The sequence below is a fragment of the Salvia splendens genome, chromosome 12 (genome assembly GCF_004379255.2).
Source record: "Salvia splendens isolate huo1 chromosome 12, SspV2, whole genome shotgun sequence".
Lineage (NCBI taxonomy): Eukaryota > Viridiplantae > Streptophyta > Magnoliopsida > Lamiales > Lamiaceae > Salvia > Salvia splendens.
The window spans coordinates 5,622,586-5,756,378 of NC_056043.1; the positions used below are offsets into that span (position 1 = coordinate 5,622,586).

The 133,793-nt window shown below is 38.8% G+C and overlaps 6 protein-coding genes, 2 long non-coding RNA genes, 1 other non-coding gene and 1 pseudogene across 9 annotated transcripts; 7 read left to right on the forward strand and 3 right to left on the reverse strand.

Moving 5' to 3' along the window:
* Positions 1-14,306: 14,306 nt before the first annotated feature.
* Positions 14,307-15,669, forward strand: LOC121759324 (serine acetyltransferase 1, chloroplastic-like). Its single transcript, XM_042154866.1, has one exon. The coding sequence runs from the start codon at positions 14,392-14,394 to the stop codon at positions 15,472-15,474; it is 1,083 nt and encodes a 360-aa protein (XP_042010800.1). The 5' UTR covers positions 14,307-14,391; the 3' UTR covers positions 15,475-15,669.
* Positions 15,670-18,573: 2,904 nt separating this feature from the next.
* On the reverse strand, positions 18,574-20,734 carry LOC121756910 (salviol synthase-like). The gene is made up of 2 exons (XM_042152340.1): positions 19,820-20,734; positions 18,574-19,402 (listed from the first exon to the last, which is right to left on the reverse strand). Exons 1-2 carry the CDS (start codon positions 20,693-20,695, stop codon positions 18,779-18,781), a joined length of 1,500 nt encoding a protein of 499 aa, XP_042008274.1. The 5' UTR covers positions 20,696-20,734; the 3' UTR covers positions 18,574-18,778.
* A 20,439-nt stretch (positions 20,735-41,173) lies between these two features.
* Positions 41,174-49,058, reverse strand: LOC121757440 (salviol synthase-like). The gene is made up of 4 exons (XM_042152988.1): positions 48,760-49,058; positions 43,252-43,666; positions 42,446-43,051; positions 41,174-41,926 (listed from the first exon to the last, which is right to left on the reverse strand). Exons 1-4 carry the CDS (start codon positions 49,056-49,058, stop codon positions 41,303-41,305), a joined length of 1,944 nt encoding a protein of 647 aa, XP_042008922.1. The 3' UTR covers positions 41,174-41,302.
* Positions 49,059-61,498: 12,440 nt separating this feature from the next.
* On the forward strand, positions 61,499-67,186 carry LOC121758607 (ABC transporter C family member 3-like). The gene is made up of 10 exons (XM_042153981.1): positions 61,499-63,985; positions 64,138-64,224; positions 64,302-64,931; positions 65,067-65,228; positions 65,367-65,661; positions 65,746-65,960; positions 66,043-66,348; positions 66,426-66,489; positions 66,561-66,800; positions 66,875-67,186. Exons 1-10 carry the CDS (start codon positions 61,619-61,621, stop codon positions 67,000-67,002), a joined length of 4,494 nt encoding a protein of 1,497 aa, XP_042009915.1. The 5' UTR covers positions 61,499-61,618; the 3' UTR covers positions 67,003-67,186.
* Positions 67,187-81,709: 14,523 nt separating this feature from the next.
* LOC121758761 (ABC transporter C family member 3-like) lies at positions 81,710-87,135 on the forward strand. The gene is made up of 10 exons (XM_042154156.1): positions 81,710-84,112; positions 84,189-84,275; positions 84,355-84,981; positions 85,125-85,286; positions 85,391-85,685; positions 85,778-85,992; positions 86,080-86,385; positions 86,457-86,520; positions 86,601-86,840; positions 86,916-87,135. The coding sequence occupies exons 1-10, from the start codon at positions 82,319-82,321 to the stop codon at positions 87,044-87,046; spliced, it is 3,921 nt and encodes a 1,306-aa protein (XP_042010090.1). The 5' UTR covers positions 81,710-82,318; the 3' UTR covers positions 87,047-87,135.
* A 1,692-nt stretch (positions 87,136-88,827) lies between these two features.
* On the forward strand, positions 88,828-89,583 carry LOC121758763. Its single transcript, XR_006041554.1, has 3 exons — positions 88,828-88,994; positions 89,150-89,407; positions 89,524-89,583. It is a non-coding gene; the product is annotated as an uncharacterized LOC121758763 (long non-coding RNA).
* A 5,371-nt stretch (positions 89,584-94,954) lies between these two features.
* Positions 94,955-96,162, forward strand: LOC121758765. Its single transcript, XR_006041555.1, has 3 exons — positions 94,955-95,417; positions 95,675-95,782; positions 95,857-96,162. It is a non-coding gene; the product is annotated as an uncharacterized LOC121758765 (long non-coding RNA).
* Positions 96,163-99,366: 3,204 nt separating this feature from the next.
* On the forward strand, positions 99,367-105,344 carry LOC121758762 (DUF21 domain-containing protein At1g55930, chloroplastic-like). Its single transcript, XM_042154157.1, has 14 exons — positions 99,367-100,161; positions 100,625-100,722; positions 100,812-100,905; positions 101,565-101,642; positions 101,750-101,853; positions 102,294-102,375; positions 102,659-102,798; positions 102,867-102,945; positions 103,043-103,106; positions 103,528-103,619; positions 103,741-103,806; positions 104,078-104,194; positions 104,566-104,745; positions 104,822-105,344. The coding sequence occupies exons 1-14, from the start codon at positions 99,583-99,585 to the stop codon at positions 105,059-105,061; spliced, it is 2,013 nt and encodes a 670-aa protein (XP_042010091.1). The 5' UTR covers positions 99,367-99,582; the 3' UTR covers positions 105,062-105,344.
* Positions 105,345-105,794: 450 nt separating this feature from the next.
* Positions 105,795-105,884, forward strand: LOC121759790. Its single transcript, XR_006041735.1, has one exon. It is a non-coding gene; the product is annotated as a small nucleolar RNA Z122 (small nucleolar RNA).
* A 15,741-nt stretch (positions 105,885-121,625) lies between these two features.
* On the reverse strand, positions 121,626-123,753 carry LOC121759267 (annotated as a pseudogene).
* Positions 123,754-133,793: the final 10,040 nt, after the last annotated feature.

The following is a 133,793-nucleotide window of genomic DNA, read 5'->3' on the forward strand; positions in this document are numbered from 1 at the left end:
TATTACGTACAAGATATATACATTTCCTAATTGAATTTTATGTATCAACAAATAATCAATTTTCATTTGTATCGTTTTATATTTATTTAATTGTTATGGACGGTGGTCATTTGTAGGTTACTGATTAATTGTTGATTATGATGGGATTATTTAGTGAGGCACTATGACATTAAATTAGAATGTATATATTCAACTTTTAAAATTGCATCAAACTAAAAAGTAGGAATAGAATAAAAATAATATGGTTACTACTTACTACGCTCACTCTCTACTAAATTGACACAGATTATGAGTTATGTGCTTCGTTTGAGTTATTTTTTAAATCCAGAGTCCAAGTATAAGAGCATCTGCAACGGTGGACGGAGGACGTCCGTCCGTCCGTGCCGCTGGCAAGGACGAGCTTCGTCGCCGTGCCAGACGGTGGACGGAGGACGTCCGTCCGTCTGTACCGCTGGCAAGGACGAGCTTCGTCGCCGCTGGCACGGCGCTGCTCGATGCATCGAGCACGTCCGTGCCAGCGAGCAGCTGACATGGCGCGCAGCGATTCCGTTGCCTTTGAAAAAAAATTTAATTAAAAATAGGTTTTTAATTAAAAAAATCGATTAAAAATAAGAAAAAAATATTTTTCCACTTTCCAAAAAAAATATATCCATTTTTTACCACTTTTTAATTTTTTTTTTATTTTTTTCCCCCAACAAATATACATTTTCATCTATAAACACCCTCACTTTCACACCAAAAAATTCACACTACACTACACAATTCTCATATTCATTCTCACATATTCATTCTCATCTTCATTCTCCCATATCGATTCTCAATCTTTCTTCCACTCCTACAACATAACAATGTCCGGCCAAGGCAATTACCCCCGGGCTCCCACGGTTGGAACCCCGAATGGTTCTCTTCACAACCGTTTCCTAGTCCGGAAACGGAATATTCGGACCCTCCTCAAACCCAAAGTTCGGGCGTTCCGGGTGGCTACCGGCCATTACCCAATCGGCGACCAAGATGCCCCCGAAGGGCAATACGGGTGGACACCTGAGCCTAGGCCGACCGCCCCTCCCAAACTCCGACTCCTCCTACTCGCGGTGTCCGCACACCGTACACTCCGGCGGAAATGGATAAATTGTTCGCGGCGTACTTGGAAATCTCCGAAGATCCGGTGGTTGGCACAAACCAATCCGACGATCACTTTTGGTGGCGCATCGCTCGCCGGTACAATGAAAACCGGCCGCTGGGAATAATCGAGCGCAACGAGAGTATGGTGCGCAACGCCATCTACCAAGCCAACGAAGAAATTGACAAGTTCAATGGCTATTTCCTCCAAGAAGAGCGGTCGGCGGGGAGCGGCCGGAGCAAGGTCAACATCATCACTGCCGCGATGAGCACCTACCAATCCATGAACTACAAGCCATTCAAGTACCTCAACGTTTGGCAGGAGACGTGGACGCACCCGAAGTATAGGGGAGGCATAACATCCTCCTCTAGCGGCTCCTCCAAGCGGTCAAGGTCGGTATCCCTATCCGATGTCTGCTCCGAAGAAGTGGCTAGCCAACTCGCCGGAGCTAACTTGGGTAGCCCCGACGCCAGCCCGAGCGGTTCGCAACGCCGACCGCAATGGAAGGAAGAAGGCGGCGGCCAACCGCCGTCGCGCCGCGGCTGCAACCGCCAATGCTCCCGAACCCGCTCCCATTCCCGTTCCATATGCGCCACCTCCACCCCCCACCAACTCGTTGTGGACCCTCTTGGCCCAACTCAATATGACTGGTAGGTCAACTATGACCCATTCGCAACTTCGATCGCATGAGGCCATGATATTGGGCCTCCAAAGACAATTGGGGGTAGTGCCGCCGGATGAGTAGTCTTCCACGGGGTATTTTTAGCTTTTTATTATGTAATTTTTAATTATTAGGAGTTTAAGTATGTAATTTTAAATGTTTAGGATTTTAATTATGTACTTTTTAATTTTTAGGATTTTAATTATGTCGTTTTTATTTTATTTGTCATTTGTAATATTATTTAGATTTTTTTTAATGAATTTTAATATTATGGAAATGTTTTTATTTAATTGAATTTTAAATTGAATTGTGCTTGTCCTTGCGGAAGAGCACAGATGTGGGTGTTGTGCTCTTACCAGAGAGCAGACAGAAAAAGTGGGACCAGGCCCACAACCGTGCTCGCTGGCAAGAGCACGGTTGTGGGTGCTCTAAGAACGACTCAAATAAGACCCACTATTATTAATCATGTATTTTCATAATTTTATTCTCTATCCTAATTTTATTCTAGTTTTTATAATGTTTATCCTACTTATTTATATTCATTTATATTTTTTTAAATTCCACGATACAATTCAATTTCATTAAAAATAATTACAATTATAAAAATAAGATAAATTTCAATACGCATTTGTTTAATGGAGTAGTATCTAAATCTAACATGATATGAAATTTTAAATATAAAAGAAATCCACCCCTATCGACTATCGTATCGAACACGGTATAACTCACGTCTTGCGACTGGAGACTAGAAAACAGAATAATACTTTAAGGTATGAAATTGGTAAATACTTATTAAACTTGGAAAACTTGTAATTTAACAAATGTTGAAAACTATACTATAACAAGTATTAGTACTGAAATCATCCACAAGATATCGTATTAAAAAAATGAAAAAACTGCAAAAATTTGAAATTGCTAACTTTCAATCATTGAAGCCTTGAAGGTACTATAAAATTTCCAAAAATTAAAATAGGAAAACAAACACCTTCAGAGCCTTCAACAACATTCAAATAAGAAATATAGATAAAAAACCCAAATATAACATTACAAAGAGTGTCCACAGTGGGATGGCCGTGGCGCCTATTGCAAGGCGCAGATGAGCCGCAGCGGGGAAGAAGAGCCCCATTCGTGGCGGTGGATGGGGCGGCGCTGCGGCTGTCGATGTTCCCATTTTTCATTTTATTATTTTTATTTTATTAATTAATAATGTGATAAATAATGTGATTTTATTTTGTGGTTGTGATGACGTGGCAGATAAGTTTTTGTGGCTGTGGCGTGGCTGTTACGCCTTATTGTGGACACTCTTACGAACTACGTACGACTCCGATGATCGATTTGGATGATGAAATATAATCCACTCAATTAGCCTCAAATAAGAATGTAAACCTACCTTAAGCCTCAACGAAGAATATAATCCTAAATTTTTTTTTGATTGATTATCAACAATATCCTAACAATAGAAAAGTATAGTAAAAAAATTGCTACTTTAAATGTGAAGGAAAAAAAATACTAAAGTCTAGTTTTTCTAAACATAGTCATTTTATGATTTGGGTCTTATTCATTTTCTTTTGGATCTTCGAATGCTTGACAAAACGAAAGCGGTTCATTTTTTGTCCTTTTTTGTACGCGTTGTCTAAAATTGACGGTCAATCCTATTTAAGGTCTGTTTTGATTGGATCCAAAAATAGATGGTCAACACTATTTAAGATCAACCTTTTTTTATGTATAAACTTCGTCCTTCTTTCATATGAGAGCCAAAGGTCGTGATGCTCACTAGTAGAATGGTATAATAAGTACCAACGAGTCCCAAGACATGAAGAAGACGAATCTTTGCACTGCTTTCGTGGAGGAATGGGAGAACTAGGGTTCGTTGTTCGATGTCGTCAAGTTTTGTTTTTTTAGTGTTTGATTACTTAGAAGTGTGAGAGATGAGAAAGACGATCAAGTTTTCGTATTCTTTTAATTTAATTTTATTTATTAATTTAATTTCTATTTTGAAATATTCAGCTAAATTTTTAGATAGTGTTTAAGTTGCTAATTAATCTCAGTTTAATATTCTAATCCAGTCAATAGTTACTTAAATAGGGTTGACCACCTATTATAGACGGTGCTGTAAAAAGGACAAAAACAGACCATTTCCATTTCCCAGGATTCAAAAATCCAAAAGATATCAAAATCATAAAATAACCATATATTTGGAGAAAAAAAATACTCTTACATACTCCGTAGTACATAGTATACTTCTCCATGCGTCACAACTAAGTTGAGCCGTATTCCTTTTTGGGATATCACAACTAAGTTGAGTCATTTCCTTTTTTGACAAAAAACAAAACATCTAATCACTCTTACTTTATTCCATCACCTACTTTACTCCCTCTTTATCTTTCATATGTTATTCCTCTCCTCTACTTTTCAACATAATTTCTTAATCTTCGTGCCCAAAAGTTTTGACTCAAATTAGTTGGAACGGAGGGAGTATTCTATGCAATTATAAAATCATTCAATAAATATATATGTGAAGTAGTACAATTAACAATAAAAATCTTACTCCCCCGTCCCACGTTACATGATGAAATTCTTTTTGGCACGAGATTTAAGAAAGTTATATTTAATGAATTAAATAAAGTAGAAGAAAGAATAAAGTAAGAGAGAGGAGAGAGGACGAAGTAAAAGAAAGAAAAAATTAAATGTGATTAGATGTTTTATTTTTAGTCAAAAAAGAGAAATGACTCAAGTAACTTGGGACACAAAAAAATGGAATACAACTCAAGTAACTTGGGACGGAGACAGTATAAATAAACTTAACCGTCCAATTATAAATATTTTGAACTTATAAAATTTATTTCAAAAAAATAAAAAATGTTTGTAAAATTAAAAATGAATGAAAATTTTTCTGTGCAGCCCAGTCCGACACATTCATAAAGTGGGCTTGATTAGATCCAGATTTTTAAAAAGAAATCCAGCATAACACACTACAAAGTCAGTTTCAGTCATAGGCTTAGGCTGAGTTGGACTTGGGTCAAATTGACCCACTTGATTGCATTGGTGGTTAACAAAGACTAGGGTGTAAACTTTTTTTAGATAAAATTAATATTTTCTTATTTATCCCATAGTCATTTTAGAAAGTATTTTGATTTCTTGGTGATTTATGTGTTTGGATTAATTTATTTTGGAGGCGTTTGGTTTGATATATCAATAAAATAATTCATTTTGATTAAATATTTGATTTGTATCATTGCATGAAACATGTTTAAATATATAGTTTTGTCCACATTTTAATCATCCAACTAAATAATTATTAATAAAGTAAGATTTATTATTTTCATACAACCTAGTTATTATATGCTTATAAAATTTGTCATTTTAATATGAAATTTCTAAGACGTCATTTTGTATTATGCATAATTGACGCGAGACGATAAACGTAGAAGACAAAGGCTCATCGACGGATGAGAAATTTTATTAAAATTTCAAGTAATATGCTTGAATTAAATATAACCAACTAAACAACTAAACAATCATTCATAGATTTTGTTGAAAAGTAAAATGCGGAAAATAAAATTGAAGAACTCTTGAAGACTACATTTTGATTGATTTGAATTGTTTTATTGATACATAGTACATTCTTATTTATAGGACTAGAGAAGTAATGTACCTAGGAACTAAACAATTGGAACTATAAAACTATTAATGTTATATTCCTTGAAACTCTAAAGTGACTCTTTTCAATATTCTTGAGACTCCACACTTTCTTTTCCCAATATACTTGGGACACTTAAAGTGATCTTTCCAACACTCCCCCTCAAGTTAAGTATCGAGGTTTTTCGAAACTTAACTTGCACGATCTTCACTTTGATAAATAGTTTATACTCGTATTCAGGAGTTCTTCAATTTTCATTGACAGTTTATACTCGTATCATAGAGTTCCTTCAATTCATCATTGATAGTTTATGCTCGTATCATAGAGCTTCTTCAATTCTTCATTGATAGTTTATACTCATATCAAGGAGCTCTTCATCATTGAAAGTTTAAACTCATTTCAAGGAGCTTCTTCAATTTTTTGTTGACAGTTTTAACTCGTGTCATAGAGCTCTTCAATTTTTGATTGACATTTTTAACTCGTGTCAAGGAGCTATCTTAGATAGTTTTTGCTCGTATCTAGGAGTCATCTTAGATAGTTTTAGCTCATATTCAGGAGCCATTTAGATAGTTTTTGCTCGTATCTAGGAGCCAAATCATTTTTTTTCTGACTGACAGTTTTTACTCGTGTCGAGGAGCTCATTCAGACAGTTTTAACTCTTGTCGAGGAGTTCATTCAGACAGTTTTGACTCGTGTCGAGGAGCTTTTTTCTGACTGACAGTTTTTACTCGTGTCGAGGAGCTAATTCTGATAGTTTTTGCTCATATCGAGGAGCTACTTTAATTTTGGAGGACCAAAGTCCCATTCCAGCTCAAATTCATATGAGCCCAAATACTTTTCATTGTTTCCCTTCTTGAGCCCAAATAGTAGGCCCAATTATTTTCTTTTCCTGGAAATGCTCAATTGAGAAGACCAACAGCAACCTACCGCTACACCCTTCTCTCTGAACTTCTCCGATTGATGATGGCCATGCCATCTGATTTCCGAACGCGGAATCATCCGCGCCATCTCCCTTGTCTTGACATTGTCAGCAGTTTGACTTATCTTCCTTCTTTCTTTCTGGGTGGAGGTATTTCGGCCTCCTCTCTGTTATTCGTTCAGTTCGGGCTCGGGCTTCCTTCGACAGGCATGTGCGTCGGTGATTGCCAATCCTTTTCATCTTGAAATAGGCTGGAGTGCTCTCTGCTTTCCCTCACGGGCCTACCTGACTTTGCCGCTAGCAGCTCCATTTCCGGCAACTATTCTGGCCCTACTTTCCGATGTAATCAATAATTTCCTTTCTCCAAAGACTCTTCTCGGTTATAGCAACTTGCTGCTACGAGAGTATTCACCGCCATTCATGCGGTCATCGTATCGATCTTCTCCGGCTTTCATTCCCACTAACCATCGTCTTATTCTGCCACCAAAATTCTTGATGGGATTTGACGATGGCTACTTCGAAGGTTTTATTCCCACCATGGCATTCACAGTAGCTGTGTGGCGACGCCATCTCTCTCCCCCTCACCGCGCAGATGCTGGCTGGCTGCTCCGCCTCTTTCTCTGCGATTCTCTCCTTGATTCGAGGATAGATGACTAGCATGCTGCCATTTTTCTGCTCAGCCTTCTCCAACAGGGCTGCTCCCTTGGAGCCTTTTCCTCCATCCATGGAAGCATTGGTTGGCAATTTAGTGCATCTCCTCCCCAGCCGCCAACCTATGCTTCTAGCGCTGCCATCTCCACCGCGGTTGGATGCTATTAATTAGCTTATCTTCTCTCATCAGGCCAGGCCATCTTCGACGAGTCGCAACCAAACTTCGCAGTTCCTCACAGTCAGCGGCATCTTCTCGGTAACAACTTGCTTTGCCGCATCTGCCCTATCGCCGGCTCTTAGCTCCGTAGCTTTCTCGACTGCATATGCTCGATCACCGCCTCACCCTTCTCAGCGGCCCATATTCTACGGGCTGCTTTCGCTGCTCTCTTCTCAGCATTCAACCTGGTGCCCTTACACCTATCCTTCGTTATACACTCGCCTTCTCCGATCCTGCTCAGAATGCATCACTGCTCTATCGGCTCTCTTTGCATCTTCGAGATTCATTCCAGCCTCCAGGCATTGGCGTGTGGGTTCGTCATCTGTAGGTTCGCTCCCTCTCATCAGATCTTTGGCCTTCTTGGCCAACATAGATTTGAGAGTGTTGGCAATTGAAACTAAAAATATAACATATAACTGTCCCACATCGGTGTCAAGAGAAAACTGAAACTAGTATATAAGTCTCATGGGCCCCTCCTCCTATTACCAATTGGTTTTAGGATGGAACCCATGGATTTCTATCATGGTATCAGAGCGGGTCGCCAACTGTGGGTCATATTTAACTGACCTAGCAGTATATCTGGGCTGAAACCGAAAAAAATGACTGACCCAGCAGTATAACTGGGCTGAAAAATTTGGGCCAAGTGGTCCCAACCAATCCAAAAAAATTGGACCGATTGTCCAATCGATTAGAAAAAAAGTCCAACCCCTCCAAGGTCCACCTTGAAGGGTTTGAGGGAGGGCGTTGGCAATTGAAACTAAAAATATAACATATAACTGTCCCACATCGGTGTCAAGAGAAAACTGAAACTAGTATATAAGTCTCATGGGCCCCTCCTCCTATTACCAATTGGTTTTAGGATGGAACCCATGGATTTCTATCAGAGAGGAATCGTTCGGTCGGATACTTCCTCCCCCCCTCGGCCGGACGTTCCTTGAATACAGATTTTTCTCCAGATCTCGGGCTCGTTGCCATCTCCTTATCGGCGCTAGTGCTCCGTTGGCTCCTCAGCAGCTTTGACAAGAGAGGCCATCATCACGTTGCTGTTGTCGGGGTCTCCATTGCTTGCAGTCTGCGCCGTCGTCTATCCCTGATACCGTTCGCCATCGGCTGGAGCTGAGCAGCGGCTGTTGGAGTCACCTTCAATCGGAGTTTCCAGCGCTGGAGTCGCGAGGGCGTCTAGCCGCTGCTGGAGCTCGCCGAGGTCGCCCCGTTGCTGCTGTCTGCTGGAGCTGCTGTCCGGATCAGTTCGGGCAGCCACTGCCCGACGTTCTTGGCAGTCCCGTTTCTCTCAAAACATCATAGGAACTTGGAATTGATTTGGAGTAGGGTAGAACGTTGCTGATGGTGTTGGTTGGGATAAATATTTTTTTTTGTTGTGGCTGAAAATTGATTTCTTCGGCAGAGAAGGCTTGAATTTTGGTTAAAAATTATTATTTTTTTTAGATTTTGGGGTATAGGATGAACACATTCAACCAATTTTTTTTGGGTTTTGAACAAACTAACGAAGGATCGTTAGCTGCTCTGATACCATGTTGAAAAGTAAAATGCGGAAAATAAAATTGAAGAACTCTTGAAGACTACATTTTGATTGATTTGAATTGTTTTGTTGATACATAGTACATCCCTATTTATAGTACTAGAGAAGCAATGTACCTAGGAACTAAACAATTGGAACTATAACACTATTAATGTTATATTCCTTGAAACTCTAAAGTGACTATTTCCAATATACTTGAGACTCCACACTTTCTTTTCCCAATATACTTTGGACACTTAAAGTGATCTTTCCAACAGATTTAAAATCAAATTCTAACAAGGGAATGAATCAAAAACCTAAAAAATTACCAACGGGTCGCAGTGTGGAGTTGTGGAGTTGTGGTGACCTTAAGGTCATGGGTTCAAGCTCCGCCACCCGCTGGAGACTTTCAGTCTTAATCAGCAAATCCGATCGAGTAGGAATAGTCAGATTCCCTTTTAAATTTAATCCGCCCACCCGATCTAGCAGGATTAGTCGGATTCCAGATCGAGCAGGATTAGTCGGATTCCTTTCAGCCTTAATCCGCAAACCCGATCGAGTAGAATTAATCGTATTCCACCAGAAACGTGTTCGGGACACATGTGGTCATCCAAAAAAAAACTAAAAAAGTAGTAATTATAAATAACATCTTAATATAATTATAATAATTACTCCCCGTCAATATAGAGGGTGAGAAAAAAACAATGTAATAATTGAATGATGGATAAGGCGAAAAGAGTAAAAGTCATAGGCTGCCTGTAGAATTGAGACAATTAGTTTTTGTTTTTGTTTTTGTTTCTGTTTGAAGTAGTCAATTGTGGCATAAACGAATAACACGTAATCGCACTCGTCATTTCTTTGGCCTCCATTGATTTTCAAAGTCTTGTAGTCTTTCTCTTCTTTGTCTTTAAACATACCAATCCTAATTCCGAAATTATTTGTGACTTGTGAGTGTATTTATCCAATCATCCTATTAATTAATTTCCGAAATTATCTTTGTATATTCGTTCAATAAAATTATGCCCCGTGATGTGATTTGTCACACAGGGTTATTTAGTAAATATTCATAAAAATAATAAAATAATAATTTAATGTTAAATAGTTTTACATGATTTTCCACTAATTCCGAATAAAGGTTATGATTATTAATTTATATTTCTTCATTCTTCAAGCAAATTATTTAGAATCTAAAGTTAATTATTTAAAACTAACATGTCTTCTTAGAGCGTCCACTATAGTAGGACGCGGCTATAGCCGCGTCTTGGGGGCGGTGGGCGGGCGGCTATAGTGGGGAAGGTGGGCGGACAACTTTTGGGGCTATTGGGGGGCGGACGCGGGATAGCCGCGTTCGCGGCGAGGACGCGGCTATTGGAGGGATGTGAAAAAACTGGGGCGGGGCTATTAGGCGTGTCCGCCTTATAGTGGACACTCTTATAGAGGATGCCTAGCCTAGTGGATAAATAAAAGAAAGGAATGCACAAATTTTTTCAAGTTGAGTTCAATTGATTCAATGTATGTTTGGTAGTACATAGAAGGAACTTTGATATTGATAGGTGTAATCATTATATCTATTATATTTTCCTAATCAAAACCAAATTCTGTTTTTCATATCAATTTTGAAATTTACATATAATTATTGAACTATTGATTAAATCTGATATTTTAATTAATCATAATTTTAACATTCACACAACTTTAATATTGACATAATTATATGGCATTTGTATTTTCTTTTAAATTTCTAAACTTTTTACTTCTATTTTTGCACATCAACTTTGTTAATATCACTATTTAATAAGTATGATTTCACAATCAATCAAGATTACATAATGGATATACGTGCTAACTAAATTACGTGCCACAATCCTCGCTCTAAATGCCCTTTTATAGTATCTATATATATAAAATGCGAGGTTTTGAATAACTATTTTGTGCAAGGGATGTAAATACAATAATTAAAAATAAATTTTGATTAAATAAATTTAGTTGTGGAAAATTTTAATGTAGCAGTTACAATGATTATTCCCATTGATTACTTTTAATTCATTTCCTTTGGTAATAAAATAATACTCCATCTGTCTCATAAAAGTTGAATCACTTCATTCCGTGCATTCGTTTTGAAAAAATCGTAATAAATAGTTAAAGTGGATAAATAATAAAGTAAATTTGAAATAATGTAGAGAAGACACTTATCTACGTTATTCTCGATTTTACTTTACTATTTATCCATTCTACCGATTTATTATGATTTTTTCAAAACGAGTGCAAAAAATGAAGTGACTCAATTTTTATGGGACATAGAGGGTATTATTTTGGAATTTGACCAAATGATGTAACCGCCTATTAGAGTGTGGCATTAAATTACTTTACTTTAATTTTGCATCTAATAATTTAATTATGCGTCATTTTCAAATAGATAGTCAAAATAATTTCAATTATTTACTCACAATTTAGTGAATGACTCTATACTTTAGTCCATATCTTGGACGTTTTTAACCAAATTAAGCTAATAATTATCAATTAAGAGTATGAATTGAATATTATTAACGTTTTTTTATATCATAAATTAATATTTGTTTTAATTATTATTTATTAGCTAGATATATGTTGGTGATCTTTGTCTATAAATACATGTTCTATCATTATGGAAACCGTAAATAAGGCGGAGCAGGTGACATGTGAGAGAGTGAAAGACGAAGAGCCGAAGATGTGAGTCGGAGGTAGTGGAGAGAGTTGTGCAAAAGATGGTAAAAGGCACATAGCACTTTTAAATCCTATTTTGAAGATCATTGTATTTTAGTGATATTAGTTCATATCTAAGTATTTTCTTCATGTTAATTTGTTTTATTTTACCATCTGGGCTACAATATTTTGTTTTTTATAAATAAAGAAATCACATAAGTTGTTGACTATCTATAATATTTTGAACCTACAGCTTTACACATTCGTCGTCAACTTCGTCACTTTCATAATTTTCATGCAAAGAAAAACACCTAAAGTCAACGAAATAGCGAAAGGAAGTAAAGAAGACAAAAACCATACGATATCACATTAGTATTTACGCATATGCATACAACATAAATCATCAATTTAGAGATTAAGGAGAAAAATAAGGCTGAAGAAGAGTTAGCGGTAGATGTGCTTTGTGTTTTATTATTATCTCTTTTCTCTATTTTTCATGACTTACTAACTTTTATTTTATTGTTCTAATGTTTATATATGTGTATTTTTTATTTGTTTTGTTGTTCATTGTCTCAATTATATTTTTTAGCTGTGTATTAAATATTTATATCAATTGAATATTGATAGTATTTTAATATTAAAGTGTGTATATGTTAAGGATGGTAATTTTCTTTGTTGTAAAGACCAATATAACAACAAATATTTCCATGTTGATTTAATTTTATATTTATAATTATCTAACATATTGTGACTATAACGTATTATATTTTATTTTTTAATGATGTTATTTTTTATTTTATTTGAATTATTCACAATGTCTAATTAATAAAACAAAAATATTTTATATCGCGCATAGCGCGTGGGCTAACACTAGCTGTTCTCTAATACTCTACTTTTGTATAGAAAAAACTCCCCTTCGTCCTTGAAAAATTGTCACTTATTTCCTTTTTCGTCCGTCCCTAAAAATTTATCACCTTTCATTTTTACCATTTTTGGTAGTGGACCTCATATTCCACTAACTCACTCTCACTCACATTTTATTATAAAACTAATATATAAAAATAAGACCAACATGCCTCTAACTTTTTCAACTCACTTTCTATTACATTTCTTAAAACCCGTGTCAGATCTAAATGGTGCCAAATTTTAAGGGACAGAGAGAGTAATACGTTAAATGCTCTAAATTAATCTACTCCCAGTCCACAATCATCCTAGTGAGAGTAAAGTTCGATCAAATCAGTTAAGCACACGGTTCAACCAAATAGAACAACAACGAGATAAGTAATAAACACGCGTAATAGGAGTATTTTACAACCATAACAATAATTTATTTTTTTCTTTAATATGATGTCATCTTGATTATCGTCCAAGTATGCAAGGTAATTTAGTCAAACAAGTCATGTCAACATTGAATTGTACTGTAATTGATTGCAAAATCAAAATTTAGCAAAAGTTTTGCAATTTACAGGGAAGTAAAAAAGGTTTGGTAATTTCATTAAAACTCCACATGATTTGATTGTACCATAAAACTCCACATGATTTGATTGTACCACATAATTGAGGCAGCAAGCATGTTAGGTCATCCACAACGATGTACCTATACCGTTCCTAAACCGTTCCTTAAACTACTATTTGCGGGCCCCACTGTACTTTTTTACTCCATTTCTTAACTAAGGAACGAAACCTGCAACCCTCCGTTCCTTAGCCGTTCCTTAAATTACTATTCATTCAATTTCATTTCTTATTTTTATTTTCAACCCAATTCAATTAAAACAAACACACTTTATTAAAAAACACACAACATTAAAAAAATTACAACTTAAACTTAAAAAAATAAAAAACACCCAATTAAAATCCTAAAAAAAATAAAAAACACACAAGTGTGTTGTACATGGTCTGCCAATCGCCGAACGAGTTGAGATCCCACCCACCGGAGCCGTCACCGCCGTAGTTGCCGTCGCCGGACATTTTGTGTAGAGATTGAATATGAAAATTGGAGAGGAAATGATGTTGGTTGTGTGTGAAATGAGAATGAAGTAGGAGTATTTATAGAATAAGAAAATAAAAATAAAAAAAATAAAAAAAGTTAAAAAAACGGTAATATTACCGTTATAAAAAATTTTAAAAAAATCAATTTTTTTAAAAATAATTATTGCGTCAGCAGGTGATGTGTCCCACTCGCGGGCCGGCGAGTGGGACTCACGCACGCCGCGGGGAGCGCCACGTCGCCGAAGCGCGTGGCGGCACAGACCGTGCCGCGTTTCGTTCCGTCGGCACCCGGCACGGAATGGGAAGGGAATCGGGACGAAACCATGCGCCGCAACGCGTTCCGCGGCGAAACCGTTCCGGCGGAACGGCACGCGGAACGCCGGCGGCCCGCGTTGCGGGTGCTCTTAGTACCAAAATCTTAATCGATTGCTAAATCAGATTATATTAATATAGTTTACAATTCACATACAGTGTTATAGCTGCTTGCATTCAAAAATAAGATTTTGGCAAAATTTAAAAAATTTACAGACAAATAACTTTTAAAATAATTAGGATTGAAGATGTATATGCATATTTTGTGAATTCTGTATACAACCTCATATAGTACTATGTAAGATATGCAATTCAATCCTTAATTATGTCATTAGTATAATTTGATTATTCTAACATTTAATTTGGTGCATGCAACTAAGCATAACATTATTATTACTATATCCGAATCTTTCACATCATATTCCGCCGCGACCTACTAAATGAGCCTTCCCTTTTATTATCAACCCACAATAAAAAGCAACGGCTATAACTAATCCAAAAAATCAATTTGTTTTTACCACTATTTGACGACTTTAACTTACTGTCGCGGCTGCTCGTGGTGGACCCTATAAATCGTGGTTCCACTTTACCACTTATTCCCAAATTCGTTTACGCTTCATCTCCCTCACAATTATTTATTCGCTCCCAAAAAAAAAAAACAAATACAAAAATCATTTTCCAATGAAAGCTCTGTCGCTCTCCATCTCCGTCTTCTTCTCCACAGCCACACCCTCTGCCCTAAATAAATCTCCCTCCCCTTCCACCATTCTCCTATCTCTCTCATCCAGATTCTTCTCCTCGCCGTTTCTGCTCCACAAGCCAATTTTCCCGCCACACAACCACTCCATGGCTACTTGCGTCCACTCCTCCACCGCCACAACTCCCCCCCGCACCGCTCAATCTGTCGACAGCTACGCCATCTGTTGCAGACCTAATTTCACCGATCGCGTACAAGCAAAGACGGTTTTGGTTGCCGATTTGTGGCTGCGGATGAAGGAGGAGGCCAGGTTAGATATCGAGCAGGAACCCATTTTGTCTAGCTACTATTATACTTCTATTCTGTGCCACGATTCGATAGAATCAGCTCTCGCGAATCACCTCTCGATCAAATTGAGCAACCACAGCCTCCCCAGCGGCATCCTTTACGATTTAATTTTAGGGATTTTAGTTGAAAATGGAGAAATAATTAGGGCGGTGGTTGATGATTTGAGGGCGGTGAAGGAGAGGGACCCTGCCTGCATCAGTTTCGCACACTGCTTCCTGAACTTCAAAGGCTTCTCCGCGATTCAATCTCATAGAATAGCTCACAATCTATGGCGCAAAGGCAGGAAAGTGCTGGCTCTGTTGATACAGAACAGGGTTTCGGAGGCCTTCGCGGTGGATATCCATCCCGGGGCGAGGATCGGGAGCGGTATCCTTCTCGATCACGCGACGGGGGTGGTGATTGGGGAGACAGCGGTGATTGGGAACAATGTGTCGATTCTGCATAACGTGACGCTGGGCGGGACGGGCAAGGCGAGCGGCGATAGGCACCCGAAAATCGGGGATGGGGTCCTGATTGGGGCGGGGACTTGTGTGCTAGGCAATGTGAGGATCGAGGAGGGGGCGAAGATTGGGGCTGGATCGGTTGTGTTGAAGCAGGTGCCAGCGAGGAGCACTGCGGTTGGGAATCCGGCGAGATTGATCGGAGGGCGGCTGGAGAAGACGCCGAGCTTAACCATGGATCAGACCTCGCATTCTGAATGGTCTAATTATGTTATATAGAAGAAGAGTGAGTGTTGTTAGCAGAGATGTGTGTGTGTGTGTGTGTGCAACTTATTTGCTATTAGTACTATGATTAGATATTATTACTCATTTGTGTGACTGATTTTGGTGGAAGACTACTTATGGTGGTGTTAGTGTATGTATGTGGTTTTATGTGTACAATAAAAGGGTAGAATTAGAATCCTCTTTGGTTAATTTGCGTGTTTGCTTTGTTAAAAAAGCAGAGCCAAATCAGTGAAACTGAGAGTAATACTTGGTTCATGCTCTTGTTCTTATATACTACTACTCCATAAATTTAAGAATCTCGATTAAAAAACATAAGAAAATAAAGAAAGATTTTGAATTTTTGATTGAGTGAATGAAGGCAGATAAATTTTCCATAATATATGAATCTAAAACCCTTCATAAAAAATATAAGAAAATAAAGAAATAAATTTTGATTGATAGAGCAAAATTAAAGAGTAGAATATTGATCTGGCCCTAATTTGAAGTTCCAGATAATTTTAATCTCTATGTATTCTCAACAAGATCCCTAGATATGTCACTCGCAGAATAAGTAATAATTTCGCATAATTAACCTTTAGAAAATTAGTTTCAATATACAGACTGCGATAGAGCCAGTATAGGCCAAACCGCAGCTCCAACAGAGGCTTAATCAGTGCCAGACCAAGACAAAGAAGAAACGAGTAAACATGGAGCCTGGTACGCGTGATAAGGAGCATGTGTGGAATAAGCGTGAAGATGGATTAAAATAAGCGTGTTGCTTGGATGCATGCAACACGTGGAGTAAAGAATCACTGATGTATTCGCCATAAGCGCGTCATAGTAGTTAGTTAAGAATTTGTTATTTCTCTCTCGCATAATTCCTTTTGTGTAGGACGAATTTCGGTCACCGTTCAATCTTCCGGAGACCCCAATTCGGTACCAGAGCCATTTTGGATTGATGAAAAAGAAAGACAAACGATGAACTAATTTTTAACCTAATGCAAATTGACGTGTTTTTAGGGGAATTTGGGGAGATACTTAACGTTAAATTCATATTAATTCTAATTATTTATTTTCATAAATATTTTTTCTTTTTTAAGCTTCTTACTTTTATAAATGTTGAATAATGGTAGTACTAAATCAACACATAACTTCTTCTTATATAATATGAATGGTTATAATTAATAATTAGAATTACAAATATTATATATAAATATGAATTGAATAAATTAACTAGATATTAATTTAATAGACAAATGGATATATCTGGATTTTGTAACAAAAAATATCTAGATGTCTATGAAAAAAGTCTAAATATATATAAGATTATAATAGAAAATTCTGTAATAAAAAACAAGACCTATGAATATGTGGATGTATGTAATCCATATATATAACAAGCTAAAAGGCTTATATATAATAAAAAAAATTAACATTTGCGAATATATATTGGATATAATTTTGTCCGCATATGTATAGACGCATGCACAAACAATATAGTGCTATAGGAACACTTGCAAAAGCACAAGTTATTACACATTGCATAGACAAAAGTATTATCAATTTAAATTATATGATGCAAATGAAGCAAAAACACAAGTTATTTCACATTGCATAGGCAGGAGTATTAAATACCGGAGTCTTAATTTAAATTACATGAAGCAAATGAACAAATGATTAGGTTTTGAACAAATAGTTGTTTCATTGAGTTATCTTAGTCTTTAATATCGCATAGTTATTTTAGCCATTAATATTGCATGTGAGTGGGTTAGCTCTTTATTTAGAGAGTGGTTGTCATTATTTCATCGGGAGTGGTTTGCTCTCACTAGATTAATTCGTTCTTTATGAATCTTCCCAGTATCAGTCCCAATTCCAAGAAAACTGCGATGGTTTTACAACCAATGTGGTGGAATGGAATAATGAAAAAGATGTGCTATTTGTTTTCTTCTCATGTTTTGTTACCTCTCCCATTATTTGAATCAAAATTTATAGCAAAATGATATTTAGGTGAGTGAGCTAACTCGCAAAATGCTTTGATATCGTTACAACAATCGACAACGAGAAATGACAGCTAGCTTAAGCTAAGACGGTTAAAAGAGTTGGTTTGTGAGGTGAGCGAGCTAACTATAAATAGTTTGTAAAACTTGAAAACTTGAATAAAACATAAATATCTTAAAATTATTATTATATTTTAAAATTTTATCACTGAATTATTTAAATTTTTGTTTCCATCACTAAGGACAAACATTATACCAAGTGGTATCACGAGTTTCTTTGAAGGAGTCCTTTCGTGCGACTGCCAACGATTCATGTCGAAAATGCACATAGTAGACCAGACGCAAATTCGAAAGGACGCATCCTCATACTTTCCTTCACCACCTTGTGATTTTTGAGCATTTCACACATCATCTAACATGTTTTAACATATGATTATTTGAGTGTAACTTACACAAACTTTCAAACGTAATGTTTTGAACTAAAATTGTAAAATGATCACATGTTTAACACCAAAAAATAGAGTTAGTCTAAAATATATTTGAACCACGAATTATGTTTAGTATTAAAATGAAATACAAATTAATATATGGAGTACATAATGTATTAAGCTTATTTTGATGTGACCCTAATTTTGCTTGGACACAAATGGAACTCAATTCTAGTGGCTAGTGGGGTATCCGGCCCAATCCTGCCTACGTAGTCTATCCGACCAGCCTCGAGCTGATGGGTCAGCCTGGCTAAGTTGACACCTTGAATCTCAACTAAAGATTCATGGTTAAATTGAAACTAGAAATACTACTCGGAACAAGATCATTGATTGCTAGTTCTGGAGTGTCGGCTACAAGTCGAACTGTAACTGGAACCGTGAACTAGGCGGTCCTATTTAGGTTACAACATTTTTGAACCATCGAAAATCTTCCACGAAACAGAACCAGAATCGACGGTTTCTACTGAGTCAATGCTGTCGTCTGATTATTGAGTCAAGGTAGGTTAACTTTGACATCAATAGTCCATATTAATGTCCATAGTATCGTGCTTGGCGTGGGATGAGTAAAACTTGACCATATTTTTTTGTCTCTTTCCATTCTATGACTATCTATTTCGCAAAATTGCCACTTAATTAAAATATCTTGACATTGAATTTTTGTAAAAGTACTAGTAAGTTTGATGCATACCAAATAAAAGTAGCCTATAACACACCAAGGAAAAATATGATCAACCGAAGGAACTTTGATCATTTATTCATTATTTATGATAGACCAAGTGAGCTTATTTATTTTGCCTAATGTGTGACTGAATTTTTATCCGTGAGCTTTGTTGATTATTTGGAAGGCAAAGGTCTTCTGATAGAAGGAACAACGCAGAGATCTTTGATCCTTCTAGACGTCACGCCGACCCCATCAGCCATATCCATTTCTTGAGGCTTCATCCCACCACCTAATTTCCAGTCGAAATGATACAGTAGCATTGCAAGTGGGAGCTCAACGTTGGCCAGCCCGAACGTCATGCCAGGGCACATTCTCCTTCCCGCGCCAAACGGAATATATTCGAAGTTGTTTCCCTTGTAATCCACCAAACTATCCATGAATCTCTCTGGCTCGAAGCACTCTGCATTTTTCCAATATTTGGGGTCTCTGTTGACAGCCCACGCGTTGATGATGATTTTGGTGTCTGCTGGAATCTCGTATCCATCGATCTCACATGCTTGGCCGCATTTTCGTGGAAGTAGCAAAGGCAGCGGCGGATGGATCCTTAGAGCCTCCTTCACTACTGACTTGAGATACTTGAGTTGAGTTATGCGAGCTTCGTCTACGTATCCATCTTCGTCGAAAGCCTTCCTCACCTCTTCTTGCGCCTTTTGAAGGACTCTCGGGTTTTTGAGCATTTCAGACATTGCCCAATCCATTGTTGTGGCTGATGTCTCACCTCCAGCTCCCAACATATCCTTCGGGTTTTGTTAGATGAACTTGTTAGAAACATCGAAAAACTTAACATGCGTACTGTATGCCAGCGGTATTCTAACTATTACAATCAGATGTAAGAAACAAAAAGAAAAACAACAACTGAAGTCGAGTTAAGGAAAAATCTATTTTCGCAAGATAAAATTACGTCACACACGTGATCTTAGATGGAATTTCGAGAATCGAGCAAATAGTGCTACTAAAGATACTAAGTGATGCATAAAAAAGCTATGTACAAATATTACTCAAATTATTACTAAAGAATGAAAGAAACAAAATGTGATGAAGAACAAATAAAACAAGCCAAATATAAGTCAAGTCTTCGCAAGATAAATTACACCCCACTATTAAAGATGCTAAGTGATGCATGAAAGACGAGAGAAGAAAATTAGAAAACCAACCACGAGCACGGACTTGATGTTGTCGGTCATAAGAGGAAGCTCGAGTCCGTCTTCCTGAACCCTGAGAAGAACATCGAGAAAATCTTCGTGCTCTCTTCGCTCGTCCGCCTTCACATCTCTGTGCAGACGGATCACATCTTCAAGTATGCCATCAATCTCTCTGTGCAAACCCCGAACTCTCCTCCTAAGCCCACTCACCCCCTGAAGAAGCTTAATCGAAGGAAAAAACTCAGCAACATCAAATCCAGCAGCACACTCCATCACCTCCTCAAGAATCGGAATCAACGCCTCATGCACCTTCGTTTGCTCCCCAAGCGTCGCTCTTGAAATAAGAGCGTACGTCGACGCTTGTAGCTCCGCCGTCAGATTGATCAGCGATCCTTCTTTGGATGCGATCCGCAGAGCGAGGTCGTGGAAAACTCTCTCTCTGAGTGAGCGGAAAGAGTGCACGCGCTTGGCGCTGAGAAGCTCGAGAGTGCAGATTTTGCGGAGCTGGCGCCAGTAGTCGCCGTAGGGGGCGGAGGTGATGCTGGTGCAGTGGTAGGTGATTATCTCGGTTACGATGGTGGAGGGGCGGGAGGAGAAGTTGAGGTCGTGGGTTTTGGTGATCTGCTTTGCGGCGTCGGCGGAGGAGACGACGACGACGGAGAGTTGGCCGAGTTTGAGGTGCATCGTTGGGCCGAAGATGCGCGCGAGTTGGTGGAGGGAGCGGTGAGGGACGGCGCCGAGGAGGTTGTGGATGTTTCCGATGAAGGGGAGCTTCCATGGGCCGGGTGGGATGTGGATATTTCTAGTGTTTTTGGATTTGAATATGAGAGTGAAGAGCAAGAGTGGGATGCATAGTAATAGTAGTAGTAATGATATTTGGATCTCCATAATTGTTAATACTATATCCCTCACTAATGCTAGCTTGCTTGATGTATGATGATAGTATTATTTATTTATGCAGAGGGTTAACTGTTGAAAATTGACGAATTTACCTTTGTTGCTTGAATTTTATTACATGAGTAGTTGAAGCTGCCCACTAACCTGACTATTCTTTATTGGTCAAATTTGGGTTCTTTCTTACTACTGCATCCTCCCCCGTTCGCCATTAAATGTCTCATTTTTCCTTTTTCATTCGTCCGCCAATAAATATCTCATTTCACTTTTACTATAATTGGTAAGTAGACCATATATTCCACTAACTCATTCCACTCACATTTTTATTATAAAACCAATACATAAAAGTAGACTCCACATTCCACTAACTTTTCTGTACATAAAGGCAAACAATTTTTTAAAACTGGTCAAATATGAGACATTTAATCACGGATGGAGGGAGTACTATAGTTACAAAAGGGTTATTTGCTTGTAAAAATACTCACTCCGTCTCAAGATAAGATAAACGCCTCTTTTTCGCCCTCATCTGAAAATACATTTTGGATTTAGCACTAGTTTTTAATGCAAATTGAAAAAGTAAGAGAGAGATACAAAGAAAAATTAATTAAAGTATTGGTAGTGGAGAACGAGTCTTACCTCAATAGAGAAAAAAAAGTTTTCAAAATTGGAAAGTGTTTATTCATGTGGGACGGACTAATAAGGAAAAAGTGTATATTCTTGTGAGACGGGGAGGTATAAAATAGTTAGAGTAAAGAGATAGTAAAGTAAGAGAGAGAATTATATAGAGGAGAGTCTTCTCTACATAATTCTTTCTTACTTTAGTTTTCTCCACTTCAACTATTTTATATTATTTCCCAAAACGGGTGTGAAAAAGAAACGTCTCGCTTATTTTGGGACTAGGGAGTATGAGCTTTGAATATTTTCTAGTTTTTCTCCAAACTTTTAGTTTTTTTTGAATTTTTTCCATATTTTTTATTTTTTTTAAATTGAAGCTAACGTGTACGTCGGAAGTGCCCATGTGGCAAAATATGGCGAGTATTGACACTTGAAAATACACTAAACTTCCAAGATTTTCTAGAATTTCCCTTAAACTTTCAAATTTTATAGAAATTGCCCCAAACTTTGGAATTTTCTGTTTTTTTCCTAAGGATAGATTTTTTCTAATTTATTTAATGTTCGACACTTTTTAAATACAGATATATATTTTAATTTATATTTATTGAAATTTATGAGGAGTGAATTTTTTAAAGTAATAGGAGTACTATATTTCACTAACATCTTTACAATGACATTATCTGAATAAAGAAACTTATATAAATAAAATATAATGTAGATTTTTAGACAATCATTTAAATTATGAAATAAAATATTAATATATAAAAATAAAAAACAATCATCATTTTAATCAAATGTAATTTGAATCACAAAAATCTTAATTTACATGCAACATCTCTTAAAATTTGTTAATTTTTCAAAACATTAGACAGTTGAGTAAATAACTAAAAGATTTTATTGTCAATAACAACCAAAATTTATAATTGAAAAAAAGGGTAAAATTATAGTAGTATTTTCTCGAATGAAAGTGTTTATTGAGAAAATTCTTTAGAAAATCTCATTGTTGATGTATTTAAATTAGAAAAAAGAAATGTAACTCTTCTGACGTAACTCTTCTGACGTAACATGCAACCAGTTTCCTAGAAAGTACGTACAATTTTCTTTGCAACTCTTCTGACGTAACTCCTTGTCGCCGCCCATCAAGAACCGCCGCCGACTTGGGCTAAGCGAGACACTTACTCCTAGGCTAAACATGCTTAATTTAGGATTTATAAGACGGATGCTAGAAAATAGTAAGATCTACTTTATCTGTATGAGTAGGCCTACAACCTACTTATTCGGAGGGTTTCGGTTCTAATCGAACCTGTTGTAAATTTTTACAAATTCAGGAACTGGTACGAAACCATATTGGACTGGTTCGGTTCTAAGGCCATCCACAACGCTGTTCCTATACCGTTCCTATATCGTTCCTTAAACCACTATTTGAGGGCCCTACTGTACTTTTTTACTCCATTCCTTAACTAAGGAACGGAACCTGCAACCCTCCGTTCCTTAACCGTTCCTTAAATTACTATTCATTCAATTTCATTTTTTTTTATTTCCAACCCAATTCAATTTAAATAAACACACTTTAAAAAACAAACACACTTTATTAAAAAAACACACAACATTAAAAAAAATTACAACTTAAACGTAAAAAAATAAAAAGCACACAATTAAAATCCTAAAAAAATAAAAGTACACAATTTTAATAATTTCATCCGCCAAAATTTGCCCAAATGTGCTCAATTAGATCATGTTGGAGTTGGGTGTGGGCACTAGAGCCGCGTGTCCTTGCACGAATAGATAACCGTTCTTGTATAGACGGATGCGCTCCACTTCGAGGCGGACTACTTGCGGTTGAGCTTCCGGGGGATTCGTCGTCGAACCAATTTCCCGCCTCGGGTCCTTCGTCTTGGACAATCATGTTGTGCAAGATTATGCACGTATACATGATGTCGACCATGTTTTCCATGAACCACGTACGAGCCGGGGCTTTGATGATGTTGAAGCGCGCTTGGAGAACCCCGAACGCCCTCTCCACATCCTTGCGAGCAGCCTCCTGCTTCTGCGCAAAAAGAGTCTGCTTTGGGTTCGCAGACCCACTGCACGTCTTCACGAAGGTAGGCCACTTCGGGTAGATGCCATCGGCGAGATAGTACCCCATTTTATAAAGCCGGTTGTTGGCGACGAAGTTGATGGCCGGCGCTTTACCATCCAAAACTTCGGTCAAGAGGTCGGACTGGTGGAGCACGTTTACGTCGTTGTTCGACCCGGGGACCCCGAAGTACGCGTGCCAGATCCAAAGGCGGTAGTCGGCAACGGCCTCAAGTATAACGGTTGGGTGGGTGCCTTTGTGGCCGCTCGTGTAGGACCCCTTCCACGCCACCGGGAAATTCTTCCATTGCCAGTGCATGCAATCGACGCTGCCGAGCATCCAGGGGAATCCGTGCACTGTTTCGTGAAGGTTGAGCAGGAACTGACAATCGGTCGTGCTTGGCCTTCGGAGAAATTCGTCGGTGAAGGCTGCCCGGACGCCTTGGCAGAATTTGAGCAAGCACATTCGCCCAGTGCTGTCTCCGATGTGGAGGTATTCATCGAACATGTCGGCCGTTTGTCCAGTCGCAAGCTGACGGATTGCTGCAGTACATTTCTGCAGCGTCGTGTGGCTGGGACGGCCGACCGCGTCGAACCCTTCCTGAAAGAACTCTTCCCGGGCTGCCAAAGTATTCGCGATGTGGAGAAATAACGGTTTCCCCATGCGGAAACGGCGACGGAAGTACGTATCTCCCCAAACCGGGTTATCGCAGAAGTAGTCGCGTACTAACCTTGCGGCGGCTTCCTCCCGGTTACGATGGATGTACGTACGGGAGCGTCGTTGGGGTGGCGCGGCTTCTTCCGCCTCCCGTCGTCGATCTTCTTCAAGTGATTGTTCCAATATTTGACGCATTTGTTCATAAGGATCCATTAGTTTGATTAAATTTGGGAGAAGGAAAATATAGTTGATTTGAGATGAAAATTGGGGTGGAAATAGAGAGGAATAGATGTGTGTTTGTGATTGAAATGAGTATGAATTAGGAGTATTTATAGAGTAAATAAATAAAATAAAAATTAAAAAAAATAAAAAAAACGGATATAAAAAAAACGGTCTCATTACCGTTGCAAAAAAAAAAATTTTTTATTAAATTCGAATTTTTTTAAAAAAAATTAATTATTGCGTCACCGGACGAAGCCCACTCGCGGGGCAGCGAGTGGGCTGCACGCGTCAATGGGAGGCCGCCACGTAGCCTCGGCGCGTGGCGGAACGTTCCGTTCCGCGTTCCTCCGGAACGGAACGCGGCACGACATAGGAATGGCGACGGCACGGAACGGCGACGGAACGCACCCCGCAACGCGTGCCGCCGCGGAACCGTTCCGCCGGAACGGCATAGGAACCGCAACGGCACAGCGTTGCTGGTGCCCTAATCAATCAGTACTTAATTGGCCGATTCTTATAGGAACCAAATAATCCATTCAATTTTAATTCAAATTTATTCGAATAAAAATTTAAATAATCTACTACTCCTACTGAAAAAATCAACAATCTAACACCTAAAATATCAAACACATAAAATTATTCAATAAATTAATACCTAAAAATTGAAAACACTCAACAAAATACAACCAATAATATGTCTTTAATTTTAATGAATTGTGTTTGTTTAAATTGAATTGGGTTGGAAAAAAAATGAAATTGAATGAATAGTAATTAAGGGACGGAATAAGGGACGGTTAAGGGACGGAGCGTTGCAGGTTCCGTCCCTTAGTTAAGGGATGGTGGAAAAAAGGACAGTGGGGCCATCAAATAGTGGTCAAATAATAGTTAAGGGACAGTTTAAGGGACGGTATAGAGACAGCGTAATGGATGGCCTTAATGTTTACGACAAGATGACGTTATGGATATCAAATTTTATTTAATCTGTAAATTTTTCAATATAAAGATTGATAATTCTATGGTCAAATAAATATTGTTAGTCACGAACTAAACTGAAAAATCAAAGTCTTGAAAGCCTCTAACGCGGTTGACGTCATAAAAATTTTGATATATAAATAAGTCAATTATACTACTCCTTCTGTTCCGTCTTAATAGAGGTGGAACTTTTGGACACAGAGTCTAAGAAATGGATATTTAGTGAGTTAAGTGGGTGTATAATAAAGTAGATAAAGTGATGTGATGAATGATGATTGTCTTTTACTTTTGAATTATTATTAATAATATTGGTGTAGTGTATTTTTTTTTTCTTCTCTAAAACTATCAAAACCGAACACAAATTCGACAAATTAAATGATGAATTAGATGCTGCATTTTAGAATTAAATGCAACTTTACACAGAAAATAAATCTGAAGTCAATGTTTGACAAATTTAATGTTGAGCCATTTCTTCGGCGTGAAAATCCTCAGTTTTGGCTTGGATGTTGAGCCATTTCTTCACCAATGTCTTAGGCCATGGAAACTTAACATCACGAAATTTGAAAATTCAGAAATGAATTGATGATTTAGCGAATTTTTGATGGGAATAAATGCAAGTAATAAATGAAGATCACAACACTGAGAATTACGTGGTTCGATTTACTGAGGTAAATCTACGTCCACGGGAAGAATAGAGGGCAAATTTGTATTGCTTGATCTAGCTTACAGATTACAATACTGATTTGCTATATGAGATTCAGGATCTAGAGAACTTAAAACTGGTCTATCTGATCTAAGTTCTATTTATACATTCGAACTAAGATCGTGGTTTGCAGCCCTGGTAGTGGGGTTGATAACTGCTTAATACCACTAAATAGATCGTGGGTGTAATGGAGGTCGTGGAGATCCTGCATGGGTCCACTATCTCCTTGTTCGGTCGAATACTGAGACCGAACTGCTGAACTTTGCCGATCAGCTTTTGCCGATCTGAGAGTTGAGCTCGATTGGTCGGCTTTTACCGAGCTATAGGCTGTGACCGAACTCTTTGGTTGTGCCGAACTGATACTCTTTCTTGGGTTTTGGGCTGATGGGCCGTCACTGCTATTGGGCTCGCAATTATTGTTTAGTTGTTTAGTTCGTATCCCATCATGAACAAACAATAATCAATAAATTCAAAGCCCAGATATCCTCAGGCACATGGAAAGGCAGCAATCCAATTCAAAGCCAAGGTCGGATTTTTGTATTTTAACAATAATTATAATATTAGTACTAATAAATTATATCGTTGTCGACGGAGTGGTGTCCATCGCAGTGAACCTCTTATCGCTTAATCACATACTTGACACACTCAATCTTGGAATTTTATTTGATAGAAGACGTTAGAAAAGAACATGCACTTTTTTTTAATAAGTAGCACCTATAAAATCTATTAACCTCTCTATGAATATGCAGTCTCATACATGCATACTCTCGGAATCCCTTTCTTTTATATTTTTGGTGTGTTTCAATATCAATATCTCTTTCTTTTATAGTATTTGGTGTGTTTCAATTCATTCTTACTCTTTAGAAGTATGAGCGGCCATTATTTTCCTATACACTTCCAATCACTAACTACTTTTACCGATGAGCTAAGTGGTTAATAAAATATTTTCAATTAAACATTAACACTAGATCGTGTCATTTATCAATAGACCTCGTATTATAAATTTATCATACATTTTCGAGTGAACTGCACAAAAGGGCCCTAACTTTTCGCCCTGTAACAGCAGAGGCCCCTAACATTTAAAAATCACATCATAGGTATCTAACAAAATATATAATCACAAACCTTGTGTATTTTGCCATTTTCCGAACGAAAATGCCCACATGGGCAGAAGGGCAGTTTAGACTATTTACCTACTAAACCTGCACCCTATGCTGCACATAGTCTGCATGTGTAAGAGTTGTATTGTCAAACAGAATAGTAATCATATTTCCATTCTCCTATTTTCTTTCATCTTTCCCTCCCTCTCCAAATGATTTCATTCGTAGTCAAACAGAATAGACACTTCGTTTCTTTCATCTTTCATTTTCGTCGGCTTTCATATTTTCCTCTCTAAACATAATAGGCGAGGCATCTGTTGGGCATCTGGAATTTAGGGGATTTCATTTGTTCGGCATCTGGAATTTAGGGGATTTCATCTGGATTTCGCTAAATTTAGGGTATCCACAAGGGTTTAGGCGATTTCATCTGGAATTTTATTTTGCAATTGTTGGTTGATTTTTTTTGTTGTAGGGTTACTGTCGGGCATCTGGAATTTAATTTAATGGTTGTAGGGTTACAGTCGGGGCATCTGGAAAATTTTGCAATTCTTGGTTGAAGTTTACAGTTGGGCATCTGGAATTATGATTTTAGATTTTGTGCTATGTGCTATGTGCTATCTTTCGGCAAAATTGCATTGCTGATTTGAATTTTGTATTGTCGAATTGAATTCAGGTCGTGTTGCAATGTCTTCTTCTTCTTCTTCTCAATCTTTCGGTTCAAGCTTCAATTGGAATTGGCCTCGTCCCGAAAATGTGAATTGTAATCACGATCTTGAGGCTGAGCTTGTGATATCTAGGACGGCTGCTAACCCGGGTAGACGTTACTATCGCTGCCCAATATGGAAGGTTAAAATCATGTATGTTGTTCGTTTTTCCATTAATTTTGTTGGCAGAAAGATTAATGAGAAAGTATTATGCAGGAAGATGATTGCAAGTTTTTTTGATGGGTTGATGCGAGTCTATCCCCAAGCCAAGACAGTTACGTTCAGAGAGTGAAACTTGAGCGAGACCAATTCGAATCTGAACTTCGAGCCAAATCGCTACATGAAGGTGTTCTGCAAGAGAAATTGCGCATGAAAACTGTGGAGTTTGAAGCCTTGAAGTTACAACTGGGCATGAAAACAGAGTGTGACGCATTGGCGCTAACAATTGGTAAAGCGGCAACAACTCTCCGACAGTTAAAAATTATAATCTTGTTCCTATGTATTGTAATTTTTCTACTGTTATAACAAAGCTATGTCGTGTTCACTCCTTTCTTCGTTATCTTCTGATGGTGTTATGCCACCGTTTACGAAGCCTGCTTAGAATGCGGGCTTCGTTTCCCTCTTCCCCCCGCCTTTGTAGAGCTTCTTGATTTTTTCCAACTTCCTTTAGGTCAGGTGACTCCAAATTCTTGGAGGCACTTATCGGCCTTTGCTGCCGAGCTGCGTAGACTAGAAAAGGATCTGTCTCTGAGGGCAATCCTTAATTTCTTTCAGTTTAAGAGAAAGGGATCCTGGTTTTACTTGATCTCTTTACAGCCCTTTAGAGCCTTCTGTAAAACCAAATGGCCGATGTGGAAAAATCGCTTCTTTTTTTACAATAGGACAGCGGCTCCGGACTTTTCCTGGAGAGGGCCGAAGTCCGTAATTCCTCATCCTCGGGTAGAACCGTTGGACGAGCTCGAGGGCGGGCTCAATAAGATTCCCATGATTAGGAAACAGTATTTGGAATCTGAGCTCGTCAAGGGTGACTTCGTGTTCGACTCCTCGTCTTCGGACGAAGAGACTGAGGGTGAGGATTTCTTTTTTATGCTTTACTGCTTTAGCGGCGAAAACTAACTTTGTTTTCTTGCTTTTTGGCAGTGAACATGCTAAGCAGGCTTGGTCGCAAATCCTCCGAATCAAAGGAGCCGGAGAAACAGAAAACCACCAGCTCGGCGTCTGATGCCGAGAAGAATCCGAAGAGGCAGAAGACCTCTTCGAGTCAGTCTTCGGATCCAAAAAAGCCGGGATCGACCTCGGCAAGGGGGAAGGCGAAGACTCAGAAACCCCCAAAAGCGCCAGAGAGAGACATTGTCCAGGGGGGTTATGGATCAGGAGTGGTTACGGCCACTTCGGAACATATCTCTGAGCCCTTTTTATGGCCAAAGGACTTTGTAGAGGTGAATTTTCTTCTTGATTTTCTGGCTTTGCTTCTTTCCTATATTTTTTTTGTGGCCCCTCTGTTGACTTTTTCCTTTTTCCATTTTCAGAGGAACAATATGCTCTGCAAACTCGTCACAGTTGAACTCTCTAAAGCGTCCAGCGATTATGATGAGATGCAGAGGAATTTGAATGCTGCTCGTCACCAGGCCGAACAGGCTCGGGCAGACTTTGAGAGGGCAAGGGCCGCTATGATCTCGGCTCAGGATGAAGCCCAGCGTGCCAAAGACCAGCTCATCATCCAGAGAGAGCGGTCGACACAGAGGGAGGCGGCTGCCGTGGTTGCTCAGGGGGAGGCTCTCCGTGTTTACACGGAGAAACTCTTTTTGAGCAATCAATTTTTGGCCCTTATCGGTGATCTGCTGAAATTGATGACCGATAATGTTGAGCAGAAACCCGAAGTCGTCTTGCCGCTGTATGGCCGAGAGATTGCAGCGCGTCTCCAGAGTCTGCCGCTCCTTGAGGAGCTTGCGTCTTCATCGGTCCTGCTTTCTGCTGAACGAGTCCGTAATTGCCGTGCTGACCGTGACGAGAACATGGAGGCCATCTTTGCCTCCTTGGGGCCTGTTTCACCCGCTTCAATTTTCAAAGAAGAGGGTGAGCAGGAAAATGAGGCCGGCAAGGAGACCGAGCAGAAGGATCAGCAGACCGGCGACGGGCACGCCGAGCAAGAGGTGCAGCAGATCGGCGATGGGGGCGCCGAGCAGGAGGGAGGGAGGAGGGAGGCCGAGGCTGAGACCGAGGTCGACAAGGAGAAAGAAGCTGAAACCCACAGGGAAGCCGGAGACGAAACTGGCGAAGTATGATTTCGTCTCCCTTCTCTTAGTTTAGTTTCTTTCTTTCTATTTGTAAAATGGCCTTGAAGCCCTCCTTGTGTAAATTTTTTCTTGTGAATGAAAAAAAATTCTTCTTTCTACACTCGTGTCTTCCTTATAGCTCTTCTTAATCTCTTTTACTCCTATTGTGGTTTACTGCCTGCTCGGTAAACTGAAATGCCGAACTGACATAGCTGCTTCGTATTCTTAACTCTAAGGAGCTGGAGGTACTTCACTGGAAGCGGCTATACTCTTTGGCTTTAAATGAAGCTGAGAAAAAAGCTATAGATGACCAGATGAAGTATGATGAACTCTTGGCTCGTTTAGTGGAGCTGGAGTCCAACAATAAGGACTTAGAGTCCATAAAGAAAGATCTGGAGGCCGAGCTGAATACTGTCATCGCTGAGAGGACTGCATATGAAGATTTCATCTGCGGGCGCGGGGGAATGACTATATCTGAAGTTCAGAATCAAGTTGATGAACTGTGGGAGAAGCTTCATGTACTCCGGAAGAACAATGTGCTGGAGAGCTCGGCTTGCCAACAAGTTGTGAAATCATTGCGGCGCTTGGCTTCTCTGTACGACATCATTCTTTCCCGGCGTCCCTCAATCGAGAGATTCCTTAGCCGTTTCCCGCTAACAGACGCTCACACTACAACTCAAACCTCTAATCCACTTACTCAAATTTCTACTCCAAATCAGCAACGGACTCAGGAGCAACCGGAAACGTCAAGACAAGAACGCCCTGAAGTTCGTAGAGGAGTTGTGAATATGAGTGAGCAAGATCAGCGAATGCTTCGTGAAGAGACTCTTCGCCGCCGAGGTGCTAGAACTTCCCGGACTCAGGGAAGAGGCGGTAGGTCGATCAGAGCATCTCGCCCACCTACTTATTCTTCATCTGCTCGGAACGCCCGAACTCAGCATCATGAGGATTTTTCGGATAGGTGGCTCAACTTTAGCAATCGTAGACAGTAGAATAGTCCTTTGTAATAGTGTAACGCATTCTCGTAGGGCAGCGGAATTGTATGCCCAACAAGACTTAGTAAATGAAATTTTTTCAATTCGCTTCTATCACTGCGTATTTACAGTTCAGCGATTTTTTATTTCATTTATTGTACTCGTCCTCGGTCTTATGAAGTAAACTCTTCTTTGACCGGACTTAGTTAGTGTCCTTATTTGGCGAGTTTTATCGCTTGGATTGGACTTTCCCTAGTTAACCGGAGTGGTTTTCGGCTTATTGCAGTTCGTTTCAGACGAATTGCTTGTTTCTTAAGCTGAATTGTGGAATCTTGTATCTTCCTTAGAAGCTTGGACTCACAATTGTCTTTAATACATGCTCTAAAAAAAGGGGATCAGCCTTTAAGGAGCAATACACCTCAGTAACATTTATAAGAGACAAAACGCACATAGAGAGACAAATAAAAAGGACGAAAAAGATTTTAACCTTTTAAAAAACGACAAGTATAAAGAACAATAAAAATATGAAAGCACATAACCCTAGGACCGAACTAGACACAAGACTGACCGGACCTTGTCTCTTACAAATAGAACTTCTTGAGGTTGGAAATATGCCATGTTCGGGGTACTTGTTCTCCTGACATGTGGGTTAATTTATAAGACCCTTTTCCCAGGACTTCTGACACCCGATACGGACCTTCCCATGTGGGTTCAAGTTTGCCCAGCTTTTCTGCTCGGCTTACTTCATTGTTTCTCAATACGAGATCTCCCACTTGAAACTGCAGCTTTTTCACCCTTTGGTTATAATACCGGGTTACTTGCTCCTTGTACTTGGCTTCTTTTATGAAGGCCAATTCTCTTCTTTCTTCGGCAAGATCTAGTTCGGCTCTCAGTCCGTCGTCATTCAGTTCTGTTGAGAAATTAAGGGTTCGGGGGCTGGGTATGCCGATCTCAACCGGAATTACGGCTTCAGTGCCGTACACTAGACTGTACGGAGTTTCACCGTTGGAGGTTTTTGGTGTAGTTCGGTAAGACCATAGGACTTGAGGAAGATTTTCTACCCATTGTCCTTTGGCTTGTTCTAACCGAGTTTTTAATCCTTTCACCAAAGTACGGTTTGTTACTTCCGTTTGTCCGTTTGCTTGTGGGTGAGAGACTGAAGTGAACCGCTGTTGAATATTCAACTCTTGGCACCAATTCTTGAATGTTTTGTCAGTAAACTGAGTCCCATTATCTGAAATGAGGATATGGGGTATGCCAAATCGGCAAACTATGTTCTTCCAGACAAAATCTAATGCCTTTGAGCTTGTTATCGTAGCTAATGGTTCAGCCTCCACCCACTTTGTGAAGTAATCCACGGCAACGATCAAGAATTTCATTTGCCGGGGAGCTTGTGGTAGTGGTCCTACTATGTCTATGCCCCATTGCATAAAAGGCAAAGGGCTTTGCATAGCACATAGATCAGTCTGCGGCGTCCTTGGGATATTTGCATGGATTTGGCATTTCGTACATTTCTTAACTAGCTGTACTGCTTCTTGTACCAAAGTTGGCCAATAATATCCCCATCTCAGAACTTTTTTAGCTAACGCTCTAGCTCCGATGTGGCTACCGCAAGATCCTTCATGAACTTCTCTAAGGATGTAATCCGTCTCTTCTGGTCCTACACATCGCAATAACGGTTGAAGGTAGGACTTTCTATATAGGACTCCTTCATGAAGTTCATACCGACGTGCTCGGCATGTGATTTTCCTTGCTTCTCTCTTATCCTCGGGCAGTTGTCCTTGATCTAGATACTTTAATATTGGCGTCATCCAGTTTGGTGAACTGGTTACTGAGTGTACTTCAGCTTCATCAATGCTTCTGTGCGGTAATTCCTCCACCTTTGAGCTCGGATATGAGGCCAACTTACTTAAAGTATCTGCTCGGCTATTTCCCGCTCTGGGAATGCGGATTATCCGAAAATAAGAGAAATTTCGGCTAATACTTTGCGCTTTGTCCAAGTATTTTTTCATCCTTTCACCACGGGCTTCACTTGTACCCAGCATGTGATTCACTATGACTTGTGAATCACAATGAATTTTGAGAGATTTGACAAGTAGATGTTGCGCTAACTGAAGTCCGGCAAGAAGGGCTTCGTATTCGGCTTCGTTATTAGTGGTTGGGAATAAGAACCGAAGTGAATAAGTTACTTCGTGTCCGTCGGGAGCGATAAGTAGAATACCAGCTCCACTTCCTGTCTTATTCGAAGCTCCATCTACGAATCCAATCCAACAGTCCGGCGGCTCTACTTCGGGTTTCTGGGGCTGTGTTAGTTCATCATTGGTAGGATTTTTCTGTTCGGCAATAATAGGGATTGCCTGATCGAACTTTGCCTCTACAAGAAAATCTGCCAAGGCTTGTCCCTTGATGGCTTTCCGAGGTAGATATTCTATTGAATGTTCTCCCAACTCTATGGCCCACTTGGCAATTCTGCCTGATGCTTCTGGCTTAGTCAAAACTTGCCGAAGTGGAAGATCGGTTAAGACGCATACTTTGTGAGCATAGAAATATGGCCGCAGTCTCCTTGCTGCATTTACTAATGCCAGAGCAATTTTTTCCAGAGGTTGATACCTTGTTTCGGGACCTCTTAATGCTCGGCTTGTAAAGTAGATAGGACGCTGTTTTAGGCCTTCTTCTCGTACAAGCACCGCGCTAATGGTTTGATCTGATGCTGCTAAATATAAGAATATCACTTCGGCATCTGTTGGAGCAGAGAGAGTAGGAAGTTCGGTTAAATAACTTTTGAGTTCGTCAAAAGCCTTTTTCTGTTCGGCTCCCCACTCAAACTTTGGTGCCTTCTTCAAAACATTGAAGAACGGCATTTGCTTTTCGGCTGCTTGGGAAAGGAATCTATTCAGTGCGGCTAGACATCCAGTTAGCCTTTGCACATCATGTATGGACTTCGGCATTGCCATGTTCTGAACAACTTGAACCTTTAGGGGATTTGCCTTGAGTCCTTCCTTTGAAACCCAACAACCCAGAAATTTTCCCGAATCTACCAAAAAGGTACATTTTTGGGGATTGAGTTTGAGGTTGGCTTTTTTGAGCACGTCGAGAGTGGATTTGAGATTGTTTTCGTACTCCGAAGTGCTTCTGCTTTTAACAACTATGTCGTCAACATATACTTCAACCTCTTTTCCGATCAGGTGCCGAAATAGCTTATCTACCATCCTTTGATATGTGGCTCCGGCATTCTTTAAACCAAATGGCATCTTTTTATAAGCAAAAATACCGAAGTCAGTAATGAAAGCCGTTTTTGAAGCATCATTCTCATCCATTAAAACTTGGTGGTATCCTTTATACAAATCAAGAAAACAGAAAATTTCGAAGCCTATCAGAGCTTCTACTTTTTTATCTATGTTGGGAAGGGGGTAGCAATCTTTAGGACAGTGCTTATTTAGATCCGTAAAATCTATGCACATCCGCCATCCTCCTTCTTTTTTCTTGATCATCACAGGATTGGCCACCCAAGAAGGATATTTTACTTCAAATAATACATCCGCTTTCAGTAATTGGCGGACTTCGTCATGGATGACTTGATTTCTTTCTGCCGCAAAGAGTCTTTGCTTCTGTTTTATAGGCCGGACTGAAGGATCAATATTTAACCGATGTGTAATTACCTCGGGAGACACTCCAGTCATGTCCAACGGAGACCACGCAAAGACATCTTTGTACTCTTTGAGGAGCTGGATGGTCTTTTCCCGGAGTAGAGGTGTTCCCGCGAAACCGATCTTGACCGTTCTGGATGGATCATCTTCGTATAACTGAACTTTCATCGAGTTCGGCTCCGGTGTGACTTCGTTCATTTCGCCTGCCTCTGACTCCGGCTGCTGTGATTGCTATGCTTGATGGTGCCGATCTGATTGTTCGGCACTTTTAAGCGCAATCTGCAAACATTCTTTTGCTCTCTTTTGATCACCTCGGATGACTGCTATCCCTCCTTTAGTGGGGATCTTGATTGTGAGGTGATAAGTAGAGCAAATGGCCCGAACTGTGTTGAGCCAGTCTCTTCCCAGTATAATGTTATACGGGGATCGAGCTTTTACCACAAAAAACTCGATCACCGTACTGGAGCTAGTAGGCGCTCTTCCTACCGTAATCGGAAGGCTGATAATACCTTCAGGGCGGGTGTCCTCCTGGGCGAAACTTTTCAGAGGAAGTGGGGCCGGACTGAGCCGAGCTGGATCCACTTCCAGTTTATCAAAACATTCTTTAAAAAGAATGCTAACCGACGCTCCTGTATCCACAAACACTCTGTGGATCAGTTTGTTTGCCACTCCAGCTTGAATGACAATAGCGTCTTGATGAGGAGAAATGGCCGGGACGGGATCTGCATCTGAAAATGTAATTACTTCCTCCTTCTTCAGCCTTTTATGTGTTGGCTCCTCTCGATTGAAGCCTCTGCGCTCTGATTTTAGAGACGATTTAGTCTTCCCGGCTGGGAGAGCGTCAATAGTCTGGATTACTCCATCATATTGCGGCTCGTCATCGTCTTCGGGATCCTGTTGCCTTTTAGGACCCTGAGGAGCGCAGTTCGCACTTCTCTGTTTCTTATTCTTTTTCGGCGGCTTGCTTTGGTATTTTTTTAACGTCCCTGCTTTCACAAAAACATCAATATCTGCTGCCAAATTTCGGCACTCCTCGGTATCGTGACCGTGGTCTTGATGGAAGGAGCAATATTTATCCTGACTTCGGCGCGTGGCCGATTTCGTCATCGGCTTTGGTTTTTCGAACATATCAGAATGCAGTTCGAAAATTTCCGCTCTCGACTTGTTCAATGGTACGAACTGAGCGGGTGGTTTCTCAGGATTGAGACGTGGTCCCAATCTGTCTTGTACCGGTGCCCTTTGAATTCTTTCAAAAGGAGTTCGGCGAGGATGTCCCTGATCGCTATGATCGGGCTTCCTCTTGTCTCCTCTGGAAGAGCTGTCTAAAGACCGTTTTCGACGGTCTGCCTCATCAGCACGAGAAAACTGGTCCGCAATGTCCCACATCTCTTGAGCTGTTTGCGGACTGCATTCAACGAGCTTTCTGTAGAGAGCTCCTGGCAGAATTCCATTTTGGAATGCCGAAATGACAAGTAGATCATTGAGATCATCTACTTGTAGGCATTCCTTGTGGAATCTTGTCATGAAGTCGCTAATCTTTTCATCGCGACCTTGACGTATAGAAAGCAGCTGAGCCGAAGTGATTCGGGTTTCAGCTTTCTGGAAGAACCTCCTATGAAAAGCATCCATTAGATCTCTGTAAGATCTAATGCTGCCTTGAGGGAGGCTATCAAACCGCCTTCTTGCGTTCCCGATGAGCAGCTCGGGAAACAGCTTACACATATGAACCTCATTGAGACCTTGGTTCGCCATATTATACTGATAGCGTCCCAGGAAATCATGAGGATCCACTAACCCGTCATAAGTCACTGACGGAGTTCGGTAATTCTGGGGCAACGGAGTTCTGGTGATATCATCCGAAAATGGAGTCTTCAGCGCTCCATACATAGCGAATCCGACATCTCTACGGTATGGTGGAGATGGAGTTCTCCTGTGATTTCGGTAACAAGGAGGAGAAGGAACATATCGGTGGTGAGGATTCTTTCTCCTGGAAGATACGACACTACTGCGGTAGTGACTTTCATGTCTGGAGGGGGAGGGAGAATCCGTCGTTTTCTTCTCCGGCTTCTGGCTCTTTTGCATGAATGTTAAGAACTCATCCTGCTTCTCAGCCAAGAACAACTTGACAGCCTCATTCAAATCGAGCTGCTGGGGAGGCTCGGTGCGATGACTTTTTGAGTGGTTTGTTCTTTCACCGTGAGAACTGGAGGCAGATTTCTCCCGAGGCTGTTTTCCAGACCTACGGGCTGGACTAGCTTCCTCACGTTCATCACGGACGGAAGTATGGGTATTATGTGATCTGGTACGCATTTTTTGGTGGAAGAGGATCAAAAACTCGCTTTTATCACAGTTTTGGTTTTCTGTTTTCCCACAGTCGGCGCCAGTGATGATTTAGCGAATTTTTGATGGGAATAAATGCAAGTAATAAATGAAGATCACAACACTGAGAATTACGTGGTTCGATTTACTGAGGTAAATCTACGTCCACGGGAAGAATAGAGGGCAAATTTGTATTGCTTGATCTAGCTTACAGATTACAATACTGATTTGCTATATGAGATTCAGGATCTAGAGAACTTAAAACTGGTCTATCTGATCTAAGTTCTATTTATACATTCGAACTAAGATCGTGGTTTGCAGCCCTGGTAGTGGGGTTGATAACTGCTTAATACCACTAAATAGATCGTGGGTGTAATGGAGGTCGTGGAGATCCTGCATGGGTCCACTATCTCCTTGTTCGGTCGAATACTGAGACCGAACTGCTGAACTTTGCCGATCAGCTTTTGCCGATCTGAGAGTTGAGATCGATTGGTCGGCTTTTACCGAGCTATAGGCTGTGACCGAACTCTTTGGTTGTGCCGAACTGATACTCTTTCTTGGGTTTTGGGCTGATGGGCCGTCACTGCTATTTGGCTCGCAATTATTGTTTAGTTGTTTAGTTCGTATCCCATCATGAACAAACAATAATCAATAAATTCAAAGCCCAGATATCCTCAGGCACATGGAAAGGCAGCAATCCAATTCAAAGCCAAGGTCGGATTTTTGTATTTTAACAATAATTATAATATTAGTACTAATAAATTATATCGTTGTCGACGGAGTGGTGTCCATCGCAGTGAACCTCTTATCGCTTAATCACATACTTGACACACTCAATCTTGGAATTTTATTTGATAGAAGACGTTAGAAAGGGGTGGGATCCTCTGCTGTGCTTTTCAGCACAGCAGCCCCTGCTGCCCCTCACAATAAATTAAAATAATATATATATTTTTAATTTAATTTATTTTTATTTAATTAATTATTTTATTTGTTGGGAGGGGCAGCAGGGGCTGCTGTGCTGAAAAGCACAGCAGAGGATCCCCACCCCGTTAGAAAAGAACATGCACTTTTTTTTAATAAGTAGCACCTATAAAATCTATTAACCTCTCTATGAATATGCAGTCTCATACATGCATACTCTCGGAATCCCTTTCTTTTATATTTTTGGTGTGTTTCAATATCAATATCTCTTTCTTTTATAGTATTTGGTGTGTTTCAATTCATTCTTACTCTTTAGAAGTATGAGCGGCCATTATTTTCCTATACACTTCCAATCACTAACTACTTTTACCGATGAGCTAAGTGGTTAATAAAATATTTTCAATTAAACATTAACACTAGATCGTGTCATTTATCAATAGACCTCGTATTATAAATTTATCATACATTTTCGAGTGAACTGCACAAAAGGGCCCTAACTTTTCGCCCTGTAACAGCAGAGGCCCCTAACATTTAAAAATCACATCATAGGTATCTAACAAAATATATAATCACAAACCTTGTGTATTTTGCCATTTTCCGAACGAAAATGCCCACATGGGCAGAAGGGCAGTTTAGACTATTTACCTACTAAACCTGCACCCTATGCTGCACATAGTCTGCATGTGTAAGAGTTGTATTGTCAAACAGAATAATAATCATATTTCCATTCTCCTATTTTCTTTCATCTTTCCCTCCCTCTCCAAATGATTTCATTCGTAGTCAAACAGAATAGACACTTCGTTTCTTTCATCTTTCATTTTCGTCGGCTTTCATATTTTCCTCTCTAAACATAATAGGCGAGGCATCTGTTGGGCATCTGGAATTTAGGGGATTTCATTTGTTCGGCATCTGGAATTTAGGGGATTTCATCTGGATTTCGCTAAATTTAGGGTATCCACAAGGGTTTAGGCGATTTCATCTGGAATTTTATTTTGCAATTGTTGGTTGATTTTTTTTGTTGTAGGGTTACTGTCGGGCATCTGGAATTTAATTTAATGGTTGTAGGGTTAAAGTCGGGGCATCTGGAAAATTTTGCAATTCTTGGTTGAAGTTTACAGTTGGGCATCTGGAATTATGATTTTAGATTTTGTGCTATGTGCTATGTGCTATCTTTCGGCAAAATTGCATTGCTGATTTGAATTTTGTATTGTCGAATTGAATTCAGGTCGTGTTGCAATGTCTTCTTCTTCTTCTTCTCAATCTTTCGGTTCAAGCTTCAATTGGAATTGGCCTCGTCCCGAAAATGTGAATTGTAATCACGATCTTGAGGCTGAGCTTGTGATATCTAGGACGGCTGCTAACCCGGGTAGACGTTACTATCGCTGCCCAATATGGAAGGTTAAAATCATGTATGTTGTTCGTTTTTCCATTAATTTTGTTGGCAGAAAGATTAATGAGAAAGTATTATGCAGGAAGATGATTGCAAGTTTTTTTGATGGGTTGATGCGAGTCTATCCCCAAGCCAAGACAGTTACGTTCAGAGAGTGAAACTTGAGCGAGACCAATTCGAATCTGAACTTCGAGCCAAATCGCTACATGAAGGTGTTCTGCAAGAGAAATTGCGCATGAAAACTGTGGAGTTTGAAGCCTTGAAGTTACAACTGGGCATGAAAACAGAGTGTGACGCATTGGCGCTAACAATTGGTAAAGCGGCAACAACTCTCCGACAGTTAAAAATTATAATCTTGTTCCTATGTATTGTAATTTTTCTACTGTTATAACAAAGCTATGTCGTGTTCACTCCTTTCTTCGTTATCTTCTGATGTTGATTGATTATGCTTTGTTTTCATCTATGCCTGAAATCACGAATGAGGTTACTCAACTATGACTGAAATCACAAACTATGTACACAAATGAATACAAACCGACGATGTACTCTATCAAATGCCTAATGTTGATTGATTACGTTTTGTTTTCACAAATTGAAGTTACTCAACTATGACTGAAATCACAAACCATGTATACAAATGAATACAAACCATCGAAGTACTCTATCAAATGCCTGATGTTGATTGATTACGTTTTGTTTTCATCTATGCCTGAAATCACGAATGAAGTTACTTAACTATGACTGAAATCACAAACCATGTACACAAATGAATACAAACCGACGAAGTACTTTATCAAATGTCACCAAAATATGTCATGATATCATTTCCACCAAAATACTCGAGTAATTTGTTACAAACTAGTCTGTAACATACATAACATACATATCATCACTGCCACCAAAATATAACAACTCGTCATTAACATACACATCATATCAACACTGCCACAAACTATTGTTTACACATCCCCAACAAACAAAAAGTTTTTAGAGTAAGTAAGGTTCGTCAATCTAGATCACCACGGCGGCCACATCTCTGAGGTTGAGTCCTGGTCCGAGTGCATGGTCCCGGTTCCGGAACATTAGGCTGCAACAATTAATAGTATAGTGAGTATATACGAGAAAGCACTGTGTACAAGTAGAGAATATAGTTGCAGATGCTTATTGCATAGTACCTCTTGGCGTCGGCGATTGTTTGACGATTCAGGCAAAGTACTTTCACCACGTTCACGCGACTCGTTGTGCTGCGAAGTCTCCCCAACCTGAGAACGGGCATATGTCCGAGGATCATTGCTGCATGTCCTCCTATTATGCCCTTCTTGACCGCACCGACGACATTTCATCACGAAGGTTTGACGCAATGACTCACCTCCGTCAGCATGAAGACGAATCTTGGGCTCCTCACGTCTCAGGTCTGAAGCGGCGTCTACAGTGGGAAGATAAGAGAGGACAAAAGACATGATGTTTCTGTCACATCAATTGCTTTCGCCGTCTCGTCAACAGTACATGTAGCAGGTGATGCAGTGGCGGCCTTACAAAAGGGCGACTTTGCCCTTTCAAGCCCTGAGGGTGTTATGGTCCGAAAAAACACGGTATGTGATTATATATTTTGTTAGATACATGTGATGTGATTTTTAAATGTTAGGGGCATCTGTTGTTACAGGGCAAAAAGTTAGGGCCCTTTTGTACAGTTCACTCTACATTTTATAAAATTTTTCAAATAATATTTTTTTCATATTTTAAAACTCATGAGAATCATGATAATGGATGGATGGAGTAACGTTCACCTCCATTAATGGAGTATTGTTTTTCAACTTTAGACTTTTAGGCCGGAATGTTGATTCAAACCTTTGACCAGCTCAACAAATATAATTAAAGAAATCAACGACCTAACATGACAAAATTGGAACATATTTATTAAATGAAACTCGTCTCTTCATTGTACTTGGAGTATTACATAAAATTAAATAGACATTATTGATAAACATCAAAACACCAAAATATTACTATGAAAGTGCATTGCATCATTGGACAGGCAAAGGCCTTGTGAGTGTGGGCACAAGATAGAGCTGTTTAAGCCTCCTAGCAGTCAACCCAAACCCATCCTCCATGTTCAAATCCTGAGGCTTGATCCCACCCCCCAATTTCCAGTCGAAATGGTACAAAAACAGAGCAAGCGGAAACTCAACGTTGGCGAGCCCGAACGACATCCCGGGGCACATCCTCCGGCCACTCCCGAATGGCAGAAACTCAAAGTTATTCCCCTTGAAATCCACCAAATTGTCAAGAAACCTCTCGGGCTGAAAAGTGTTGGCATCTTTCCAGTAGTTGGGGTCTCTGTTGATGGCCCACCCGTTGCAAATCACACGGGAGTTCTCCGGTATCACGTACCCGTCCACCTCGGTCGTCTCGCGGCATTTCCTAGGCAGCATCAGCGGCAGGGCTGGGTGCATCCTCAGAGTCTCCTTCACCACCAGCTTAAGATACTTGCATTCCTGAATTCGCGACTCCTCTATGGTTCCCTCTTCGTCGAAAATCCTCCTCACCTCTTCCTGTGCCTTCTCCAGGATTCTTGGATTTTTTACGAGTTCGGCCATCGCCCATTCCACCGTTGTACCGGACGTCTCGCTCCCTCCAGCCAACATATCCTAAACAAACAAACAAACAGTTCAGATCAATCAGTTATCTCTTTACACCAATATGATGTGAGATATACCGACGAGTCAGTCATTTTTTTTTATTCAACTCAAATATACTACTAAATCAGTTAAATTTTAGCCAACAACAACCACTCTATATCATAATAGAAGTCCATGGATTCCAATTAGCTCATAAAAGTCATATAGTGAATATACACTATTATAAGTTAGAAATCAGTTCAAAGTAATTAGTTATCTCTTTACATTGATACGATGTAAATTATTTGTTTCATTAGTCAAATGCAAACACCTACATATCCTAAGCAAACAAAGAATCCAACTTTAAAACCATGAAATTTATATAATGATTTAGTTGGTTCGGACAAATTAGGCTAAAATCCTACATCAAAATGTACCAAATTTAAAGTTAAGATTATTATAAACGAAATTGTTCATAAACGTTATATAATGATTTCACTTTTCTCTTTGCACCGACAGTGATAAAGTATAAGTCAAAAGAACACTAACCACGATGACGGATTTGACATTGTCCTTGGTGAGAGAAAAGTCAAGCCCATCCTGATGATATTTGAGAAGAACATCAAGAATATCTTCATGATGTTCATCATTCTTTGCAATTCTATGCTGGTGGATGACTTCCTCAAGAATACTATCAATATCCTTGTGTATAACCAACACCCTCTTCTTCAGCCTGCTCATCCACTGGAACAATTTAACCGAAGGAAACACGTCGGCGATGTCAAACCCGGCCGACAGCTCCGCGAGCTCGTTGATCATCGGGTGCAGAGACTCCACCTGCTTCGTCGCATCCCCGAGCGCCGCTCTCGAGATCATACCAAACGTCGCCGCGTTGAACTCCTTAGAGAAGTTCACCTCCGCCCCGGCGCCGGCGCCGGCGAATTTTCTGGCGAGGCCGACGAAGACCTTCTCCCGGAGCCAGCGGAACGACTGGACGCGCTTCATGCTGAGGAGCTCGAGCGTCGTGATCTTGCGGAGCTGGCGCCAGTACTCGCCGTATGGGCCGAAGGTGATGCTGGTGCACCCGTAGCTGATGATCTCCGCCACGATGATCGGGGACCGCGAGGCGAAGTGGATGTCGTGGGTCTTCATCACCTGTCAGGGGCGGATGCAGAAATTTATTCTGGGCTAGAAATTATCCTATATTCTAATTTTGACAATAGGACTTTTGCATAATGATTAACATAAAATAATAAAAATTCGATGATATTATATAAATAAAAAAAGTGAAATTTTTAATTGATTAGGGACTTAAGTCTCTTATTAATTCCATGTAGTTCCGCCACTGATTATACCTGCTTGGCGGCCTCGGGGGAGGAGATGACGGCGACAGAGACCTCGCCGAGCTGGAGGTGCATCACGGGGCCGAATTTTTGGGAGAGCTTGTGGAGAGCGCGGTGGGGGGCCTCGCCGCTGATCATGTTGTGCATGTTTCCGAGCAACGGGATGCGACGCGGGCCCGGCGGGAGCTTGCCGTTTCTCTTTTTGGTGATGATTAGTGTGAGGAAGATGAGAGTTGGGATAAGGATTTGGAGGGATAAGAGTAGAGATGGGAACTCCATTGTGATTTGATGATGCAAGAGGTGTGTTGTTGATGCTCTATTTATATCAACAACATGATTAGTTGAATTTACAAGTAATTTAAATATTATATCTATGATAGAGTTTGCTGTCCAATGGAATTGTCTAATTTGGTCAAAATTTGGATATTTTCATAAATTAATAGTTAGAGGCCAACCATACATTAAAATATCATGTACTACTACTATAAATGTCTTGTAGAGTTGACAAAATATGTACAATTTGATGACTAAAATGGCCACACACCTTCCACCTAGTTTCTCGTGCTATGAACAGACAAATCCTTTTAATAATCTGAAGATTTTAATTTTGTGATAAAATCATGATAAATCAAAAATGGATATATCATTATACTATAAAATTTTGAATATGTATGCATTTCTTGAATCGTTTGAAAGTTTTTATATTAACAAGGCCACCATCCTAAATATTTTTATATGTATTTGATTTTATCACTCAAATAATTGCTCTCGTGAAATTTAGGCATCAGGATGGGACCCATTTCGACTTACTCCCTAAACAATAGGTTATCAAATGGTTGAGACATAATCAACCAAATACATTTTGGTCAAGTGAATGAAAAGTAATCCATGAACTAGACGAAGCTTCCTGCTAAAAACACTATCCCACAAAAAAGTTCATTTTTGAAATGTTTAGAATGGGCCCAATTACTAACATATGTGATATGTGTATTCTAGAGCTAGTAAATCGTGCGGTTGAGTCGTAACGAGTCAGCGCAATATCGATGCTACTCAATAAGGTTAAGTCCTAATTCAATCTAAAATTATCAGGTTTTTACTGGGTCTTTATTCATTAATTTCGTGAGTATTTGTGTCGGATTTTTGTGTCATGTCAAAAATTGTCCGCTGTAATATATTTTACTTCGCTCATTCCGTTAAAAAAATTTAATGAAGATTTGGTGACATATAAATATAATTGCACTCTAGACTTTTATTTACTCGCTTTTTTCAAATTCATTACGGTACTAATGTCACTTATAAACTTTTATTTATTACAATTAGTATACTCCGAGCAAATGTGAGGGGAATGTGAAGCTGACAATAAATACTAGTACTTCAGATTTACAAAATTTACATTATAAATAAAAAGTTTGTCAAATTTATAAACAATCAATAATTAGAAACACATTCAGTATTGTAGAATTATTAGTTATTCCTAACCATGTTTAGTTAAAAGAAAAATAAACATGCTGGTAAGACTGTGTTTAAGTTAGATGTAATTTGTCTAATCTCTAGAAGATGAAATAAATTGAGTTTACGTAGTGTTGTGTTGGTGCTTGATTTTTTTAAAAAAAATTGTAGGCCAATGTGTGCTTTTTAAATACTTAATTACTTATATTATTGAGACAAAAATTGTGATTTAGGTCAAATTTATTTTAGTGATAGTTATTGTTAAAATGGAAAGATAATTAAGCAATCATAAGTAATTACTATCTAAAATCTAGAAGTACAAAAATTACAGAATCTAAATATGAATTAATGAAAGCATCATATGACCGACATCTTATGGATTTATAAGTGTACAAACTACTCACCTACTTATAAAATATTTCAAAGAATACATAGTGAAATTAAGAAAATATGATAATTCTTTTAAAATAAATAGCTATGGACCACACATATATGACGTGAAAAGAATAGTTTGGAAGACATCATATATTTGAACATTTTCTTCTTGGGCGGCATATTTCTACTTAGAATTTCCAGTCAAGTGGGCTGCATTGCTCCACTATGTAGTCATTCAATTTGCAATTAAGGAAGCCATCTTTTTTGTTATTTTGCTTTTCGAAAAAAACAAACAAATATAACTTCCTCAATATATTTTATTAATTTTAAAATAAAGGCAGGAATTTATTAATTAATCTTCTCTATAACACAATTTTCCAACGAGTCCTCAAATTAATACTCTCTGTTCCTTATTAATAATTGAATCACTTTTTTTTGTTAACAAAATTAATACTACTTCTTTTTTTATTGTACTATATTCTCTCTTCATTTATTTTACTTTATTTCATCTCCTATTTTATTCTCTCTCTACTTATACATTAACCATTTTTTTCTTAATTTTGTGCATAAACGATACAGTTAACTCTTTGAATTTACTTAGTCAACAAAGTACTATAAATATTTTTTTAATGCATGCATATATTTACGTATTTTTCGTTGACCAATTAGGGTGCCGCCATTTTGGAAGTGAGAGGAAATATTTTCTCTGTTTGACAATAGCATAGTATTTTCTTTGATATATGAACTTAACTTTTTAAAGGAAATGTAGTGTAACTCAGGTTCTTAAAAGAGTTATATACATAAAATAGGGATCTCAAAGAAAGTAGGAGTATTAGTTTGTGTAGTAAATTCACTAGCCAGTTAAATTAATTTACTGTTTTTTGAAAAATGATTATAAAAAAAAGAAAAGAATGTAGTTTCATAAGATGTTGGAAATAGACTAGTTCCAAGTTCCCACAAAATGAACTTAATTTCTACCGTCAAACGCGTGGGCTGGAACTTATGTTAATTACTTTTGTCGTCTTTCTTAGACAAATTAAAGTTGGGTAGATGTCTACTCCCTCGGTACGTTTTAATATAAAATGGATAAAGTAAGAGAGGGGTAGAGAGAAAAAGTAATAAAGTATTATTAGTGGAAAATTAGTCTCACCTCATTCGAAAGAAATGAGCTTTCAAAATTTTAAAAATGCATATTCTTGTAGGACATACTAAAAAGGAAAGAGTACATATTCTTGTGGAACGAGTGAGAGAGTATTAATTTTTCAAGTTTCTAACACTACATTTCTATCTATATATATATATATAAAGAAACCAAAATAACAAATTAATATTTTTATTTTTGCCGTTTTATATGTGTATCCAAACATAAGTAACATAGTTTGGCAGCTATAGTCGCATTGCTAGATAGATCTATAGATGGAAATGGTAAATAACTAAACAAGTGATATCAAAATGACATACTCAGTTAAAATAATACTTCATCCGTTCTATAGAAATAAATCATTTTTTTTCATCCCATAAAAATAGTTCATTTCAATTTACATCAATTTTTTTAATTTTTCTTTTTTACTTTATTATTTATAAGCCCCAAGTTTAATGTCTAATATAATACTTACATGGTTTTACTTTAAATCCTGTTCCTTTTATAGAAGATAATTTAACATTATGATGAAGGCAGCTACATGTAGTGGTTGGTTCGGTTGCCTCTTGAAGGTGGACCATAATTGATCCGTGAATGGTGGTAAGGGGTTCCGAACAGGGCCCGTAGTCACGATTAAGGGTTACATACATGGTTCAACCGGTGGGGTTTTAATTTTAATAATTAATTTTCAATTTTTCATTTAATGGACCAAGATACGATTACCAAAAAGAAATTGAGAAAATATAGTGTGAAACTACATAAAGTAAAATAAACGCATCCAGAAAACTTTTGAAGTAATAATAAAATTAGCATTGATATTAAATTGAAATGAACATCTCAAATCGAAGTAAAGCAAGAAGCGGGCAAGTAGTAGGATATTCCGGAATGCCGAAGTGGCATGCTGAAATTAGGGTTCACTTGCATTTTTGGCCGTCATTGTCAGTGATGATCATCGCACCGATTCTACCTTCTGATGCAATTTTTACACTGTGAAAACATGGAGTGGAATATTTCGTCATTAGTTAGAGAATAAGTTGTATTCATTTGTAGAACAGTACAATATGTGCTCGAATTCTAATTCTAGAATTTTGTGACAACGAAGAGTGAAATATTTCACGTGAATAATTATGTGAATTTGAAGTGAAATCTCGTGTTTTCTAGTAACAGATGGATTGTATCAAGTACTTAAGATAAGATGTATATATTGTTTTTCTTCACCCTACTTTATTTATGTATTGTCTGTATTCACCCTACTTTATTTTAGCATTTGTTATCGGAGTTGAGATTTTGGGAAAATGAAATTCATTTTTTTTCTACTAAGCATATTTTGGGATAAAAGATATTGGTTTTTATAGGGCCGTGATCAATTAAGATTTTTTAGCCTAATAAAGAATTGAAATGCATTATCAACCACTCATTTTTATTAAAGGAGTGGTCCAGAATTTGCCACATGTAAAATATTTTGAGATTAATTAATTATGAAATGGCAGAATGATAATTTCATGTTACATTTTATTCAATAAATACTTTTTTTAAAATTTTAACTTTTTTAAAAAAAATTTAACTTTTTTTTTGACAACAACATATACAATTCATGTCAACTACACACATATAATATGAACTATGTGTACAATCCATGTCAACTACATATACAATTTGTTGGCATCGTAGTCCGGTCAACGCAATTGGACCGGGTCGTAGAAGTGACAGATTATTTATTTTTGAAATAATTAAATAATTTATAATCGATCTACGCTCCGAGTAGATGATTGTGGTATATTCATTCTCTCTGAACTGATTCCCGGTGAGTGAGAAATAATATATTAAAATATGTCACGATATATGGAGATATGAAATTAATTAATTAATTTATCTATTTTGGACACGTAGACAAAACAATGTGGCAAATGACCGTACGGAGAAAGCTTCGTAGAATGCGTGCACGTTGATCGGGTCGTCCAGATACATCTCTGGAATGAACAACTACGTGAGAGGTATCTAGATACATCCGTCGAGGTTCATGCTCCATGGTTGACGTTTGTAACGTCCGTAACGGCTTGTAACCCCCGGCGGTTACAATCAAGCCATCATGACACACATAATGGGTGTTGACTCCATCAATTCAAATGAGTGGACTTGGCCTTTAAATAGGCATTCATACTCTTGCATTCTCCACACCATTCACAAGCATACAAAGCATAAGCTATCTCCCTCTCTTGCATTGTTCTTCTGTCGAAGCTCTGCCCTCACATTCATCTAGTTCGCCGGAGCTCTGTTGATTGTGGTGCTGCTTCATTAGAGACGTAAGCCGTTTTATCTTTGGGGACGACACGCCAATCCTAGAGCACTACCGGGACGTATCTCGTCTTGCGGAAAGAGGCCTCCTCGACTCGGCTTATTTCCACTATTTTACGGTTTATTATTTCGAATTCTTCTTTGTAATTTCGTTTTAGTTTACTTTTCTTTATTCCTTCTTTTGAGTTGTATTACGTCCAGCTAGTATTTATCTCTTATTATCCAGAAAACCAATAATTGCAAGACGAGATAGAACTTGCCTTTGAAGGAATTTGGACTTAACTGAAACTAATACTTTCGAAACCTTAACACCTTTGCTGGAGATGTCGACTGAATCCAACAGTATTGCTGCCACCACTCCGGCCACCACCGCCGCTGCCATCTCTTCCACCATGTCGACCACTGCACCGGTCAACACGTCGTTGATTCCCTCGATGATACCAACCCCCGGGTTCATTCCATCTTCATCAACAACCCCTTGGGAGTTTATTAACCCATTTGGGCCCACTGGCGGATCCACCTCGAGTGGATCGGTTGGCTCCACTTTTAGTGGTTCCATCGGATCCTTTATTGGATCGAGTGTTGGGGCCTTCGGGTCTCACACGGATGCTGGTTCCTTTGGATCCGGTACGACCATGGTGGGCTCTATGCCCAACCAAAATGTTGGCCCCTTCGGGGGCAACAGGATTGGCTCATTTCATGGACCAAGTGCGGCACCTTTGGCACCAAGAATGGTGCCACCCACCGAAAAGCCACCAAAATTTGGAGGATCTGACTTCAAGAGATGGAACCAAAAGATGTTGTTCTACTCGACAACATTGGGCGTCGCCTACTTTCTCACGGATAACGAGCAGCCCGCGCCAAGTGATCAAGAGACAAGGATCGAGGTCATGGTGGACTATTAAGCTTGGCGCAAAGGAGACTATCTTTGTAAAAATTTCATTCTAAGTGCTTTAGATGATAGTTTGTACAATGTATACTCCGGTGTAACCACATCAAAAGAAATGTGGGAAAGCCTAGAAAAGAAGTATAACATTGACAATGCAGGAAAAGAGAATATTGTAGTAGCCAAATTTTTAGACTACAAAATGGTTGACTCTCGACCCATCATGGAGCAAGTTCAAGGGTTCCAAATGATCATCCACGGACTCGTGGCTGAAGGGATGACCTTTCTCGACAACTTCACAAGGTGCACGATCATCAAGAAGCTTCCTCCTAGTTGGAAGGACTTCAAGAGCTACCTCAAGCACAAGCGAAAGAAGATGACTCTCGAAGACTTGATCGTGAAATTGCGCATTGAAGCTATTGTACGCAAAACCGATCAAAAGGCTAAGGGCTACAACCCACTTGATGCAAAAGCCAACCTGTTGAAGCGGGGCGGTCCCTCCAACAAACGCCCTCGCCCAAGTCGTCCCAATGAGAAGGACAAAGGGAAGGGAAAGCAGCATGCAAAGAAGTTTGAAGGCGACTGCTACAAATGTGACAAACTTGACCACTTTGCCAAAGACTGCCGCAACAAGAAGAAGAAGAAGCCGGTTGCCCACGTCGTTGAGAAGGAGTTCAAAGACTGGGATGAAAGTGACCTCGTTGTTGTGGTCACTGAAGAAGTTAACCTTGTTGATAACAAGGGTGGCTGGTACATTGACACTGGCGCTACTGCTCATGTCTGCTCAGACAAAAGCAAGTTTGCCTCCTACACTGCTGTTGAAGGGAGGAAGATCAACATGAGGAATCAAGCATCGTCCGAAATCCTCGGCATTGGAAATGTGATCCTCATGATGTCGTCCGACGTCACAATCACCTTGAAGGATGTATTGCACGTCCCAGACATCCGCAAGAACCTAGTGTCAGGATCAATACTAGTGAATAAGGAGTTTAAACTTGTATTTGAATCTGATAGGTTTGCTTTGTACAAGTTTGGGAAGTCCCTCGGAAAAAGTTATGTAACCGATGCACTTTTCAAGCTTAGTGTGGCTACACGCCTTGTCCCAAAGCCATTGGCTAATAATAATAAAGCATCTACTTCCTCTTACTTGACCGAGTGTTCAAATTTTTGGCATTGTAGATTGAGACATGTAAATCAAAATGCCATTAAAAATTAGTAAATTTAGATTTACTAAAGGCAAATGAAGTGAATACCCAAGACAAATGAAATTTGTCTTGAAGTAAAAATGGCGAAGTTACCGTTTCACTCAGTTGAACGGAAAACAAAACCCCTTGAATTTATTCACACGGATGTATGTGATTTAAAGTTGGTGCAAACTAGAGGTGGTAAAAAGTACTTTATCACTTTCATAGATGATTGCACAAGATATTGCTATGTTTATATTTTAAGAAGTAAAGATGAAGCAATTGAAGCCTTCAAAAATTATAAGAATGAAGTCGAGAATCAACTTGGTTGTAAAATCAAAGCGATTCAAAGTGATAGAGGAGGCGAATATGTAGCCCCGTTTGAGGAGTTATGCAACGCAAGTGGTATAATCCATCAAACAACTGCTCATATTCACCACAATCTAATGGTGTTGCAGAATTCAAAAATCGAACTCTAAAAGATATGATGAATGCGTTCCTACTTAGTTCAGGATTACCCCATATTATGTTGGGGGAGGCTATCTTGACAGTTAACTATATCCTAAACAAAATTCCGCTCAAAGGAAAGGACATCACTCCTGATGAGTCATGGAAAGGAAGGAAACCATCCTACAAACACCTTAAAGTGTGTGGGTGTTTGGCGAAGGTAATGGTTCCCCCACCCAAGGAAGTTATAATTGGCCCTAAAACAGTCAATTGTATCTTCAGTGGATATGCACTTAACAGTAGTGCATATAGATTTGTTGTTCACAAGTCTGAAATATCGACTATAACAGTAGGAACAACAATCGAGTCAAGGAATGCCATATTTCTAGAAAATACATTTCCTTGCAAGGACAAAGAAGAGGTCACAACCAATTCTGAGACGAGAATTGAAGATGAAGCCACTAGTTCTAAATCAGTGGATGAAAAACCTCAATCGCGAAAGCGAGCAAGGCCTGATCCAAGTGATGCAGTACTAAGACGTGGTAGTAGGGTCAGAACGCCAAAAACATTTGGTCCTGACTACATTGCTTTTATGTTGGATGAAGAACCAACATCAAAACGAAATTGACTCAATTTTGCTAAACCACACTTGAGTGTTGGTTGATCTACCCGAAGGTGCTAAACTTTTAGGGTGCAAATGGTTACTTAAAAGAAAATTTAAGGCCGATGGAATAGTGGATAAATATAAAGCCCGACTGGTGGTAAGGAAGGACATGACTTCTTCGATACATATTCACCTGTAACGAGGATTACATCTATCCGAGTGCTTCTCACGATTGTTGCGCTGCACAAACTTGAGATTCATCAAATGGATGTTAAGACTGTGTTTCTAAATGGTGAATTAGAAGATGAAATCTATATGGAACAACCCGAAGGGTTTGTAGTACCTGGACAAGAAAAAAAGGTATGCAAACTAGTAAAGTCCCTATATGGATTGAAACAAGCGTCGTTACAATGACACTTGAAATTTGATAATGTGATGTTATCAAATGGGTTTAAAATCAACGAATGTGACAAATGTGTCTATATTAAGAACACTGATAACGAATATGTTATAGTGTGTCTTTACGTTGATGACATGTTAATCATGAGTAGTAACACTCAAGTGATTAAAGAAACCAAAGCCATAATAAAAAGAAACTTTGACATGAAAGACATGGGTCTAGCCGATGTAATTCTTGGAATGAAAATTCTAAGAACATTTGATGGAATCATCTCAACCCAATCTCATTATGTTGAGAAAATATTGAAGAAATTCAAGGCCTATGATGGCGCGCCGGTTAAGAGTTAAGACTTCAATTGAACTTAACGTTCATTTGAGCAAAAACAAAGGCGAACCCCGTTGCACAAGAAGAATATGCACGGGTTATTGGGTGCGTTATGTATTTGGCTAATTGCACTCGACCTGACATTACTTGTGCCGTGAACAAGTTGAGTCGTTACACGAGTAATCCAAACAAAGAGCATTGGAGAGCTCTAGTAAGGGTTTTGAGATACTTAAAACATACTCAAAATCATGGGCTACACTTTTCGAGATACCCCCGGTACTTGAAGGGTATTGTGATGCCAATTGGATATCCGACAATAAAGACTCGCTTTCAACAAGTGGATACGTCTTTACTATTGGGGTGGTGTTGTCTCGTGGAAATCTACGAAACAGACATGTATAGCCCGATCAACCATGGAATCGGAATTCATAGCTTTAGATAAAACTGTGGAAGAAGCCGAGTGGCTTAAGAACATCCTTGTTGGTCTAAGCCAGTGCATCCAGTGTTGATTCACTGTGATATCCAAACCACTATTGGAAGGGCAAATAATGGCTTCTATAACGGTAAGTCTCAACATATTCGTCGACGGTATAATACCGTGAGACATTGGATCACAACATGGGTGATTACAATTGACTATGTGAAGTCAATAGATAATCTAGCGGATCCGCTAACCAAAGGGTTAAACCGTGATCAAATGAACAAGTTGTTAGAGGGAATGAGTTTGAAATCCACAAACTAAAGAATTGTCATAGTGGTAACCCAACCATGATGACTGGAGATCCCAAGAACTTGGTTCAATGGGAAAACTAAGCTATGAGAATTCGTGTAAAAGACTTATCTATGTCTATTCTCTAGAGAGCAATAGAGTGTTGAAAAACTTGCCTAGTAGTGAGACTAAGTCTATGACTTTTAATGACTCCAAAGGATCTCGAGGAGATTGAGTTCTTAAGGAGACCAAGTAGGGCAAGATACTCGACTAGGAATCACCTATGTAAGTGTGAAGTGTGGCCGCTTCAAATAACACACGTATGAATCCAAAGTGGTGTCCAAGGTCGCAAATGACACAAAACTTGAGAACGGATGAGGTTAAGGTGTTTAAGTGTTAACATCATTGTCTCTGTGCACGCCGTGGAGAAATAGCTCAAAGCATCGCGCTACTAGGCTGCATGTGTATCCGATGGTATTGACTATGGATGGTTCAAAGCTAACAACTACCTATCCTTATGCTTATATACCTCTTGAGGGTTGAGCTTGTGTCTGCACACATATGCATTTGACTGTTTCCACTCATGTGGGGATTGTTGGAATGGTAGTCCGGTCAACGCAATTGGACCGGGTCGTAGAAGTGACTGATTATTTAATTTTGAAATAATTAAATAATTTATAATCGATCTACGCTCCGAGTAGATGATTGTGGTATATTCATTCTCTCTGAACCGATTCCCGGTGAGTGAGAAATAATATATTAAAATATGTCACGATATATGGAGATATGAAATTAATTAATTAATTTATCTATTTTGGACACGTAGACAAAACAATGTGTCAAATGAGCATACAGAGAAAGCTTCTTAGAATGCGTGCACATTGATCGGGTCGTCCAGATACATCTCTGGAACAACTACGTGAGAGGTGTCTAGATACATCCGTCCAGGTTCATGCTCCATGGTTGATGTTTGTAAAGTCCGTAATGGCTTGTAACCCCCGGCGGTTACAATCAAGCCATCATAACACACATAATGGGTGTTGACTCCATCAATTCAAATGAGTGGACTTGGCCTATAAATAGGCATCCATACTCTTGCATTCTCTACACCATTCACAAACATACAAAGCATAAGCTCTCTCCCTCTCTTGCATTGGTCTTTTGTCGAAGCTTTGCCATCACCTTCATCTAGTTCGCCGGAGCTCTGTTGATTTTGGTGCTGCTTCATCAGAGACGTAAACCGTTTTATCTTTGGGGACGACACGCCAATCAGAGATCACTACCGGGCCGTATCTCGTCTTGCGGAAAGAGGCCTCTTCGACTCGTCTTACTTCCTCGTTTTAGTCTACTTTTCTTTATTCCTTCTTTTGGGTTGTATTACACCCGGCTAGTGTTTATCTCTTGTAATCCAGAAAACCAATACAATTCAAGTCAACTACACACATATAATGTCAACTACATATACAATTCATGTCAACTATACACATATAGTGTCAACTATACACATATAGTGTCAACTATAAGTTGTTGACATTTGATGTGCAGACTATTGACGATAATACCCCCGAGTTGATATAATCAACTTGCAGTTGACATTTCGAAAATGTTGTGGATGAGTGGCTGAAAATGCATCTCAATTCTCGATTAAGCTAAAAAATATCAACTTAACAAGACCCGATTTTTGTATTATATCATTGAAAATCCAAACATTACTCTTAATAGAAATCCATGGGTTTCATCTTAAAATCAATTAATATAGGAGGAGTGGCCAATAGAATTTATAGTTTAAGTTTTCTCTTGGGGGGATAGTTACATATATGTTTCCCCAAATTTTTATCAGTTGCATTGTTTCAAACGTTGTTCATTTCTTTTTCACAAAATGTTTTATAGTTGTGCCGTATTAAAATTTGACTCCCTAAAAAGTCATAAATTCTATTAGTAGTAATTAGTAATCAATGCAACTATAAGTAAATGACACGTTATATGATACAACATACTATAAGTTATCTAATTATAAGAAAAAGGTATCACTATGATTGAACCACTACAACAAATTAATCTAGTTCGCAGATATTTTTTATTCATGGATGGTTAAAATTAATTTTCAAAAAACATTCTATCATTGTCCTAGTTTTGACATAATACGCAATATAACCAGAATAATATTAATTCATTTTTATAGGATAAATTTGTCGATATTTACTTTCGAGATAATTAGATAAAGTTGAGTCATTTTCAATTGTTTCATGATTTAGGTCATTTGAAAAAATAATCGAACTAAATGTAGTTAGACGAAATCATTCACATAGTAGCCAATATAATCAGAAATCAGAAATCAGAAATTCAGAATGACATTAATTAGAAAAAAGTGGGTAACTGAATAACATTAGTATTTATCACAATGTTTCTAGCTTGTCATTTTTGCACCAAGCTTCGTTGATGATCGGTTTAACGATTCTCGACAGCCTAATGTAAATTGGTGAATCTGTAAACTTTGTTATTTTAAATCACTTCAAATATTTGTCCCATTTCAATAATATTAGGCCATCTGCCACGCGGTCTCTTATCCGTCCCTTAACCGACTCTTAAATTACTATTCTTGGGCCCCACTGTACTTTTTACTCCATCTTTTAACTAAGGGAGATAACCTGCAACCCTCCATCTCTTATCCGTCTCTTAATCATCTCTTAAATTACTATTCATTCATTTTCATTTTTATTTTTATTTTCAACAAATTCAATTAATAAAAACACACTTCATTAAATAAAATAAAATTACAACATAAAATAAAAATACAACTTAAAATTTAAAAAAAACACATAATTAAAATCCTAAAAAAATAAAAATTACATAATTTAAAATACAATTTTATAGAAAATAAAAAAAAACTACTCAGCCGACGAATCATCCCCCGAAGGCGGTGGAGGTGCATTGAAGCCACCTGGAGGCGGAATATCAAGTTGTCTTGCCATAAACTCAATTCCGGCAAGATAGACTTGGTATTATGGAGGCGTCATGCGGGAAGTGTCTGCCATTGTGGCGGTCATGTACATGGACATTAGGGAGTTCGAGGGTGGCCCCGAGCCCGAGCCCGCCTGGCTTGATTCGGCTCGGCCCCTCCTCCCTCTAGCCGCATTCGCCGCATTTCTCCCTTGCGGCCGACGGCGCCCACGGAAGGACCCCCCGGAATCGTCTGACGTGCCCTCAACCACCCTCATTAGACGAGTATTGGCCACCCGTCGTGTGCTTCGTGCGCTTCGAGGTCGAGCCCGAGCTGGACCGGACACCGCCGGCCCACCTTTCCTCGTCTTTGACGACCTCCCAAACATCGACATGTTTGAATTGTTTGGCGGTGTCGTCGAAATAGACTCGCAAAGCCGACCTCAGAATGTCGGCTCCCGTGGTTCCGCTTTGATAATGAGCCGCTTCACTCTTGTAGATGGCGCAAAATTTTTTGACCTCTCGGTCAAAGTGAACGCGGAGCATCTTAAATGTGCAGCAGCAGGACCCCTTCGGCTTAATCTCGTGGTAGGCCTCGGTGACCTTTTCCCAGAAGCACTTCCGGGATTGTTGATTCCCGACGATGGGATCGTACGAGACGCTGATCCAGGAGTTGTACACAGTCAGCTTTTCCTTGGGGCTGTACAGATGTCGGCCTAGATCCTCCTCCTCCTCCGCCTCCGCCCTGGAGCTTCCACTGCCTCGGCCTCCTCCACCGCCTCGGCTGCCTCCACCGCCTTGGCCTCCTTCCGGAGTGGGTTCAACCGAATAATCCTCCCTAATCTGGGATAATCCCTGCGAATACCTCGGGGCGGAGGGAGGGGCATATGCATCCACATCAAAATGGGGTGGTTGGTACCCCCGGCGTCGACGAACCGGAACCACCACCCAGGACATTGTACATGCCCCCCAGTCGCCGAACGCGTTGTTGTCAAACCCGCCGGAGCCGCCACTGCCAGAGTTTTCGTCGCCGGACATTTTGTGAAGAGAGGTTAGTTGAAAATTGGAGAGGAAATGGAGATGATTTGAGAAGAATAGATGTGTATTTGTGTGTGAAATGAGGATGAATTAGGAATATTTATAAAGTAAAAAAATAAAAAATAAATAAATAAAAGAAAAAAACGGTCGAAAACGGTAATATTACCGTTTTTCAATTAATTTTTTTTTAATTCAATTTTTTTTAAAAATGATTTATTACGTCAGCGTGACGAAGCCCACTCGCGGGCTGGCGAGTGGGCGTCACGTATGGCACCGGAGCGGGCCACGTCGCGCGTGGCGAGACGGGACGCTCGACGGTCTGGGGACGAGACGGGACGTTGCAACGCGTCTCGCCGCCGTCTCGTCCCGGCGTGACGGGTTACGAGCCACCCGCGTGACGCGTTGCGGGTGGCCTTAGGGGGTGTTTGATAATTAAAGTATGTTACAACAAGTTAGGAGCTTTTTTCTAGCTTTGATTGGCGTTTGGTATTATATTAACCTTAGTAAATAACTAGTGTTCGTCTAGATTATTAACCCACAATTTTGGTCGGTTAACAGACCGTTTTAAAAGTTTAACCAAGAAAGTGGAATAAAATTACTAAATTTGTCCTTTATTTTATCTAATTTTCAATTTGTGCATATATATTATTGAGGTTATTTAGCCTATAGAAGTACTATAAAATATAGTATGATATCTCTATTTTTTACCAAATATAATAATAAAATAATATAATTAGCGCAAATCAAACCATGATGTATATCATGATCATTATCCTAACTAACCATGAGGTCCAAACGCAGATGTTAAGAAACGGCTTAGGAGTAATAAAATACTCCATGAAAGAGAGTAATTTTATTATGATTCGGTAACGATTAAACTTTATTTGTAGTGTGTGCAAAAGAGGAAATAAGTAATAATTTTTGCGATACGAATGAAAAAGGCAAATGCACGTCATGATAGAGGGGAGTGATATATTTCAAAAATGCTTCTTGTTTGGTTCTCAAAATATGCCTCACCAAATTGACTTGAATGCTCTAAATTTTGGAAAGAAAAGAAACCAGCCAAAAATTAAAATAAATCAAATTAAATTAAATTAAATTAAATTAAATTAAATATTTCGAATTGATTGGATTCATAATGGATATTCATGTATCCAAAAATCGCGTTTCATGTAATCTCAAAGCATAACAAATTAATCCATATCTTTTAACTTTTCACAATTTTTTTTATTATACCCATATATAGTATCCTTATCAATTCTAAATACTTGCATATAAAAGAAGTACCGTGTTTGTGAATGAATAGATATACATAATCTAAATAGAAGAATATCATTAATTATGAATAGGAATATTAATTTGAGTACCCACAGATTTTCGATCCAAAATTTTCATGTATCCTAACAACCGAACCTAAAACATCCTATTTAAACAACTTCAACCCAACTCATATTCAAATACCTAGATACCTGACTTTGGTATCCAGTCTTGAAATCACACTACTCTAACCCACACCCGATATTCAAAAATTTGATTATCAAATAGTATTTATTATTTGAAAACGTCGAATTGGATTTACCTGCTCAAAAAAAGGAAAATGTTTATTATCAAATATTTATTATTTGAATTGGATTTACCCGAATTGAAAACACCCGAATTGGATTTTTAAAAATAGAAAATGCCAACGGCATTGCCGTTGGCCAATAAAACAGAGGTGCACGATGCATCGAGTATGGCCGTGCCGTCGGCAAGAGCACGCGGTGAGCATCTGCTTGCCGCGTCGTCGGCACGGCAGCCCGCCTTAGCATCGAGCACCGATGTAGGTGCTCTAATGTAAATTGGTGAATCTGTGAACTTTGTTATTTTAAATCATTTCAAATATAATACTCTTTGTCCCATTTCAATAATATTAGGGGGTGTTTGATTATTATAGTATGTTACAACAAGTTACAAGCTCTTTTCTAGCTTTAATTATGTATTTGGTATTATATTAACTTTAGTAAATAACTCGTGTTATTTTTAAGGCATGAAGAAGCTCGTCTTGAAGTCTATGTTTCACCTAGATTATTAACCGACATTTTTGGTGGGTTAACTAGATAGATTTAAAAATTAAACAAAAATAGTGGAATAAAATTACTAAGTTTGTCCTTCATTTTTCTAATTTTCAATTTGTGCATATATATTATTGAGGTTATTTTAGTCAATATAAACTAAAGCATGATATCTCTATCTTTTACCAAATATAATAATAAAAAATATAACCAGTACGAGTTATAATATATAAATCATGATCATTATCCTAATTAGGCATGCTTATTCAGTCGGTTCCGGTTCTAATCGGACCGGTTGACCGATTTCAATTTTTCATAAATCCTAGAACCAGAACCAGAACTAACCGGTTACTGTTTGGAACCGGCCGGTTAAAAACCGGTTGGTTCCGGTTCGGAACCATAACCGATGTTTAATTTTAATCTAAATTTATTTATAATTTTAAATAATTCAATACTAATAAAATACTAATAATCCAACATCTGGATATATAACAAATAATACTTCAAAATTCAAATAACAAAAAATACAATCCAACAATACAATAATAGTCATATATGGGTAAGAGCTATGCCAACTGTAATAGGTCGGAATTTTCAATACTAATTGATCTTGTTGTGACCTTTTGGTTTAATACGGAATAGTTAATAAATTATTTACAAACTGGTGAAAATCGTATATTAAATGAATTGTTACATACATTTGTTATAAATTTAAATTTCTATCATATGAAATGATATTGTATTTGTATAGTTCTTTTGAAAACTAAAAACAAACTTATGATGTTCTACTCATAGTAGTTAGTTCATAAAAAAGGCTTAGGAAAATAATTGTAGATTCAAAGCATCACAATTTAAATATTTTAAATACTTCAGAAAACAGAGCTCGCAAATTTAACAGTGTTTAAATCTTAAAATCAAACAATGTTTCAAATTATTTTATTTCAATTCAATATTAATTCAATTAAGTTAGATTTTTTTAGTATATTAAATTATAAGAAAAATAAAATTGAAATGTAATTCGGTTCCCGGTTAGGAACCGGTCAGTTCCGGTTCTAACCGAAACCGATTTTATACAAAAAAGTTGGAACCGAAACCGGTTTGTCGGTACCCGATTCTTCAATTAACCGGTCGGTTCCGATTCCGGTTAACTGAGGAACCGTTTAAGTACCCCTAATCCTAATCAACCATGAAGACCACGCGCAATTGTTAAGAAACGGATAGCTTATAATAAAATACTCCATGAAAGAAAGAGTAATTTTATTATGATTCGGTAATGATTTAACTATAAATGTGCAAAAGAGGAAATAAATTAATAATTTTTCCGATACGAATGAAAAAGGCAAATGCACGTCATGATAGTGAGGAGTGTATATATTTCAAAAATACTTTTGTTTGGTTCTCAAAATATGCCTCACCAAATTGATTTGAATGCTCTAAATTTTGGATAGAAAAGAAACCATCCAAAAATTAAAACAAATCAAATTAAATTAAATATTTCGAATTGATTGGATTCAGAATGGAAATTCATGTATCCAAAAATCTCGCGTTTCATGTAATCGCAAAGTATCACAAATTAATCCATATATTTTGGCTTTTCACAATTTTTTATTATATACCCATATATAGTATCCCTATATTTTATACCTGTGTTTGTGAATGGATAGATATACACAATCTAAATGGAAGAAAATCATTAACTATGAATAGGGATATTAATCAGAGTATTCGCAGATTTTTCAATCCGAAATTTTCGTGTATCCCAACGACCGAACTTAAAACTTCCGATTTTAATAACTTGAACCCAACTCACATTTGGGTACTCAAATACCCGACTTGGGTATCCAGTATTGGAATTACAGAAATCGCACTACTCGAACCCACACCCGATATCTAAAAATTGAATATTGAGTATCTATTATTTGAAAATTTTCGTATTAGGTTTACCTAGTATCCAAATTAACACGTCCGTAGCATAAAAAACCATTCAAATTAAAAAAAATTAGGCATCATTAATAAACCAACCCACTAAATCATTATGTAATACTCATATAACCCGATTCTATCACTATATGCAAATATTCTTATGTTATTTTCCATGAATGGGGACAGCTAACACACATTTCCATGATATTATCTACAAAACCAATAAAAAAGTTGGCCTTTTAAATCTAAATTCTCACATGATAAGATAATTATTGAAAAAAAATCAGATATCCTTTCCTCTAGGTTTCCTCTAACTTTTCAATTTCCACCATAAGCCTTGCCCACCAAGTTTTTTGCTGCCCAAGCAAAACATCACTTTCTTGACTTTTTGTATCTTGTTAATGGTGGGACAAAACAAGGACTAAAACACTTTCTTTTCTTCTCCTTTTTTACAGGGAAATCACAATCAAACAAAAATTGCAAATTATCAACGACGACTCGTTTGCTATTGGATGGATGATCTATTGTTGAACACAAGTATATATAGGAGAGATACCTCACTCTACAAACATCACACAAAAATAGGATTCCATCTTCAATTTCATCATACCTCATGGCGGCTGGTATGTCTGTTTTACTCTCTAATTCCCGCCTTTTTTCCTCTCTAGTCAATCCACTCCTATTGCGTTTCTTGACGATCTCCTTGCACTTGATTTTGTTTTTCATTGTACTCGTTTCGTGGCTTCACAAGAAATTTAGGAGAAACGACGAAGAAAACCATAAACATAGGGGTCGAAGAAATAGCAATGTCTCATACTACAAAACAACCCTTTTCTCCTCTTTAGGCCTTTCACTCTCCAATCTCACTCTATGCCTTTTAAACCTCTTCTATTGGTATGCAAATGGCTGGAGTGATGAAAAGATCCTAACTTTATCAGACTTGGCTGTCAAAACACTTTCTTGGTTGTGTCTCTTTCTCTTCTTGCATGTCTGTTTCTCGAATTCGAAAGAAAGCAAGTATCCCCTCATTCTGAGGCTTTGGTGGGGGCTGTTCTTTTGCGTGTCTTGTTATTGCCTAGTAACAGACGTTCTTTATTTCCAAAAAGCCAAAAATTTGTCGACTCTGTTTTGGGCCTCTGATGTTGTTTCAGTCCTTATGAGTATAGTGTTCTGTTTCACTGGGTTTTGGGGTGGGAAAAAGGAGGATGAGAACACTATCCTTGAAGAACCCCTTTTGCATTATGGGTCTAGAAATGGTATAGAGCCTGAGACGCCGGCCAAAGGGGACGAGACTGTGACCCCTTATGGCAGTGCTGGTGTTTATAGTCTCTTTACTTTCTCGTGGATGAGTCCTTTAATCGCGAAAGGGTACAAGAAAACCTTAGATCTCGAGGATGTTCCTCAGCTTGCCGGCTTGGACACTACTAGAGAGGCGTTTCCAGTTTTGAATAATAAGCTGGAGTCCTATAGTGGAGGAAGTAAACGAGTCACTGCGGCCATGCTGGCAAAGGGGTTGCTCTTTACCGCTTGGAGGGAAGTTGTGATTTCTGCTATCTGTGTGTTGATTTACACGTTGGCTTCTTATGTTGGCCCTTACCTCATTGACATCTTTGTCCAGTACTTGAATGGAAGTACACATTTTGCAAATGAGGGCTATATATTAGTTTCTGCATTTACCATTGCAAAGATGTTCGAGTGCTTTGCACAGAGACATTGGTTTTTCAGGGTTCAACAGGGGGGTTATAGGGCAAGAGCTGCATTAGTTGCCAAAATATATAATAAGGGATTGACGCTTTCATGTCAATCTAAGAATGAACATACAACAGGGGAAATTATTAATTTCATGGCAGTTGATGCTGAGAGGATAGGTGAATTCGGTTGGTATATGCATGATCCATGGATGGTGATTCTGCAGGTCGTCTTAGCATTAATTATATTGTATAAAGATCTAGGGCTTGCTTCAATAGCTGCACTTGCTGCTACTGTTGTTGTCATGCTAGCAAATGTCCCACTTGGGAAATTGCAAGAGAAATTTCAGGACGGGCTAATGAAATCTAAAGATAAAAGGATGAAGGCAACTTCGGAAGTCTTAAGGAACATGAGAATCCTTAAACTTCAGGCATGGGAGTTGAGGTTTCTCTCTAGAATTCAGGAACTTAGGAGTGTAGAAACCAGGTGGTTGGCAAGATACCTTTATACCACAGCGTTCACTACTTTTCTCTTTTGGGGTGCTCCTACGTTCGTGTCTATGGTAACTTTTGGTGCTTGTATGTTGATGGGAATCCCACTCGAGTCAGGAAAGATATTATCTGCGTTGGCAACCTTTAGGATTCTTCAAGAGCCAATTTACAGTCTACCAGATACAATATCCATGATTGTTCAGGCCAAAGTTTCTCTGGATCGAATTGCGTCATTCCTTTCTCTTGACGACCTGCCACCAGATGTTGTGGAGAAGCTTCCAGTTGGTAGTTCTGATATTGCCATCGAGGTAGTAGATGGAAACTTTTCTTGGGAATCATCTTCTTCTAGTCCTACATTGAGTGATATTAATTTTAGAGTGTCGCGTGGAATGAGGGTTGCAGTTTGTGGCATGGTTGGTTCTGGCAAGTCTAGCTTACTTTCTAGTGTTTTGGGGGAAATACCAAAAATATCTGGAAAAGTTAGTCTTTCAGGAACAAAAGCTTATGTTGCTCAGTCGGCTTGGATACAAAGCGGAAAAATAGAAGAAAATATATTGTTCGGTAAGGAAATGGATAAACAACGATACAATAGGGTCCTTGAAGCATGCTCGCTGAATAAAGACCTGGAGATTCTACCTTTTGGGGATCAAACTGTTATTGGTGAGAGGGGAATCAACATGAGTGGTGGACAGAAGCAGAGGATACAGATTGCGCGAGCTCTTTACCAAGATGCCGATATTTATATATTTGATGATCCATTCAGTGCTGTGGATGCACATACAGGCACTCATCTTTTCAATGTAAGCACAAAATGCTCTTCTTTTCTTTCTTTTTTTATATATTTATAATTCTTTTTTTTATGATGATAGTTGTTGATCGTCTTCTTAATTCTACCATGGCTCTTGTTTTTAGGTCCAATTCACGTACTAACATGATTTATATGAAATGCCAGGAATGCATCATGGGGCTTCTGAATTCTAAAACCATTATTTATGTTACTCATCAAGTCGAGTTTCTGCCTGCTGCTGACCTAATTCTGGTGAGTTGTTCATCTCTAAATTGTTGATTTTTTTTCATACTTTAATCATGTGACATGGCATATCTTTTACTCATCAGGTTATGAAAGAAGGACAGATTAAACAAGCGGGCAGGTACAACGATATTCTCAAATCAGGAAGCGATTTCATGGAACTTGTTGGTGCACACGAGGAGGCTTTATCAGCTCTCGACTCTATTAGTACCGAGAAATCAGAGAATGGTGAGGGAAGTAGCTCTGCAAATATTAAGCCTGTTTTGCAGAGACAGGAATCTAAGAAACATGGAAATGATAACAAGAATGAGGAAACAAAGGGCCAGCTTGTTCAAGATGAAGAAAGAGTGAAAGGAAGTGTTGGACTGTCAGTTTATTGGAACTATATTACAACATCGTATGGCGGACTCCTGGCACTCATTGCTTTGCTAGCTCAGGTTGCATTTCAGGTACTTCAAATTGGAAGCAATTATTGGATGGCATGGGCAACTCCTGTCTCCAAGGATGAAGCACCTCCAGTTGGAGGCTCTACCCTTATCCTCGTCTATGTTGCTCTGTCTGTTGGAAGTTCTTTTTGCGTTTTGGGAAGGTCAATATCTGTTGTGACCATGACCTACAAGACTGCAAAGATACTCTTCAACAAGATGCACCTCTGCATATTCCGTGCACCCATGTCTTTCTTTGATTCCACTCCAAGTGGGCGGATTTTGAATAGAGTATGTGACAATGCTATTTTCTTTTAGCTTATGATACATATGGTTTCTTTAATTTTTATGAACACTGACTGAAACTCTCTTGGAAGTCAAGCTGCTTAAGGAGTAACTTTTGATGAACGCTTTGTTCTTTGCCAGGTATCTACGGACCAAAGCGCTGTTGATTTGAACATGGGTATCATTGCACATTTCTCTTTTTCCGTGATTCAGCTTCTAGGAGTTGTTGCTGTCATGACGCAAGTAGCTTGGCAGGTCTTCATCATTTTCATTCCAGTAATTGCAATTTGCATATTGTTGCAGGTAAAGTCATTGAATTCCTTTTACTATGCTTTCAGATGTCTCTCTTCAAATTATGTTGCCTATTATGTGAATAGGTAGATGCTAACATGAAGTTGAATACAATTCGATGATTTGTTAATTCAGTATTTTCCTTTCCAGCGTTATTACATAGCTGCTGCACGAGAACTTTCCCGACTTTGTGGAGTGAGCAAAGCTCCAGTCATACAACACTTCTCAGAAACACTATCCGGAGCAATCACCATTAGAAGTTTTGATCAAGAATCTCAATTCCGAGACATTAGCTTGAGGCTGATAGATGGATATTCACGACCAAAGTTTCATACAGCTGGTGCGATGGAATGGCTATGCCTTCGTCTGGATGTGTTGTCTCTCATGACGTTTACCTGTGCACTGATTTTCCTGATTACACTTCCAGAGGGAACTATTGATCCAAGTGAGTGTTGTGCTAATATACCATATACTAAAACTTACGTGCTGAATATGTTTAAAGTTGTTATACTCATAATATGCAATGCAGGTATTGCTGGTTTAGCCGTGACTTATGGCCTCAATTTAAATATGTTTCAAGCCTGGGTTGTTTGGAACCTTTGCTTTATGGAGAACAGAATCATATCTGTTGAAAGAATACTTCAATATACTTCACTTCCAAGTGAGCCTCCTCTTGTCATAGAGTCGAACAGGCCGCAGAGTTGCTGGCCTACCCAAGGAGAAGTTAATATCCAAGACCTTCAGGTGATTTTTGCGATGGGCTGCATTTTTATTGTTTCAAAATTCTTTAGTTGTCGCTGTGCTGACATTATTGCTGTTGTTGTAGGTTCGTTACGGTCCTCACTTGCCCTTCGTGCTTCGAGGCCTAACATGTACTTTCTTTGGAGGGAAGAGGACTGGTATAGTAGGAAGAACAGGAAGTGGCAAATCAACCCTTATTCAGACTCTCTTCCGAATAGTTGAACCAACAGTCGGACAGATACTGATCGATGGGATCAATATCTCAGCTATTGGACTTCATGATCTACGATCCAAGTTGAGCATAATTCCACAGGATCCAACAATGTTTGAGGGAACTGTTCGAACTAACCTCGACCCCCTTGAAGAGTATACTGATGAGCAGATATGGGAGGTTCGTTTGGTTTAGTTGATAAATTCACTCTCATGATATGCGTGTTGGCTAAAAGTTTTGTTTCTGCTTTTGTTTAGGCTCTTGACAAATGCCAGCTTGGTGATGAGGTCAGGAAAAAGCCAGAGAAGCTTGATTTTGCAGGTTAATCTCGCTCATTGATTGTTCTTCCTTGTTATTCGACTTGATTATTTACTCGAATTGTGGTGAAACAGTGTCTGAGAATGGAGAGAACTGGAGCGTGGGACAAAGGCAGCTGGTTTGCCTCGGGCGCGTGGTCCTGAAGAAAAGTAAGGTTCTTGTGCTCGATGAGGCAACAGCGTCTGTTGACACAGCAACTGATAACCTGATCCAACAGACCCTGAGGAACCATTTCTGTGACTCCACAGTTATAACGATTGCACACAGGATAACGTCGGTGCTTGACAGCGATATGGTTGTGCTGTTAGATAACGGTACGTGTGCTATGGCTTGATCAGTGTGTGAATGATATAGTTGGGATTGAGTTGGTTGTGTTTGTGTGGTGCAGGATTGCTCAAGGAATACGAGACGCCTGAGAAGCTGTTGGAGGATAAGTCGTCTCTGTTTGCGAAGCTGGTGGCAGAATACAGCATCAGATCAAGCTCTAGTGTTGAACATCTTTCTTCTTTTGCATGACGATGATGACGACAACGACGACGATGATGGAACTTGTCTATAATTCATACAAGTTTTCTTTTGTTTTTGTTTAGGCAGAGCAGGCCCCATAAGTTCTTGCACGATTTACTAATGATAGTAGTATTATTGTACTGTTTGATGAACTCTTTTTGATGTCGAAATGATAAATCTCTTATTATTGATATTCAAAGTAGTACTACTACTTACTTATTACTATTATTCAATCAAATCTCTCGTTTTCTATTTCTAATTTTCTGCAATTTTGACTCATCTTTGCGACTCGAATTTTTCTTGACAAACTCTGAATTTCTTATTATTCAAACAATTCCTCCCTTTTCTAAATACAGTTTCAATGATGATGCTTTTCTCTCAGTTTGTATTCACGCAGGACATGGAATACATACCTCTGACGAATCCAACTCTTCAAAATGTGAAATCTATGAATCTTGAATTTGAATTCGATACTGCACCCTTTTCAATTCTGCGTGGATTTATAATTGCTCCATTATAATTTTCTCTCTTTTTATTCTTTTAATATTCTATTCTACAATTCTCCATCCTCCCTTTGAATTCTGCGCAGATTTTTCATTGCCAAATTCTAATTTTCACGGTGGTGCACATCTCAATTAACATCCGATTCTGACTTCCCGAATTTTGAAAATTATCTGTCTCAATTCTGAATTCCATATTCCACCGATTTTTCTTAACTCAATGGTGAGATTGGAAATAAGAAAGAGATGCGTGGTTTTTTCACCACTATGTCGCTTCTTGATTTCTCTCTGTGTAGGTTTTACATCTCTATTCAAATTTCTGAAATTTTTACTTCCTTTTTGGAATTTGAATTCAAAAAAAAAAACGTTGTGGAATCTAATTTTGGAGTAAAATGCGATGACGAAGGAGTTGAGCAAGAAATTGCGATGTAGTTGTAGAATTTGAGTTTGGAGAAAAAATGTCTCGATTCGGAGGATAAAAACGATGCAGTGCAGATTGATAAATTAAAAGCTGAGCAGGTGAATAATGTAACAAGAAATAAAAAGGGAAAAGGAAAAAGAAAAAAATGATAAAATTAATGAGAAAAGCCAAGCAGATCACTTCTCTACTCAATCAAATACCACTGCTTTAATGTACACTATATTGCATCCGTTGTCCAGATACATCGAAAAGACACTACTATTCTCTACTAAGAAAAAAGAAATTCGTAATTACCTATTAGGGTACAAAGTGGTGATAGTCCAGCAATAGCCCAGCAATAGACTCCTCCTGCCACATCATCAATACTAAAAATCCTCCTGTCACATCAGAAATAGTCCAGCCATAGCCTAGCCATATCATAAATAGTCCAGTCACATCAATAGCCACATCACTAATAACACAATATACGGAATTTAATTTACGAGACATATACGGGAAACATTAATAATACTATTTTAATTTTTAAAAAAGTACAATAAATTAAAAAAGTACAATAAATTTAAAAAAGTACTAAAATTTTAAAAAAGTACATTAATAATAAAAATTACATTAAAAAAAGTACATTTTACAAAATTACATAAATAAAAAAAACTAACTCCAGCAGTCCTCCGCGCCCATAACTCTTCAATTAAATCCTTTTGGAGTCGAATATGAGCTTCCGTTTGGCGCATGTCGGCATGTGCTTGGAGGAGGCCGGCTTCATCGTGAGGTACCCCACTCCGTGCGTTGGGGACGGTCACGCCGTGGCTTGGACCGGCTTCATTATCGTCGTTGGCCCAATCCGTCAGTTGTACACCTTCATCTTCGACAATCATGTTGTGCATGATAATACAGGCGTGCATTGTATCAGCAATGCAGTCGACGTGCCACAAACGCGTTGGACCCCTAACTGCCGCCCATCGAGCCTGGAGCACACCAAATGCGCGCTCCACGTCCTTGCGCGCGGACTCCTGCCGTGCCGCAAAGTAGGCCTTCTTCTCATCTCCTGGGCATCGGATCGTCTTCACAAAGACGGGCCACCTAGGGTATATCCCATCCGCCAAGTAGTAGCCCATATCATGCCGGTTGCCGTTGGCGACAAAACTGATGGCCGGACCGACGCCCTGGCACTGCTCGTTGAATAGGGGCGACGAGTTGAGGACGTTTAGGTCGTTGTTCGAACCGGCTATCCCAAAATACGCATGCCAAATCCACAGCCGGTAATCAGCTACGGCCTCGAGGATCATCGTGGGATTCTTTTCCTTGTAGCCGGTCGTGTAGAACCCCTTCCAGGCAGCGGGACAGTTTCTCCACTCCCAATGCATACAATCTATGCTGCCTAACATTCCCGGGAACCCATGCTGCTCCCCATGCATCCTCAGCAGATCCCGGCAATCTTCGCGGGTAGGCTTTCGGAGATACTGATCACCGAATACTTCAATCACGGCTTGACAGAAATACTTCAAACATTCCAGGGAAGTCGTCTCACCGATGTGGAGGTACTCGTCCCACATGTCTGCCGCGCCTCCGTAAGCCAACTGCCGGATTGCCGCAGTGCACTTTTGAATTGGTGTGTGGCCGGGTTTGCCAGCAGCATCGTGCCTGAAGCAGAAATACAGATATCGTTGCTCCAAGGCGTTAACAATACGCATAAACATGACTCTGCTCATCCTAAAACGTCGCCTGAAAATGTTGGCGTTGAACCGCGGCTCCTCTGCGAATAGGGGTGGCAAATCGTGCGTGTCGGATCGTTATCGTGTCGACACGATAACGACACGAACACGATAACAACAAACACGAACACGACCCGTTAAGAAAACCTCAAACACGAACACGAACACGACACGAAACCCTCAGACACGAACACGACACGAACCCATTAACGACACGAACCAATTCGGGTCAACACGACACGATAACAACACGTACACGAGATGACACGATAACGACTCGATAACAACACGACCTGATAACGGTTAAACCTATTAAAAATGAAAATAATAAGAAATAATAATATTAAAATATTATTTGTTAACGGATAACACGAACACGACACGAACACGACACGAACACGTATTGTTAACGGATAACACGAACCCGACACGAACACGACACGAACACGACACGAAATTTTCGTGTCCTTAACGGGTCGACCCGATAAGGACACGAACCCAATAAGCTCTGACCCAAACCCATTATTTTCGTGCCGGTTCGTGTCGTGTTATTGTGTCGTGTCAAAAATTGCCAGCCCTATCTGCGAAGTAGTCTTCGTATAGGCGCTGATGTGCAGCTACGTGATCACGATCAATCGCTTGTCGGCGATGGACAACTGGCCGAGGTCGAGGTACCGCCGGCTGCAAGGCTCTTTGCATCCATTGGTCTATCCCGCGGTTGGTATATGCCTCAAACGCTTCGGCCATTCGACGTTCGTACTCCTCAGCGTCCCCCCCACTACCTCCACTACCATCACCCACGTTACTCATTTCTCGGTGTTGATCTTGTATAGAAATTAAGATAGAGAGAGTACTCGTTAATACAAGTGGTGCGAATGAAAATGAAGTGCAAATCGCGTATATATAGTGTCTCGAAAATTTAAAAAAAAAAAAAAAAAAACCGCTGGGCGATGCGCTGGGCGATCCCGACGCTGCAATGGCGCCGAGCGGATCGCCCAGTGCCCGTCGACCGCCTAGCGCCCGTCGATTTTTAATTCCGAAAAATCGCTCTGTGGTTTTCGGAAGCTGCAATGGTTCGCCTAGCGACCGCCTAGCGCCGACGCTCGGCTAGGCGGTGTGCTAGGCGCCATTGTGGATAGCCTTACTATTCTCTACTAGGAAAAAAAAAATATTGGGGAAAAAATAAGGGTAAAGTGTTCCCCTGCTGTGGCTTGTAACACATCAGGGCATGCGGTGCTTGAAACGGCAGAATTTGTGAACCAAACGCAACCGCTATACTAACTATTTTATGTTTAATTCACATCATTTTAAACACTATTTTATTCAATTAAAATGTAAAACGCACTTAAAAAGACATTGGCAAATAGGCTTGGGAATACGGGTATCTGTGGATACCCGACCCGAAAAAATCGGGTACCCAAACCCAAAAATCATCTAAATGTCTATCCAAAACCCGACCCGATATATTTTCGGGTACTCCAATACTCGCCCTGGGTATCCATATCCAACGTATCGGGTACCCAAATACCCGACTCTTTACCATCTCAAACCATTTACACCAAACTCAAACCCATTTTTTGGTATATGCTAACACCAAAAGTAATTTTACTTCAATAATTTACATCAAACTCAAACCCAAAAGAATATTCCATACCCACCTACTTTTTGTACCTTTTCAATTACATCCCCGTACTTATTTGAATTACACATTTATCCATGTCATTATATCAATAATTTAAATGAATTAAATAATAAAATTATTTTTCTTATTATATACTCCCTCTGTTCCACGATAGTTGAGTCATTTCATTTTCTGCGCTTGTTTTGAAAAAATTATAATAAATAGTTAAAATGGAGGAAGGGTAAAGTAAATGATAGAATAAGATAGATAAGAGTCTTATCTACATTATTCTCTCTCTTACTTTACTTTTTTCCACTTTAGCTATTTATTATCATCTTTCTAAAACGAGTGCAGAAAATGAAATGACTCAACTACCGCGGAACAGAGGGAGTATTAAATATACTTTATATTAAAAAAATACATTAACTTAAAAATTAATCATACACTTCACTTGATATGGTAAAATTAAAACATTAATCAAAACATATTTAAAAACATCATAATTACAAAAAAAATATCAATATATGAATATCAAATTGAAAAAATTTAAGACTGGAAATTTGTGTTTGTTCCCACAACTGATCAACTAGTGCAAGTCCAAAGGAGCATTTTATTTCTTTTTTGCGTCATATCAAGTCAAATACTTTTGAAATCGGGCATCTTCATTTGTTATTGTAATTTTTTTCATGTTTTAATTCACATAATTAAATAATAATGGACTGATCTGCAATATATCATAAATTTTTGCAGTAACACCATATTTGGTGTAAATCTGTAAAAAACACTAAAAATGAGTTTGAGTTTGGTGTATAGTTGGAGGGTGTATAGTTGGAGTTGGTCTTACATGTGTTAATAACTAATAGTAACAAAATTCAAAATTTATATATTGATATAAATATAAAAATATTTAAATTGACTAGTATATTTAATGTTGCATTTATTTTGTAGTATAAAACTATAAAAAATGGACCACTTTTATTTTAAAGTATATGATTATATTTATGGGGATCGGTTATGCAATATGTAAGTAAAATAATAAAAGTTACGCATTTAATTAAACTGTAGAAGCAACCAATAATATAATTCAAAAGTCAAAATAATTGACTAAAATATATAAACCACATGAGTTGGTTATGCAATACGTAAAACTTGAGAGTTTGGAGAAGCCGTGACATAGAGTAAGAGAGATTGACTTATTTATATAAGTTTAAAGCCCAAAATGGCATAACCTAATATTAAAAATGCTTTAAATAATAAATTGGATATTCGGGTAATGTCCGATACCCATTCGGCGGGTTACCCAATACCCAATTTATCTTAAATTTCAATACCCAATCCCATGAAATTGGATATTAGGCATCTAATATCCGGCGGATATCGGGTCCGGTACGAGTAAACCCAATATCCGCATTCCCACCACTATTAGCATATTAGAGTATTTTATTATATATGTTGACCTTGACAGTTATTCATATTAATATTTTTTTAATTGTTGTTTTAGCAATCACTCCTAGTTAATTTTAAATGTCAGAATTATAGCGAACTTTTTTTCTTCTATTCACATCTTTTTATGTACCTCTTACTATTTTTAATTCTAACATACTTTGAACTTGGAAATATTTGTATATGCTTTCTTTCATAATTATGTACTTTTTAATAATTTTTTAATATTAATGATTTCAGGCTAGCTAGACTTAGTGTTATAATTTAGTTTAAATTTATTTGTACTTGATGGATCCGCGAATTTCTGATGTTAGTAAATGCAGGAAAATACAGATCACGACACAGAGAATTTTACGTGGTTCGATTTACTGAGGTAAATCTACGTCCACGGGGAGAAATGGGGGCAGGTTTGTATTGCTTGATCTGCCAATTACAGCTTACAACACAGACTTGCTATATGATTATTTCTCTAGAGAGATTCTAACCGCTTTCTACCAGGTCTAAGTTCTATTTATACATTGAACTAAGATCGTGGCTTACATCATCACTCTAGGTCGTGGAGGTCGTGTAGGTCATGGCCTAAGATCGTGGCCTGAGTTGACGCCACGTGGTAGTGGGTGTGTTGGAAGTTGTGGAAATCCTGCATGGGTCCACTAACTCCTTGTTCGGTCGAAAACTGAGACCGAACTGCTTTGGTTGCCGATCTGAGAGTAGAGCTTGATGCCGACCTAAGAGCAGAGCTTGATTGGTTGGCTTTTGCCGAGCTGTAGGCTGAGGGCGAACTCTTACTGAGACCGAACTGCTTTGGTTGCCGATCTGAGAGCTTGGTGCCGACTTGAGAGCAGAGCTTGATTGGTTGGCTTTTACCGAGCTGTAGGCTGAGGCCGAACTCTTTGGTAATGCCGGACTCATACTCTTCCTTGGGCTTTGGGCTGATGGGCCGTCACTGCTGTTGGGCTTGTTTAGTCCGTACCCCATCACTACCCCCCCCGAAAGACGAAGTGAATCACTTCGGCGAAGCGAGTCACTTCGGCATTCTGGATAAAGGTACGGGGGAGGCTGACGTCAGGGGACGTGCCTTGCATGTGACTGCATTAAATGCGACAGTAAAATTCGGCCGTTGAATCCTGAAAAGGTGGGATTCGAAACGGTGCGACGATTTTGAAATCTTCGCCGAATCTGATAAATATGCTCTTTCTTCCTCATTTGAACACCTTTGCTGTTGCGTCTTCTATACTCTCTCTTTCTCGAGAAATTTTCTTCCGCTTTCAAGAGCTTCTTCAGACTTTCTTCACTTTCAAAAAGTAAGAAAAATGTCTTCTTCTTCTTCGGTGTCGGGTAGCGGTAGGAAAGGGGATAAGGGGTCTTCTAGCCGGAAAGAATCCGGGGAGAAGACCGTAGAGTATTTTCACAGTATCTTGAGTAAGGATACTGTGATATCCCTTCACGAGAAATATTTTTTACCTGGGGGGAAGGCGGTGGTTCCCGACGATGATCATAGGGCTAACGACCCGCCGGAGGGTTATGCCACCGTTTACGAAGCCTGCTTAGAATGCGGGCTTCGTTTTCCTCTTCCCCCACCTTTTGTAGAGCTTCTTGATTTTTTTCAACTCCCTTTAGGTCAGGTGACTCCGAATTCTTGGAGGCACTTATCGGCTTTTGCTGCCGAACTGCGTAGGCTAGATAAGGATCTGTCTCTGAGGGCAATCCTTAATTTTTTCCAGTTTAAAAGGAAGGGGTCTTGGTTTTACTTGATCCCCTTACAGCCTTTTAGGGCCTTCTGCAAAACCAAGTGGCCGAAATGGCAAAACCGTTTCTTTTTTTATAATAGGACTTCGGCTCCGGGCTTTCCTTGGAGAAGGCCGAAGTCCGTGATTCCCCATCCTCGGTTAGAACCGTTGGCCGAGCTCGAGGGCGAGCTCAATAAGATTCCTATGATTAGGAAACAGTATTCGGAAACTGAGCTCGTCAAGGGCGACCTCGTGTTCAATATCTCGTCTTCGGACGAAGAGGCCGAGGGTGAGGATTTCTCTTTATCTTTATGCTCTACTGCTTTAACGAAGAAAACTAACCTTGTTTTCTTGCTTTTTGGCAGTGTTCATGCTGAATAAGGCTATCCGAAAGTCCTCCGAGCTTGAGGAGCCGGAGAAAGAGAAGGCTACCAGCTCGGCGCCTGATGCCGAGAAGAATCCGAAGAGGCAAAAGACCTCTTCGGGTCCAAAGAAGCCGGAGTCGACTTCGGCAAGTAGGAAGGGGAAGACCCAGAAGCCCCCGAGAGCGCCAGAGAAAGACATGGTCTTGGCGCCTCCTTCGGAGCATATCTGTGAGCCATTTTTATGGCCCACGGACTTTGCCGAGGTGAATTGTCTTCTTGATTCTTTGGCTTTGCTTCTGTCCTGTATTTTTGGTGCCCTCTGTTGACTTTTTTCTTTATCCATTTTCAGAGGAACGACATGCTCTCCAAGCTCGTCGCCGTCGAACTCTCCAAAGCGTCCAACGACTATGCTGAGATGCAGAGGAAATTGGCGGCTGCTTGTCACCGGGCCGAGCAGGCTGAGGCAAACTTTGAGAAAGCCAGAGCTGCTAGGATTTCGGCCCAGGATGAAGCTCAGTTTGCCAAAAACCAGCTCGTCATCCAGCGGGAGCAGACGAAACGGAGTGATGCTGCCGCCGTGGTTGCCCAGGGGGAGGCTCTCCGTGTTTACACGGAGAAACTCTTTTTGAGCAGCCAGTTCTCGGCTTTTGTCGGTAGTCTGGTAAGGCTAATTGCCGATAAGGGCGAGCAGGGGGCCGACGTCGTGCTGCCTCTGTACAGCCGAGAGATAGCAGCTCGGCTTCAGAATCTGCCGATCCTTGAGGAGCTCGCTTCATCTTCGGTCCTGCTTTCTGCAGACCGAGTCCGGAGTTGTCGAGCTGATCGGGACGAGAACCTGGAGGCTATCTTTGCCTCCGTGGGACCCGTTTCACCCGCTTCGACTTACAACGGAGAGGGTGAGGCCGAGCCGCTGGAGCGGGAGGCCGAAGTCGAGCGAGCCGGGCATCCGGAGAAGGAAGCCGATCAGGAGACGCAGCAGATCGGCTACGGTGGCGCCGAGCAGGCTGGGGAGAGCAAGGAGGCAGAGGCTGAAGCTGAAGCAGAGAAGGAAGCTGAACCTCACCGAGAAGGTGGAGACGAAGCTAGCGAAGTATGATTTCGTCTCCCTTCTCTTAGTTTAGTTTCTTCCTTTATGTAAAATGGCCTTGAAGCCCTCCTTGTATAGAAAAATTTTTTTTCTTATGAATGAAAAAATTCTTCTTTCTGCTCTTGTGTCTTCGTATAGCCTTTCGTACTCTCTTACTCCTGTTGTGGTTTACTACCTGCTCGGTAAGCTGAAATGCCGAACTGACGTAGCTGCTTTGTATTCTTAACTCTCAAGGAGCTGGAGGTACTTCACTGGAAGCGGCTGTACTCTTCGGCTTTAGACGAAGCTGAGAAAAGAGCTATAGCCGATCAGACGAAGAATGACGAGCTTCTGGCTCGTTTGGTGAAGCTGGATGCCGATAATAAGGACTTAGAGTCCGATAAGAATGATCTGGAGGCCGAGCTGAATACGACCATTGCTGAGAGGACTGCGTACGAGGATTACATCCGTGTGCGCGGGGGAATGACCATATCAGATGTTCAGAGTCGAGTTGACGAACTATGGGAGGAATATAATGTACTCCGGAGGAACAATGCGCTGGAGAGCTCGGCTTGCCAACAAGTCGTGACATCATTGCGGCGCTGGGCTTCTCGGTACAACATCGTTCTTTCTCGGCGCCCCTCCATAGAAAGATTCCTTCGGCATATCGTGCCAACAGATGCTCGCACTCCAGATCAAACCTTTGATTCACTTGCTCAAAACCGTACTCCAAGTCAGCAACGAACTCTGGAACAGCCGGAAACGTCAAGACGAGAACAGGCTGAAGTTCGTAGAGGAGCTGTGATTATGAGTGAGCAAGATCAACAAATGCTTCGTGAAGAGACTCTTCGCCGCCGAGGTGCTAGGGCTTCCCGGGCTCAGAGAAGAGGTGGCAGGTCGATTAGAGCATCTCGTCGACCTGCTTATTCTGCAGCTGCCTGGAACGCCCGAACTCAGCTTCACGAGGATTTTGTGAATAGATGGCTCAACTTTAGCAACCCTGGACAGTAGAATAGTCCTTTGTAATAGCGTAACGCCATCTTGTAGGGTAGCGGAGTTGTGTGCCGAACAAGATTTGAAAATGAAATTTTGTTTTTGTTTTCGCTTCTAACACTGTATTTACAGCTTAGGGAAAAAATTTCATCGTACTTGTCCTCGGTCTTATGAAGTAAACTTCTTTGACCGGACTTGTCTTTGGTCTGATGAAATAAACATCTTTGACCGGACTCGTCTTTGGTCTGATGAAATAAACATCTTTGACCGGACTCGTCTTTGGTCTGATGAAATAAACATCTTTGACCGGACTCGTCTTTGGTCTGATGAAATAAACATCTTTGACCGGACTCGTCTTTGGTCTGATGAAATAAACATCTTTGACCGGACTCGTCTTTGGTCTGATGAAATAAACATCTTTGACCGGACTCGTCTTTGGTCTGATGAAATAAACATCTTTGACCGGACTCGTCTTTGGTCTGATGAAATAAACATCTTTGACCGGACTCGTCTTTGTGTTCTAATTTGGCGATTTTCGTCGCCGGGATCGAACTTTCCCTTGTCCTAATTCGGCGAGTTTTATCGCGTGGATCGGACTTCCCCAGTTAACCGAAGTGGTCTTATGCAGTAAACCTCTTTGACTAGACATGGTCGTCCTCGGTCTTATGAGGTAAACTGCTTTGACCGAACTTGGTCGTCCTAATTCGGCGAGTTTTATCGCGTGGATTGGACTTTCCCTTGTCCTAATTCAGGCAAGTTTTATCGCGAGAATTGGACTTTTGTTGCAGTTCGTTTCAGACGAAGTGCTTGATTCTTAAGCAGAATTGTGGTCTTGTATCCTCTTTAGAAGCTTTGACACACAATCGTGGGCTTGTTGCAGCTCGTTTCAGACGAACTGCTTGTTTAAGCTGAATTGTGGTCTTGTATCCTCTTTAGAAGCTTTGACGCACAATCGTTGGCTTGTATGTTCTAAAAAGGGGATCAGCCTTTGAAGAACGAGATATCTCAGTTCTATTTGTAAGAGACGACACTCACATAGACAGACACAACGCACGTAGAGACAAGAACAAGTAAAAAACAAAGAAAACACATAAGACTGACTGACCGGACTGTCTCTTACAAATGGAACTTTTTGAGGTTGGAAACGTACCATGTTCGGGGTACTTGTGCTCCTGACGCGTGAGTCAATTTGTAAGGCCCTTTGCCGAGGACTTCTGACACCCGATATGGACCTTCCTATGTGGGTTCGAGTTCGCCCAGCTTTTCTGCTCGGCTTACTTCGTTGTTTCTCAAGACGAGATCTCCCACTTGAAATTGCAGCTTCTTCACCCTTTGGTTGTAATACCGGGCTATTTGCTCCTTGTACTTGGCTGCTTTTAGGCAGGCCAATTCTCTTCTTTCTTCGGCAAGATCTAGTTCGGCTCTCAGTCCGTCACCATTCATTTCTGAGGAGAAATTGAGTTCGGGGACTGGGTATGCCAATCTAAACCGGAATCACGGCTTCAGTGCCGTACACCATCGAGTTCGGCTCCGGTGTGACTTCGGTCATTTCGCCGGCCTCTGATTCCGGCTGCGGTGATTGCTATGCTTGATGGTGCCGAACTGATTGCTCGGCACTTTTAAGCGCAATCTGCGAACACACTTGCTCTTTTTCGATCACCTCGGATGACCGCTATCTCTCCTTTAGTGGAGAAGGTGTTCGGCGAGGATGCCTCTGATCGCTATGACCGGGCTTCTTTTTGTCTTCTCTGGATGAGCTGTCTAAAGACCGTTTTCGACGGTCTGCCTCATCGGCACGAGAAAACTTGTCCGCAATGTCCCACATCTCTTGAGCTGTTTGCGGACCGCACTCCACGAGCTTTCTGTAGAGAGCTCCGGGCAGGATTCCATTTTGGAATGCCGAAATGACAAGTAGATCATTGAGATTATCTACTTGTAGGCATTCCTTGTGGAATCTCGTCATAAAATCGCTGATCTTTTCGTCGCTACCTTGACGTATAGAAAGCAGCTGAGCCGAAGTGATCCGGGCTTCCGCTTTCTGAAAGAACCTCCTGTGGAAAGCATCCATTAGATCTCGGTAGGATCTAATGCTGCCTTGGGGGAGGCTATCGAACCACCTTCTTGCGTTCCCGATAAGCAGCTCGGGAAACAGCTTGCACATGTGGACCTCGTTGAGACCCTGGTTCGCCATGTTATATTGATAGCGTCCCAAGAAATCATGAGGATCCACGAGTCCGTCATAGGTTATCGACGGAGTTCGGTAGTTCTGTGGTAAGGAAGTTCGGGTAATATCGTCCGAGAACGGAGTCCTCAATGCTCCGTACACGGCGAACCCGACATTTCTTCGGTATGGAGGAGATGGAGTTCTCCTGTGATTCCGGTACCGAGGATTCTTTCTTCTGGAAGACATGATACTACTGCGGTAGTGACTGTCTCGTATGGAGGGAGAGGGAGAATCCGCCGTTTTCGCCTCCGGCTGCTTTTGGCTTCTCTGCAGGAAGGTTAAGAATTCCTCCTGCTTTTCAGCCAAAAACAGCTTGACAGCCTCGTTCAAATCGGGCTGCTGGGAAGACTCGGTGTGACGGCTTTTGGAGCGGCTTGTTCCTCCGCCATGAGAACTGGTGGTGGATTTATCCCTAGGCTGTTTTCCAGACCTATGGGGTGGATTGGCTTCCTCCTGGTTCTCACGGGCAGGAATACGGGTACTCTGCGATCTGGTATGCATTTTTTGGGTTGAAAAAATGGTCAAAAATTCGCTTTATCACAAATTTGGTTCTCTGTTTCCCACAGACGGCGCCAGTGATGGATCCGCGAATTTCTGATGTTAGTAAATGCAGGAAAATACAGATCACGACACAGAGAATTTTACGTGGTTCGATTTACTGAGGTAAATCTACGTCCACGGGGAGAAATGGGGGCAGGTTTGTATTGCTTGATCTGCCAATTACAGCTTACAACACAGACTTGCTATATGATTATTTCTCTAGAGAGATTCTAACCGCTTTCTACCAGGTCTAAGTTCTATTTATACATTGAACTAAGATCGTGGCTTACATCATCACTCTAGGTCGTGGAGGTCGTGTAGGTCATGGCCTAAGATCGTGGCCTGAGTTGACGCCACGTGGTAGTGGGTGTGTTGGAAGTTGTGGAAATCCTGCATGGGTCCACTAACTCCTTGTTCGGTCGAAAACTGAGACCGAACTGCTTTGGTTGCCGATCTGAGAGTAGAGCTTGATGCCGACCTAAGAGCAGAGCTTGATTGGTTGGCTTTTGCCGAGCTGTAGGCTGAGGGCGAACTCTTACTGAGACCGAACTGCTTTGGTTGCCGATCTGAGAGCTTGGTGCCGACTTGAGAGCAGAGCTTGATTGGTTGGCTTTTACCGAGCTGTAGGCTGAGGCCGAACTCTTTGGTAATGCCGGACTCATACTCTTCCTTGGGCTTTGGGCTGATGGGCCGTCACTGCTGTTGGGCTTGTTTAGTCCGTACCCCATCAGTACTTAATCCTTTTATTTGAGGAATGATGGTCATAATTAGTTATTATTATATTTTTAATTGAATTTTATACGTATTTTGAGTGTTTAAAGAAAAAGACGTGCCAAAATACTCAACAATCCTGTATGATTCATTATAAATATAGGAACTCTGTATATAAGTGAAAGTACTTATAATATTTAATTAATGAAATATTATTCTTAAAATAAAATGATTATGCAAAAATAATTAAAAGTAAACTATATACTAATTCCTATTTACTGCTGCAAATATGAATAAATTTTTTTATTAAGCATAACTATCAAAGTTAACATGTACTACTAGTATAATAAAATACTCTAATTTGCAAACGTCTTTTTAATTTTGTTTTACAATTTAATTGAATAAAATAAGTGTTTAAAATGATGTGAATTAAACATTAAAAAATTAGTACAGATATTAATAAGAATAACTGTCAAAGTCAACATATATAATAAAATACTCTAATATGTCAATGTCTCTTTAAGTATGTTTTACATTTTAATTGAATAAAATAGTGTTTAAAATGATGTGAATTAAACATAAAAAAGTTAGTATAGCTGTTGCATTTGGTTTACAAATTCTGGCGTTTTAAGCACCGCACGCCCTGCTGTGTTGTTTATGGAGTTTACTTCAAAATGTCACACGATTCTAATAATTACTCTAATAGATGACATTACTTGGTAAATGACACGAGATTTTAGGATATGTTATTTTATGTGTTAATTGAAAAGAGAAAATAGTATATTTATATTGATGTGATAGAGAACTTTTTCTAAAAAAGAAAAAATGTGACATTTTTATGGGACAAACTAAAAAATAAAGTGTGACATCTATTATGGGACGGAAGGAGTACCATTCAGTAAATGTAAATGTGGGATATGACAAAGTCGATCATTTACCAATTTTTTTTTTATTAATAGTATGATTTTCACCACACGTTTTCGTTAGTTATGTATACAATAGTAAAAACCCATTCAAATTTGAAATACTAGGCTTCAATGATAAATCATTATGTAATCCTCCTCATATATCTTGATTCTACCATTGTATTTGTTGCCCTTATTTTCCATGAATGGGGATATTAATTAACACACATTTTACATATAAAAGCAATAATGAAGTAGGTAATTATAAATTCCTACATTGACAGTATAATTAATGAATAAAATCAGATATCCTTTCCACCATAGACTTGCCCATCACGATTTTTGCTTCCCAAGCAAAATCACTTTCTTGACTTTTATTTTGTTAATTAACGGAGGGCCAAACAAGGACAATTTTTTCTCTTTTTTCTATAGAAAAAACGCAAACAAACGAAAAGTTCAAATGATCGACGACGACTCGTGTAGTCAAGTGTGTAGAAAGTATGCAAAGCAGAGATATCAACTTACCTTTTGGTCATCATCACTTACTCCACACCACACACTGTCACTACACTACTAAGAAACAAACATTCACAGCCAAGGGATTTCTTCGACGACAGGTATGTCTGTTTTCCTCTCTGATTCCCGCCTTTCTTTTGACATGATTGGAGGTGGTCTTGCTTCTCTAATCAATCCAATTGCCTAGCGTTTCTTGACGATATCCTTGCACTTGTACTCGTTTAGAAATGTTTCGTACTACAAAACAACCCTTTTCTCCTCTTTAGGCCTTTCACTCTTCAATCTCACTCTATGCTTTTTGAACCTCTTCTATTGGTATGCAAATGGCTAGAGTCATGAAAAGATCCCAACTTTATCAGACTTTGCTGTCAAAACACTTTCTTGGTTGCGTCTCTTTCTCTTCTTGCTTCACTATTTCTCGAATTCAAAAGAAACCAAATATCCCCTCGTTCTGAGGCTTTGGTGGGGGCTGTTCTGTTGTGTGTCTTGTTATTGCCTAGTAACAGACGTTCTTTATTTCGAAAAAGCAAAAACATTTGTCGACTCTTTTTTGGGCCTCTGATATTGTTTCAGTCCTTATGACTGGGTTTTGGGGTGGGAAAAGTGAGGATGAGAACACTATCCTTGAAGAGCCCCTTTTGAATGGTATAGAGTCTGAGACACCGGCCGCCAAAGGGGATGAGACTGTGACCCCTTATGGCAGTGCTGGCGTTTATAGTCTCTTTACTTTCTCGTGGATGAGCCCTTTAATCGCGCAAGGGTACAAAAAAGCGTTGGATCTCGAGGATGTTCCTCAGCTTGCCGGCTTGGACGCTGCTAGAGGGGCGTTTCCAGTTTTGAATGATACGTTGGAGTCCTATAGTAGAGGGAGTAGCCGAGTCACTGCAGGCATGTTGGCAAAGGGGTTGCTTTTTACTGCTAGGAGGGAAGTCGTGATTTCTGGTATTTGTGTGTTGATATACACGTTGGCTTCTAATGTTGGTCCATACCTCATTGATATCTTTGTCCAGTACTTGAATGGAAATAGGCATTTTGCGAATGAGGGTTATATATTGGTTTCTGCGTTTACCATTGCAAAGATGTTCGAGCGCTTTGCACAGAGACATTGGTTTTTTAAGGTTCAGCAGGCTGGTTATAGGGCGAGAGCAGCATTAGTTGCTAAAATATATAATAAGGGATTGACGCTTTCTTGTAAATCGAAGAATGAACATACAACGGGGGAGATTATTAATTTCATGGCAGTTGATGCTGAGAGGATAGGTGACTTCTGTTGGTATGTGCATGATCCATGGATGTTGGTTCTGCGGATCATCTTAGCATTAATTATATTGTATAAAGATCTAGGGCTTGCTTCAATAGCTGCACTTGCTGCTACTGTTGTAGTCATGCTAGCAAACGTCCCACTTGGGAAATTGGAGGAAAAATTTCAGGACGGGCTAATGAAATCTAAAGATAAAAGGATGAAGGCGACTTCGGAAGTCTTGAGGAACATGAGAATCCTCAAACTTCAGGCGTGGGAGTTGAGGCTTCTCTCTAGAATTCAGGAACTTAGGAGTGTAGAAACCAGGTGGTTGGCAAGATACCTTTATACCTCAGCCTTCACTGCATTTCTCTTTTGGGGCGCTCCTACATTCGTGTCTGTGGTAACTTTTGGTGCTTGCGTGTTGATGGGAATCCCACTAGAGTCGGGAAAGATACTATCTGCGGTGGCAACGTTTAGGATTCTTCAAGAGCCAATTTACAATCTGCCTGACACAATAGCCATGATTGTTCAGACCAAGGTTTCTCTGGATCGAATTGCGTCATTCCTTTCTCTTGACGACCTACCACCAGATGTAGTAGAGAAGCTTCCATTTGGTAGTTCTGATATTGCCATTGAGGTAATAGATGGAAACTTTTCTTGGGATGCATCATCTTCTAGTCCTACGTTGAGAGATATTACTTTTAGAGTGTCGCGTGGAAAGAGGGTTGCAGTTTGTGGCAAGGTTGGTTCTGGCAAGTCTAGCTTACTTTGTAGCGTTTTGGGGGAAATACCAAAAATATCTGGAGCGGTTAGTCTTTCAGGAACAAAAGCCTATGTTGCTCAGTCGGCTTGGATACAAAGTGGAAAAATAGAAGAAAATATATTGTTCGGTAAGGAAATGGATAGACAGCGATACAATAGGATCCTTGAAGCATGCTCGCTGAATAAAGACCTGGAGATTCTACCTTTTGGGGATCAAACTGTTATTGGTGAGAGGGGAATCAACATGAGTGGTGGACAGAAGCAGAGGATACAGATTGCGCGAGCTCTTTACCAAGATGCCGATATTTATATATTAGATGATCCATTCAGTGCTGTGGATGCACATACAGGCACTCATCTTTTCAATGTAAGCACAGCATGTTCTTCATTTCTATTGTTAGTATATATTTATGAAACATTTCTTAATTTATATTTAATGCCAGGAATGCATCATGGGGCTTCTGAATTCCAAAACCATTATTTATGTTACTCATCAAGTGGAGTTTCTGCCTTCTGCTGACCTTATTCTGGTGATTTGCTCATCTCTAAATTGATGCTTATTTTGCATACTTTAATCATGTGATTTATGACTTATCTTTTACTCGCCAGGTTATGAAAGACGGTCGAATTAAACAAGCGGGCAGGTACAACGACATTCTGAGACCAGGAAGTGATTTCATGGAACTTATTGGTGCACACGAGGAGGCTTTATCATCTCTTGATACTATTAGTACAGAGAAATCTGCAAATGGTGAGGGAAGCAGCTCTACAAATGCTAAGCCTGTTTTGCAGCAACCGGAATCTGAGAAACATGGAAATGATAACAATAATGAAGAAACAAAGGGTCAGCTTTTTCAAGAAGAAGAAAGAGTGAAAGGAAGTGGACTGTCAGTTTACTGGAACTATATCACAACAGCGTATGGAGGACTCCTAGCACCCGTTGCTTTGCTTGCCCAGATTGTGTTTCAGGTGCTTCAAATTGGAAGCAATTATTGGATGGCTTTGGCAACTCCTGTTTCCGAGGATGAAGCACCTCCAGTTGGAGGCTCTACCCTTATCCTCATCTACGTTGCTTTGTCGATTGGAAGTGCCTTTTGCATATTGGGCAGGGCTTTATCTGATGTGACCATTAGCTACAAGACTGCAAAGATACTCTTTGACAAGATGCATCTCTGCATATTCCATGCACCCATGTCTTTCTTTGATTCCACTCCAAGTGGGCGGATTTTGAATAGAGTATGTGACAATGCTCTTTTCTTTTCTTTTTTTTTAGCTTATGATATATGGTTACTTTCACTTTCATTAACACTGACTGAAATTCTCTTAGATGTCAAGCTGCTTAAGAGTAACTTTTTGATGAACGCTTTGTTCTTTGCCAGGTATCTACGGACCAAAGTACTGTTGATTTGAACATGGGTATCATCTCGGACTTCTCTTTTGCCGTGATTCAGCTTGTAGGAGTTGTTGCTGTCATGGCGCAAGTATCTTGGCAGGTCTTTATCATTTTCATTCCAGTAGTTACAATTTGCATATTGTTACAGGTAAAGTTCCTTTTGTCTTAACATTCTTGTTACTGTATATATAGATGCTAGCATGAAATTGCTTATGATTCGATCATTAGTTAATTCAGTGCTCTCCTTTCCAGCGATATTACATAGCTGCTGCACGAGAACTTGCCCGACTTTGTGGAGTGAGCAAAGCTCCAGTAATACAACACTTCTCAGAGACACTATCAGGAGCAATCATCATTAGAAGTTTTGATCAAGAATCTCGATTCTTAGACATAAGCTTGAGACTGATAGATGGATATTCACGGCCAAAGTTTCATGTAGCTGGTGCGATGGAATGGCTATGCCTTCGTCTGGATGTGTTGTCTCTCATGACGTTTACCAGTGCACTGATTTTCCTGGTTACTCTTCCAAAAGGAACTATTGATCCAAGTCAGTGTTGTGCAAATATATCACGGGTTAAAACTTATTTTTTAACGCGCTTTATTGGTTTAATGTTTGTATACTCGTAATATGCAATGCAGGTATTGCTGGTTTGGCAGTGACTTATGGCCTTAATTTAAATATGTATCAAGCCAAGGTTGTTTACAACCTTTGCATAGTGGAGAACAAAATCATATCAGTTGAAAGAATACTTCAGTATATTTCACTTCCAAGCGAGCCTCCGCTTGTCATAGAGTCGAACAGGCCGCAGAGTTGCTGGCCTACACAAGGAGAAGTTAATATCCAAGATCTTCAGGTGAGTTTTTTCGATGGACTGCATTGTCGTTTATTATTTCAGAATTCTTTAGTTTTCATTGGGCTGATATTATAACTGTTGTTGCAGGTTCGATATGGTCCTCACTTGCCCTTCGTGCTTCGAGGCCTAACATGTACTTTCTTTGGAGGGAAGAGGACTGGTATAGTAGGAAGAACAGGAAGTGGCAAATCAACCCTTATTCAGACACTCTTCCGAATTGTAGAGCCAACAGTCGGACAAATACTGATCGATGGTATCAATATATCAGCTATTGGACTGCATGATCTACGATCTAAGTTGAGCATAATCCCACAGGATCCAACAATGTTTGAGGGAACTGTTCGAACTAACCTCGACCCCCTTGAAGAGTATACTGATGAGCAGATATGGGAGGTGCGTTTAGTTGATAACTCGTTCACATGATTCACGTGTTGACCAAATCTCTCGTGTCTCTTTTTGTTTAGGCTCTTGACAAATGCCAGCTCGGTGATGAGGTCAGGAAAAAGCCAGAGAAGCTTGATTTTGCAGGTTAATCTTGCTCATTGATTGTTCTTCCTTGTTGTTCGACTGGATTATGTACTCGATGAGTTTGAATTGTGGTGAAACAGTGTCTGAGAATGGAGAGAACTGGAGCGTGGGACAAAGGCAGCTGGTTTGCCTCGGGCGCGTGCTCCTGAAGAAAAGCAAGATTATTGTGCTCGATGAGGCAACAGCGTCTGTTGACACAGCAACCGATAATCTGATCCAGCAAACCCTGAGGAACCATTTCTGCGAATCAACAGTTATAACGATTGCACACAGGATAACATCGGTGCTGGACAGCGATATGGTTGTGCTGTTAGATAACGGTACGTTGTGCTATGGCTTGATCAGTGTGTGAATGATATAGTTGGGATTGAGTTGGTTGTGTTTGTGTGGTGCAGGATTGCTTAAGGAATACGAGACGCCGGAGAAGCTGTTGGAGGATAACTCATCTCTGTTTGCGAAGCTTGTGGCGGAATACAGCATCAGATCAAGCTCTAATGTTCAACATCTTTCAAATCTAAATCAATAGCAGAAATGTTCCTTCTTGTATCAGTACATGTCTCATGTATGACTAAACATGCTATAAATAATTATTTAAATTTTGGCCTTTATTTAAAACATGTTTAATTCTAAATAAAATAATGAAAACATAAGCTTAATATTCAGTGATTGTTGGCTCAATTTCGGGAAATACTTTGAATATTGGGTGGGCAATTCTATCAAAGTACAGTATGAAGAAAATTAGAGGAAAAATTTTGTAGAAATTCAAAAGGTTTGCAAAAAAAATCTTTTGAAAATTGAAACACATTTCTTGAGAGAGAGAACAAAAATAGGTTTTCTGGAGATAACAAAATTAAAAACTTACATAAAACTATTTGCAGATCCTAATACGTACATAATTTTAAAGGATTCTGAAAAATATCACATAAAAGTTATTGATTAAACAAATACTAACTGATTCTCTATCTCCTAAAATTTTCGAAAAATCACTCCGCAATAGGACTTTTAAAAACATAATTGTAAAATTACAATTTTTATCTGTCATTGAAGAGAAAAAAAAAGTACTCCATACTACATTTCTTCACTATCATCCGTTCCTTGTTAATGGAGACATTTCTTTTCGGCACGGAATTTAAGAATAATATGTTAAATGAATGGTGAATAAGTAAGAGAGAATAAAATGGTAAAAGAAAAGTAAGAAAGAATAAAATACTCATTTTGGTTCCATCACTATATATCCACTAGTTCATTTAAAAAGTAGCATAGTAAGATGTGCAAATCATAGAGAGGTTAATAATGTTTGAGGTCAAAGGTTTCATGTTTGAGTGCGCGACCTTTAAATTTAACAAATGTTGCATATTTAATGGGACGGAGGGAGTACTACATTTCTTCACTACCATCTGTTCCTTTTTAATTGAGACATTCCGACTCGGAATTTAAGAATAATATGTTAAATGAATAGTGAATAAAGTAAGAGAGAATAAAATGGTAAAAGAAAAGTAAGAAAGAATAAAGTACTCATTTCGGTTCCGTCACTATATATCCACTAGTTCATTTAAACAGGTAATTCGGTCGGTTCGCTAGAACCGAACCGAAAACACGGTTAACCGAGACTGAAGCACCGGAACCGGAACCGAATTGGCCTCGGTTCGGTTCCTAACCGAATAGAGTCGGTTCGGTTCCGGTTAACCGAACCGGAACCGAATTAAAAATAAAATAAAATTATGTAGTTTACAAGTATTGATCCTTGGACGTTACACACGAAAAATTCCCACCTTGGCCACCACTTGCGCTGCATTGCGATTTTAGTGTTTAATCGGTTCTTTAATTTAATAATCGGTTAAACCGATTGGAACCGAATATAATCGATAACCGAATGGGGCGGTTCTCGGTTCGATCATCGTTTAACCGACTAACCGATGACCGAATTATCAGCCATAATTTAAAAAGTAGCATAGTAAGATGTGCAAATCATAGAGAGGTTAATAATGTCTGAGGTCAAAGGTCTCATGTTTGAGTGCGCGACCTTTAAATTTAACTTCATTTACCAATAAAAGAAATAAAAGAAAAAGAAAAAGTGTAGAGTAAAAAGTTATTTTGTCAGTTGCAATAATATTTTCATCGCTAATGAGTCATTTCTCTGAATGTACCCATCCTTGAGTAGTGCATGACTCGTTGAGTTGTGAACTCATGATTCCATCGTACCATGTTTCAATAATTACATGTAGCCAAAATTTGGTCACAGGTTTCACAAGTTGAGATTTTTCACACTGCAATAATTTTCATATTGACAACATATAAATATATAAAGATGTGTGTGCACCTTCAACTTCAACCACCAGTCCACCATTACCCACCAACTTCTTTTAATCGCATTTATCATCATCATACATAACTACACTCGCCGCCTCTGAATCCACATTGTTTCTTTCATCGATCCGCTTTCACCACCGAAGAAGCTTGGCTGCTGCTCCTGTGTAATGAAAAAAAGCCCCCTTTCTTTGATTTCGAATTGTTGTGTGAAAGTGATTGTCTCATCTTCTTTTATTGAAAATTTGAAGTGGTATTCCTGTTGATAGAGCTTAAGCTATTACTACTATGGATGTTTTAATGTTATTTTTACAAAATGCAGGTATGTGACTTAGTTGAGAAAGAGTTGAAGCTAAGATGTTCTTATAGTATCATCGACCGCATCTTGTGACCTTCCAAAAAAGAAGCGATGCCGAGTCTAAGTGTGGCAAATTTTGTGTGATGGAGGGAGTACTAACTACTACTCTATGTGAGATGTGAATGTAAAGCAAAGATAACAACTCGCTTTCTTGCCATCACCTACTTCATACTACTACAACACTTGGAACACTCGCAGACTAAAGGAGAAGAAGCTATCCATGTGCACATATATTAAAACTTATTCTTTTACGTGCTGAAGTCGTTTAAAGTTGTTATACTCGTAATATGTATTTGCTGGTTGAAGACTGATTTTTTGCCTCAATTTAAATATGTTAGTGTTTGAGCTCATCAAGATCGGATTGAGCTGGTGGAAGAATCAAGTCAGGAAATAGCCGTTGGGAACCGAAACAGAAACTAGCCGTTGGAAACGGTTATAACCGTTTTCGGCAAAAGGAAGCTGTTCGCCAAAAGGTGTTCGCCAAAAGGTGTTTGCCAGAAGGTGTTCGGCAAAAGGTGTTCGCCAAAAGGTGTTCGCCAGAAGGTGTTCGGCAAAAGGTGTTCGCCAAAAGGTGTTCGCCAAAAGGAAGCTGTTCGGCAAAGGAAGCTGTTCGGCAAAGGAAGCTGTTCGGCAAAGGAAGCTGTTCGGCAAAGGAAACTGTTCGGCGGTTTTTCTTGATCGGTACTACTTAAGGAAGTTGCGATTCATTCCAGCAAAAACCAACAACAGAAATCAAAAGTGATAGAGAGAGAATTCAAGAGAGGAAGTGTTATCTTTCAGCTGTGCGTTTTTAGCTCTCGAAGCAAGAAGTTTTCGGGCGAGTTGAGGGTTTTCCATCTTGTAAATTCTTGAGAGTTTTGAGTGCTCTTGTGTTTGTAATCTCTCGAGTGATCAATAAAGAAACACACCAGATTCTGCCCGTGGATGTAGGCTTACGCCGAACCACGTAATTCGCTTGTGTTCTTCCTTGCATCTTGTCATTTCATTAATTTCCTTTTCGATCGTCACAACCATAAGTTCGTTCTTCACAACGTGGCGCCGTCTGTGGGAACTTCAATCCACTGAATTGATCGAGAAGGCACAAAGTTTTGGGAGTTCTTTCTTTGTCCTCAAGAAGGCGCTCAACCTGTTTGAATAATGGCTGCAGCAAGGTTTGATGTTGAAAAGTTCACAGGCCGAAATGATTTTGGCCTATGGAGGCTGAAGATGAAAGCAATCTTGATGCAACAGGGTTTATGGGAAACCCTAAATGGTGGAGGCAGTAATGAGGGGGAGAAGCCCGAGCCTGATGAAAAGGAGAAGGCAAAGGCTCAAGACAGAGAGTACAAGGCATATAGTACCTTGATACTCAACCTCAATGACAGAGTCCTCAGAGAAGTTTCAAAGGAGGAGACAGCGGCTGGAGTTTGGTCCAAGTTGGAGTCATTATACATGGCCAAATCTTTGGCAAATCGGCTGCACCTGAAGCAGAAACTTCTCACTTTCAAGATTGCTGATGGAAAAGGTGTGTTGGAACAGCTCGAAGAATTTGGGAAGTGCATCGATGATCTTGAGAACATTGATGAAGAGATTAAAGATGAGGACAAGGCTCTGATGTTGTTGAATTCCTTGCCACCAAGTTATGAGCATTTCAAGGATGCTATACTTCTTGGTAGAGAGTCCAAGATTGGATATGAAGAGGTGTACTCTGCTCTAAAGCTCAAGGAAATCCAGAAATCTAATCCAAAGTCCACTGAAATGGTGTCTGAGAGTCTGAGTGTTACTGATCACAAGAAGAATGTGAAAAGAAAGTCACAGAAGAAGCCATGGAAAAACAAGACAGCTGACTGGAAAGAGACCAGATCATGTCATCACTGCAAGAAACCAGGCCACATAAAGAAGAATTGTTGGGTTTGGAAGAAGAAGCAGGCCGAGGAAGAGAATGGCAAGAACAATGCTGATATTGCAGAAGAGTTGGTGGTCCCGGAGGCTCTGTGTGTGACTGAGGACATGGAAGAACTTCCATGGATCATGGATTCTGGATGTAGCTTCCACATGTGTCCAACTAGAAGTCATTTTGAGGAAATCAAGAATGCAGCTGGATCAGTTTTGTTAGGAAATGACCAGATATGCAGAATCAGAGGAGTTGGGTCCATCAGGCTTAGACTTCATGATGGCTCCATCAGGTTACTCACTGGTGTGAGGTTTATTCCAGAGATTAAGAGGAATTTGATCTCTATTGGAGTGTTGGATGCAGCAGGATATAATTGCATATTGTCTGATGGGATTATGAACATCGTCAAGAATGGTGATGTTGTTATGATGGCTGAGAGAAAGAGAAGCCTATACTATCTAAAGGCAAGTGTGGTTACTGGATCTGTGAATCTGGTATTAGACTTAAGAATGTGGCATCTCAGACTCGGACACTTGGGAGAAAATGGAATCAAAGAATTGGCCAAGAAGGAGCTGATTAAGCTGGAAAATCCCAATGAGCAGTTGGGTTTGTGTGAGCAATGTGTGCTCGGAAAGAGTAAGAAACTGCCCTATGGGAGAGGAATTCACAGCTCAAGGTCACCACTAGACTATGCCCACAGTGACTTGTGGGGCCCAGCTACACCAGCTTCATTGGGTGGAGGTAGATACTTTCTATCCATTATTGATGATTTTTCTAGAAAATTATGGGTGTTTATCTTGAAGGAAAAGTCAGAGACATTCATGAAATTCAAGGAGTGGTGTAGGGAAGTGGAGGTGGAGAAAGGGTGTTCTTTGAAGTGTTTAAGAACTGATAATGGGCTGGAGTTTCTGAGTGGGGAGTTTGATTCTTTCTGCAAGCAGAAAGGTATGAAGAGGCATAGGACATCTCCATCTAATCCCCAACAGAATGGAGTCGCTGAGCGCATGAATAGAACCATCCTAGAGCGAGTTAGATGTATGCTCTTTGGCTCTGGAATGGCTAAGAGATTCTGGGGTGAGGCTGTGAGTATGGCAGCAGTTCTCATCAATAGAAGTCCTTCTTCAGCTATAGCTTTTGACACTCCTGATCAGAGATGGTATGGAAAGGCCATGGATTATTCGAATATGAAGATTTTTGGTTGCATGGCTTATGCACACGTCAGGCAAAGTAAGTTGGAGCCAAGGGCCTTGAGATGTGTGATGATTGGATACCAAAGGGGAGTGAAGGGCTACAGGCTGTGGTGCATAGAGCCAGGAAATCAGAAAGTTATTATCTCTAGAGATGTGCAATTTGAAGAAAGTAGGATGCCATTTCTGGAAAAGGCTCAAGAGAGCCAGAGGCCATCTCATTCTGAGAAAGAACCAGAGCCTGAGAGGATGGTGGAGATGGGTGTTCCAGAACCTGAGGAGGCTGAGGAATCAGTTCAGGTGGAGGTTTCTGGAGCAGATAGAACTGCTGAGCCTGAACAGCAGATGGGAAATCATAGTGAACAAGAAGAAGCAGGTGCTGATGTGTTGAACCCTGAGCAGCAGGATTTGGGTGACTATGTTCTAGCCAGAGATAGGGTCAGAAGAATCCCTAAACCATCTACAAGATACAGTGAAGAAGAATACTTGCTATATGCACTATGTGTTGCAGAAAACATAGAGTATGCAGAGCCTTCAAGCTTCAAGGAAGCTATGAGTTCTAAGGAGAGCAAGCAGTGGATGGAGGCTATGATAGATGAAATACAGTCCCTGATCAAAAACAAGACATGGGTGCTTGTGAAGAGACCTTCCACACAAAAACCAGTGAGTTGTAAGTGGATATACAAGAAAAAGTTGGAGGTTGGGAACAAGATTAGGTTCAAGGCTAGGCTTGTAGCTCGGGGGTTCACACAAGAGGAGGGAATAGACTATAATGAAGTATTTTCTCCAGTGGTAAAGCATGCCTCAATCAGAATTTTGCTAGCTATAGTTACTCAAAGAAGTTGGTTTTTGGACCAACTTGATGTGAAGACAGCCTTTCTTCATGGAGAGCTTGAGGAAACTATATACATGAATCAGCCAGAGGGATTTGTGATACATGGGAGTGAAGATAAGGTTTGTCTACTAAAGAAAAGTCTATACGGTTTGAAGCAAGCAAGTAGACAATGGCATATCAAGTTTGATGAACATATGCAGAGTATGGGATTTATAAATTCCAGATATGATAGTTGTGTCTACTTCAAATCAAAGTCTGAGGGACCTGCTGTGTATTTGCTATTATATGTAGACGACATCTTGCTTGCTGGACCAGATAGACAGGAGCTAGATAGGGTGAAAGCCTTATTGAAAAAGGGATTTGAAATCAAGGATCTGGGGAGTGCTAGCAAGATTTTGGGAATGGATATATTCAGAAGTGCAGATAAGAGGGTGTTGTGGTTGTCCCAAGAAGGCTACATTCAGAAAGTACTGCACAAATATCAGATTGACAAGAGTAGAACAACCTCAGTTCCACTATCACAACAGACTAAGCTGTCCAAATCACAATGTCCCAGAAATCAGCAAGAAGAAAGAGAGATGAGCCAGATACCTTATTCCAACATAGTTGGGAGTGTGATGTATATGATGATATGCACAAGGCCTGATATTTCTCATGCGGTAAGCGTGGTGAGCAGATACATGTCCTGTCCGGGAAGAGAGCACTGGTTGGCTTTGAAAGGGATTCTCAAGTATCTTAAAGGAAGTAGTGATCTGGGAATAATGTTCAAATCAGAGAATGAAGGAGATAAGGATAGCATTATTGGGTTTTGCGATTCAGATTATGCAGCTAACCTTGATAATAGGCGCTCACAATCTGGGTACATATTTACCTTGTTCGGCTCCGCAGTGAGCTGGAAGTCTAATCTCCAATCCGTGGTGGCTCTATCGACGACGGAGGCAGAGTATATAGCTCTTGCTGAGGCAGTAAAGGAAAGCTTCTGGCTTAGGGGTATAGTTGGTGATTTTGGGGTGAAGCAAGAGAATGTTGTGATCAAGTGCGACAGCAATAGCGCGATTTGTCTTTCGAAACATCAGACATATCATGAACGCAGCAAACATATAGACGTGAGGCTGCATTTCATTCGAGATGAGGTTGAGAAGGGTGCGGTGAAGATTGAGAAGGTCAGCACCGAGCACAATGCGGCTGATGCACTTACTAAAGCCCTACCGAGATCCAAGTTCCGACATTGCTTGGATTTGGTTGGGGTGGTCCGAAATTTGTAAGTATGGGAAGGAAGGTGGAACTGGTGGTGATGGATCTTAGATTGCTCAAAGGTGGAGGATTTGTTAGTGTTTGAGCTCATCAAGATCGGATTGAGCTGGTGGAAGAATCAAGTCAGGAAATAGCCGTTGGGAACCGAAACAGAAACTAGCCGTTGGAAACGGTTATAACCGTTTTCGGCAAAAGGAAGCTGTTCGCCAAAAGGTGTTCGCCAAAAGGTGTTCGCCAGAAGGTGTTCGGCAAAAGGTGTTCGCCAAAAGGTGTTCGCCAGAAGGTGTTCGGCAAAAGGTGTTCGCCAAAAGGTGTTCGCCAAAAGGAAGCTGTTCGGCAAAGGAAGCTGTTCGGCAAAGGAAGCTGTTCGGCAAAGGAAGCTGTTCGGCAAAGGAAACTGTTCGGCGGTTTTTCTTGATCGGTACTACTTAAGGAAGTTGCGATTCATTCCAGCAAAAACCAACAACAGAAATCAAAAGTGATAGAGAGAGAATTCAAGAGAGGAAGTGTTATCTTTCAGCTGTGCGTTTTTAGCTCTCGAAGCAAGAAGTTTTCGGGCGAGTTGAGGGTTTTCCATCTTGTAAATTCTTGAGAGTTTTGAGTGCTCTTGTGTTTGTAATCTCTCGAGTGATCAATAAAGAAACACACCAGATTCTGCCCGTGGATGTAGGCTTACGCCGAACCACGTAATTCGCTTGTGTTCTTCCTTGCATCTTGTCATTTCATTAATTTCCTTTTCGATCGTCACAACCATAAGTTCGTTCTTCACAAAATATGTATCAAGCCTGAGTTGTTTATGGAGAACAAAATCATCTCAGCTGAAAGAGTGAGTACTTCAATATACTTTCAACTGTTTGGTAATGTAATAGAAGAAACTATATAGTTTGGTACGGAAATGGATAGAGAATGATACAATACTGAAGCCTGGAGATTCTTGCTTTTATTGGTGAGAGGGGAATCAACATGGGTGTTCGACCGAAGAGGATACAGATTGCGCGAGCTCCTCACCAAGATGCCGATATTTATACATTTGATGATCCATTCAGTGCTGTGGATGCACATACAAGCACTCATCTTTTCAATGTAAGCACAACATGTTCATCATTTCTATTGTTAGTACTCCCTCCGTCCCGGTTGGGATAAACTAATAAAAAATGCATACAAAGTAAGTAAAAAAGTGTTAAAAGTGAATCCTAACATCCACTACAACATTACATTCAATTAAAAGTGGGTCCCAACATCCACTACAATATTTATTTATTACACACTCAAACACTTTCTACCCTTATCCTCGTCTATGTTGCTTTGTCGATTGGAAGTGTCTTTTGCATGTTGGGCAGGGCTTTATCTGATCTGATCTGACTATTAGCTGCAAGACTGCAAACATGCTATTTAACAAGATGCATCTTTGCATATTCCGTGCACCCATATTGTAACTATTGATCCAAGTGAGTGTTGTGCAATTATATTGTACATTAAGACTTAATTCTTTTATTGCTTCGTTGGTTTAAAATACGTATAGTTGTAATATGCAATGCAGGTAATGCTGGTTTATGGCATTAAATAGTACTCCTATCAGCAAGTGAAACTATTTTGCTAGCATGACCAAAATTGTAGCAGCAAGTGAAACTATGGAAGCAAGCCTGGGATCTACATACAATATAATTAATGCTAAGTCGACGGATCCAGCATATACCATCTATAGATCTGCATATATCAACTGAAGTCACATATCCTCTTAGCATTAACTGCCATGAATTTACTAATTTCACTCCCTCCGTCCCGCAAAGTTTGACACGTTTTTGATCTTTTAAGAAATGTAATAGAAAGTGAGTTAGAAAAAGTTAGTATAATATGGATTATATTTTTATATATTAGTTTATAATAAAATATGAGTGCAAATGAGTTAGAGGAATGTGAAGTCCACCATAAAAAAATACTCCCTCCGTCCCAAATAAGTTGAGTCGTATTTTTTTTTGGGATGTCCCAACTAAGTTGAATCATTTCCTTTTTTAACAAAAAATAAAACATCCAATTGGTACGCTCGGATTTTGCAGGATTTTAAGGTCATTATTTGGTCCGTTTTGAATGTCAAAGTTGCATTACATGTCAATTATTTGCATATTTTATATATTTTGGTATTTTGACATGTTTTGTTAGAAATGAGCATATTTGAACTTAAAAATGGAGTCAAAACGCGAAGTAGGAAATCTGGAATTTCTGGGAGCGTCCAGCGACCGCTGCAACATTGTTGGCGACCGCCGACGCTCAGCGGCCGCCATATCTGTAGCGGCCCGTTCCGGGAATATTGTGCATGGAATGAAGACACGCCCAGCGACCACTGGGCAAGACGTGGCGACCGCCACCCAAGAGTCAGAAGCTTCGGATCAATGCATGGCGACCGCTGGCCAAGGTGCAGCGATCCGCCACAAAAACGCGGCGAACAAATTTGCCCTAATTTTCTCTCCAAAATTTACCATATTTTGCCACCCTTTGCTTTATTTGAAGGGGACGATTTCTCCCCTATATATAGCCCCTCAAGCTTTATCATTAGGATCCTCTTTTTGCAACATATTTTATAGAGATTAAAAATTATAGTGCTCCATTGTGCAAGGAGTTGGAGAAGGATTCAAGAACATCAAAGCTACAAGGATTCAACTTTTGAGATTTATTTGCTTTAGTTTTATGTTCCAATTGTTTTCCCTTCAATCTATGTTTTTAGATTATTCTATCATGTGTAACTAAATTCATAGGATTCTTTTTCTATTTAATATCCGTTATGTTCTTACTTTGTTTCTTCCTTAAGTTGTTGGATAATGCTTCACGTTTGAGTGACACATTCTGTGATGAATTAATATAACTTGCTACATAATCGTGAGAGGAGGTTGGCGAGTTAGATCCACTTAATAGACACTACACTTAGTTTCCTTTCAAACGACACTGTTAATTGAAAGTGAAGACTTTTTAAGGGTCTTAGGAGCTTTTAAGAGTTACGTATTTAGGATTGACAACCCTAATGTATGTAACCAACGTTTGCAGACAACCCTAATGTTTGTAACCAACGTTTGCATCGCATGAGCATAAACTAGGTGACTTGTTCTATCAATTGAAAGTGAGGACTTTTTAAGGGTCTTGGGATCTTTTAAGAGTTACGTATTTAGGATTGACAATCCTAATGTTTGTAACCAACGTTTGCAGACAACCCTAATGTTTGTAACCAACGTTTGCATCGCATGAGCATAAACTAGGTGACTCGTTCTATCAATTGAAAGTGAGGACTTTTTTAAGGGTCTTAGGAGCTTTTAAGAGTTACGTATTTAGGATTGACAACCCTAATGTTGTAACCAACGTTTGCAGACAATGTAACCAACGTTTGCATCGCATGAGCATAAACTATGTGACTCGTTCTATCAATTGAAAGTGAGGACTTATAAGGGTCTTAGGAGCTTTTAAGAGTTACGTATTTAGGATTGACAACCCTAATGTTTGTAACCAACGTTTGCAGACAACCCTAATGTTTGTAACCAACGTTTGCATGACTCGTTCTATCAAAGTAAGAACTGTGCTAGGGTATTGTATTAACTTCATATTAGGAAATTACAAATATTTAAGATTGACAACCATAATGTTTGTAATCAACGTTTGCAGACAACCCTAATGTTTGTAACCAACGTTTTTAAGAGTTACGTATTTAGGATTGACAACCCTAATGTTTGTAACCAACATTTGCAGACAACCCTAATGTTTGTAACCAACGTTTGCATCGCATGAGTATAAACTAGGTGACAGCATAAACTAGGTGACTCGTTCTATCAAAGTATGAACTGTGCTAGGATATTGTATTAACTTCATATTAGGAAATACAAATATTTAGGATTGACAACCCTAATGTTTGTAACCAACGTTTGTATCGCATGAGCATAAACTAGGTGACTCGTTCTATCAAAGTAAGAACTGTGCTAGGGTATTTTATTAACTTCATATTAGGAAATTACAAATAAACTCCTATAGCAAGGAGGAAATTTGTATTAACTTCATATTAGGAAATTACAAATAAACTCCTATAGCAAGGAGAAAATTACAACTGATGTCAAGAGGACTCGAACTCGACCCCTCATACAATAATGTCTAAGTTCCTTACCGCTAGGACAAGGCTCTGGGCTACTTTTATCTCTGTGGTTTATTTGCAATTAGTTGTTTATTTGCTTTCAAATTGTTTTGTTTTCAAAAATCTTCAAATCTTTCGGTTTTTCCAAATAGTAATTGAGTTTTAGTAGAGGGTAGCCAGTCTGTGATTGTTTTCCCCGTGATCGATATCTGGTACTGACCTTTAGCTATACTATTCATACTCTGTATACTTGCAGGTATTTATAGTGCTAATAAAAAGTATATCACAAATCACTATTACTTTATCCCACTACCTACTTTACTATCTCTTTATCTTTCTTACTTTATTCATCTCTCATACTTTTCAACACAATTTCTTAATCTCCGTGCCCAAAATATATGTCTCAACTTAGTTGGGACGGATGAAGTAGTAAAAGTGAAATGAGACAAACTTTGTATGTTTCTTTTTCTATTGACATGAAAGCATCAATCCTATAGATTTTGGCAACTACGTCTAATTAGCCTCAAGAACCCTTGAAAAATCAATTTTTCTACTCCAACAACTTTTCAATGGTAAACACATAAATCAATGTAGTTCTCATTTGTGATTGTGAAATGCTTACTTCCATTCTTGTAGTGGGCAAAGACATCAACGAGGTACGAACCAACATAAGAAGCCAACTTATATATCAGCACACAAACAGTCGACTCCACTCCAAGGCAGTAAAAGTAACCCTATGGCTATAACCGTGGTTCAAGAGTTTTTGAGTTTAGAACGAAAAAAACTGAATTGCGAGATTCCAATTTGAGTCCGACCGATCCGTTTATAACCCCGCACCGCACCGCACCGCACCGCACCGCACGTCTACTTAAATGGTTTCGACTTTCAAAAGCAATGCCAATTTCAATTTTGAGAGGGGTATATTCGTCATCAACCGGTGCAACTTGTCTAAAACCTTTTCCTTCCGCTTCGGTTCCAGAAAAACAATGCGCAGCGCAGAGCTACACCAGTCGTAGCTTTGGGACAACATTAAACCACGATGAGCTTCGCAGCCATCTGCTGCATTTCTATACTCTCCTCTCTCTAACTACTCACCAACTTCCTTTAATCCCTTCCTAATTATTCCCAATTTTTTTTTTTATGATCATACACAACTACTTCATGGCTGTAGCCGCCGCCTCTGAATCCACATTGCTTTATCGATCCGCTTTCGCCAGCGCTTCGAATTCTTCCTTCATCTTCCCTCGGCGTTCCTTCCTGAGATTATCCCCTAAATTCGCTGCAAAAAAGCTTGTCTGCTGCTCCTTTTGTACGCCGCCGTACAACTCCCCATTCCCGTTGTTCAATTGTAATGAAAAAAGCCCCCTTTCTTTTATTAAAACCAGTTGTTGTGCGACTGATGATACGAATAGCCCGGCAGCGAGGCCAATCGATTTTGGTGAGGTTTTGGTGAGGAGAGGGTTGGGCATTGCGGCTGCGGCCGCACTTGGTGCGGTTGTTGTATTATATTGTCGGAGAGCATTGGCTGCGGAAGGTGTTGTGGCTGCCGGTTTTGGAGTTTGGGAACGTAGTTTGTTGTCGGTGAGGAGTTCATGGCCTAAGGTTTTGCAGGTTTTGACTGTTTTCAAGCAGCAGGGGTTGATTCTTGCGTTGCTGTTGGGCCTCTCAGCATTTTTCTCGATGGCCGAGACCTCCATTACAACACTTTGGCCTTGGAAGGTAATGAGGTTTTACAACTGGATATTTGTTTCAATTATCATAGAATTGTATCTGAGCTATACGAATGAACCTTCGTCTAGGGAAGTATTTTAGTAAGCATTTGGATAGTGTTATCTATGAAGGAAATATATTTTGGTGATTAATAATCTTATTATGATTAAGATATTTGTTGGTACTGAAATCCAAAAGCCGACTATAGAGTGAGGATGGTTCTTCTGTCCTATCCCAGATTGCAATATTGCGGTTTACGTTGTTCCTTGGCACATGAGTTTTATGCGTTCAAATATAATTTCTTATGAACGATGATCATACTTGCTGCAACATCTCAAGTAGTATTAGGCTTGGGTCAAACCGATCAATCAGATTGCTGCCCTTCTTTTGTTTGAAATTTAAATTGGTTTTCCTGTTGATAGAGTTTAAGTCGCTACTATGGATATTTTAATGTTATTTATACTAAATGCAGGTGCGGGAATTGGCTGAGAAAGAGTCAGAGAATGGCGTGTTCAAAATGCTACGGAATGATGTTACTCGATTCCTGACTACAATCCTCATTGGCACCACGTACTGCTCTTCCTGTAAAATTGACTTGCAGCTGTTTTCTTCTTTTTATTTGAACTTGTTTTCTTATTGTAGATATTTTATGTGCCCAGAGTGGTCAATATTGGTGCTACAGCATTAGTAACTGACGCTGCAACTGAAATATTTGGTCAAGCTGGTGTTAGTGCAGCTACTGGGGTGATGACGGTATGCCTAGTGTTTTCTTTTGTACTTTGCAGTAGCAATTACTGAATTTTGCATTGGAACTGGGTTGATTTGCTTCCGGAAGCTTTTCAATTTTCTCTTAGTGTGAAAGTCGCTTACTTCTGAAAGATGCAATATTATGGTAATTAGGATGTCAGTGCAATATGGACTATCAATTTAACAGTTTCTACTGAAAAGTATGGACCATATATGCCCTTTTCTGAGTGCTGAAACTTGTTCTGATGCTCTGTTATTGTTTTTTTGTATGAAATCGTGGCTGTGAAATTTTGAATCTTTATAGATCGAATGAGGTGCGAAACCTATTTTAAGTTCGAGGAATTTTAATATTCAGTAGCAGTAGCAACAGTAGTTCAGCGCTATATTTGAAATAATTGGGTTATCAGTTGTTAAGCCTGGTGATGATACATTATTTTAGTTCATTCAGATGACTTGCATGTCTTTTTCTTCATTTTATTGGAAATTTGGAATGTCAAAAGATAGATAATCATTCATTCTGCCAGGAGTGTTGTCCAGTAAAAGTAAACCTTTTCTAGTGACATTTCTATTTGTCTTTATTTTTATGGTACCTTTCACTTCAGCTCCTCTATCCCTGTTGTTTGTCAACAAAATGTTTGATAGTCTTATATTGCCAAAATGTACAGGTTGCTATTCTGCTCCTCACAGAAATTACTCCAAAAAGCATTGCTGTTCACAATGCCACCGAAGTTGCTAGGTTTGTGGTGAGTTTTAACTTGATCAGTCTGCAAATATGATGTTACTATACGGCTATACCTCTAATAAACGCACCTTTGCACTTTTGATGTTCTACTCTTTCTGTTGCCTTTAGGTCAGGCCAGTGGCATGGCTGTCCCTCGTATTGTATCCTGTGGGGAGAGTTGTGACGTATCTTTCAATGGGAATGCTAAAACTGCTAGGCTTAAAAGGAAAAAGGTATGTTTTCTTCACTGAATATATTTACATTACATTTTTCTAGCGTCTTTACATGTGTGAGCTAAGATATATTATAGTATCATCAACCACATCTTGTGACCTTTCGAAAAAGTATGTAGTCAGCAACTGCAGCAAAGAATGAGAAGATGTACTAATTACTAGTAGTAGTTATTCTAGATAAAGATCAGCAATCATATGGAGTTTTTAGTACTGATTACAATAAAGTGCCTTCTCTCAATTTTTTGAAGCATAATACTGTTAGCATGCACTTTTAGTATCTGTCTCGGTTTCATGCGTTGTTACTTCTCATACGAAGTTTTTGCACATTGGTCAGTAACTCAGTGGTCGCTGCTATTTAAAAGACTCTGGTTTTTGCACATTCCTCTGACTACTTTGTGCTATAAGACTTAACTTTGACCTGTTTTATTGTGATCTTTAAGCGAGCCATATGTAACTGAAGATGAACTAAAATTGATGTTACGCGGAGCAGAGTTAAGTGGCGCAATTGAGGAGGAAGAACAGGTAAATTGATGACTTTTATTGGGATCACTATGTTGTTGCTTTTGGTTAAGTTGGTGTTACTTGCATGTTCAGCACTCAGCAGAATTTTTCTTCTTTTATTATTTAATGTTTTAAGCACATGGAAAATACAATCTATAATGTCTTTAACCTTGTACATATGCAGCTACAGTCTGGCTTATTATTATCTTATTTGCACAACATAATTCTTTTATGATCAGATATGGAGGTGCTTAGTTTACTGTGTAAATTTTGTATCTTATTGAATGTGACTTGACTTTAACAGGACATGATTGAAAATGTGTTGGAAATAAAAGATACCCATGTGAGGGAGGTGATGACACCTCTTGTTGATGTTGTTGCCATAGATGACAGTGCAACACTTGTTGATTTCCACAATCAATGGGTAGATCATCAGTATTCTAGGTATGACTTCTTTTTTATCAATTAGATATGCTATGATTGGTCTAAAAAGTACGCATACTTGCTTGTAGGGTGCCTGTCTTTGAGGAGCGAATTGACAACATTGTTGGTATTGCATATGCAATGGATCTCCTGGATTACGTGCAGAAGGTCAACTGAGTTTTATACTATATCTTTGTTACCCAGAAGTTTGTTCTTTCATACTTCTAATTGTATTAAAAAAACCTCATTATGTTTGATTTCAAAGGGGGAGCTGCTAGAAACTTCTAAAGTCGGAGATATGGCCCACAAACCTGCATACTTTGTTCCTGGTAAATTACAATACTTATAATTGATATTAGTTCCTCAAAATATGACTGATGTTTTGAATTCCTTTCAGCATAAATGTTAGGATGATTGCTTTAGGAGATTATTAGGTGGAAAATAAATATCCCAACACTCCTTTTGGTCTTCTTGTCATTCCATTTATGACATGTGGTGATCTTCAGTGTTGTATGTTTTTTATGAGATGTAAGATGAGATGGTATTGTTATATCCTGCCAATCTGCAACATGTATGAAGTGTTGGAATAATGCTTAAAGATTTGATTTAATCTTTACGTTCAGGGTACGTTTGTTATGGTAGATAAATCCAATATAAGGGAATTATCTGACCTAAAATTTGTCTGTTATAGTGCTTCCCAATTCATGCTTATTAATCTCTTCTGCATATATATATCATTGAACATTGCAGATTCAATGTCTGTTTGGAATCTTCTAAGAGAGTTCCGCATCAGGAAAGTGCACATGGCTGTTGTTCTAAATGAATATGGTGGAACTGTTGGAGTAAGCGTTTCTCTTTTCTTAAGGACATTAAAAGCCTAATCATATTAATGAAATGTGTCAATGAGGTACACCCTACATAAGTTTGGGCATCTGCCTTAAATTATATTTCTTGCTGTAACAGATTGTGACCCTTGAAGATGTAGTTGAAGAAATTGTTGGTGAGATTTTTGATGAAAATGACTCAAAGGTAATTCTGTTTAAGAATGGGACTCCAAGGTTTTCTGGTGATTATTGGTGGCTCTTCTTTCTTCTTGACTATTTCCATTGCTTGATATGAATAGATGTAAAATTTGGTATGTGGTGGTTAAATTGATTATTAAGAACAATTGTGGATGGAGGCATTCAAATGTATTGTTCTTCGAGGACTCAATTTCTGCTTGCGATCTTAAAGATCTCATTTTATAAACAAGCCCTAGTTTTCCTTATTACAAATTTTACTTGTTTTATTTGCTATAAAGGAGGAAATTCAGAAGAAGACTGGCTATGTTGTCATGCGTGCTGAAGGCATATATGATGTGGATGCTAATACATCAATAGATCAGCTCTCTGAAGATCTTAACATTAAAATGCCAGAGGTAGTCTTAATTTCTCATGTTTCCTTATATTTCAAACAGTGCTTTCTGAAATCATGGCTCACTAATCTTCGATCAAATCAATGGATTATGATGCATACTTTTCTTCTGATTGTTGTTCCTTTGTGATGAACACTCGAGGTTCAAATGTAACACAGCCATTGGATTGGAGATAATTTAGAAATATTATTTTTAAGGTGTGTGGCGAATAGCAGCTTGCATGCCGATATTAACATTACATGTTCAAGGAACATTATTAGCACACTTCTTTCTAAAATAGGAAACAGTTGTGTAGTATTTGGCTATTGGAAAATCCAAAACTCTGTTAAGTTGCAATTCGATATCATTCTTGACCTTGTTTCCCTGTGACGCAGGGTCATCAATATGAAACAGTTTCAGGTTTTGTCTGTGAGGCATTCGGATATATCCCGAGAACAGGTGAAACAATAAAAGTAGTCCTTGAAACAGAAAATCAAGAGGACCATGTTGACTATGATGAGCCCGAATCTGACCGCCAAGAAGAGAACAACAAAACTCAAATATTTAAGCTTGAGGTTTGTTCAACTCAAATTTTTGGAATTAGTTTAGTAGTTCATTAAATATTAATGTAAGTTCATATGATTGGTGCAGATACTAGCAGGGAATGCTAGAAAAGTAAGTGCTGTGCGTTTTGAACGAATAAACAGTGAAGAGGTGTCACCGGAGAACAGAGGTGTAACCCGTTTAATATCGAAAATTTGGAGGAGAAGATCTATGAGCGATGACGAATCAGATAGGACAGAGGATCATGAGGTCCCAGTTCACGATATGTCAAATGACTGTGTAATGTCTGTACAGGAAGACGATGCTGAGCAAGTAAGTAAAAAGTAGCCGTCTTCATGAAAAAACGGGAATTGAAGTAACTAGGGAGTTATGCTGGATAAGCGCATAGGAGAGACAGATGGCCATTTAACTCTGAGACTAGAGATTTTTTATATGGTCTGAGTTTTATTTAGGGATATCTGTTTAGTTGTATGTCCAAGAAATGTAATAATTTTCCTCTCCATATTGTCATTACTGCCAGCTGATGTAGAGTTCGATAGAAGTTGATTGTTTGGTAACATTGTGACTTTGTTGAAATTATTTGAGAAATTGGAGGTGGAAAATTTGGTTATGTTTGACTGTTGAGTAAAGTCCAAACCAAAAATAATTTCATAATAGCTTATGTTTAAGGTGGAGTTTGCAACTCTCTCGATTTGGTTATTTTTTCATTGCAGCAAAATATTAAAAGGGGTTTATAGAAATCAATTTCTTTTTGAATAAAAAATGATTTGGAAAGTTTAAAATTACTCCCATCAATGAATTAAATGTAAAATCCGTGAATAATGAAGTCATTTATTATTGTGGATTTGAAAGCCCATATAACAAATATTGGTTGGGCCCAAATACTGGTCTATGGCAAAGCTAGGGCTACGGCTGATCAGGTCTTCCGCCGCCGCGATTGCTTCACTGAAAATGGAAAACGCTTCCTATATATACGTGTGCAGTTGAGAGTGCAAATCATAAACCAGTGCTCTATTTCTTAGTCATTTTAGCAGTCTTCTTTATCTAATTTGAGATTTTGTTTGGGAAATGATGCGAAACGATATATCGCTATTTTCAGAGGCTTTGCTCTGCTGAATGTATCATATTTGCACGTCAGTCTGATCCCATTCTCCTCTTTTTACTAATTTTTCTTTTAGATTTCCTCTTTAATTTGCGCAGATGCGTATTTGTTTTCCAAATCAAAACTTCATCTTGTACAATTCTCCTCCTTGTGATCAATTTTTTGTTTTAGATATTTCTCTTTTGCAAAAGTTTTTGCAGAAGCGTAGCTCTTTTTCTAAAATTTTGGTTAGAAACATGTATTCAATTCTATGGTTGCAGGCTGTATCTGCTCAATTAAATAGTTTGGCTGTTTGGCTCGTGACGAGATGTAGTTTTGTGGAATGAAGAATCTGCCGTGACTGAGAAATACTACTTCACTAAGAAAAAATCAGCAAGGTGTGGGAAAAGACTGGGATTTGTTTTTTTATTTTTTTTACTAATTTATTATTAATTAAATACTAATATCACATTAATTATGTATGAATCATGATAATAATATTAAATTTAAAATGAATTAGTTAATTATGTTAAATTTTGTTGTTAATACCCACGTTGTTACAAGTAATATCATGTATTATTAAATGTAAAGTATTAGTAATAATAATTTATTTATTCATTCGAGTTAAATTTAATTGTATTATAAATTTAATTTATAATTTTAACAATGAATGTATGAATAATGTGGTATAAATTTGATTCGTAATAATAATTGAACTTTAACTAAACGTAAATCTAGTGCCCATATCTTCACCCCTCAAAATAACATGTAAACAACAAAAATAGAATTCAATGTATAAATTCACAACAAATCAAAGCTTTAGAGCACCCGCATCGCTCCCTCAATGTGGGCTTGGTCTCATCTCGGCGAGATGAGACCGCATCGAGACAGTGATTCGGCACTCCCGTCGGGTCTCGTGGCCCTTTGCGGAGATGAAGCTGGCGAGCTCTGGTGTGAGGCGTGACGCCCACTTGAGGGCCGGCGAGTAGGCATCGTAATGCTGACGCAATAAATAATTTTTATAAAAAAATTGTTTTTCTGAAAAAAAAATTAAAATTTAAAATTTTTAAACGGTAAAAAAAAAACTTTTTTTATTCTATAAATACTCATATTACCTCTTCATTTTACACATAAACACATTATCTCTCATTTTTTTTCTTCTCATCACTGTCATATCATTTTTGTTTCCTCTCCAGTTTCTGCAAAAATGTCCGCTGACGGAAACTCCTTTGGCGAGGGCGGCTTTGACTTGAACGCGTTTGTCGATTGGGGGATTTTAAATTGTAATTTTCTAGTATTTTAAATTATATCTTTTTTATTTATATTTAAAGATTTTAATTATGTATTTTTTTTTATTTTTTAGGATTTTAAATTGTAATTTTCTTTTATTTAAGGAAGAGTGTTTTTATTAATTGAATTTGTTGGAAATAAAAAATGAAATTGAATGAATAGTTAAGGGATGCGATTGTTAAGAGATGGAGGGGTGCAAGTGTCTCTTAGTTAAGAGATGGGGTAAAAAGTGCAGTGGGTCCATGAATAGTGAAGAGATGAGACGCTATTGAGATAAGGATGTGGATGGCCTTATGAACACGAGCAATTGATTTCCTTCAACCGTCCTTCAAACCCATTAGGCATCATCAAACTTTACTGAATTGAAAAGTAGTTCACTCACCTAGCATAAACCTACTATAAATTGAGTTAATCTTAGAGTAAAAGCCAAAACTGATCCTGAACATATGCTCATTTTATGATTTTGGTTATAAACTTTATCTTTTGAATTTTTGTATTCTGAACCTTTTAAATCGGATCACCATTAGTCCTGGACTAACTGTTCCGTTAGTTTTTAACGGTCAACGGGTTTAATTCCGATTTTGACCAAATTAGACTGTTAATTATGATTTTTTACTCCCTAATTATTTTCTTTAAATTCTTCAAAATATAACAACGAAAATTCGTGAATAAGGCAATGCTGTCGCGGACGAATTCAACGCCGAAACCACCGCTGATTTCGCCTTCACCGCCACCTTCTTCAGCTTCCGATTCCTCAGCAGCTTCTCTCCGTCGGAATAGCCTAATTTGTAATTCTGCAGAAAAATTCGCCTCTTTCTCGCCCAATCGCGGCCGTAGCTCCATGAATTCACCAGATTCTGGCTGCTCCGCCGCTTCTCGCTCTGGCGTTGTAGTCGAATTTTTCATTTACTCCGCTGAATCGAATCGTAGGGTTTCGCGAAACTGCGGCATTCATCGTTGCTGCAAACTAATTTTAGATTAGTGCTGAAATTAAGAGAATAAATGTTTAGTTACTAATGAGGAAGTTTTTTGACTTGTACTGTTTAATGTTTAGTTACAGCGAAAATTCGTGAATAGGGCAACGCTGGCTCCTAATTATTTCCTTAATTATTCGTTGTTATATTTTGAAGAATTTAAAGAAAATAATTACGGAAATAATTAGGGAGTAAAAAATCATAATTAACAGTCTAATTTGGTCAAAATCGGGATTAAACCCGTTGACCGTTAAAAACTAACGAAACAGTTAGTCCATAACCAATTGTGACCCGATTTAAATGTTCAGGATGAAAAAATTTAAAAGATAAAATTTATGACCAAAATCATAAAATGGACATATATTCAGGACCAGGTTTAGTCTTTACTCTAATCTAAATAAACCAAGTGGTATAAGTTGAGATTTTGAGTTGTACGTGGTGTACTAGCTCTCAAAAATTAGGGGAAGGTTTTGCAATTAAGTATCGTCAATATTTAATGGCGATTACATTCACACTGTAGGGCTATTGCAACTATATTAAATATACATATTTTTGTGATGATATAAACTTTTGCACAGTAATACACATAAAATATTAAATATTTAATAATGTCATATAAAAGTAAAAGATTTTTTTTAATTCAGCGATTAACATATAAGTATTAGCATGGGATTAAGACGTGTCAAAATATGATTATTAGTGATTTTTTTTAATTTCATTTTCAATATTCCTGGTATCTAGAAATAAATATATAGTCCCGTACATGTGACTTGCTGGAAGAAAAGATGATTTTAATGAAAAAATAATAATAATTTTAGTGTTAAACCTACTACAATCTACATATGGAACCCCTCTTTCGTCATACCTCACCTATCATATGACGTTACATAGTATACTAATTATACAAAATCTCACATTCATTCTTCTAGCTCAGAATTGTGAACATGGTTCCAGCTCAAAAATAATGTTGGTTCAATGGTTGAGTATCTCTTTAATTATCATTGCTTAATTTTGGTTCTCTATTTTAGTATCTATTCATACACTGTGTCATAAAATTTCAATATCTATTCAGATTCCTTTCTCGAAAAAAAATCAATTTTCTAACACTATGACTTGTACCTATAAGTCAAAATTATAATACTCTCCATTGTAAATTTAACTTCGTTTTTTTACTTCAATTCAGAACTATGAGTATTCTTAGTAGTGATTTACTAGTACTATATTTTTAGCTATAATACATAACTTCAAATGCTCTTGAAAGTAATTTAGCATTAGCCAAGTTGTGAATTTTAGTATGATTTTTGCCTAAATTCACGATCAACCTATTTCGATTTGTGAATTTTGTGGCAAAATTGATGGTGAGTTTAAGAACATCAACATCATAAAATTCCTCTCTGAATGCCATAAATCTGTTTATTTGAAACGAAAGAGAATATTGCATACACAACGAGGATAAATTTATATCATTTGAACTCATTTTTTATAATCTTAATCATTTAATAAAGAGGAGGGTTGCTGGCTTATTTGGAAGAAAAGATATGGTTTTATTTTCAAGGGTGAGTGGAAATGTCCAGGAGAAATTAATGCACGTATTCTCACTATGGCCAAGAATGTGGAAGAAGCTAGATTGACAGACGTAGGAGACACGAGATTGTCCAGACTGCCTATGCTAGTGGGTTGGCGACCTCCGGCGCTTGATCATTTAAAATTGAATACTGATGCCTCCTTACAGAATGGGTCAGGTTATGCCTTTGGAGGAGGTCTGATTAGAGATGCAGCGGGATTATGGAGGTATGGCTTTGTTGTTAACATTGGAGTTTGTTCTATTCTAACTGTAGAGATTTGGTGCTTGTATCACAGCCTACATTTGGCCAAGTCTCTAGGTATCCGCAAGTTCTCTATAGTGAAGAAGATCTGTGGGTTACTCCAGGATTTCGATTTTGTGGCTCTGCAACATGTGCATCGAGAAGGGAACTTTGCTGCTGATTTTTTATATCTCATTATGCTTATTCTTATCATAGAGGTGTTCATAAGCTCGGAGCCCCTCCGTCGGGGTCCATAGCTGGATGCCACATGACAGACTAGGTGTTGCTTATATTCGTTGATTTTGCCTTTGTATTCGGGCCTTGCTTGCTTTTTTTTTAACAAAAAATAAATAAAGAGGAGGGTTGCAAAATTTATAATAATGAGGATAAAAATATCCAATCATGCAATATTTTATGGAGGGCGAAAAGTAAATGGTACTCCGATCCTTGTAATGCATTGTCAGAATAATAACAAAAATGATAAATTTAGTAAATTAAATAATGTTATATTCAGAAATAAGAAAAAGTCAATGAGTAATTTCGAATTAACACGTAGGAACCCCCTTTAAAAAGATATATGTGCAGTCATGTGATTAACACAACATGCTTTAAATCTTCACTTACAAAACAAAACCTTATTTCTTGACGCTAAATTTTAGGGTCGTTGCCGCGTTTCATCCTTTACCATCTTACATTCAATTACTACATACAACTCATACATACATATATCTATGATTATATATACACTTACATCAATTCAGTTTTATCTTCCACCTATAATTAATTTGTTTTCTCCATTGTTCAAATCATGCAGGTATACATGTGTCGGTATATATACTATCTACTTTAATTTCCTTCTCAAATAAATTTATATGCTACTATTATCTAATTAAGTGATCCTTGTTTTCATGTTGCAGCAAAAGATAGTTATAAAGATAAAGTTCAAATGCAAAAAATGCAGATCCAAGGCCATGACTATTGCTGCCATGACAGCAGGTGGTTGTAATTAATAGCACTATTTATTGATTAATTGATGTATTCTAAATTCTTTCATTCCTAACTGATTTTATTTATATATGTAAAGGTGTGTGCTCGGTGAAACTCGAAGGGGACGAGAAAGATCGGGTGGTGGTGATCGGAGAGGGAGTCGATGCAGTCGGAATGATAGTCTTGCTGAGGAAGAAAGTTGGTCATGCAACCCTTGAACTTGTTGCTGAATGCAAGGATTAGATATTTGAAATTGAAACCAATTTATACTTTTGATTATAAGAAAATAAAACAGCATTTTTACTTGTATATATGCATATTTACTGTACTCATTAACAAAAGGTGCATTTTTAGTGTTACTACCCTTTCTATTCTATGGACGGGTCATAAGATTTTCAAATAACTCTAGGATAAGTGGATTAAAATAAATAAAAAATACACCGAGAAAAAGATTGTATAATGATATTTATAGTTAAGAATAAATGTTAATTAAAATAAGTATTCGTAACATTATAAACAATACAAAACATTATACTAAATAATAACAAAAGGACAAATGTATTTCTTTCATCCCACTCTAAATGAAGCATTTCACATTTGGGAAATAAATTTAAAAAGTTTTAAATTCTGATATGAGTGAAAGTAAAATAAAATACAACAGAGGACAAATAGGAGATAATGATACTTATTTTTAAGAAATGTGTTCATTAGAATAACATACACAAATAAAGGAAAATGTGTGACTAAGAATTAAAAAGGAAATATACAATAAAACCTTTTTATGTATAAATAAGAATGTAATCAAATGCAAACTCCAAATATTGTGCAAACTCTAAATATTGTACAAACTCTAAACTAAGATCGGGACTGTTAGAAAATGTCAACAGATGACAAAAAAGTAGCAATAAAAAATGTCAACAATGTCAACAGTTGATGCTGTGTTGACATTTTTTGTTGCCGTTTGTTTGTCATCTATTGACATTTTCTAACGGTCTAAATATTGTATAAACTCTAAACTATAATCTGAAATGTTAGAAAATGTCAACATTGGACATTGGACTTTGATGATGGAGTTAGTAATGGTCTTATGAAAATTGTTTATCAAGGTAACAATAGGAACCATTACTTCAAAAGTTGTCTTGTGGTAAGAAAAAAAAATATTCCTCCAATTAGAGATATATTTAAAGAAATATATGACTCAGTAAATCAATATTTAAATACTTAATCTCCTTATTTGCAAGAAATGAATTGTTTAAAATATGAATGTAGAAGACCGCTTACAGTTAAATGCAAAGGTAATATGTGATTCTCTTCCAAAAACTCTTGCATACAATTATTGTTACTATGGTAACCAAAAATTATATGAAATTAATTTCATACTTTGTTGTTTTGCAAGTTTTAAGCCTCCAAAGAAGAAACTTAACAATGAAACAAAAAGACAATCAAATGTCATAACTGACATCAAAAGAATGGAAGCACATCTTACACAAGTGAACTCCTACTTCCTTTCATAAAACTGCTATCTACTCCCTCCGTCCCACATAATTTGGGACACTTTGACCGGACATGGGTTTTAAGAAATTTAATGAAAAGTGAGTTGAAAAAGTTAGAGGAACGTGGGTCCTACTTTTATATATTAGTTTTATAATTAAATGTGAGTAGGAATGAGTTAGGGGAATGTGGGGTCCACTACCAAAAATGGTAAAAGTGAAATGGGTCAAATTATGTGGGACGGCCCAAAATAGAAAACTGGGTCAAATTATGTGAGACGGAGGGAGTATTAAAATCAACAATTTCATATTAAATGCCTAATTAATATGATGGTGATTTCACATTTTTTGCTAGGATATAATCTGTGAAAGAAGGATATTGGAAGTGAAAAGGGGAAGGTCAAACAGATATTCTAAACAATAAGATAAAGCAATAAACAGAGTTATAACTCTAAACCAATCTTAAAATAAATATAAGCATAGAATGATAGCAAATTTAAAGAGAATGTAAAATACAGGGAAAAAACATGTGAATCAGAAAAAAAGAAATATTAGAGGGGATAAGCTCTAAATATCTATGTAGGGAATAAGCTATAAATCTGATTTGATGGAGAGAAGAAATAGGAAAAGAAAAGAACTACCTAAAACTCAAATTGCAAATTTTCAGTTGGTGAATGTTGTTGAGTGATTGAAGAATAAAGACAACAGGGTATTTATAGAGGGGTGGAAGCTGAGCATGCACTCTATAAAAACAATGCAAGTTCCCAAAATGACACAATGATGAGAAAGAACTTTCACATAACAAATACTCCATCAGATATATCAGATTATAAATTAAATTTAAATCTGAATAAAACTAAAAACAAGATGAAAGATAGTAAATGATAAAAATATCAAAAATTATAAATATTCAACATATTAAATAAATGGCCAATTTAAAGAGAGTAAGAGGAGACCTGAAAATTATTAGGGTAAAAGCAAAAAAAAACTAATGAAAAATTTAAAATAGATTAAATTAATATTATATATATTAAATATAATAAAAGTAAAAGTAAGAAACTTGAATGAAAATAAAATGCAACATTAAAAAAATAGTCTCTGACTTAACTAATTAATAAGTAATTATTGGACTTTAAATAAATACTATATATAATGTATAGAATCTACTCACTCCGTCTCGGAACAGGAGTCTTATTTAGTTATGATACGAGTTTTAAGAAATGTTAAGAAAAATTAGATGAATAAATTAGTGGAATATGGATCTTACTTATATATATATTAGTTTTATAATATAATGTGAGTGGAATAAGTTGGTGGAATGTGAGCCTACTTATCATTTATGGTAAAAGTGAAATAGGACTTTTATTGTGGGATGAACCGAAATCACAAAACATGTATTGTGGGACGGGGAAGTATATAATAAAACTAATAAATAAAAAACCTAAATGAAAATAAAATACAACAGAAAAAAAAAGAAATAAAAGGCCTATTAATGGGCCCTCTGTCTGACTTGCCCAATTAATAAGTTATTATTGGACTTTCTCCTATTAAAACGAACTATCTCTCACAGGAATATCAAAAGGAAGAACAGGAAATCCTAATAAGAGACCAGCCGCCTCTCTCATCGAACGAAATGGGAAGAGAAAGTGTCAGAACAATCATTACAGAAGGGCGCACATAGTTGATGCACGCGTGAGAAGCTCTACAACTCTACGACATGAAGAAAACGGTAGGAAGACAGAAGAACAAACAAAAAGGTAACAAAAATAATTAGATTGCATTTAATCTTAGTAATCTTAGAAGGTATAAATTACATCCATTCTAATACTTCCTTCGTCCCGCTTTAGAAGTCCTGGTTGAGTCTGACACATGTTTTAAGAAAGTGTTTGTGAGTGTGTAATAAATAAATGTTGTAGTAGAAGTTGAGACTCATTTTTAATTGAGTGTGTAATAATTAAATGTTATAGTTGTTAATTATGGAGCCTAAAATATCTCCTACCATGTTTAGGATTTGTTTTCTTGAAGTATATTTCCTTGTGATAGATTTATTCCTTAAAAGATATTTCCTTATGGAATATGTTTCCTAGTTTGACTAGAATTAGGGCTCTCTAGTTACTTATAAATAGAGGTGCTCCCTCATTGTTAAATCATCCTGAAATTATATAGTGAAATCCCTGGCTTGGCATCGCCCCCAGACGTAGATACACATTGTATCGAACTGGGTAAACAACTTCTTGTGTTCATTCTCTTTCATATTCGTGATTGCCTGTGTTTATTTCCCAACAACCGGTATCAAGAGCCTAGGGTTTAAGAGGCAGAAATCACAATGGGGATCGATGAGAAAATTGCTGTAGAGAAGTTCGATGGATCTGATTTCGGATTTTGGAAGATGCAGATTGAGGATTACCTGTACGGTAAAGATCTCTGGAAGCCTTTAAAAACCAAACCCGAAAAGATGGAACATGAGGAGTGGGAGCTGCTGGACAGAAAAGCGATGAGCGCGATTAGGCTATCGTTGTCCAAGGATGTGGCTTATCACACGACTGCAGCAAAGTCGACAAAGGAGATGATAAAGATCTTGGAGGACATGTATCAGAAACCATCAACGGCAAACAAGGTACATCTGATTAGACGATTGTTTAATTTTAGAATGCAAGAGGGAAAGCTGGTGCAACAACATCTCAACGAGTTCAACATGATTACTTCGCAACTGAACTCGGTTAATATAAAATTCGATGATGAAATTCGTGCCCTGATTTTACTATCGTCTCTGCCTGAGAGTTGGGCTGGCACAGTGACAGCAGTTACTGCTGCAGAGACAAAACTAACAGTTGACAGAGTAAGAGATCTGATGATTGGTGAGGAAGTTCGCCGGAGAGAATCAGGATCTTCTACTTCGGGATCAGCACTGAATACAGAACAGAGAGGCAGATCGAAGGGAAAGCAAAATCGTGGAAGATCAAATTCCAGAGGAAGGAGTCAATCCAAGAAGGATTTGGATAAAGTTAAATGCTGGAATTGTGATGAGTTTGGGCATTTTAGAAATCAATGTGAGGCACCGAAGAAGTATAAGAATAAGGATCAGAAGGACAAGAAGACAGCAAACGCTACCATGTCTGATGATGATGGCGAGGCGTTGGTCTTGAGCGTCAGTAGTCCGATGGAATCGTGGGTATTGGATTCTGGGGCGTCGTTTCACTCCTGCAGCAATGTGGAGATAATGGAAGACTACGTTTCTGGCGATTTTGGGAAGGTACATCTGGCTGATGACGAGCCCTTAGATATCGTGGGAAAGGGAAACGTGAAGGTAGTGACGTCCAATGGATCCGTAATAAAACTGAATGGAGTCAGACACATTCCTGGATTGCAGAGAAGTTTGATTTCGATTGGGCAGCTTGATGCAGAAGGTTACACCGTGACGTTTGGCTGCAACAATTGGAAGATTACCAAGGGAGCTATGATAGTAGCTCGAGGTAAGAAGGAGGGTACGTTGTATACCACAACTAACTCCAAAGATTGCATTGATATTGCAAGTGAGGCAAATAATGCAGATTTGTGGCACTGTCGTCTTGGCCACATGAGCGAGAAAGGGATGAAGATAATGTGCTCAAGAGGTTTACTGCCTGGCTTGAAAACTGTTGAAGTTGGCCTGTGCGAGGATTGCGTGTTTGGGAAACAGAAAAGGGTGAGTTTCTCAAGAGGAGGCAGAAAATTGAAGACACAGAAGTTGGAGATGGTCCACACTGATCTATGGGGACCAGCACCTGTGAAGTCCCTAGGAGGCTCTGAATATTATATGACTTTCATCGACGACTCTGCTCGAAAGCTATGGGTTTATTTTCTGAAGAGTAAATCCGATGCGTTTGACGCTTTCAGGAAATGGAAAGCCCTTGTTGAAACTGAAACCGGGCTGAAGGTGAAGTGTCTAAGATCCGATAATGGAGGAGAATATGAACTTGCAAAGTTCAAGGAATTCTGCGCCGAGAATGGAATCCGCATGGAGAAAACTGTGAAAGGAACTCCACAGCAGAATGGAATCGCAGAGCGCATGAACAGAACGTTGAATGAGCGAGCAAGATGCATGAGGTTGAAAAGTGGATTGCCAAAGAGTTTTTGGGCAGATGCAGTCAACACAGCTGCATTCCTAATTAATAGAGGTCCATCAGTTCCCTTGGAGTTTCGGATACCCGAGGAGGTTTGGACAGGAAAAGAGGTAAATCTATCTTTCCTACGCATCTTTGGTTGTGTTGCTTATGCTCATGTTAGTTCCGTTGAGAGAAGTAAGTTGGATGCTAAATCTATTAAGTGTACGTTCATTGGTTATGGAGGCGATGAGTTCGGTTATAGACTCTGGGATGAGCAGAACCGTAAGGTTATTCGCAGTAGAGATGTCATCTTCAATGAACAGGTATTGTACAAGGATAGATTGGAGGCGTCAAGTCCCAGCAGTTCTGAGTCACAAGTGGTCGAGCTAGACATCTCAAACTCGAGTGGGAGCAAGGAGAGTCAGAATGCTGAAGAGGTGCTTGAAGAAGAACCAAGCACTCCACCACCGACTATTCCGCTACTTAAATCGACTAGAGAGCGACGTGCACCTAATAGGTACTCGCCCTCTAATTTCTATTTGTTACTTACTTATGGTGGTGAGCCCGAGTGTTATGCAGAGGCAGGAGAAGGCCCTGATAAACGAAGGTGGAAAATTGCCATGGATGACGAGTTTGCCTCTCTTCTCCTAAATGGCACATGGGAGCTTGTGGAACTTCCTAAAGGGAAAAAGGCATTGCATTGCAAGTGGGTCTATCGAATCAAAGGTGAAGCTGATGGTAGCAAGCGCTACAAGGCTAGGCTGGTTGTCAAGGGATTTGAGCAACGATACGGTATTGATTATACAGAAGTGTTCACTACTGTTGTGAAACTAACTACTATTCGTTTAGTGTTGAGTATGGTAGTTGCAGAAAATCTATTGTTACATCAGATGGATGTAAAGACGGCATTCCTTCATGGTGATTTGGAGGATGAGTTGTACATGACACAGCCTGAAGGATTCATAGTAAAAGGAATGGAAAACCTTGTATGCAAGTTGAAGAAGAGCTTGTATGGTTTAAAGCAAGCTCCAAAGCAGTGGTACAAGAAGTTTGATGGATTCATGATGGAGATTGACTATAAAAGATGCTACGCTGACCATTGTTGTTACTACAAGAGGTTTGACAAGAGCTATCTTATTCTGTTATTATATGTTGATGATATGTTGATCGCAGGAGGTGATCAAAAGGAGATGGATAAGTTGAAAAGGCAATTGTCTGAACGATTCTCCATGAAAGATCTTGGAGAGGCTAATCAAATTTTGGGCATGAGAATCAAGCGTGACAAGGCGGCAGGAAAATTGTATCTTTCGCAAGCTGCTTACATTGGTAAGGTTTTGGAAAGATTCAACATGGATAATTCGAAGCCAGTAAGTGTGCCTTTGGGCAGTCACTTTAAGCTGTCGAATAAGGAGTCGCCGAGTACAAAAGAAGAACGTGCTGAAATGAAGAAAATTCCTTATGCTTCAGCAATTGGCAGTATTATGTATGCAATGGTGTGTACGAGGTCTGGTATTGCACAAGCAGTGGGAGTAGTGAGCCGGTTCATGGGTGATCCGGGCAAGCAACATTGGGAAGCAGTTAAATGGATCCTTCGATACTTGAGAGGTACTACAGAAAGCGTCTTATGTTTCAATGGCAAGAATGTCGAGCTGGCAGGTTATGTGGATGCAGACTTGGCGTCCAATGATCTTGATGGGAGAAGAAGCACAACCGGGTATGTATTTACTTATGGTGGTACTGCTATTTCATGGACTTCTAAGTTGCAGAAGACTGTTGCTTTGTCTACTACGGAGGCAGAATATGTAGCTGCGACAGAGGCAAGCAAGGAGATGGTGTGGTTGCAGAGTTTCTTAGATGAACTTGGGAAGGAGAACAAGAGTAGCATACTCTACAGTGATAGTCAGAGTGCTATTTTCTTGGCGAATAATCCAGCGTTTCATTCTAGGACAAAGCATGTGGAGTTGAAATATCATTACATCCGACACCTAGTGGAGATGAAAATCCTGCAACTTGTGAAGATACTTGGAAGTGAGAATCCTGCAGACATGTTTACTAAGGTGATGACCTTAGAGAAATTGAAGCTATGCATAGCTTCAATTGGCCTTGGAACTTGAAGAGAAGGTTAGGTGATGCTAAGCGGATGAAGGGATGAGATCACGAGGAAATGGTTGTTTAGGAGTTGTTAGTCTCCAAGTGGGAGATTGTTAATTATGGAGCCTAAAATATCTCCTACCATGTTTAGGATTTGTTTCCTTGAAGTATATTCCCTTGTGATAGATTTATTCCTTAAAAGATATTTCCTTATGGAATATGTTTCCTAGTTTGACTAGAATTAGGGCTCTCTAGTTACTTATAAATAGAGGTGCTCCCTCATTGTTAAATCATCCTGAAATTATATAGTGAAATCCCTGGCTTGGCATCGCCCCCAGACGTAGATACACATTGTATCGAACTGGGTAAACAACTTCTTGTGTTCATTCTCTTTCATATTCGTGATTGCCTGTGTTTATTTTCCAACAATAGTGGATATTGAGACCTGCTTTTAACACTTTTTTAAGTACTTACTTTGTAGATAATTTTTATTAGTTTATCCCAACTGGGACTCCTAAAGCGGGACACCCAAAATTGATCAACCGAGACTCCTAAAGCGGGACGGAGGGAGTAATAAACAATTCTTTACATATTTGTTAAAGTACAATTACTTTACACTAATCATGAGGCTACGATTAAGATTACTTTTCGAAGATTACCAATTCAATCATGATGTGCAGGAAATATTAGAAAAATATATACCAGTTCCAGATCAAGGATTACAGAATGAAGTTATGTTAGAGTTTTGAATACTAGAAATCACCTTTCAAGTGATTGAATACTATAATAACTCTTATTTTATTTTTCAATGAATAAAACAGATTATTTTTATTATAATGATGTTATGTTTTACATTTAATTATTGTTTTTACATATTTAAATGTTATAAGAAACGTAACAAGTCAAAGTCTTTGTTTTAGTAGATCGGTTGTAGCGACGTCCACTTTAAGATAACACGGTCAGTTCTGAACAAAGAAAAAAAGCAGAATTTCACAACCTAGATAGGCTTTGACTACCTATCGTGAAACAAGATTTTGTTATTCGAAACCTAGCTAGTTGGAATTTAATTATTCTATTAATAATAAATAAGTGTTTCTTGCTAAGTCCACACTTGAAATTAATAAGATGTTAATTAATTATGTCTATAGCAGACAGTAATTAATTAATGGACATTTCTATCTTAAGCACGAGAAATAAACATTTAAATAAAATGGAAATCCAGATTACTTGTAATTTCGAGTTTGGATGGGCAGTGCAATATTGTTACTGTAGTGGCTGATAACGATATTTCAATATAAGCTTGATTTAAATTGTGGGTTCAATTTAATTAGAAGAGCTAATTGGGGGAGGCCACATCCAAATCTCCATAGATCTCTGACTGAGCCCAATATATAATTTAATATAAATATGAGAATAAAGGAGAGACAGAAATCCTGAAGAGAGTGGGAGAGGGAAGAATCGGCGCCTCACAGAGAAGGGGGGCGAAATTTTTGTGTATGTAGTCATTGTCTCTCATTTATTCTCCTATTTATTAAGTTACATATTGGGTTCAGTCAGGGATTTATGGAGGTTTGGATGCAAAATACACCTATTAGGCTTTTACTAATTAAACTACACCTAGATTTGGATACAGGCCACACCTATTAGTTAAATGAACTTCAATTTAATTCAAGCCTAAAATAGAATATTTTTATCAGCCTCTACATTAATAATATTGACTTACCTATCTAAATCCAAAATTATAAGTAATTCGGATTTCCTCTTTTAATTAATTATTTCTCGCGCTTAAGATATAAATGTTTATTAATTAATTAATCTATGCTATTAACTTAATTAATTATTCCCCACGCCTCATAATAAGAGTCACATTTTGTCATTTCAGTCTGCCCCACAATAAGAGTCACCTTTCACTTTTACCGTAAATGGTAAACAGATATTACATTCCACTAACTCACTTCACTCATATTTTATTATAAAATCAATATAAAAAAGTAGACCTCGTATTTCATTAACTTTTTCCATCGTTCTTTATATTTCTTCATATCTTATTTACTTTAAAAGTGGACTTAGCAAGAAAAGTTTGTTTATTATTCATGGAATAAAATTCCAACTAACTAGGTTATAAATAATAAAACTTTATTTCAAGCTCCTCTTGAAGACATTATCAAAAAAGACTCACTGGGCGTGATTCAATACAATATCAATTCTAGCACCGCTAGATATTAATAACCATTACTCAAAATACCAGAATTCTTGGGTTGCAAAAACCCTGCACCATGTGATAAATCAAAGCAATGCATAATCAATAACGTATGCTCAAAGCTAAAAATATTGATTAAGAAATATTAAATTTATCAAGATCTCGTCTTTTAGTAAATAGCAAAAAGGCTTGACTCGCTGTTACATCCTTTCAGTGCTATACCAATATGCTCATCACTCTCCCCCACCTCTGTCTGGGGAGTTTCTAACTCTGGCTCTTCCTCTCCTACTGCCCTAGATGTGAGGTCCAAATCCTCAACAATCGTGGCAGTATCATCTTCCCTCTGATTTACTCCATCCAAAATTATCTGAAATTCATCATCAGTCATTAAGCCTTGTTTCTTGGTCGTCTCATTCAAATCTATCTCTTCCCTTGCTACTTCTTGAGGAATGGGTTCCGCTGTTGGCGTTTTCTCTGGTTTGTTAAGGATTAGAAAAATGTACGGATTTATATTGTAATCTTTCACAATAAGTAGTCAATGTCTATCTAGGTTATAAAATACTTCCTCCGTCTCATTCAAGATGATCAAGATGGCCACTCTCCAATTTTGAAAATAACCTCCCCTCTCCCCACTCCTCATTAAAATATTCAACTACATTTTTTCTCTCTACTTTATTCCACCTAACAATACTATCTCGTGCCACTAAAGAATGTGGTCATCTTGAATAGGACAGAAGGAGTACTATTTTCCTTTATTTAGAACTGACCGTGTTAGTTTAAAGTGAATGGCACCCTCGACCAGTATACTAAAACAAAGACCCAGACATGTTTTATTTCTTATACATTTAAATATACAAAACAACCATTAAATATAAAAACATAACATCATTATGAAAAAATAATCTGTTTTATTTATTGAAAAATAAAATAAGAGTTTTTACGACAACACAACTCTAACACCCACAACTGCCACTTTATAGTATAGATAAGGATTCCAGTAAAAGTAATGGTACAATTTTTGAGGATGCTGTGAAAAGATCTGAGAAATATCTGAACTGAATGTAAACTTCACAGATGCATGTTTTTATCTGTAATGCTACTGATAAATTAATGTAGAATTCTAGAGAGGGCAGGATTCAAGGTAAGTGGGTGTTGTAAAGACGGCTCCATATGTCGATAAGCGTCGCGCATCTGCATCACTCTAAGTTGCATATCCTGGAATAGAGGATTCTCTAGTATACAGGAGATCTGCTCCCCAAGTGATGGGTCCAAAGAGAAATTTACAAGGGCTTCTGCAGCATCGTCTCTCAGCACATCATCCTCGGCTTCTAGCATACTGATGAGCCGTTGTATAGCTCCAGAATTAGCGAGAACTGCACGATCAGCCTTGTTTTGGCTCAACTGAGCAACAGCTCCAGCAGCTTTCTCTCTAACATAAAAAGTTCTCATCCCCCAAAAGCTCAACTAAGATTGGGATCACACAAGAGTTGTTCCGTACTGCAGGAGATGAGTACTTGTAACTCGACAAATCCCATATAACACCAACAGCTGCAGCTTTAGCTCTGGCATCGCCTCCTCTAAGACTCCTGATCAAGTTTTCAACAATTTCCACTGCATTCTCTTCATTAACAGCTAATACACATAATACATCCTCTGCAACTTCCTTGCCAGCAGGATCAGAGCCGCAAAGAAGCTCAGCGTACAAAGGAATAGCTCCTGCTTGAGCAATAGGTCTGATGAAATCGACATGAGAAGAGATTACACCAAGTGAAATACCAGCCACCACTTTCGCTGTGGCATTTCCCTCTGAGTAAATGCATGAGCACTGATACAATGCCCACATCCACAAGTGCACGACATGCTCTTTTAATCAATCCGAGTAAGCCAATTGCCTGAGAAGCCCTAGTTCTAGAACTCATGCTGCCATGACTAGCAGCTTCAAAAGAAGATCGACTCTCCTTGAATTCCAAAGAAACTTCCTAACCTCCCTTACAAGAGCCAATGAACTCAAGATTTCCAACAGAATCAGCTTAAACTCGCCCGAGCTAGTTTCAAGCATAGCAAGAACGGTTTCCAATCCAACATGGCTAGCCAAGCTCACGCGATTTGGGATCCAGAATGTTACAACGCTTCGGAGGCACTTCAACAAAGCCATCTGGAAACCCCCATCATAATTTGGCAACAGTCTCAGTAGTATAGGGATGGCACCTGATTGACCTATAAGATGTGCCATTTCACCTTGAGAAGTAATACATGTCAAGCAGCAAGCTGATGCTTCTTGAACATTTGCACTTGAGTTACGGTGAGGGCTTCCGAGAAGCTCTAATAACATTGGCACAGTACGTACCAATATAATTTCAGGTGAGTGTTTCGACATCCTTGCAAGCTTGATCAAAGCTTGAATTTACGAGTGTCATTCTCATCCGCAATCGCTTTAGCAAAGAGACGGAACAATACGTCCCAGTCTCTGCTGTTGGAACTCTCTGCTCCCTTGCCTACTGACCTCTCCATCTATGAGTATTGCCAGAATTTTCACTAAACAAAACAGTTTCAGAAGCGAAAAGGTCTGCTTTGGGAGAAACAATCAAGCAAAAGGGGAATTCCTATTAAGGAACCACCAAAACTCTGTCCCCTATGAGGTATACGATCGGTAGCACATTTACTAAAGCTCTCAACATTTACATAAGCATTGAAACGAAGAAAATCTTGAGTACATCAAATCATAAGCCGATAAAGAGGACATCACGAAAGAAAAGTCTATAATTTCATTCATAAGAAATGAGATTGGGCAATAATCGAATAACCTCCCCAAACCCTAATCTCTTATCACCTTCATCCAGACAAAAACAATAGGGATTCTGATAAAGGCAAGGGTAGATTGTGATTGAGATGGAAAAGGAAAACGAAAATACTTAGCTCGATTCACAACAACCGAAGTTTAATCGTTTTTAGCAGCATCCTCCCTTCTCCATCGGAGCATAGAATCTAGAAATGGAGAGGTGTAAGAAGAGTAGAAATGGAGAAGACTGCTTTCAATTCCATTTAGGTTAAATGGTTTTTGAGGCATTACAGATGGGCCGTTTTAAGCCCATCTATTTATTATATATTGGGCCCTATTTTTTTTGTCAATTTTGATATATTCGCAAATTTAATTTCTACTAAACTATTCCACCTTACAACATAGTAGTACTACTTAATAATAAATAGTTTTGTCATATTTTTCATCACTTTCTTCATTTACAGTATTATTGATACCTGAAAAATATATGAAGTTGGTTTGAGATCTTAAAAGGGATATTCCCTAGTTCCTCCTTTCCATAATAGTTTGCATTTTTGGTTGGACACGGATTTTAATGAACAATTGGAAAGTAAGAACTAAGAAAGATGTAGAAAGAAAAAGTAACGAGAGTTTGTTAATTGATAATGGGTATCACCCTCATTTGAGATAAAAGAATTTTCAAAATTAAAAAATGCATACTCTTATGGGACGAACCAAAAACAAGAGAATGCATATTCTTATGGGACGAAAATAGATGCATTTTAGGCAACTCTATAGAGTCATTGTTTTGTGCAATCAGCCAATCATTATTTGCCACGATCTACAATATCATTATTTTAGTTAGTTTCCTGATGAACTTTTCTTTTCGTGGAGTGCACTTGAGGTGAAAGGTTTGTTAAAAATAAATACTCCCAAGACGAGTTTTGTTTTGAACATCTCGATTAGTAATATAGTAGTCCCTCCGTCCCACAATAATTGTCACTCTTATTATGGGCACGAATTTTAAGAAATATAAAAAAAATTGGTTAAAAAAGTTAGTGGGATGTGGAACCCACTTTTTTATATTGGTTTTATCATAGGGGGACACACATAGGATGGTCTAGGGGCTTAAGCCCTTAATAAACATGAATTTTTTTAGTTTTTCCTTTTGTAATTTTTAAAATCTATATCACTTTTTATGTAAATTTTTATATAACAGCCCATATTCAATCGACGAAAAACGTAATCGACAAGAGTGAAATCGTCGACAAACGGTTTAGGGATGAAATTAGCGACGTGTAAAGAACATTCAATAAAAAAAGCATAAAAACGACGTCGTTTTGTGCTCAATCAAAAATTTTGCCAAGTCACACCTCCGGCATGCCACGTGGGATAAGTTTTTAACGGAAATATGTCGTCAGGTCGGTAGTTTGGGAAATTTGCAGGATCTGATAAAGTTCGTGACTTTAGGCGCAATGTTTATAGTTTGTGGAAAAAACCAAACTTTCCCCAAAGTTCGTGACTTTTTAGGCAATTTTTCCTTTTTAAAATCTATATCAATTTTATGTAAATTTTTATATAACAACCCCTATTAATTAGCTAAATTATACATTGTTGTTAGTTTAAACAATTTTTTTTATAAAATAGCCCCTATTAGTTATGATTTCTGCGTCCATCCTTGGGTTTTATAATAAACTGTGAGTAGGGCTGGTAATTTTTGACACGACACGAACCGGCACGAAATTAATGGGTTTGGGTCAGAGCTTATTGGGTTCGTGTCCTTATCGGGTCGACCCGTTAAGAACACGAAAATTTCGGTCGTGTTCGTGTCGTGTTGGTGTCGGGTTCGTGTTATCCGTTAACAAATAATATTTTAATATTATTAATTCTTATTATTTTTATTTTTCAATATTTATTAAATTGGCTCTCATAGTCTCATATGGTCATATCTCATTTAAATATTTAATCACTTTCCAATACGTGTTGTTATCGTGTCGTGTTGACCCGAAGTGGTTCGTGTCGTTAATGGGTTCGTGTCGTGTTAGTGTCTGAGGGTAGCGGGTCGTGTTCGTGTTCGTGTTTGGGGTTTTCTTAACAGGTCGTGTTCGTGTTTGTTGTTATCGTGTTCGTGTCGTTATCGTGTCGACATGATAACGACCCGACACGCACGATTTGCCACCCCTAACTGTGAGTGAAATGAGTTAGTGGAATGTGGAACCTATTTACTATTTATGGTAAAAATGGAGTGTGACAATTATTGTGGGACGGATCGAAATGGAAAATAGTGACAATTATTATGGGACGGAGAAAGTATTAATTTTATTTTTTTGTCATGTATGCATTTTATTGAGTTCTCATGACGTATTAAGAGTATTGTGTTTTATACTCCATAAATACGCTTTTATTATGTAGATAGCTCAAATATGAAATAACGATTAAAAAGACACAAAATGACATACTATATATTGGGTTATGGATGACATAAAGATTAAATTGACTCGACAGAAGACAATGAAAGAAATATTTTAAATTTATATTGTTACTACATTATAAAATCATCATTGGAATAAATTTGCAAATATTTTGAGAGTGATTAGTGGCGCACATGGCAAAAATTGCGGCTATCACATATCCATATTGCATGAAACAAATTCTACTAATATCAAAGCACATGTTTATGGCCATTGCTTTGCTGTTTGTCATTCTCGCACTGCATGCATATATATATATATATATATATATATATATATATATATATATATATATATATATATATATATACATACAAAAGAAGATCAAATATCCCAAAAATATTATTCATTGCATAATATAAATGGAGGTGAGGAGACAATAGAGTGTTGTTGGATGTAATCAATATAATAGTGACTAGTTAGGTTGCTTTGTCTCCAACAATCCAATCACATGCATCTTTGCGATTCTGGATAAGGTTTCGTTAACTTAAAACCACACAAAATAATACTCTAAAGTATTGTCCCTTTTTGTTATTAATTTGAGATTTTTATAGAAGATGCATTAATAATGGAGTGGAACTATGCAAAAATGTTCAAGTTGATAGTATTGTACAAAATGAAAATTATCCCTAATATAAAAAAAAGTAAAATGTTTTAATTACAATTGCTATTTTATAGTACTACTTGTATTTCACTGCTCATAACTTTCGATTGTTGATTAGTAGCAGTAGTTTTTGGCAACGATTCATAACTTAGAATATTATTTTTATTTGTAAATTAGTCATTAGTGCATTTGTGAAATAGTGATTTTTACTACGATTCAACGCTACCAAGTTCAGGGGCGGACGCAGAAAATTTATTTAGTAGGGGCTAACTTGTAAATGATACCCACTCTGTTCTTCGTGGTGTTGAGGGTGTTTTTGTCGTTAAAAATTTGAAATAGTGAAAAAGTAGCTTAAATAATATTAAATCAAATTTGTCGGACTTTAAAAGATATTTTCAAAGTTTACAGACAAAAATGAGAGTTTGACAAAGTTTGCAACCTAAAAAAATGTTCCATCTGTTGAATTACAACAACTAAACACTCTGAATTTGTTAGGTATCGATAGTTTTAGAAATACAAACTTATGTGAATATTAGTAATAGTTTTAGAAATACAAACTTATTTATAATTAAATTAAAAATATAAACAAGAAAAAAACTAAACTTATCAAGCAAAATAAGCCAGAATAACCAATTCTGGAGTATTTGCATAATTCTAGTGTAGGAAAATTTTAAATTAAAGAAGAATTCGTTTGGATTATAGCTCTAGTAAATATTTTTTTAGTAATATTTAAAAGCTAATTCTCCTACACCTATGCAATATCTATTGAAGGCACTTCACAATAAATTCTGAATATTTGAAACAGCAAATGCACATTAAAAGAGGCACGAATCAAGTCCGTATCTTTTATTTACAGTATATTATTTAATATTGTCTTCTTCTTCCTCAAACCATTATCACCATTGTTGCTCTTCTTCAACTATTTCAGAATTTCAAATTCAGCCCCGCTCATCAATCAATTTCCAATGATTTAGTCTTCAAAGATATTGGTTTTGTAAGGGCTAAGTGGATGAATTTCAAAAATTTCAAAAAAATTACAAACTAAAAACAGAAAAAAAAATTATTGGGTAAGGGCTTAAGCCCCACCCTCTTCTCACGTGTGTCCGCCCCTGACCGAGTTAGTATTCTTAGGCCCGTTCAGTTTAAAAGATTATCTCATGATTAAATATGCGGAGTAATACGTTTGATTGATTCATGAAGTTAAATCTTACAACTTAATCCTAAATAGATAATCATATAATAATGAGTCATATTCACTCCCTCCAACTAAAATAATCACCCCACTTAATTCTACTGTAAATTTGTGCGTTTAGCTATAATTCACAACTTTGAATACTAGTACTACTACTTAGTTATGAATTGAAGAGTTGGTTGTGTTATAAAAGATCGATGATGACAACCATGCGAAAAAGAAAGAACACTAGAGTTTTACGTGGTTCGATCGTAAGATCTACGTCCACGGCCAAAGGCAATATGATTCAGTATATTGAGAAATATGCAGAGATTTACAATTACTCAAGAACTCTCTCCAAGAACTCAACACCTCTAATCTAATTCTAAACCAAGAACTAATCAAGTGATAGTTTGGAGACTCTTTTCTTGAATATCGAAGTAGCTGATTAACTTTTTCAGATGCAGCCTTCGTCTGCTTTATATCAGTCCCTTCATCCTCCAACGGCTCTCTTGAGATGTTAGTTAACAAACCAGTTATAACTGTTCCAACGGCTACTTCCCGTTTCTTGGTTTGCATCAACATGCCGAAGTGCTGCATGATGCCGAGCTCAGTAAAATGCCGAGCTCAATGAAACGCCGAGCTCAATAAAACGCCGAGCTCAATGAAACGCCGAGCTCAATAAAACGCCGAGCTCAATAAAACGCCGAGCTCAATAAAATCTTGAACGAGCTCAACCTCTAACAAATCTGCAGCTGTTGAGAATGACATTGATTTTAGCTTGCTGCATCCAACGGTGATTGTGAGATTATACTCCAACAAACTCCACCTTAATCTCAGAATCAACAATGAATCATAATCCTCTGACAAACCCTCAAACTCATCACTCCACAAGTCCCACCAGCCCCAAGCAGTATTTAAACTTCATGGCTGGCAACGGCTTTGTCAACATATCAGCCGCATTATGCTCAGTAGATATTTTCACCATCTTGACTTCACCTCTCTGTATTTCATCCCTTATGAAGTGCATCCGCACATCTATGTGCTTACTTCTTTCGTGAAACACTTGGTGTTTGGCAAGGCATAAGGCGCTGCTGCTGTCACAGTTTATCTCCACTGTGTCTTGCTTCTCCCCAAAATCTTCTAGGATTCCCTTCAGCCATATTGCTTCTTTCACAGCCTCTGTCATTGCCATGTACTCAGCTTCCGTAGTAGATAAAGCAACCACATGTTGTAATCCAGATTTCCAGCTTATAGCAGTGCCATTTAGGGTGAACACATATCCAGTTTGAGATCTCCTATTATCTCTATTTGATGCATAATCAGAATCGCAAAACCCCACCAGTGCTCCACCTTGATCCTTACAATCTGCCTTGTACAACAGACCATAATCTGAAGCACCCTTCAAGTATCTGAGCAACCACTTCAATGCTATCCAATGCTCTCTCCCATGGTCTGACATAAATCGGCTAGTAACACTTATAGCCTGAGCCAAATCTGGTCTTGTGCATAGCATTGTGTACATTATGCTTCCTATGATGTTTGCATAAGGTATCTTGCTCAGCTCTTTCCTCTCTGAGTCATTCTTTGGTTTCTGATCCATGCTCAACTTAAAGTGAGCAGCCAATGGTGTAGAGACAGGTTTGAAGTCATCAGCCTGAAATTTCTTCAAAACTCTCTGGATGTAATTCCTCTGCAACAACCTGAGCTCTCTCTTTGGCCTATCCCTCAGTATATCCATGCCAAGGATTCTCCTTGCATTTCCAAGATCCTTCATTTCAAACTTGGATTCCAGTTCAGCCTTGATTCTCTCAATCACTCCCAGATCTGCTCCTGCCACAAGCATATCATCAACATACAAAAGTAGAAAAGCAATTGGTACACCATTCCTTTCTCTGATGTAAACACAGCTATCATACTGCGATTTTCTGAAACCAATACTCATCATATGCTCATCAAACTTGAGATACCACTGCCTACTACTTTGCTTCAATCCATACAAACTTCTCTTGAGCAAACACACTTTGTCTTCATTCCCAGCCTCCATGAACCCCTCGGGTTGATGCATATATATTGTTTCTTCAAGTTCACCATGCAAGAAGGCTGTCTTGACATCGAGTTGGTGTAACTCCCAATCATACTTTGCAACAAGAGCAAGCAATATCCTGATGGAACTGTGTTTTACAACCGGAGAGAACACATCATTATAATCAATCCCCTCTTCTTGAGTGAATCCTCTAGCAACAAGCCGTGCCTTAAATCTGATACTCTCAACTTCACCAACTTCAATCTTCATCTTGAAGATCCATTTGCAGCTAATAAGCTTTTGGGTCCCTGGATTCTTCACCAAAATCCAAGTATGGTTTTTGAGTAGTGACTGGATCTCTTCTCTCATAGCTGCAAGCCATTTCTCCTTTTCCTTACTCGACATAGCTTCAGCATAGGTGGATGGCTCTAAGCACTCCAATACCTCAGCAACACAGAGAGCAAAAAAACTCATCTCATAATCACTGAACCTGGCTGGCTTTCTGATCTCTCTTCTGTTTCTGTCCCTGGCTATAATATGTGATCTCTGATCATCATCAATCTGATCTCGTTGCCGGGGTTGCTGTGGAGTTGAAGCTTTATGGGAGCTTGAAGCTCCACCTCCATTCTGATCATCTGGATCACTAGGTGGTGGCTGGCCATGCTGAACTTCTTGATCAATAGATACTCTTTCACCCATCTGATCCTCAGTCTTCAAGAATGGCATATGATGCTCATGGAAGACCACATCTCGGCTCACAATTATCTTCTTGTTCCCCTCTTCAGTGCACCACAACCTGTACCCTTTTACTCCATGTTGGTACCCAACCATCACACATTTCTGAGCCCTTGCATCAAGCTTTCCCTGCTTGCAGTGGGCATATGCTCTACAACCGAACACCTTGAACTGATTGTACTCTCTATCTCCACCATACCATCTGACATCTGGGATTTCATTTCCTATAGCTGATGATGGAGAATTGTTAATTAGCACTGCAGCAGTACACACTGCCTCCCCCCAGAACATCTTTGGCAAGCCTGATGACAAAAGCATGCATCTGACTCTATCGAGGAGTGTTCGGTTCATTCTTTCAGCAACTCCGTTTTGTTGCGGATTGGCCGGGACTGTCCTATGCCTTTGTATCCCATTTGATTTGCAGAAAGACTCAAAATCTTCAGATAAGAACTCCAGCCCGTTATCAGTCCTCAAGCACTTGAGAGTGGTGGATTTCTTCAGCTTCATCTCTGTGCACCATTCTCTGAATTTTTCAAAAGCTTGTGACTTCTGCTTTAGGATGTATATCCAGACTTTTCTGCTATAATCATCTATTATCGACATGAAATACCTGCCTCCTCCCATAGAAGCAGGCTGAGCTGGACCCCATAAATCACAATGCGCATAGTCAAGAGGTAATTTGGAGGTGTGTTTACCAGCCTTGTATGGTAGCTTCTTGCTCTTTCCCAGAGCACAGTGTTCACATTCCTTGAACCTCTGATCACTTCCAGCCGGAATGACCCCTTTCTGGATCAGTTCTCTCATCCCACTTTCTCCAAGATGGCCGAGCCTCTTGTGCCACAGACTCATATCAGAGTCCTCTGCAAGATTCACTGAAGCAACAACAGTTTCTGCTACTGGATAGTATAAACTGTTTCTTCTCTCAGCAATCAGCAAGATTTTTCCATTAAGTGAGACATTCATATAGCCTTTCTCAGAAGAAAACCTGAAACCTCTAGATTCAAGCATGCCAAGTGAAATCAAATTCCTCTTAATCTCAGGAATGTACCTGACTTGAGTAAGCAGTTTTGTTGATCCATCATGAGCTCTCAATCTGATATCTCCAATGCCTTTGATGTAGCACATCTGATCATTCCCCAACATTACTGACCCGGTTGCCTCAGAAAGGTTTTCAAACCAAGCTTTGTTGGAACAAATATGGAAGCTGCACCCGGAGTCCATTATCCAAGAACTCTCTATCCCACCACTCACCACATTCATGATCTGGGGTGGATCTGTGTCTTCTGCAAGATCAACCTGATTTTGGGTAGCCTTCTCTTCGTTTTGCTTCCTTTTCCACGAGTAGCAATCCCTTTTGAGATGCCCAGGTTTCTTGCAGTAATGACAGCTTCGCTTCTCCTCATTTTGCTTCTGATACTTAGGCTTTTGATTCTGATTGAATTTCTTTTTCTTGCCTTTGAAAGCCTTTACATTCAAGGCTTGACTGCCACTTCCTTCATTTGTCGTCGAAGAGTTCTTTTCCAGCTCCTTTGATCGAAGAGCACACTGAACTTCTTCATATGTGATGCCAGATTCTGCATTCCGGCCAAACAGCATTGCATCTTTAAGATGCTGGAATGTTTTGGGAAGAGCATTCAAGAGCAAGATGGCCTTGTCTTCATTCTTCATGGGGCCATCTACATTCTCCAAATCATCCAGATTCTTGCTGAAATCATCAATCTGCTCTGCGAAGGGTCGGTCTTCAAGAATCTTGTATGAAAAGAGGCGCTGCTTCATGTATAGGCGATTAGCAAGCGACTTGGTCATGTACAGCGCTTCGAGCTTCGTCCATACCCCATGCGCTGTGGTTTCCTTCGCAACCTCGCGTAACACCTTGTCCGTGAGATTGAGAATAATGGCGCTATGGGCTTTCTTGGCGATCTCAGCCTTCTTCCTCACGCTCTTCTCATCGAGATCTTCTTTTTCTTTCCCCTTCGGATCAATTGGCTCGATTGCTTCATCGAGCCCTTGCTGGATCAACAGAGCCTTCATCTTGATCTGCCACAGACCAAAGTCATTCTTCCCCGAGAATTTCTCCGCTTCGAACCTCGTCGTCGCCATCGATATCAACTCCGATTGCGTTTCCCACAGACGGCGCCACTTGTTATAAAAGATCGATGATGACAACCATGCGAAAAAGAAAGAACACTAGAGTTTTACGTGGTTCGATCGTAAGATCTACGTCCACGGCCAAAGGCAATATGATTCAGTATATTGAGAAATATGCAGAGATTTACAATTACTCAAGAACTCTCTCCAAGAACTCAACACCTCTAATCTAATTCTAAACCAAGAACTAATCAAGTGATAGTTTGGAGACTCTTTTCTTGAATATCGAAGTAGCTGATTAACTTTTTCAGATGCAGCCTTCGTCTGCTTTATATCAGTCCCTTCATCCTCCAACGGCTCTCTTGAGATGTTAGTTAACAAACCAGTTATAACTGTTCCAACGGCTACTTCCCGTTTCTTGGTTTGCATCAACATGCCGAAGTGCTGCATGATGCCGAGCTCAGTAAAATGCCGAGCTCAATGAAACGCCGAGCTCAATAAAACGCCGAGCTCAATGAAACGCCGAGCTCAATAAAACGCCGAGCTCAATAAAACGCCGAGCTCAATAAAATCTTGAACGAGCTCAACCTCTAACAAATCTGCAGCTGTTGAGAATGACATTGATTTTAGCTTGCTGCATCCAACGGTGATTGTGAGATTATACTCCAACAGGTTGTTTTATAGTAGTAACTTTTTTATACTTTGATAGAGACTTTTCCCTTTTTTCAATGAGAATGGATAATTTGGGGTATTGATAATTAGTGGTGACGAGGAGTTCGGATTTGATCATGTCGTGTAGATTAATGTTGCTTTGTGATTACAGCTACAACTTTAATATTGTAGATTCTTATGCCAATCACGAGTTAGTTGTAAACTATATATTTTTCCCGCGATTGTTGGAACATTTTTTTTACGTTTTACAATCAAGTAATCTTAGTGAAAAAATACACTATATTTTTCTTATGATCATAAAGTTTAATTGACTCCTATTATTATTACTTTATTTTTGAATTGAATGCATTTTCCTTAATAGATCCATATCCTTCAATTTATCACTATTGCTATTTTAGTACTCCTACTAATATATTTTTACAAAAACACTACAACATCAAAATCAGATGACACTTTTTTAATGCTATCAAGGAAGTTAATTTGTTTGTCTAATTATATCACCGATGCTTCATAAAGTGTCTTTATTGTTAG

What these genes read in the sequence shown, in the direction of transcription:
- LOC121759324 (XM_042154866.1), top strand. Translation starts at nt 14,392, where the DNA reads ATGAAAGCTCTGTCGCTCTCCATCTCCGTCTTCTTCTCCACAGCCACA.
- LOC121756910 (XM_042152340.1), bottom strand. Translation starts at nt 20,695, where the DNA reads ATGGAGATCCAAATATCATTACTACTACTATTACTATGCATCCCACTC. An exon ending in ACATCAAGTCCGTGCTCGTG is followed by an intron (nt 19,403 to 19,819) that starts GTTGGTTTTCTA and finishes CAAAACCCGAAG; the next exon opens with GATATGTTGGGAGCTGGAGG.
- LOC121757440 (XM_042152988.1), bottom strand. Translation starts at nt 49,058, where the DNA reads ATGGAACCACTAAAAGTGGAGCCAACCGATCCACTCGAGGTGGATCCG. An exon ending in CCCCCGAGGCCGCCAAGCAG is followed by an intron (nt 43,052 to 43,251) that starts GTATAATCAGTG and finishes CGCCCCTGACAG; the next exon opens with GTGATGAAGACCCACGACAT. An exon ending in ATGTCAAATCCGTCATCGTG is followed by an intron (nt 41,927 to 42,445) that starts GTTAGTGTTCTT and finishes TTGTTTGTTTAG; the next exon opens with GATATGTTGGCTGGAGGGAG.
- LOC121758607 (XM_042153981.1), top strand. Translation starts at nt 61,619, where the DNA reads ATGGCGGCTGGTATGTCTGTTTTACTCTCTAATTCCCGCCTTTTTTCC. An exon ending in GTGGGCGGATTTTGAATAGA is followed by an intron (nt 64,932 to 65,066) that starts GTATGTGACAAT and finishes GTTCTTTGCCAG; the next exon opens with GTATCTACGGACCAAAGCGC. An exon ending in CAATTTGCATATTGTTGCAG is followed by an intron (nt 65,229 to 65,366) that starts GTAAAGTCATTG and finishes TTTCCTTTCCAG; the next exon opens with CGTTATTACATAGCTGCTGC.
- LOC121758761 (XM_042154156.1), top strand. Translation starts at nt 82,319, where the DNA reads ATGACTGGGTTTTGGGGTGGGAAAAGTGAGGATGAGAACACTATCCTT. An exon ending in GTGGGCGGATTTTGAATAGA is followed by an intron (nt 84,982 to 85,124) that starts GTATGTGACAAT and finishes GTTCTTTGCCAG; the next exon opens with GTATCTACGGACCAAAGTAC. An exon ending in CTGATGAGCAGATATGGGAG is followed by an intron (nt 86,386 to 86,456) that starts GTGCGTTTAGTT and finishes CTTTTTGTTTAG; the next exon opens with GCTCTTGACAAATGCCAGCT.
- LOC121758762 (XM_042154157.1), top strand. Translation starts at nt 99,583, where the DNA reads ATGATCATACACAACTACTTCATGGCTGTAGCCGCCGCCTCTGAATCC. An exon ending in ACAATCCTCATTGGCACCAC is followed by an intron (nt 100,723 to 100,811) that starts GTACTGCTCTTC and finishes TTATGTGCCCAG; the next exon opens with AGTGGTCAATATTGGTGCTA. An exon ending in TTGATGAAAATGACTCAAAG is followed by an intron (nt 103,807 to 104,077) that starts GTAATTCTGTTT and finishes TTTGCTATAAAG; the next exon opens with GAGGAAATTCAGAAGAAGAC.